Consider the following 144,179-nt stretch of genomic DNA (forward strand, 5'->3'; position numbering starts at 1 on the left):
TGTCTATCATAAATAAATAAATAAATCTTTAAAAAAAAAAAATACTGGACTACAGGTTAGATATTGTAGTCTGTGCTATAGTATTCTTTGAAGATTTTGGCAATATTCAAGCAGCGGGACTAATTGTGTTTTGCAGGTTAACAATACTGTAACTAATTTTAAAAGTAGGAAGCAAAGCTACTTAATGTTTTAATTGGCAACCCTGACCTGGGCCAAAATCAAGAGTCAGATGTTTAACTAACTGAGCCACCCAGGCGCCCCTCAACTACTTCTTTTTAAAAAAGTAAATTCTACCCCCAACTCATGTCTCCAGGATTAAGGGTCTCTATCACTAGAGCCAGCTGCTGCCCTATAAACTGTAACTTCTTAAGTGGAATACTTTTAAAGCTAGGTTCAGTGAATTTTAAAAAGTCAATTGGTTCATTTCTGGGAGGTGAAGAACTGCATAATATAAAACTTGTAAATCAGCTAGTGTTTCTCCTGTTTAATTGGCTGAAATTCCTCATCACAAATACATTTTTTTTTTTTTGCCAGAAAATTATTCAGATAAGTCATTCCCTAGGGTTGATCCCAGTTTTTCCTATGTTTACACAGATGAATTCTTTTACAATGACTTAAAGTTTCTCTGGAGATATGCAGAGAAACAGAACTGGTGGATATATGTACACTTAGGTATTGCCAAATTGCCCTCTAAGGGAGATGTCTTTTCTGAGATACCTCATAAGCAGAGTAGAAGAATACCAACCCTAACCTAGGTCCTTGATAATTATCATCTGTATTACTTGTAGGTTGTTCAGTAGCAAAGCCCTATTAAGTTTAGAAGAATCTGCAAACTACAAACACAGGCAGAGGAAAGTAATTGAATACAGCAGTGTTAGGTGCTTGTTTTAATATTGTTTATTAGCACAGTAACAAATGCAGACTTAAGTAGTCCACAACATATAACCAATCCACTGAGCAACTCCTATTCCACACCTTACAGTTAACAGCTTAAGGTATTTTACTACAGGTTTTCACAAGTCGTGATTCAAACCTCTTATCTTGTCACAATAAAGTAGATTGGCATATAAAATAAAATACATAACTACTCATTTCCTATATGGTGTCTTATAGCCACATATCCATTTTATATATATGAGATGACAGTCTCTAAAAACTGTTAAATATCAATGTTCCCTCCCAAGAAGGGAAAAGAAATTCCAATTTTTTTGAACAAAAAAAAAATTGTAGTCTTGGAAGGACTTTACATAAATGGCCATGTGTGTAACCTGTACAAAATTAAGCTATTTTAAATTTACAGACTACAAGCAACTGAACCCAAATGTCTATTCTCTGTACTACATTTCAGCTAATATTGCAGAACTAATGACAGTTTTTAAAGTTGCTTTTACCAATTCTTCTGTCTACTGTAGCAAGATACCTTAAGTTACAACAAAATCTTAGGAAATAAGACTGAATAATATCTGTTATAGAAATACCCTACTCTTTACCAACTCCCACCCTCCCCCACCCCTTCAAAATCATAAGCAGCTCTCTCTGTGACAGACAAATAATGTAAGAATTGTGAAAACCCAATTTATGTAGCGTATCTCTTGGTCCACTGTCTGGCCATTCTGTCATGTTCTGCTCTGTTGGTCATATACTGAGTGGCAATACTTCCCACCAAAGGGTCAGCTGGAAGAAAAAAATGTAGATTACTTTGAGGAAAGGAAAAGACCGTTTCAAATTTTAGCCAAAGTATTTGTGATCAAAACCAGTTTTGAAATGCCATTTTCCTGGGCACTTTTTCTTTCTAAAACAGTATGCAAGGGGAAAACTTAGTAGAATGCTCAGGCTTTAGTACTAGTGTGGCTTCATCTCCTTAATTCATTCTATTTTTCTCCCAACAACCACCACCCAACTGGAGTGTTAAGTAAGTTCAATAAAAACTGGAAGGTTCAAGGCTATGATGAACATCCAGCTGTGTTCACACTGACTGTTCCTTCAAGTCCTCTGGGCTGTTGCAATATAACACTATTTACCTCTACATTAGTTACCTAGAAAAAGCCAGGCTGCTAGGTCAAAACCAACAATTAAGTTGAAACCTAAATAGAATCTTTTATGGTAAATCTTTAATAATAAAAGGAAATTAAGCCTCCTCTCACCCTAATCAGTCCAATAACCACTAACTATTAAGCAAAGAAGCTCAACATTTAGTTAGAAGTATGTGGTTTAGGGGAACTGTATGACAAATGTAAAAATCTAAGGCAATTTTGTAAATCTTTGTTCCTAGAGCATAGATATTTTTGCCTTTTTCAACTAGTAGATTGAACTTTTCTTAAAACTTTCTTTCAAAAAAGGTTAGTTTTTGTCCTTTAAAAAAAAAAAAAGATTTGAGAGAGAGCAAGCGTGCGCATGAGCAGGGGGGGCAAAGGGAGAGAAAAAAATCCCAAGCAGACCCCACACTAAGCCCAACACAGGGCCTGATCCCACAACCCTGAGATCACGACCTGAACCCAAACCAAGAGTCAGACCCAACCAACTACACCATCAAGGCATCCCTGCTTTTTGTTCTTCAAAAGCTTTGTACTTTATCAAAACAAGTATTTTTCAGGTAAGGAAGAAAAAAAGAAAAAAAGAATTATTAACCTTACCAGGATTACAGTCTGTAAGAAGGGAGCAGATAGAAAGGAGAACTTTAGAAATGGTTAGTGCTGGACTCCAATTATCTTTTAATATGTCCAAGCAAATAACTCCTTGACTGTTAATATTACAGTGATAGATTCTTGTCCGAAATGTAACCTTAAAAAAAAAAAAAAGTATTAAAATTTAAACAGCAAACAATGAAATTCTTACTAAATTGCTTTTCCAATTGAGTGGCTGTTAATTTAAAACTAAGTGTTTCTTTAAAAGATGAATAGAGTTTTAAAGCTGATACAGATAGGTTAAGAGACTTTAATAAATCTAAGAGTAGAAGTGTTCATTGATACACTCTGTCATTTCAAAAGTTATCCAACAAAAAAAAAGGTAACTTTGGTTAAGCAGTTTCACTAATGTTTTAAATGTTTTCCTAATTTTTCAAGTTTGAAATAACTAATTGCTGACCTCTTGTGTTAGCTGGTAGTACTACATAGCCTTAAAATAAGCTTATAATAAATTCAAACTGAGATACTAACAGAAGCAAGATGCTTAGCTGTAAACACTGTAAAAAATAATAATTTGAAGATGAGATTTGTTTCTGCTTCTTCTGACTTTTACATTAGATCCTGCAGGTATCCTGTCTACCTAGGTTACAGGATCACTATAATGGAGTCTCCAAAGGTGAGGAGCAGAAATGGGTAAGGATCATAGCAGTAGACAAATTAACACAAGTCATGTGAGTCTGGATTGCTGGGGGTGGGGGGTGGTGTGGGGGGTGGGGTGGGGTTGGTTCCTAATTTTGTGAGATACACAGAATCATTCCAAAGTAAAAATAAGAATCATAAATTGTTGAGTATCAGAGGAGATACAATCCTAGATGAGAAAACTGAAGCCAGGAGATGAAGAATTTGAACAAGGCCAAAACATGACAAGGAGCAGAATCCAAAGCTTTGGTAGGAGATTCTGATTTCCTAATTATTTTAGTGACAAATTTCAGTGGTTTTTGGTCACAGTAGTCATTTCTGTGCACAGATACTTTTAACTGTTCAGTAACTTTTTCCCCTGTTGAATGGAAAGTAGAGGATTGATTCTGGGTTGCTATGTCACTAAAAACAGCAGGGTTTTAAACACCATCAAAACAAAGCACATATTTCTAGAAATGGTCTCTGCCAAGAGGCAAAGCCCTGCCTACCCCATGCAGTTTTTTATGTCCATCCAAATGTACTTAAAGATTCATTAAGATAGAACAGAAATCTACCTTTTGTGATTAAAATTCAACAGTCTCTCATGGCAGTATGTAAATTTGACTATAAATTAGGGAAGTTCTTACCTTTGGAGGCTTGAAGGGGTATTCTGGTGTAAAAGTGATATCAAGGAAAAATACACCACCCTCATACACGGATCCTGGAGGCCCCAGAATGGTTGATCTCCATTCATAGATGTTATCGCCTTTGGGACCAGCACTGTGAAGTAATACATCAGAAGGTAAGCAGATGGTGGCCCCATCTAACTTCTTATAGGGTATTTAAAAAAGAAGAAAAGAAGACCTCTTCTTTTCCTTTTAGTTTAATGTGTGGTTTCGCTCCACAAACAGAAGTGTCTTTCAGACACAATGTGACTCTGGACTGCAAAAAACCAATCAGCCTTAGGTCAAGTAAACTGAATAATAAAGAATGTTTAAACCATTCTAAGCCTACTTAAGCTGTGAATAAGCAAGATATTCCTCAATTCTCAACCTTCTCGATACCTCATAAGAAAATGTAAACAATATTTTAGTGACAAATTTCAGTGGTTTTTGGTCACAGTAGTCATTTCTGATAACCATTTTAAACACAAAGTTTCATTTCTAACCCCACTGACTGTGGTTCTTGTTCCTCGCTCTTCTATTTCCATAATCTTACCCTAAGAGGAAATCCAATGGATTACAGTATGGTCTCCATTATAAACCATGTTGGGTGAGAAATGACAAGTTATTTATTTTGCATTTCAATGTATAAAATTAAATATTAGAGTTGGGATGTTAATTTATCCCTTTCCCTGTTACATCGCTGTTATTTATATTTAATTATACCATAATACCCTTCCAAAGCATTGTATTGGCTTGCAGAGTGCTCTGTATCCAAGTACAATTATTAATAAAAATATTTACCCTCCAATTCCAAGACCAATGAAGAGCCTAATATACCTGCCCAAACAAGTAAACAATACCAGGACTTAAGGTATTGAGGACAGAGGAAAAGACAAGTTTGGGAAATGGTTTCAGATATTAATTTTAAAAAGACTTCCCACAGCATGGACATGACAGTATTAAAGTGGCTCACATTTCTCAAACCTAGTTATCAACTGTTGCTTCAAGGATCATGATGTATGTCAGCCAAACAACAAAAAGGTCTTTACTTGGAGAGACTTCTACATCCCAATCACACAGACTAATTTCTACAGAGAGGCAAACAGCATTTTAAAATGAATGGATGGTATGAACTCAAATACTTATTGAATGTACTTCTAGGCCAAGTTACATGGTAGGGATTTTAATAATGAATAAGACAAAAAATCCTTGTCCTCAAGATGCCCTCTGCTAATTGGTTAGAGATGAGGTTCAATTCCTCCATTTAAGAGAAAGAGTAAAAAGGGAAATGGGAGGAGGGGGCAAAATACCTGCCTGCTATACTTTCCACAAATCCATCACAGATTTTTTTTTTTCCTTTCAGATGAGTTTATAAAAGAAAACCAAAAAGAAACAAAAGTTAGGGAAGAAAACATGATGTGGCTGGCAAGAAAGGAGGGAGAAAATACCGACAAAAGAATACAGGGCTAATGGGGGTACCTGGGTGGCTCAGTGGTTGTGAGTCTGCCTTTGGCTCAAGTTGTGATCCTGGGGTCCTGGGATCAAGTCCTGCATTCAGGTTCCCCACAGGGAGCCTGTTTTTTTCCTCTGTCTATGTCTGTGCCTCTGTGTGTCTCTCATGAATAAATAAAATCTTAAAAAAAAAAAAAAAAAAAAAAAAAGATGGGCTAATGGGAAGAGTAGACCCAAATTGGCCAAGAGGCACAGAGCTTAGACACGGACTTGAGTACTTATTAGCTGTGCGACTTTAAGGTCACTAAACCTAAACCACAAATTCTCAAGAATGTTTTGATAATTAAAATGGGGGGGGGGGGGGAGATAACCTCTGTAGAACAGACCCACAGTAGTCTCTCATTAAATGATATTAAGGATCACTTGATACTTTTACATGTCAACTGGCCATATTTTCACAAGGTGGGAAGTAGGGAGAGTTTTTAAACAACCCTCTACTTCAAGGAATATGCAGTAACTTCTAGTGAAAGGATACTTACTATCTTGATTACAGCTTCATATCCTGAGGTTAAAACTGGCCCTTGGTCATCTGGTCTTCCTACATGTTTGCATCCAGCATATGTACTTGGGCAAAAAGTGTACACTGGCCAATACAGCCAGGACACCTATTTACCCAACTAGAGTTAACTACAAAGTGGACTAACAAGGTGAAGAAGACACCACTGATACAGAGGTTGCAGATAACAGATACCTATTTTCTAGTTCATGGTATCTAAGGCTAAAAGGCAAAGGACAATCATCTGCTGTAAACCTCTCTTTTTACAGATGAGGAACCAAGTCCCAAAGCAGAAGCAAAGCCATCCGAAACCCAGTAATGGCAGCATTCCATACAGTTATCCTCACAGCTTGGTTGCTAATGCTAAGACAGACCCAGAAAAAACTTTAACAGTAAGGTCCCTCTAACCCTAGAAGCAACATGTTGACATGACATGTTTAACAGTATACCACCATAAGCAGCTTTTATGGATTGTAAAGAAAATAGGTGATTTCCAAATTTCATTGTTCCTCAACATAACCTATGGAACTTTTGGGACGCCTGGGTGGTTCAGCTTTGAGTCTGCCTTCAGGTCGGGGCATAATCCTGGAGTTCCGGGAGCAAGTCCCACGTTGAGCCTACTTCTCCCTCTGCCTATGTCTCTGTCTCTAAGTAAGTAAGTAAGGTAGGTAAGTAGGTAAAGTAAATATGGAACTTTCAAGATTCCTGACCCTTCATCCCAGGCTGAGTTTAGAATATTCAGAAGGGACTTAAGAATCTATGGGGATCTTTAAACAGGTATTGGTTGCTCTGGGGAACCACTGGTACCAGTTACAGGAAGTAGGACAACCAGTTTAGAACATAAGTTTTAACATTAGAGCTTGTGTCACCTATGATATAACTGGAAATTCAAATCAAGGTGGCTACTTGTTTGTAATCAGCTTTCAGTTTGGGCGTAAGCTTTTCTAAAAGTTCAGAAAAAAACTATAATAAAAAATGCCACACTTCTGTTAAACTTTAAAAACGGAGAATAAAGGTGGGTTATATTAAGAAAAGAATACAAGTGAAATAATTATCAAATGTGGTTGAAATCCTAAAGCATGAAACAGGAGCCCTGGAGAAAACTAAATGGCATGGACTTGTAGATCCTCAGCCAGGGAACCTGGGAGTTATAGGGAAGGATCTAAGAACCCACTGGAACAACCAAGCATTGGCTACTTGAATAAAAACTTTACTCACTTTAAAAGCTGTCACTGGAGGAATTCATATAAACTTTGTCATATACATTTTATTAATCATAGAATGAAACAAAAATTCTATGGGCCTGCAAATATTTTGTCTTTTTCCCCCCCCCAGGTTCTCACTGTAAAAGTTAGGATCTACTGGTCTAGAAGGTGGGTAGAGACCTATGGGGGGTAGTGGTGAGGGCACAAGTTTACAGCTCTCAGAAAGCCACCGTGAAGGAGAACAAGGAACAAGCTTTACGTGCAACACTACTGGGAAAGGTCTGTTCCAGCACCCCACCCTCTTCTCTATAAAATGACTAACTAGGTTTACCCTCAGGTCAACATATTCTTTTACCAGCCTTCTGTCCCCACCCTTTAAGATACTTTTTAGTTCCACAATAAGAAATCTAACTTCACTTTCAAACACTCACTGAAGTGTACTTTAAAATGGCATGTGATTTAAATTATTAATTTAAATTATTAGAAAGTGTGGGAGATGGGAGTTTAAGGGAAGATGGGAACAAAAAAGATACAGAACTCTTATACAAGGCAAAAAGAAAAATTCTGCCCTTGATTCAGTCTTTTTCCCTTCTAGTTTAAATAGAGCTGTGGCAAAACATTTTAAGAAAAATAACAGTCAAGGGTGCCTGGCTGGCAGTTGGTAGTGCATATCTTGATCTTGGAGTTTTGAGTTCCACGCTGGGCACAGAACTTAATTTTTAAAAAAGAGAAATAATAGTTTACTTCTATAATGGTTTCTGACTTCATAGAGATACATTAACATTAGCAGCAGGGATTGTCATGAACCACAATATTCTTCTGAAGAAAAGTTAGCCTTTTGACTGATTGGCACCATACCCCCTGAATAATTAACTTAATGACAAGGACTCTCACCTCTACCACCCTTTCCCTTAATCCTCAAAACCCATGTTTCCTCCATAACCACAGGAAAAGGCAGCTACACATCATATAAAATGTAATCAATACAAGTCATTTAAGGTATAATCTAAGGAAATAAAACCAATTAGAAAAACTGTCATTAGAGCAGTCTTACTGTAGAATTTGATATGCTCTCTAGATTGATTTAAAAATCTCTAAGATAATGACATAAGCTAATGTTTTAAGCTTCATTTTGTATAAAAGTCATGTTTTTAAGTACTCCCCCATTCCCATCCTCAATACTAACTTACTATAGACTACTGTTCTTCCATTTCAACAGCAACCAAAGATACATCTTAATTTTTAAAGAATGTCCTGGAAGCAAGGTGAAATTATAATCAGTGTTTGTAAACATTATATTTCTAGATCAATTTTTAACACTTTTATTGGGAGAGATGGGACCCTTGCATATAAAGACAGAAACCCTAATTCAGGTATTATTTTAGGCATAATTTTAAAAAGCTTAGTTATCTGGTCTTATATCCTAGGAAAAAAGTTGAGGGTAAAGTTTGGGAAGATGGAAAAGATATACATGCTACAGACAAGCACCTGTATATCAACAGCACAAAATAAGTGGAAAATGGGGCAAGTTAGCAAATGTACCAGCGTATTTCAAAAAAGGGTAGAGGCTCATGATCAACAGAGTTAGACTCATTTTACCCACCTAAAAATCCCAAGTAATCTCTGATACTTTTCCCATAGTACAATGACTGATGCTTCATAAAAATAAAGAACTGGCAAACACTGTTGATTGGCTAGTCCCGGTCTACTCTTTGTAGAAGCTTCATAATAAAGCAAACCAGCAGCTTATACAGTGTGTTATGTCATAAAATCCTACAAACTCCTATATTCTAATTGCCTTAGAGCAGTTCTCAATAAAGGGTAGTTTTGCCCCCCAGGAGACATTTGGCAACGTCTGGAGATATTTTTGGATGTCACTACTAGGAGGGAGTGGCCTAATCGGTTGAGGCTAGGGGTGCTGCTAAACATCCTCCAATGCACCAGACAGCCCCTGTTACAAAGAATTCTCTCAACCCAAAATGTCAATAGTGCCCAAAGCTGGAAATCTTGAGTTGAGCTAGTAAAGGTAAGCTTCACAGTTTGAATCCCTGTTGTCAAGACTCTACTGCTCATCCTCTTATCTTTGTTTTACTACTCTGTGCGTGGCACAGGAAAAAAAATTTTTTTTAGATCCTGTGTGGTTGTTATTAAAAGTTAGATTTGCATATGCCCTGAATGTTCTACAGACCCCTGTTACTCAAAATGTGGTCTCTGGACAAAGAAACATCAGCATCCTCTGGGAGTTTGTTAGAAATGCAGACTTAGGCTCCACCCTACACATAATGCATCAGAATTCACACATTAAAAGTTTGAGAAGCTAGCTATAGAGGACATTAAGTGGTAACTGAATACCAACTATACCCTCTAATCTTCTAGATTTAAATTACCATTTATATTCTCTAGCTCTCTCCTTCACTGCCTATCATTCCCTGTAGTAAGAAGCAAGTATCAACCCGGGTAATGTTTACTAAATACCACATAGAGAACTTAGAAAATGCTGATAGAAGAGATCCACAATCAAATCTATATTCCCACAACCAACTATTCAAAATCCATTCTTAATTGACTTTCTTTTGCTAAGAAATTCAAAGAGAATATGACAAAATAGTATGAATGCAGCAATCTACCAGAGGGAATCCTCATCTCCTACAATCATCTCCCAATAGACATACTCTCCAGAGAGAATGAAAGCTGCCCTCTCCATGACAACTACACAACACATGCAAAGGAATTTTATAAAAAATGAAAACAAAAAGCTTCTTGTTCTCACCATCCCTTCATAAAGTAGTTGTTATTTGTAACCTAGAAGTGAGTGGCAGAAGAAACTTGAAAAATCAGAAAATCTGAATAAGGTAACATGCTAGTGACGTGGCTGGTGAGATGACACTGCTTTAAAAAGTGGGCTGGTCACTTTCTAGTAACTAAGAGAGACCTCTTCTCCTACAAAGAGGTATTGCTAGGGATGTACCATCCAGGTTACCATTCCCTGGGAAGAACTTGTAGTTCAAAGGCCAATCTAAAAGACTCCTATGTAAGAATTTACATTAGTGGTATCCATCCAGTGTAGCTAAGCAGTTGCACTGGAACAGAAGTGGGCCCAAATAGGGGGTTACATTTTCCTACACATGGGGAGGAAAACTGTCTCAGACACTTAAGATCAACAACATGATCCATGTCCCCCACGAACCACCACCCCCCCCCCAAAAATTGTGTCATATCAACACTGAGGAAATGGTGCCTACTCTCTAACTCCAGCAGAAAGGGTATAAACCTTCAAAGCAATTTGATGCAACTTTTCATGAAGCACAAGGCTGAGTTTAGGATTATGGAAGCTGTAGAGTTTGTTTTCAAAATCTGTTCCAAACAAGAAAGTGGACTGGTAAGTATTTACACAAAATGCTACAGCCCTGTCAATATACGATCTCCCTTAGATCAGATTTTAGGCCTTTAGAGAATAGTAATTTTCTACACATACTAAATGGCATTGCATAATAGTAATTAACAATAATTAGCTGGCCAAAATATGAACCACTGTTCAGAATTACATGACAATGTTTCCAAATTAGGTGAAGTAACAACTAGAAAAGCTCAATCTCTCCAGCTAGCCATTCAATTGTAGTTTTACCTACAAGTTGTTGCTTTAGAAGACAGTCCAGCCCTTCTGGAATTCTATATTCCAATCTTGAAAAAAAATTAGATGTACACAGAATAAGGACACAATTAAAAAAAAAAAAAAAACACCAAAAAACTAGTTTCAAGATAATGTGAAAAAGACAACAGTAAGGATAGTAAAACAAGAACAGATCTAAAACACTGTGAACATCAGTGGGTCCTTACTCATCACCAGGGAGAGATGCTGGCTGTGTAATGAGACAATGTTTAGTAAACTGAACTAAAAATCACGCTTTAACCTCTGGGCTACTGATACGCAAGTGAGGGTAAAGTACCAAGCAAGTGAAATGCAAACTAGTCAAATTCAAGGGCCTAAAAGGAATTGAGGGTGGAGAATGGCACATAGGAACAATTAGAATTAAATAAGAGATCGTCATCTCTTGTGTCTCAAAAGCCATTTTTTCTATACAAGGTTAAACAGGTAGGTATTCAATATAAGGGAAGATCAAACAAGCCTGACTTAAGAACAATTCTAATTTGCTCTTTCCCCAGAGAAGTTAGAAAAACAGGGTCAGAACAGATTCAAGTTCTAAGGCTATGTAACTACTGCCACCAAAATAATCCAAAGCAGGAGATCTGTCTAGAATAAGGTGTTTGAGTCCTGATTTTTTTAGTTGCATTGCTTATATTAGCATATGTAACACTACTATCTAAATGAGTAAATAGCAGTCCATTATTAGTCTCTGGTTCTTAATCAGTTCGTAGAGCCACAGCCAACTCTTCTACTGGGGTGAGCAATGCAGTACAGCTCAATCTCTTGTTTAGATTTTTTTGGAGGAAATAAGGTACAGCTGTTAACATTTGTTCCCTCCACAGACTTAGTGTAGATCCTCAAAAGCAACAGTGTTGCAAGAAAAGCTATTTAAGGGATTCCAAAATTCTCAAAGAGGAACCTACCAGGTTTAACTCAACTCTAAGAAGATTCTACAGCATACCTTTTGGAAAAAACCACACAGTTAAAGATTTCCCATTCACTCACACTCAACTGCACAGCCTCCACAATGCAACTGCTGCCAATCTCAAACTGCAGGTGAGGTAGGCAGGAGGTGGCATGGTTAGAGGGAAATGTGGGAAGTGACAAGTGTAAATGCACAAGAAACAGGTGCAACATCTTGCCATAGAGCAGAGAAAATTGCATTATCTTGCTGCAGTGATTTTTTCTTTTTCTTTTTTTTTTTGTCATTTTTCATGTGGTATGAACTATTTTATTGTTTGGTAAGCTTTTAATAAAACTGATTTTAATTTTTTTACTGCCCCTTTTGATCTTAAAAGTGTTCCAATTAGGATAGGACATGGTTAACCTATTTATGAGGGCATCTCAGAATACCTACCTGCCTACACTGCCCAATCAGCCTAGAACTGTCCTTCCAGTCTCTTAATTGTAGCAATTTTACTGATTCTTTGTCCTCAACCTGCATCCTCCTTCCAGGGATTTGGGTAAACACCCCAAACAGGCGACTCTCATCCTAGGTCCAGCTAACTACAAAGTCCCTCAGCTCAGAACTCATGTGGATTTGGAGGATAAAGACGTTTTGAGCTAAAGCTGGTATTCACATGCAGGAAAGGCTAGATCAGCAATTCTCCAAGTCCCTTTCAGCAAGCCCACAGATCAAATCTATTTTCACAATTCTAAACAGTATTTGCCTTTTTAACTCTCATTCTCTCAACATTTGTACTGTGAAGTTTTGCTGAGACTACACAAGGTGTGATATGACAACAGACTGAATGCAGAAGCAGCTAAGAAAATCCAGCAGTCTTAAATATATATGCAAATTGCACATATAAAAAACAGCCACTCTTCTAATGATTTAGCCTTGGAAATTAAGTTACTTTCATTAAAAAATGTTAACATGCTTTTGTTGTTTTAAAATGAATGAAATATTTTTAATGTTTCAGCTAAAGCTGAATATACTAAAAATCTGTAATAAATAAACAAAAGCTCTTTGGGGCTCATAATTTTTAAGACTGCGTAATGGGGTCCTAAAAGTAAGGTTTGTGAACGGCCAGGTAGATTATTTTAAAATAGCACCAGCATAACTTGGCAACAATTTTAAAAACTAAAAAAAAAATTTTTTAAGATTTTATTTATTCATGATAGACAGAGAGAGAGAGAGGCAGAGAGAGGGGCAGAGACACAGGCAGAGGGAGAAGCAGGCTCCATGCAGGGAGCCCGACGTGGGACTGGATCCCAGGTCTCCAGGATCAGGCCCTGGGCCAAAGGCAGGCGTTAAACTGCTGAGCCACCCAGGGATTCCTAAAAACTAAAAGTTTAAACAGCAACTAGAAGTTGTTCATCTCTCCCTCCCCCACCCCCACCTTGGAAACCCCAAAGCCCATATAATAAGTCGTACTATCCTGAAGCCTACCCGGGGGGGGGAGGCATGTGGAAAAAGACCAAATATGAGGGATGAATGAGGAGCCCCAGGTGTTCAAGCCCTTCACCATTTGAGTCTTCTTGGGCCCACACCAGATATGTGAGTAATCTAGAAGCCTTCAGGTAATTCTAGCCTCTGTAATGGCTTGAGAGCCCAGCCCCAGTCAGCCCTCAGATATACCAGAAGTTATGATAAATAGTAGCTGCTGTTTTACACCATGTAGTTTAAGGTGTTCTGTGAACACTCCCTAGGAACAGCCCTCAACCAATAGCTGATAGTAAAGTGGGACAATTGGCAAGTGCTTTATCCAATTCCCCAGAGTTAACCTTAGGCAACTTTCACTGCGAGGGATGGCTTAATTAAAAGGTGTCCTTGGGATCCCTGGGTGGCGCAGCGGTTTGGCGCCTGCCTTTGGCCCAGGGCACGATCCTGGAGACCCGGGATCGAATCCCACGTCGGGCTCCCGGTGCATGGAGCCTGCTTCTCCCTCTGCCTGTGTCTCTGCCTCTCTCTCTCTCTGTGACTATCATAAATAAATAAATAATACCTTTAAAAAAAATAAAAGGTGTCCTTTACTGACAGTCTTTCCTACCCCGTCTTACTTCCTACCTCTACCTTTGTTCCTTGCACCACTAAAAAACTACTTGTATTAGAATTCTCGTCTTAAGGGTCTCCTGGGGAAAGCAAAGCTGAGACACCACTGAAGAGCACACAAAGGAAAAGATGAACAGATATAATTACATAAAAACTGAAAATCTGAAACACATTATAAAAGGGTGGAGGGAAGATAACTGCAGTACATAATTAAGGGCTAATATCTTGACTATGAAAAAAAAAACTTTAAACATACTAAGTGCAATGGATAAAGGTCAGGCATTTCTCAAAGAAACTCATATGGCCAATAAATCTCAATCTTACTTAGACTCAAAGAAATGCAAATTAAACATGGAGGCACATTTACCTATCAGACTGGCAAACATTTAAAAGACTGAAAATCTTCTGTGTTAACTGTATGATGAAATAGGTACTCTTTTCCATTGCTGGTGGGAGAGTAAATCAGTAATCCTAGGTTGTGATTATAATACATTCAAATATAAATCTGGTATATCCTTTGACACAGAAGTTCTTCTCAGAGCTTACCCTCAGGAAATAAGTGGACACATGCACATGGCTATAGTTATCGGGATATTTATAAGACATGTATGATGAAACAACTTTGGAATGAGCTATACTATCAACAGGATATAGGTTAAACTGGTACAACCATACATACAGCAGTATACTATCCAGCTCTTAAACTGACATGAGGTATGCATACTCAACAGGGCTTTTAAAAATCCACAATATAATGTGAAGTGAAAAGGCAGGTTCCTTTTATGTATGCAAAACAATCTCAGTGGTTATACCTGCAGCATGAGATGAGATTTTATAGTAACAATGTATCTCCATTTTAAAGAATGTAACAAAAGAGAAGAAATGAAATCAAATTCACCTAGTAAAGTCAACTAAATAGAAAAAGTAACTGGTTTCTGACTGGAAATCCAGGCCTTTAAAGACTTTGCAGCGATGCATGATACTCAATCTAGGCAATTTAAATCCAGTTTTTGCAGACTATGGTTTAGAACAGAGTTGGTAAGAGTCTCAGAGGGGTGACTTTTAACAAGTTCACTCCTGATTGTCAGGGCCCAAATACGTTTTCAATAGTGACCCAGCAATTTACTGAATCTTCAGGTGAGGATCTAAAACAGTCCTTCACAGGAAATCAATAATACTGCCCCCATCCCCAACTTACAGCCCTGTGAAAGCCATCAGTAGCTATATGATGTTAAGGTGTCCTGTAGTCACACTGAAGGATAGTTTGACCTTATACTATAAAAGCTTCTGTGAACCCAGGGAGAGACTGCGAACCCTCCGACAGGGTTGAAAATCAGAGGTGACTCAAGTTTATGCAACAACAGCATATAAATATTTTTCAAAACAAAGCAGAAGAAAGGATCCAACAGCCTACTCAGCAGACACATCAACAAAATACCAACTCTACTGTGGTAAGTGACACCTGTTCAATGTATCTAAATAGCCTAGATATCTAGTAGTAAATTTATCTAATCATTATTAAAATATGAAAGATTTGGGGTAGATTTAATTGTATGTAAATTGTGCCTTTAAAACTAGATAATACAGAAAAATAACCTAACATATGCAGAGAAATTTATCATTTTTAACCATTCTTTTATAAACTAACTTTTTAATAATCTTTACCCAAAATCCTTTGTATCAGGAAAGGTAACGTTTCCCCCCCCCCCTTTTTTTTTTAAATCTTATTCATTTATTCATGAGCAACAGAGAGAGAGAGAGAGGCAGAGACCTAGGCAGAGAGACCTGGGCATATACAGGACCTAGGCTTAGCACCTGCCTTCAGCCCAGGACGTGATCCCAGAGTCCCAGGATCAAGTCCCACATCGGGCAAGGAGCCTGCTTCTCCCTCTACCTACATCTCTGCGTCTCTCATGAATAAATAAAATCTTAAAAAAAAAAAGATTGGGAAACATTCAGGAGATTAAGTGAACGTTAAGGGATGCATTTATACAAAATCCTAAAGCTAGAAAGTCACACTTCTGGCCAATACAATCCAGGCTTTCTTACAGAGGTTTTTTTTTTTTTTCCCCAATACATCCATGGAGTTTCCAATAAAATTATCTGCCTTTGGACTACCCACAAATATTGTTTAATCACACTTACTACTATGCCATTCCTAATGTATTAATTCATTTCTCTTTTATATTTGGATGGAAGCTAGAATTAGGAACAAGAAAATCTTGTGACCTGCTAAGAGGTGTTATTAAAACTTCTTAAAAATTGATTCAATTTTTTTGTAGAAATGAATTAACTGGAAATTAATACATACCACACGGAGTACTAGTGTGGAGGAGAGATCATTTTAAAAAAATTTTAAGATTTTATTTATTCATGAGAGACGGACATAGAGAGGCAGAGACATAGGCAGAGGAAGAAGTAGGCTCCCTGTGGGGAACCTGATGCAGGACTCGATCCCAGGACTCCGGGATCATGACCTGGGCGAAAGGTAGACATTCAACCACTAAGCCACTCAGGTGCCCTGGAGAGATTTTAAAAATAATGTGACAACTCCAAAAATTGAGAACCCCAACTTAATGAAAACCAAAGATGGTTTTGGTACAGTATCAGTTCAACTGAGTACAAGTCCAAATGTTATGTTCTAAATTTTTTTTTTAAGTGTTGCTTATTCTTTTTGCAATTTAAGAGCATAAGGGAGGAAAGAAAGGCTAAAAAGAAGGTAGGTATAGAACACAACATCTACTTCCCCAGTTCAGAAGTCCGTTTGGTCCACTCCACTCCATTCCATTCTAGTCCACAGTGGCACTGGGAGGTCCAGCAATCATTGGAATGACCTACACTGAAATGGAGGTCAACCCCTGCCTGAGGATACAATATCACCCACTGCTCAATGCTCTGTGAAGCTGAGGCCTCTGTAACCTCTTTGTTCCCTCCCTCTCCATTGCAGGATCTACAGCTCAGAACCACCAGGAAATCACAGGGTCAGGAGGTGAGGAGAGCTATTTACTGCAGTTGGACAGTCATTGGCTTCTTTCTTGGCCCCAGCTGGCCAGGAGAGAAAAGAGAAGGCTGTTTATATTTGCAAAGGGCTGAGAGTTGTGAATGAGGGAGGCTATGCCCTGTATGTCAAATACAGGGCTGCACTTGAAGGGGAAGAGTCTGCTCTGGCTTCTTGCTCACTGCTAAATCTCATCACCAAATCTCTGTCCTGCTGTCTATACACATTCTTCTAGCTGAGAAACAGAGACAATAGCTTTAACAAAGCTAGGTGCTGTCACAGCTGCTAAAGAGGCCCAAGTTGCAGCACCCACATGTGACATTTCACAGCCACCCAAGTCTAACAGTTTACTCTTAGCACTGGTAAGCAGACACACATAACCTTCACCAGTGGCCACTGACCAGCTACCACTCTGGCTTATAAATTAACACAGGCAGTGCATATGCTACCTCATGTTAGTATCAGATGCTTCCTAAAATTATTCTCATCATCATTTAATATTTAGTAACAAAGGAGTGCAAAGCATAGTACCCGAACAGAAAAGAGTCCTTACAAAAATGTCAGCTAGTAATTTCCAACTTTTTATGAAAAACACTCACAGAGACCTAACTGCTAAGGTAGGTAATAGGCCTGTTCAGGTTAAATTTTATGGAAAAAGCCAAAAAACAAGAAAAGTTCTAAGAGAGGAGGAGGCAGCTGTTCCAAGTCAAAGGTGAGGAGTTTGGCTGAGAGGCAGAAAATGTGGCTAACAGCCCACGTACATGACTGAAAACTAAGGTTAAAGAAGAGAAGGATATGAAAAATGAAATAAGAATTCTTTATTATTCTAATAAAGAATAATCTCTTAATTTTTTCCCGTTTAGAAGGAAAAAAAAACAACCATAATTTAAGTACTGGACGAGAGGGGGGGAAACAACTATCTCAGACACATATAAAAAGATGCTAGATTGAATACATGTACCAACTTTTACTGCTTCGCCAAACTCTGACATGACACTAAACACACACACATACACACATATATGTATATTTAATGCATAAATCTAAAAAGAAGGGAAGAAAAGGAAAGGAGACAGTATTAATAAAAGTTTGGAAGCTAGGAGGCAAATGGGCAAGTGGTAAAGGACTTGATATATCCAAGAAGCTGAATCCTAAACTGGCTGTGAAGAAATCCCCCCCCCCCCCCAAAAAAAAAAAAATCAAGCCCAGGTAGACCTTATAACCGCCCTCTAAAGACTCAGGAATCTGTCGTACCTAAGGAGGTTGAGAACGAGGCAGGGGAAGGTTCTAAAATAAGGACTGGTTAAAAGTGTGTATAAGTGGTCCAACTCAAAGACCGTGTGTGACAGGTGGAATTTTAAGATGGGCAGAATGATGTTCTCCCCTCTAATACACTCTCATCTCCTCCACATGAGCATGGACAGAAGCTGTGACTTGCTTCTCCCCAACAGAATAAGGCAAAGTTGATAGGATACCTACCACTCCATGGATCGGGTTATGTTTTCTGTAAATTGTTATGTTATATAAGACTCCACCTTAGCTGACAAGACAGAAATACGGTCCTGCTAGCCTTGAAGGATCAAGCTGCTATGATGTAAACTGCCAGTGGAGAGGGCTAGAGAACTGCTGTTCTCTAGGAGCAACTGATTTCAGTCCTATACCTGCAAGTAAACTCTATGTCACAACTACAGGAGCTTGGAAGCGAACCCTGAGGGACAGATGAGCACACAGGCTGGTGGGTTCCTTGACTACAGCCTAAAAGATCCTCAATAGAGGTCTAAGCTGTGCCCCAACTCCTGACCCATGGTGAACTGTACATACTGAAATGTGTGTATTGTTTTCAACTGCTAAAGTTGTGGTAGTTTGTTACACAGCAATAGAAATTCTGCCAGACTAGGGTTTATTTTCTGGAGAGGTTTAAAACTGAGGGTCTCTGAACCAGGGGACATTAATATGGATGAGGGCAGAGGTGCTGTACTAACAATGTGCTTATGCATGCCCAAAAGTAAGATCCCCAGTTTTCTTTCTCAGCTCCCAGAACAAAGGTTGGCCTTCACTCTCCAGGCAGTCTCTTTTGGGGAATGTTAACAGCCTAGAGGAAAGACCTCAATAAAATTAAAGGCTCCCCAACTAAGTTAACAGATAACCAAGGAACAGAATTCTTCTCTAAAATGGTAAACAAAGATCAAAACAAACTAGTAGTCAATTAGAGAAAACAGAAATTACAAAGAAAATTTCAAAATAAATGAAATTACTAATATCCAGAGAGAGAGAAGATACTGCACTGATGAAACAAGATATGGCTAAAACAAAACAGTATTCAGAAACGAAAAAGGAGGTAGGGGTGGGATGGGGATAATGGCTGAAGGTGGTCAAAAGGTACAAACTTCCACTTACAAACAAGATAAGTTCTAGGGATATAATACACAGCATAGTAACTAGAGTTAACAATACTGTATCATATAGTTGAAAGTTGCTCCCAGAGTAGACCTTAAAAGTTAGCACAAGAGAAAAATTGAAACAATGTGAGGTGATAGATGCTAACTAAATTTACTGTGGCCAAATCATTATGTAATATATACATATATTAAATCAGTATGTTCTACAACCTAAATTAATACAGCGTTATATCTCAATAAAATGAGGGCAGGGAGAAAAGAAAAGCTTTTAGAAACTAAAAATGAAAGCAAACAAACTTACTTCAACATAATAAAGGCCATGTGTGACAAACCCACAGGTAACATCATACTCAATGGTAAAAAACTGAAAGCTTTTCCTCTAAGATCAGAAGACAAGGATGTCCACTCTCACCATTTTTATTCATCATAGTACTAAAAGTCCTAGCCACAGAAATCAGAAAGAAAAAAATATAAGGCATCCAATTGGTAAAAAAGAAGTTAAACTGCTGACTACTTGCAGATGACATGATCTTATATATAGAAAACCCTAAGGACTCCACCAAAAGCTATCAGAACTAATTATTTAGTAAAGTTGCAGGATACAAAATTAACATACAGAAATCTGTTGCATTTCTATACAGTGATAATGAAGTTGGCAGAAGACCTTAAGAAAACATTCCCATTTACAACTGCACCAAAAATAATAAAATATCTAGGAATAAATTTAACTGAGTAGGTGAAAGACCTATACTGTGAAAGACACTAATGAAAGAAATTTAGGGTGACATAGAAAGACAAACCATGATCCTGGATTGGAACAATATTGTTAAAATGCCCATACTACCCAAAACAATCTACAGATTCAATGCAATCCCTACCAAAATACCAAGGGTATTTTTCACAGACCTATAACAATACTAAAATTCATATGGAACCACAAAAGACTGTCAATAGCCACAACAATTCTGAGAAAGAACAGCAAAGCTGGAGGCATCACAGTCCCATATTTCAAACTATACTTCAAAACTGTAGTAATAAAACCAGTATGGTACAGGGACAAAAACAGACATATGGATCAATAGAACAGAAGAGAGAACCAGAAATAAACCCACGATTATATGATGAATTAATCTACAGCAACAGAAGAATACACAATGAAGAAAAGATCATCTCTGCAACAAATGGTGTTGGGAAAACTGGACAGCTACATGCAAAAAGAATGAGACTGGACCACTTTCTTATCCCATACACAAAAATAAACTCAAAATGGATTAAAAACCTAAATGAAGGGGCAGCCCGGTGGCTCAGCAGTTTAGCGCCACCTTCAGCCCAGGGCATGATCCTGGAGACTCAGGATCCAGTCAGGCTCCCTGCATGGAGACTACTTCTCCCTCTGTGTCTCTGCCCCTCTGTGTGTGTGTGTGTCTCATGAATAAAAAAAAATACATAAAATCATGAGAGAGAGAGAGAGAGAGAGAGAGAGAGGCAGAGACACAGGCAGAGGGATATTCTCTCATGAATAAACAAAATCTTAAAAAAAAAATAAGTGAGGGAATTAAACAGTACAAACTTCCAGTTATAAAACAAGTCAGGGCAGCACCAGTGGCGCAGCGGTTTAGTGCCCCCCTGCAGCCTGGGATATGATCCTGGAGACCCGGGATCGAGTCCCACGTCGGGCTCCTTGCATGGAGCCTGCTTCTCCGTCTGTGTCTCTGCTTCTCTCTCTCTCTCTCTCTGAATAAATAAATAAATAATCTTTAAAATAAATAAATAAGGGGATCCCTGGGTGGCGCAGCGGTTTCGCGCCTGCCTTTGGCCCAGGGCGCGATCCTGGAGGCCCGGGATCGAATCCCATGTCGGGCTCCCGGTGCATGGAGCCTGCTTCTCCCTCTGCCTGTGTCTCTGCCTCTCTCTCTCTCTCACTGTGTGCCTATCATAAATAAAATAAAAAAAATAAAAATAAAATAAAAATAAAATAAAAATAAAATAAAATAAAATAAATAAAAAAAATAAAATAAAATAAAATAAAATATAAAATAAAAAATAAAATAAAATAAAATAAAATAAAATAAAAAAATAAAATAAAAAAATAAAATAAATAAAATAAAATAAAATAAAATAAAATAAAATAAAATAAATAAAATAAAATAAAATAAAATAAAATAAAATAAAATAAAATATAAAATAAATACATACATACTGGAAAAAAAACACAAGTCAGTCACGGGTAAAAAAGTACAGCAAAAGGAATATATTCAATAAATTTTTATTATCTTTGTATGATGATAGTAACTACACTTCCTGTGATGTGCACTGCATAATATATAGAATTGTGGAATCACTATGTTCCACATCTGCAATTGACATAACATTGTGTCTGTAATACTTCAATTAAACACATTCACACAATGAACAAAAAAATTTTCAAAATATAATGAAGGGGGTAAAGTAATCTCCCTAAAAACATAGAAAAGAGATTTAAAAAATAGAGAAAATATACAGCTTCTTTGGTGCATTCCTGTCTTCTGCAGGAATGTAGTTGAAAATGGAACCAGAAAGGCTAAATGAAAATAAATCAGAGGACCTTAAATGCCTATCAAACAATTTAGATTTTAACAGCTTTGCACCTACAGGAGTGAAGTGAAAAAATAGTCACTGCTTTAAGCAGCAGAAAACTAAATACTGAAAACATCAACCTATTCAGAAATACAAAGCTTACAAAATTAATCTTCAATGAATGAAGCAGAGAGCCTAATCAGGGATTATCTAATAACCTGGATTAGAGCAATGACAGTGAGAACATTTTCTAGGGGGAAATCATAAGTATTTCACTGTGACAATCCTTAAGAGTTATCAATAAACCAAAAATCCTCTGAATACATCAACACATACACAAATAAGATGCCTACATCCAATTCTCACTGAGTAGAAAGAAACCCGAAGGTCTTTGCCTGGCCTGCCCAGACTCCCAGCAGTGGTGTTAACCAGATATCCCCCAAACACTACCATGTAGCACTTAGTTAAGTCATCATTTGCTAAACAAACAAAACATGAGTTTATGTATACAATCTTGAATGTCAATACAGTATTAATATTTCAGAAAATTATCAAACCATGTACCCTGATTTTAGTTCAGAAAATATTTATCATTAGTTATATGCTTAACTGACATTTGTTTGTTGTTATATGCAGTAGTTAAAAAAATACAGTGTATGAGTTATTTTAGGTACCGTCTTGGTTTCTTTCAAGAAGTTGAAAAACATCAGATTTAACAATCTTTTGAAAACACCATTTAAATGGCTTTATAGCTTTGTTTAAATGGGATTTATGCCTTACAGCAAATAAAGATGGAAGTATTTTGGAAGGAAACAATCTCCTAATTGCTTTATCTGGCAACTTGGCTGAGTTGTGCTTCTTTTAAGAACCAGGGCTCATGACTCATAAACAGGCACATTCAACACCACATAAGCATGAGGTAAAATGAATTCCAACATAAACTCAGGCTAGCCACTAAAATCCAGTGGATTTTAACCACTAATTACACCTCTACCAGAATTTAGTTAACCAAAAGCATTGTCAATATTTAGCCGTTTTAGTGTTTTGTTAATGTGCACTTACAGTAACAATAAGCACCACACAAAGCCAGGGGAAGCCTAACAACTAAGACACCGCTAAAATGATAAAACAAAATCAAAGCAGTCAAGATTCATTTCACAAAACAACGAAGTTAGTGAGGTACAGTCAACAGCACTGGAGGAGGAGCAGCTGCAGCACCAGTCCCAACCCCACAGAAACCTGATCAGAGGACAGAACGTTCATCTGTACTCAGCCAAGGTAAAAGCACTCAGAAGCCAAGGAGTAGACAGCTGCTAGAGCAGGCAGGCTGACAAAGGAACGAGCCTCGGAGTTCCAGTCTGGGAGAGCAAAATGCCTTTGTCCTTTAGCAATAATAATGTTAATCAGAGCCATCCTTCACTTCAAGAGACCCTTACACATCTACTTTGTGCAAAATGTACACACAGGACATGGTTCTGGAGAAGAACTGCATCCTCAAAGGGAAGTAAAGGAAAATTTCAGTGGCTCTGGCAGTTGGGCTGCTAGATATGGAACTGGGAGTATAAAATAAATCTTAATGTGTTTTATGATAATACAATAAACCAGTTAAAAAGTATCCATTTAGATCTTAAGTATTTGTTCAGTATTATGATACATAGAATTCTTACAAGATTCACAAAAATGGTACAAGCGGCTATCTATTCTCATAAAACCCAGCTAAGAAGGGGGTCATCAACAAATGATTAAAATACAAAGTAGATTGTTAGAAGATGGATAAGACGGAAGTGAAGCAAATGGGAACTCAAAAAGTGTGAGTGGCTTAGAAATGGGCTGATATAAACATACAGGCATGTACCATGCTGGCTTTCAACCACAAGAAGAGCTCCCTTTCTTTCTACTTGTGAGGTGAGTGGGGAAAAAAGAGGACAAGTATTTAGAACAAATTTCCCAAAATGAACGGCCTTAGTGATGTAGGTCAGTGATTCTTACATTTCTAAGACAGAAGTTTTCACCAAAAAGTAAAGAATAAAGGAAAAGGGATAAAGTATTTGTTTTTCCATAAATGTTAATTTAATATAAAGTTCTGTTCATTCTGATGCTGATATCAAGTTCTTTCTATTATGTCATAAAAATTATCCTTTTGTGGGGATCCCTGGGTGGCGCAGCGGTTTAGCGCCTGCCTTTGGCCCAGGGCGTGATCCTGGAGACCAGGGATCGAATCCCACATCGGGCTCCCGGTGCATGGAGCCTGCTTCTCCCTCTGCCTGTGTCTCTGCCCCTCTCTCTCTGTGTGTGTGACTATCATAAATAAATAAAAAATTTAAAAAAATTATCCTTTTGTGAAATGTTGATAGATGATTTTTTTTTCATTGTCCTTGCCTGTCAAAATTAAATCAGCAGCCTTGTATCAGCCCCCTGTGAATTGAAATTCCGTATTTACTACTGTAGTAACAGCTCTTGTCTGTAGCCCTGGGTAGTTGGTATCTGCCAGAACAATTTAAACTGAGAAAAGGAATGTTCCCAAACCCAGCACCTCTCAAGTGTCCTCAGGATTCCAGCTCTGTAGGAGAACCTAGGTAAGGCTGCTGCTACCTCTACAGCCCAGGGGCACCTCTTATTACTCAGACTCCTCCCTGAGAGGCGCACACACAATGGCAGCAGCCACCATGTGCATGGAAGGTTCACAAATAGCTTCCAAATCACAAGCCAAGTCCTGTCTCTGTCAAACAGGCTGACTGACACCACTGATGAGAGTCCCTTGGGTGGCAAATGAGGCAAAACCTCCTTGTACCAAACTATTTCCTAAATAAATTTAGTGTTATTTTGTTTTGGCTGGTACACATGTCCAGTTTGATAGGCAACCAAAAAGGTACAGGTTTTGGAAAGAACATCCTAAAGCACTAAATGTGTTATTTTACAAGGATTTCTCACTTATCTTGGTATCCCTAATCCCTCAAACTTCAATTCTCCCACAAGAAAATTTCTTCCGGGATCTCTGGGTGGCTCAGCAGTTTAGCGCCTGCCTTCGGCCCTGGGCGTGACCCTGGAGGTCTGGGATCGAGTCCCATGTCAGGCTCCCTGCATGGAACCTGCTTCTCCCTCTGCCTGTGTCTCTGCCCCCCTCTCTCTCTGTGTCTCTCATGAATAAATAAAATCTTAGAAAAAAAATTTCTACCTTCAATTACCTGATTCTTCTTTTCCCCTTCATTTCAGAAGTATATGTGCCTCTTGCCAAGATAAACATGTGGTCTATCAAATTCCTCTTACTTTATCACTGATCTAACATTTAGTTACAAAAAGTTCGAACTTTCCCATGCAAAAAGAGAAACACAACTAAATAAAGCCTACTCCTAAGTATACTCTCCTAAATATCTCTACCCCCACACCTCTCCTTTTCAAGCTATGATCTAGCTTTCTCTGCCCGTGGCAACTTCCTGCTTCTACCTACACACACACTTCCTTCCATCTGAGATTCAATCCTGCTTTACCTAATATTCCAGTCAATTATTCTCTTAAAGGTACCAATGATCTTCCAATCTCAAAATCAAATGGTATTTCTGACGTTCTTCATCAGCTTTTTGGTCAAGAACTGATCAACCCTGCCTTCTTGAAACCCTGCCAATCATGACATTAAAATTTCCTGATTCTCAGCTTAATTCTCCTCTTACCTCTAAACTCTTCTCTCCCCTTTCTAAAGCTTTTCCCTGTAAATCTTTCAAAGCACAGGGATAAAGCCCAAGGAGCTCCTCTTGCAACGGTACAAAAAAGAGTGATACATTTCTGGGGAGGGTTTGGATATATCTGAGGTCCAGAGATAGCCTTAATGTACATTAATGGAAGGAGAAAAAGGGAACGCAAAGTCAGAATCTGATACAAATTTAGCAGGAAATCTTCCCGCTGTCGTAACAGTTATCAGGCCTTGACAACACACTAGAAAAACAAGGTCTACTAAAAAGCAGTGACTTTCAAACCACATTCCAGATGGAGGAAAGAGGTTGTGATGTCTTAAAATGCTTCATTTCCCTGAAATCTGTTTTAAGAAAAGGTTACAGGTGCTTTCAAAACCTTTAAAAGCAAATTTATAGTATGATACCAACTAAACATATAAATTTGAAAAAATAAGAACAAATTCCAAATCAAACTTCAGTTTCCTTATCTGCCAAGTGTGTCCAATGATAGCCTACACACCACCTCACTGAACTATGAGAAAGGAAAGGGGCACATGGGTGACTCAATTTTAAGTGTCTTCCTTTGGCTCAGGTCATGATCCCAGGATCCTGGGATGGAGCCCCATCCCTGCCCCTCACCCCTCAGGTCAGGCTCCTTGCTCTTCAGGGAATCTGCTTCTCCCTCATTCTCTGTCCTGCTTATTCTCTCTCTCTTTCTCAAATAAATTAATTTTATTTATTTTTTTAAAATTTTTATTTATGATAGTCACAGAGAGAGAGAGAGAGAGAGAGAGAGAGAGAGAGAGAGAGAGGGGCAGAGACACAGGCAGAGGGAGAAGCAGGCTCCATGCACCGGGAGCCCGACGTGGGACTTGATCCAGGGTCTCCAGGATCGCGCCCTGGGCCAAAGGCAGGCGCCAAACCGCTGCGCCACCCAGGGATCCCAAATAAATTAATTTTAAAAAAAGTAAAGGAAGTACTATATAAAATGGCTTTGAACCTACAGCACTATTTAAATCCAAACAATTATTTTTAAAGCAGTAAGTGAGGCAGCCCCAGTGGCGCAGCGGTTTAGCGCCGCCTGCAGCCCGGGGCGTGATCCTGGAGACCCCGGATCGAGTCCCATGTAAGGCTCCCTGCACGGAGCCTGCTTCTCCCTCTGCCTGTGTCTCTGCCTCTCTCTCTGTGTCTCTATGAATAAATAAATTAAAAAGAAAATAAAGCAGTAAGTGTTAAAATTTCCATAGAAGGACTACTTGAGTATTAAATAAGAGTTATCAAAAAATCTAAAGCTACATTTTTGCTTTCTATATATTTTTTTAAAGATTTGATTCATTCAAGAGAGACACAGAGACACAGGCAGAGGGAAAAGCAGGCTCCTTTGGGGAGCCAGATGCGGGACTCGATCCCAGATCCCGGGATCACACCCCAAGCCAAAGGCAGACGGCCAACTGCTAAGCCGCCCATGCATCCCAACATTTTTGCTTTCTAATACGTAAATCTTCTCATTTTAGAAGTCAAGATAAATATGGTAAAATTCTACATTAAGCTAACAAAAGTATGAGACTGAAATCAAACAATACAAACATTAACATCGCATCAATTATTAAAGTATGTACTTATTTAATATAATAAATCGTAAAATGTAAAAACAGACTTGTAAGAAGGTTGAAAGTGCTTCCCGAAAGATTGGAAATTTGTACCCCTTAATAAGAAGAGACACTTTAGAGATGTACCTTTTGAAACTAAAGGTTGCTTTAAGCATGCTTTAATTTCATCACTACATACTGAACTCTGTATTTCTATATTAGATACACACCTGAAATAACTGCTGTGTGAATCTGTAAGTTGGAAGAATATTCCTCATTTTAATTTCAAAACTACGGTCTCACAAAATACTCTAAAGTAATAAAAATTATACTTGAAAATCCTAACCTGTTCAGAGAACAATCTGCTTTCATAAATGTGAAACCTCTGTAGTGCATTTAACTCTCCCATAAAATACCACCAAAAAGTTGGTCAAATGAGTAATTAATCCATATATGCATTAAAAGATATTTAAAGATATATTTCTCAGTAATTCTCATTTAGCCATAGGATTTAAATTCAGTATTCCACAAAAGCAGTATCATGATCCTAGGTATTTAACAGAATCACCTTGCTTTTGTAAAGGCCACAAGGTGCTACTTCCTCCCACAGTACACACATAAAAGTTATCATTCCTTTACTGTCTATTAATGAAGTAGATCCTAATTTATTTGAAACTCCTACATATAGACTTTAATTTGAAAAGATTAATAGCTTCTTAGTTAGGATCTATTCAGTTATAAAAGCGAAGATGTCTAACTTAAATAAGACTGAGCCAAAAAAAGGATTTATTGGCTCACATAATTTGAAACACCACAGGAGGGCCCAAAGGGATAGTCATTAAGAGCTCATCACCTCAACTTGGGTTGACCTGATTTTGAGAAAGGCTGTCCACACATGATGGCTTGGAAAACATGGATATCAGAAGTTTAAGACTCACATCCAACTCACAGCTACCTCAGGAAAAGAAATAACCTTTTGAAAGAGTCCTCCCCAATACTTTTGTCATAGATCCAATCAGTTCCAATTAGGTCAAATACCCGGCTCTGAAATGATCACTGCTGTTAGAATGCAGAGCTCTGATGCACTGGGCTAAAGTCATGTGCTACTCCTGGGGGGTTAGAGGAGATTCTGGATGAATGAAAGGGTTTATAAAACGAGGAGTATTGGTATCCTAAAGGGATGTTAGGTGAATAAATAACATCTATGTTAGTCATGGGTAATGTTCCTCAAAAATACCACCAGGGTGTTTGGGGGAGCAGTGGCAGACTATCAAATGCAAAAATTGTACAAAGCAGGGCTACTGGTTTACATGTAGTTATTCTCATCAATTTAATGACAAATGCCTCCTTTTCCCAGCCAACTCTCCTATATGCATTTGATCTCAAAAGCTGAATTTTGAAAACAAACGTCTGACAAGCTGAAATAGTTAAAACTGTAAAACTTCAAGAAGAAAACACAGAAGAAAATATAATCCTGGGGTAGGCAAAGAATTCCTAGGACACAAAAAGCATGAACTATATAAGAAAAAACCAACACACTGGACTTCATAAAACTTTAAAAGTTGGGCACCTGGGTGGCCCACTGGATAAACATCTGTCTTTGGTTCAGGCTGTGATCCTGGGGTCCTGGGATCAAGTCCCGCATCAGGCTTCCCACAGGGGGCCTGCTTCTCCCTCTGCCTGTGTCTCTGTCTCTCTTTGTGTGTCTCTCATGAATAAATAAAATCTTTTTAAAAAATGTTTTTAAGTCTGGCTCTTAAAAAAGACACTAGTGAAAAACCCACACCTAACATCATACTTAAATGGTGAGAGACTGAGTGCTTTTCCCCCAAGATCAAGAACAAGACAAACACATCTACTGTCACTATTTCTATTCAATACTGTACCAGAGGTTCTGGCCAGTGCAATTAGGCAAGAAAAAGATATAAAAAGCAGCTAGATTGGAAAAGAAGTAAAACCATCTCTATTTACAAATAACATGGTCTTATATAGAGAAAATCTTAAGGAATCCACTAAAAAACTATTAGATTAATAATAGATGAGCAAGGTTGTAGGGTACAAAATCAATGCACAAAAGTTGACTGTATTTCTATTACTGTATCAATGAATGACAAAATAAAAAATTTTAATTCCATTTATAATACCATCAAAAAAATAAACCTAATAAAAGAAGTATAAAATGTGTATACTGGAAGCTATGTAGTATCACTGAAAGAAATTAAACAAGACCTAAATAAATTAAAGTGACATCTTATGTTGACAGATGGAACTCTAAGAGAGAAATATTGCTGAAATTGTTCTACAGATTCAATGCAATTCCTATAAAATTTCCAGCTGCATTTTTTTTAAAACAGAAATTGATGAGATGCTATAATTCTTACGAAAATGCAGGGGACCCAGAACTGCCAAAATAATCTCAAAAAAATAATAATACGGTTGAAGACTCACATCTCAATTTCAAAACTTACTACAAAGCTACAGACATTAATGCAGTGTGGTACTGGCCTAAGGCTAGACATAGAGATCAGAGGGACAGAACTGGGAGTCCAGAAACAAACACTCACATTTAGGGTAAATTCATTTTTTTTTAAAGATTTTATTTATTTTTTCATGTGAGACAGAGAGAGAAAGAGGCAGAGACACAGGCAGAGGGAGAAGCAAGCTCTCCACAGGAGCCCGATATGGGACTCAATCCCGGACCCCAAGATCACTCCCTGACTCAAAGGCAGACACTCGACCACTGAGCCACCCAGGCGTCCCAGGTAAATTCATTTTCAACAAGCCTGCCAAGACAACCCAATGGGGAAAAATAGTCTTTTTACCAAATGGTGCTGGGACAATGGGACAGTCACTGTCCCACTGCTAAAGAATGACGTTGGATCCCTTCCTCATACCATACACAAAAATTAACCTGACTTAAATGTAAGAACTAAAACAAACTCAGAAGAAAAGAGCAAATATTTGTGACTGGGTTAGATAATGGTTTCTTAGCTACAACTCCAAAAGCACATGCAAAAGAAAAAATAGATAAATTGGGCTTCATCAAAAATCACTAACTTTGGGCTGCAAACAATACCATCAAGAAAATGAAAAAACCCACAGAATGGGAGAAAATATTTGCAAATCATGTACTTGATAAGGGACTTTTATGTGGAATATAAAGAACTCTTAAATCTCAGTCATAAAAGACAAAAGCAAATTTTCAAATGGGCAAAGGACATAGACTTCTCTCCTAAGAAGATACATAATGACTAATAAGCACATAAAAAAAGGTTTAACATCATTAGCCATTAAAAAAATGCAAATAAAAGCTACAATAAGATACTGGCTGGCTATCATAAAACACAGATGATAATAAATAGTGGTTAGATGGAAGTGTAAAATATTGTTCCCACTATGGAAAGTTTTGCAATTCCTCAAAATGTTAATACAGTCCCCCTGTGGCCTTCCATTTAAATCCTTCCCCAATCTCCCTATATGTCTATAAAATTTTCCTCAACTGCACTTTTATTTTCTCCCATGTCTGACCTGCCAGGGCAGTTAGTGATTGTATCACATACTCAGGTATTTATAATTAATAGTCCTGTTTTTTTTTTCTTGAGGTTGTTATGCTTATCTTCCTCTGAGCTCCTTAAGGTAAGGATATACTTGGGCAAGAGAACATGATGGGACCTAACATTTACTAAGTACCTGCTTAGCTGAATACTTAATATGTATTACCTTAAAATAAGTTTTAAACTCAGAGCCTGAGTTTCTTCAAGTATAAATCAGGAAACTACTACCAAGGCCTGTTATAAAAAGAATGGAAAAAGTCCAAGATATCCTATGTTAAAAAAGCAAGGTGTGGAACAATGTCTCTAACATATTACCATCTGTGTTTACAAAAAAATGGAGGTGGGAAGGAGAGATTTATGTTTGTGTTTTGTTTTAAGATTTTATTTATTTACTTTAAGGGTCAGGGGAGTAGAGGAAGAGAGACAGACTCCATGCTGAGCCCAACAACTTGGGGCTCAATCCCAAGACCCTGAGATCATAACCTGAACTGAAATCAAGAGAATCAGATGCCCAAACAACGGAGCCACCCAGGCGTCCCATGTGTGCTTCTATAGATTAAATATACCTAAAGAAAAAACTTGCACAGGAAACTGGCAACCCCAACTGCCTTTCAGGATGGAAATGGGGAAACTTACTGTTTCTCTATACCCTTTTCTACTGTTTGAACTGTCTTATCATGTGCATTACCCCCATAATAATTTTTTTAAATTACAATCTACACATACCCACACATATACAGACTTAAGAAATATTTATTTTTTAAAACATATTTTTTAAAATATTAATGCCCTAGGGTAGGTACTTCTACCCTTTGAGGTAAAAATATACTTCATTTCAGTTGTGGTTATATTACTAATATTTATCACCACTCTTATTTTCTTTTAAATTGCTTATTTTAACATGTTCTACTGAAACATGATATTAATTTACTGGATGTCTTAAAAGATTGACCCATCCTTTATGCCTATTGCACTGGCATAATTACTAATGATAATTATATGATCACCCTACTAATGAACCAAAGGGAAAAGAAGTTTATTCTTCTTATACATCATTCAGGAGAACCATTCCACCAACTTAAGAAATTACAACTTTTTATAGTAAATTCCTCTTTTGGAAGTAACAAGAAGTGTTTAACATGATTTTTTTTTCTTTTTTTTTTTTTTAAGAGAGAAAGAGCACACCTGTGATGCAGGCGAGGGGCAGGAAGAGAGAGAGAGAGAGAACTTAAGTAGGCTCCACACTCAGTGAAAAGCCCAATGCAGGGCTCAATCTCATGACCTTGAGATTAGGACCCGACCCCAAATCAAGAGTCTGGTCTTTAACTGACCGAGCCACCTGGGGGGGCCCTACATGACTAACATTTTGACTTCACACAGCATACCTGGTCCCTGTCCTTCGAGTATTTCAAGGTGGTAGTTATTTGTTCATCCTGATAAATCAATTTAAAAGAAGAAGAAGGGGCAGCCCGGGTGGTTCTGCAGTTTAGCGCCACCTGATCCTGGAGACCCGGGATCGAGTCCCATGTAGGGCTCTCTGCGTGGAGCCTACTTCTCCCTCTACCTGTGTCTCTGCCTCTCTCTCTCTCTCTCATGAATAAATAAAATCTTAAAAAAATATAAAAAATCAAAGAAGAAGAAGAAAAAAAGACACCATACTGTCACTTTGAATAGCAACAACAACAAAAAGACTGCTTCTATTTTTCATCTCTAACAATTCCATCTTCAATGGTATACTTCAGGATATAGTAAATAAAAAAGATATACTAAATATAACTTAAACACTCCAGTTTCGTTTCATTATCCATTCTTGAAATATTTAAGAAGCAATTAAAAAACTGAACATTACATGAGTCCATAAGAAAGTTATTTTAAGCAATTGAAAACAATTTACAGAAAATAATATTTTGTGACACTAAAACCTTTTTAGTGTCTATAAGGTTTTATTGGAACAACACCATGTTCCTTCATTTATGTATGGTCTATGGCTTCTTTGGTACTATGAGTAGAACTGAATAGTTTAAATGGAGACCACATGGCCTGCAAAGCCTAACATATTTACCATTTGGACCTATATACTGAGAAGTTTGCTCTAGAGGTTTTCAGAAAAGGGTGGATCCATATACTTAAACAATAGGGGAGGAAGAGATGGAAAAAAGAGAAATTTCCATTTGTAACCACCACTTGGTGCAATTCTATCATAATGAATTTTGAAAAAACTGATCTAGAGGGGAAATTGTCAAGTGGAGACTTTTTTCTTTTTTAAATAAATTATTTATTATTCATGAGAGACACAGAGAGAGAGAGGCAGAGACACAGGCAGAGGGAGAAGCAGGCTCCCCGCAGGGAGCCCGATGCAGGACTCGATCCCGGGACTCCAGGACCATGCCCCAGGCTGAAGGCAGGTGCCAAACCACTAAGCCACCCAGGGATCCCTTCAAGTGGAGACTTCTAATTTCATAGCTGAGAAAGAAGCGAGCAACTTCAGACAACAGAGGCTTCCTTCCTTCTGCCAACACAGTACATACATGCACAGCTAACTCCGCCTCCCCTCCCCTAAAGGCATGCAATGCACACTGCCAGACATTTAGATCGAGGCAAAAAGGAGACATCCATTAAGCAGAACATTTTAATTTCACTGATGAATTAATTTTATTTTACCTTAAGATTTGTGCTTTTGAAGATAGGCTTACAAAGTCCTTCCTAGCCTATGGGTCACATTTTCTTTTTTACCACCAAATCTCCCCCATCAAAAAACACTACCTTTCATGTGTAGGTCCTTATCTATCTAGCACCTTCTTCATATATGGTATTAGGGTAGGAATTCAGTTTTATTTGCCTTCATATGGTGAGTCAGTTTTCTCTACATTCATCTATTAAAAGACCCATCCTTTCCCCTACTGCTTTTCTGGAACCATGGTGAACAATATTAAAATCCAAATATACTGTGTCTATCTTGAGCACTCTAAATCTACTTCATTTATCTATCTTACTACATTAGAGTCCAGGTAGAACGCCTGGGTGGCTCAGCGGTTGAGAACCTACCTTCAGCCCAGGGCATGACCCTGCGGTCCCGGGATTGAGTCCCACATTGGGCTCCCTGCGTAGAGCCTGCTTTTCTCTCTGCCTGTGTCTCTGCCTCTCTCTCTCTCTCTGTCTCTCATGAATAAATAAAATCCTTTAAAAAAAAAAAAAAAAAAAAAGAGGCCAGGACAAGAAGAATAATGTACTACTACTGGGGCACATCTTTGTATCCGGTAAAGCAACAACCACTCCCTCCCAACTTATTCTTTTTCTAAGACTGATCTAGCTGTTCCTGACTACATTCTCCATACCTATATGTAGAGTAAATTTATTTTTTTTTTATTTTATTTATGATAGTCGCACAGAGAGAGAGAGAGAAGCAGAGACATAGGCAGAGGGAGAAGCAGGCTCCATGCACCAGGAGCCCGACGTGGGATTCGATCCCGGGTCTCCAGGATCGCGCCCTGGGCCAAAGGCAGGCGCCAAACCGCTGCGCCACCCAGGGATCCCTGTAGAGTAAATTTATAGAGCTGCCTCAAAAAAATAAAATCCAACTAGAATTTACACTGGAATTGAATTAAATTTATAATGAAGGATTAATACATATATATTAACATATAGAATCAGAGAGGCAAAAAGATAGAACAAAGGTTTAATATCTAACCTATCCAAACAGAACTTTGGTAGAAATAGTAGGCAAATGATATGATTAGGCAATATACAGAATAGGATACACAAAAATCTAATATAAGACAGGAGACTATCGTAAAAAAGTGGTATAATCCAAGAAAATGCAAATCAAATTATAAGATACCACTTTTTACCTTATAGAATAACAATAAGTTGAAAATCAGACCATCCATGCCAAGGAAATATAGGGACAGAAGGACTCTGATGCCCTGCAACTAATAAATACGGAGAAGAATACAATCATTCTGGAGAAGGATCTGGCGCAAGTTATATAAAACTGAACTTTCACAAACTCTGATTCCTCTGCAGTGTGGCTAAATTCTTAAATTCTTACAGAGTTCATAAAAGCATATGCTAAAATGCTCTCTGTTGCTCTGCCAGTGGTGGTAGAGAGAGCTTGAAGCAACCAAGGCTTCTGCAGAAAGAATGGATATGTATCTGGTGGAATTTTATGTAGCAGTTCACAGCAATGAATTAAGCCTCTGCAGAGCAACAGGGAAAGCTTAATTAAAACATACTGCTCAATAAAAAAGTGGTAAACAAAATGAGATAATATCATTTATGTACGTTAAAAATAAAAATACACATTGGCAAGAACACCTATTAATAATGTATAGACACATTACAATGAGTGCTTTGGGGGTTAATTAGAGTAGAAAATGAGGATAAAATGGAATAAAATAAGCAAGCAGGAAAAACGAGAAAAAGGAATTTGGTTTATACAAATTCTTAATTTTTATTTTTTGGTGGAGAGACTACTAACAAACACCAAACTAGCTATTGTAGCCTGCACTTGGGGAAGACTACTCCCTCTACAACATAACACAACAACAACAACACACACACAGCTCTACTACTGATTATTTGTACACTCTAGTTTTACATATAACAGTAAAAGAACCCTAAACATAAAAAAAATTATAAATGGTGAAAGAAGTATCAGGACGACATCTTGAATTGGTACAACCAGAATGCAGGATAAAGATGGTAGCATCTGTAATTTGAGTAAAAAGTAGCACACCCATTAAAGAGAAAAGGAACAGAAGAAAAGCATTTGGGTGAAGGAACTAGGCTTTAGACATGTTTTGTTTTTAACTTTCAGTGTTTGGTTGAAAACACTGACTCCAGAGGGCAGGTGAGGATGGCTATAGATAGACCTGAGAGTCATCAGGATTGTCAATTGTTGTAAATGCCACATATTTATTAAAGATGACTGTGGCATGGGAGATGTACATGGTGCTAATGACATGAACATTCTAGAGAAAGTGGGCCGCTGCTGATTTAAGACAAAATAAATAGGAAACAGAGGCAAAAATGACTGTTGAAGGTGAGAGTGGAGAAGGCAGGGAGTAAATCATAATCTCAGTGATTGAAAGTAGACTGTATGTAATAAAAACTGAATACTTCTGTGTTTAAAATACCATAATCTATGCAATAGCAATAAATGAGAAGATTTAAGATAAATAACAGAAAATATAGGGTGTTATTATATGAGTGGTGCTCTACAGTTGTGCGGTGGTGGCCCTCTCATCTTCATTAACAGCACAATGCACAGTTCAGAATGTTAATCAATTAATATTTAATAGAATTGCCTATCCTACAGTTACCAAGACTGATATCAACCTCATAATTACACAAACCAAATCAAGGTTTTGTGGTAACTTCACAGCCCCCCTGTCCCCTCCTTTATCCTCAACAAAACCTAGTCTGTGAAAGAAAGTCAGTTTTCATCTTAGAAATGTGAAGGAAGCTGTCTTCAAACTAAGCTCATGCCAGAAAAACAGCTTTGTAAAATACTACATATATATATGTATTTTAAATATGAATTTATATAGAATATGTAGTATATATACACCATGGTATATTATAGTAAATAGTATTATAAACAGTATTATATTTATATATTCATGTATATCTTTATATAAATAGCATATAAACTATATAATAATAGTACATGGTAAACTTCATGATACTTATGCCGTAACTATATTATAGGGCCCTCCCTTTAAGATTTTATTTATTTATTCATGAGAGAGAGAGAGAGAGAGAGAGAGAGGCAGAGACACAGGCAGAGGGAGAAGCAGGATCCATGCAGGGAGCCCGATGTGGGACTCAATTCCAGGACTCCAGGATCATGCCCTGGGCCAAAGGCAGACAGCTCAACCGCTGAGCCACCCAGGTGTCCCTAGGGCTCTTATTTTAAATAAAAAAATTTTTCAAGTAAGGAAAAATTGAGCCTCTGAGTGTCTATCCCAGAAGAGTCTAAGTTATAAATGTCTATTCCATTTAATGCTCTAAAATGAGGAATTTTCATTTTCTTGAAAAATATAAAATTGTATGTATAACTTAAAAGATCAAATTTTTTTTTATTTTTTTAAGATCAAAATTTTTAAAATCTAAAAATACACTTGTAACTCATGGTAGTGAGATTTCCTATCACAAAAACTGCTATTAGGTTTTGATACAGAACCATATGTAAGAATAGACTCAGTTTTACCTCCTCAAGCTCTGAATTCAGCTTATATAACAAAAAGAGGCCTAAACATTGCTTGCCTATTTCAGATTAAGAGGAAGGAATTTAAAGACATTTAAAGCAGATATAAGATATTGAAATGAAAAGATCTATTCTAAAAAATACCCTAAGACCAAAAAACATGGAACAGTTCAAATCTACCTTCTCACCTGATCCTAATAGATTTACTATCCATTTAAGTAGCTCAAACTATAAGTTACACCGTATTTACTTTCATCTAGTTACAATAAATATTTCAAGGTAAATTAAGCACTAAAATAATCACCAGTGTAACATTCACTAGAATAACCAAAGTACTAAGTTGTGTGCCTCAAAGTCTTTAAAGAGACTTTTCTTTTTTGCCCCTCCCAACAGCAGTTACCCCCTCACCACCCACCATCACTCCTCTCCTACCAGAACTTCAAACTACTACCACCCAAACATACTTCTACAAAACAACTAGATCTAGGACAATAATATAAAACTGGGACTTGCAGGTGCACATGATATTTTCACTCACCAACCCATAGGATTTCAAATTTGTGTCAGAATAGTACAGTATAACACTGTGTTCAAAAGTAGTAGTCATGTGGTTTTTCTGGTTAATGGTGACTACAAATGTGGCTCCAGAATCCCAGAACTGAATGGCACTGGTTTAGAAAAGTCAATTTTTAAAAATGAAAAGGATAAAAGATGATTTTATGACACTTACATTTTCTCCTTATTATATTTAAAATATATTTACATATCCAACAGAAATTCAAAGTCAAAATGTAAGCTGTAACAGTGTAGCCGTTTCAATCCTACTATAATCAACACATACAATAAATTCTAATGTGGCTTGACCTGTATTTATATTAGAATATGCACTCAACACACACCTAATCCTAAACCAGTATGCGTAGAGGGGTCAGAAACAGTATCAGTCTCCAAATGTCAACATGAATGAATGAATGAATTTTTAAGGATTTTATCCATTTATTTCAGAAAGAAAGGGAGAGAGAACATGACCAGAGGTAAGGGGCAGAGGGAGAAGAAGAACCCTCCTCCCCACCAAATCGGGGCTCAATATCAGAATCCCAGGATCACAACCTGAGCCAAAGGCAGATGCTAACCAACCGAGCCAACCAGGCACCCTGTCAACAGGAATTTTAAATAAAATCAGTCACTCGTTATAGCACATAAAATATAAAGCACAAGCCATTAAAGGAGCTTAATTCTTCCAATAACTCCTTATATCCTTTTTTTTTTTTTTAAGATTTTATTTATTTATTCATAAGAGACACAGAGAGAGGCAGAGACACAGGCAGGGGGAGAAATAGGCTCCTGGCGGGGACCCTGTTGTGGAACTCAATCCCAGGAGCCTGGGATCATGCCCTGAGCCCGGGATCATGCCCTGAGCCCAAGGCAGATGCTCAACCGCTGAGCCACCCAGGCATCCTACTCCTTATATCCTTTCAATCTTTTCAAACAGTTACCAACATTTCTAAAAGCAAGTATTATCAGTATAAATGTATAAAAGGTGGAATAACAAAGAAGTAGTATTTTCTTATGACTGATTTTTATTTACAAAAAAAAAAAAATGGTCATGGGTCTTTTAGTCACCTCAGCTTCTTACTAAGATGGAATAACAGAGACCAAATTTACCTTAACAAACACAGTAAGACCTACAATTGTCCCTGCAGTGTAGGGAACGACAATCCCAGTGGCTGGAGCTCTCAAGTACTAGAAAAGAAAGAGCTGCACAGAAAGTCAACTCCAGAGATCTGTAAAAGATCCTCCAAAAGTATCTGGCTAAGTACTAATGAGCACATACGTGACCAGACACAACAGTACCCAATGCCAGGGAAAGAATACCCAGCAGAAACAGAGGAAACAATTTCCAGGGTTACCTCATGGTTAAGAATAGTTTGTATTCCCATTAGTTAGGGAAGACAAACCTCGTAATTCCCAGGGCATTAGGTAAAATACTCAGACTGGTATTGTATCAATAAAGGCAAAAAGTTAGCTTTCATTACTGTTCTGATCACTCTTAACAAAGTTTAAAAGCAGGTCTTGAAAGGATCAGACTATTTCCAAGTAACTTAAATGCATCTGAACTTTATTGCAAACCTAAAGAATATATTTCAAATTCCAAAAATATTTGGCACCCAAAAAGGTTACACCATTCAAAAAATATAGTATTCAATTAAAAATTCCCAGATATGACAAGGAAAAATGTGAGGAGAAAAACCAATCAACATTAAAAAAAAATCCAGAAATGACAAAGACAGTAAACTTGTTATAATTACTTGATAAGTTCAAAATGATAGACAAATGCCTGAATGTGTTAGGTACAGTCATGGAAATCATAAAGATACCCAAATTAAACCTTTAGATGAAAACTACAAATGTGAGATGAAAAATACACTGGATAGGATTAACAGTATGAATAAAAAGTAAAGATGAATAAATGTGAGAGTAAACATGAAAACACAGCAATAGAAATTACTCAAAACAGACAAAAATATAAAAAAGATATTAGAACTGAGCATCAGTGATCTGTGGAATAACTTCAAGCAGCCTAATATACAAAGGGGGGGGAGAGTCAGAAAAAAATGTTAAAATTGTCACCCTAGAATTCTATACCCAGCAAAAATGTTTCAAAAACAAAGGCAAAACTTTTTTTTCTAGACATAAAAGAAACAAAAGAATTCATCAGCAGCAGACCTGATTGTAAGAAATGTTAAAGGCAGTCTCTCAAGTGGAAGGAAATGAGATGTATACCTGGAACTACATAAAGGGATAAAGAACACCAGAAATGTTAATAAATTTGTGGAAAAGATAAACTTTTAATTATTTTTGTATGTCTTTAAAAGATAATTGTTTAAAGCAAAAACAGTAGCAAAGTATTATAGAGTTTATAATATGTAGAAATAAAATTTATGACAACAAAAGCACATTGGCTGGGAGGAAGAAATGCTGGAGGATCCTATACTGTAAGGAAGGGGCATAGTATCACTGAAAAGTGTGATTTGCTAAAGATGTATTCTGTAAACTCTATACCAACTACTGAAAAACAAAACATTATAGTTACACTAACGCAACAGAGTATACGTAACCAAAAGACAACAACGAAAAACCCTACCTCAACCCAAAATAAAGTTTGAAAAAAGGAAACTGGGAATAAACAAATGGGACAAACAGAAAACCAACATTAAGACAGAAGATTTAAACCCAATCACATCAACAGTAACATTAAATGTAAATGGCTAAAACATTCCAATTTAAAGGGAGACTGTCGGGATCCCTGGGTAGCTCAGCAGTTTGGCGATTCGCTTCAGCCCAGGGCATGATCCTGGAGTCCCGGGATCGAGTCCCACATCGGGCTCCCTGCATGGAGCCTGCTTCTCCCTCTGCCTGTGTCTCTGCCCCTCTTTCTCTCTCTCTCTCTCTCATTCTCTGTGTCTCTCATGAATAAATAAAATGTTTTTTAAAAATAGTGCTTAATCAAATAAAGCATTCTTGCTCAAACATATGTAAGCTACTCCCCTAATTAAAAAACAAAAGCCAAAGACCAAAACCAACCAAACACAAACTATGTTCAATGCTTTATAAAATGCAACAAAAGACACTTGTGATTTTTAGCATATCATAAACCCTCTGAATTTCAAGGTGGGATCAGTCAATGCTAAAAATAAAAATATATGGCGAGTTGGACTTGGATGTGGTGGTCAATATCCCCAAAATTTAGTCCCTCATCCCTTCAGAAAAAGCAGGTATTACCACTAAATATTTTAACAACATATTACTATCTGTGTGACACCAACACCATGGGATGCTTAGAATTTTGAGAGCTTTCCTAATATTGGTGATAAGTTTGAAAGACACTCTCTGACTCAAGCCCCCTAAATCTTAACAGAGCACTTGCTTAAATTCCTTGTTTTTAAATCCTGGCTCCCAGGGGTGCCTGGGTGGTTCAGTTGGTTAAGTGTCTGCCTTTGGCTCGGGTCATAATTTTGGGGTCCTGGAATAGAGCCCCACATCAGGATCTCTGCTCAGCAGGGAATCTGCTTCTCCCTCTCTCCCCACCCCTCCCCACTTGTGCTTTCTCTCTTACATAAATAAATAAAATCTTAAAAAAAAAAAAAAACTGGCTCCCAAACTTTCTGGCTGTGTGATCATGGACAAGTTACTTTTTATGCTTCAACTTCCTCATCTGTCAAATAGTTTATTTTTTTATTTTTTGAAGAATACTTTTTAAAGTAGTAACAGCTATTACAAATTGAGGCCTTATTACAATCAGGGCACTGTTCCAAGTGATTTATATACAATATATTTTTAAAGCCTCAATACCTATGAGATAATACACATCATTATCCCCTTTCTACAGATAAGAAAACTGAGGTACGAAAATTTGTGTTTCCCCCAAATTTACATAATTCAGTCTGATTCCAGGACCTGTCATCTTTATCAATATGCTAAACAGGTATGTTCTTTATAGATATTTTTTGCTCCAAATTGCCTGTCTTTTGCTCTATAATGTGTACTACTTAGTTATAAGAGCTTTATCTTCTTCAATTTGAGTAATCCCACCAATCTAGTACAAAGAGAGCATAAAGCAGATCAATGAAAGTAGGCTGAATGAATGGATTCTGTGCATGATCTTGTCATGTCACTTACTCATGCATGGATAGTAATCAGAAGACTGGTGTTCTATCCCCAACCATACTGTCCTCAGCTGTGCCATTTTAGGAAAGTCACATCAGCTCCCTACTAAATCTGATGTTCTCATTTAGAAAATGAAGACATGAACTAGACCTAAGTTCCCTTTCAGCTCTAAAATTTCCAAGAAAAAACAGTATTGCTCTTTTGGAGAAAAAACAAAAGAACTGCCTCTCACCAGAACAGAAGCCACTCTGCAGTTTTCAGAGTTAACACTTAAGAGTCCCTTTATTGGTTTACAATCTCATGCCCTGGGACACTTGGGTGGCTCAGTGGTAGAGCAGCTGCCTTCGCCTCAGGGCATGATCCTGGGGTCCTAGGATGGAGTCACTCATTGGGCCCCCTGAAGGGAACCTGCTTCTCCCTCTGCCTATGTCTCTTCCTCCCTATGTCTCTCATGAATAAATAAAACCTTAAAAAAAAAAAATCTCTTGTCCTCCCAGATTAAGAGCTCCAACAAGGCCTGGACCTAGTCCGTCTTACTTACAGGTATCTCCCAATACAGTTCCTGACACATGGAAGATATCTGATGTTTAAAGAGTGAATGCATTATAGGTGAACACCTGTAAGCAGTAAGTGAAATGAGAACCTAGTTTTTTAACATAGTACTCTAAATCAGTTGTTACCTAAATTCTACAAAGGAATAGCTTATTTTATTACCTGAATATTCATTTTGGATATTTCTTGTGAATTCACAGGACTTTAAAATGTTTTAGTTCTTGCTGTTTCCATATATTTCACCTGTATCCTACACTGCTCTTATTCAAGAAGGCCCGTGTAACATAATAAAGAATCTTAAGATCTGTAGTAAAAGCTCTTTTTTTCTAAGTTATCTATCTAGTATTTCCTATATAACTAGATCATAAAAGCAGCAGCTGAAAAAAGATTAGAAAATAGCTTAAAACTCACAGGAAAGAGATTACTGAACCCTCCCCCCACCTTCTTCCTAATGCCTAGAAGTATAAAGCTACATGTTGAAGTGAATTTTATTTTGAGGATTTCTGTAATTGATGCACTGAACACACTGAAATTTAATGCGGTCTCAATTCACCAGAGTTCTTCAAACAATAATTTGTAAATTGAAAAAGCTATACTTATTTTTACCCTGAGATCTCCCTTCTAAAAAACTGGAAAATTAAAGTCTCTAAAATTGAAAGACTCGGTTTTAATAATTTATGATTAGGTCATAAAAACAGAAACTGACCAGAGATACAATATATGCAAAGCATGCATTACATCCTTGATTCTTATCTCTGGCATCTTTATTTTGTTGTAATGCAAAAGCCTGAGCCTCAGTGGGGGTGGAATCTGGCATCTGTATTTTTCTAAACTACATATAACTGATACAGCAAGCAGTGTTGAAAACCACTGCACTAAACATAAAACACTTAATACAAAACTATGTCAAGTGATTATTTCAAGTAACTCAATATGCAAAATCTAAAAAAGGTTAACATACCATAGAACTAGTCCAGCCCTTTTCTGTTCTTTTTATAAATTTTCTAATATTATCAATTGGTACAATGATTCCTCATACTGATTTGTATACATTACAGAGAATATCACAAGTCTTAAAAATTCAATATAAACTCCTTATTTTCAAAAGAAATATATATATATAAAAAAGAAATTCCATTAACTTAAGGGAAGGGAAACCCTTTTTTAAAGCCTTTAGGAGATGGACTCTGCCCAAAGATGATTTTATAAAAGAAACCCCAAACCAACTAATAACTATATCTGGCACTTGCTACTCCCCTAAAACAGAGTTTATTATATTTTTAAAAATTTTCCCCAAAGTGAAATCTCCCATTATATAAATATTTTAATTCAAAAATCATTTATAGAGGGTGCCTGGATGGCTCGGTCAGTTAAGGCATCTCGCTCTTGATTTCAGCTCAGGTCATGATCTCAGGATCGTTTAGATCCAGCCCCATGTCTGGCTCAGCCCAGAATCTGCTTGGAAGTTTCCCCAAGCAGAGAGCGTGTACTCCTGTTAATAAAATCTAAAAATTAAAAAAAAAACCTTTTAATATAGCAAAGACAACTTATGACAACATAATAATGAAGCTGTAGAGGCACCTGGGTGACACAGGTGGTTTACACATCTGCCTCAACTCAACAAGAGTCCTGAGATCAAGCCCTGCATCTGACCTTCTGCTCAGCGGGGGTCTCCTTCTCCCTCTCCCTGCCACTCCCACTTGCGCTCTCTCTTGCTCTTTGTCAAATAAATAAATAATCTTAAAAAAAAAAAATGAAGTTGTAAAGGCCTTGTCCTTATGACATTTCAAAAAATGTCTGTACATGGACCAAAAGTTAACCTATTAAATCATCTGTGAAAAGTTGAAGTTTTTGGATATAGAACTTTTGGCATCTTAAATCAGCTTCTTTCTTCACATTCATGCCTATAATTTTCTTTATACAGACAAGGAAACTTGCTGAAAATACAAGAAATTACCCTCTCTCCTGCTTTGCTAATATTGCCACTGCTAACCAACATATTTCTCTAATGCATTAAATTAATATTTACTTAATTACTTCTTCAGGATGGCTTTCAGAACTCATGTGGCTTTCTTCCAACCTAACTGTATTAATATTCTAAAAGTGGGGGAAAGCAATCTATTAACCAAAATAATCTGTTAACCCAGGGCACCTGGGTGGCTCAGTCAGTTAAGCACCTGTCTTTGGCTCCCACTCTTTCTCAAATAAAAAAAATCTTTAAAAAAAAAAAAAAAAAAGTTAAATTCATTAAGGTAGCTATTTCAAAAGTGTCTAGGAAACAAATCTTCCCCAATGGGAGAGTCTATTAACTTTTTACTTTTTTTTCTTTTAAGATCTTATTTATTTATTTGAGAGAGAGTCCACACGCACAGGAAAACATGAGCAGCGGAGAAGGGCAGAGGAAAAGGAAGAAGCAGACTCCCTGCTGAGCAGACAGCCTGATGTGGGACTGGATTCCAAAACCCTGGGACCATGACCTGAGCCAAAGGCAGGCCTTAACCCACTGAGTCACCCAGGCACCCCGCTTACTTTTTTCTGTATGACTATCAAATGGCCCACATCCAACGAAGACACATACCATACACCACTCATTTTTTTAGGTTAGGAAAAGGTAGCACAAAGCCTGTATTTAAGATATTCAAAATAATCTCTCCATTTTATACTCTGCTGAAGGAGATAAATAAAAGAAGTTCTACAGGACGCCTGGGTAGCTTAGCGGTTGAGCATCTATCTGCCTTTGGCCCAGGGCATGATCCTGGAGTCCTGGGATTGAGTCCCACATTCGGGCTCCCTGCGTGAAGCCTGTTTCTCCCTCTGCCTGTGTGTCTCTGCCTCTCTCTCTGTGTCTCTCATGAATTAATAATTTTTTTTAGGGATCCCCGGGTGGCGCAGTGGTTTAGCGTCTGCCTTTGGCCCAGGGCGCAATCCTGGAGACCCAGGATCGAATCCCATGTCAGGCTCCTGGTGCATGGAGCCTGCATGGAGCCTGCTTCTCCTTCTGCCTATGTCTCTGCCTCTCTCTCTCTGTGTGACTATCATAAATAAATAAATATTTTTTTAAATGTTTAAAAAAAATAATTTTTTAAAAGGAAGTTCTGTGAGATAAACACACAGACATTGAGGGGAAAAGGGCAGAAAAAAGCAAAAAAAGAAACAAAAGGCGATGTGGTATTATATAAAGTTAGGATTCTATATTTTCCCTTATAGGTCTCCACATCCAGGAAAAATACAGTCCCTTCTCCCTTGCTAAAACTGCACGTTTTGTTCCAACAGAGTATTTGTATCTATGCCATTCCCTGGACAATGATCAGAAAACTGAATTCTATTTTTCTAAGTGTTCCTTCTTCAGGAAAATTATTCATGTATTCCTTCATTCATTCAGTAAGCATTTGAGCAGTTGCCATTTCCCAAGCACTGTGCTAGGTGGCTGACATGATCTCTACTCTCAGAGCTTAGCGAACTGAAGAAAATCAAATGGCCAGTTATTAAAAGCTAAGTTAAACCAATTTCTATTTTGTTAAATTAACTGTCAACCAACATATGTGTCATTTAGACCCTTTTACTTTAGTTACCAAGCTAGCTGGATGGTCCAGAAGTCAATCAAGTTGTACTAACTTACTAACTGGCCCCTCACCCAGAAGTTTTAGAACTGTCCAAAAAAAAAAAGGTTCATTTCATTTCTCTCTGGGTATCTGAGCCCATGTTCCTCCAGGCAGGCTGTGGGGCAGCCAGCAGCAGTTGGCATTATGAGAAAAAAATAAAGCACACTTGCAGAGAAAAGCAGAGATGAGAGAAAAAATCCCTGGCTTCTGCTATTTCTAGTACCCAGAATATTTCACTTATCAGTCACATATTTGGATACCCTTATAATAATCTCATCTTTTTATTTAAATGAGTCAGCATTAGACTTTTGTTACTTACACACAGTCTTACTTAGTAACAAAAGTGGTATCAGACTGAACTACCTAATAACTCTTCCCAAAATGAAGTGGTTGAGAGCCTAAGCCCTGGAGCCAGCCTGCCTCAGCTCCTCTCCTGGTTCCTCCACTTGCCAGCTATACATATATAACCTATGCTGAATTTCACTATCTGTAAAATGGTGAGAACAGTACTCACCAATAGGAATGGTTTAAATTTTAAATCAGTTACTTTCTACATTTAAAGTCCTCAGAACAAAGCTTGATCCACAGTAACAGCCTAAAAAGAGCTATTACTGCTTTTGTTGTTCTGTGTCCAACAGCTCCATGGGGGATCTAATGCTGTGATTTAGGCGCTCCAACTGTGAGCAGTCATCTGGCTCCACACATTCCCTACCAAATGACACAGGCAGAGAGAGAGCGAGCAACAGCCAGGCAGTATCACTCACAGGCAGAATGAGGCTCCACATCTAGGTGAATGGAGAAGAGTTATAATATAAAAGCACAAGAAAAAGCAGCAGCTAACCCACTGCTTCAGCCATCACACTGCTCTCTCATGAAGAACTTCCATACATGCAAAACCCCAAACCTGCCCCTACTCCAGTATTTACTCACACTGCTCCTCACTCTATTCTGTTGGTTTTCGAAACCTAAAGATTTTTTTACCTGTTTTTATTTCAACAGATTTCAGCTTGCCAACAAAATTACTGTTATAAACATTAAAATTCTTATTATTTGTTATTTTTATTTCTGGGTATAATGGGGATTGGGCAAAGAAGGCTGACATTTGTGAACCCTAAATCTGTCTGATATGCAATGACCAAGACTCTCTATACCCATGGTCCTGTTAAGGGGATATTAGATAACTTCAAATAAAGGATTGAGAATAAATTTGAACACCACCCTGAAAGGCTTACTGACCAAGCATGGCTCAGAGATCAAGCACACGCACGCATTTAAGAAATAGAGGGTTTTACTTTGTGCACTATTGATGAAAACGCAAATTGGTGCACCACTATGGAAAATAGTATGGAGGTTCCTCAAAATATTAAGAATTAAACTACCATATGATCCAGCAATTCCACTTCTGAGTTTTTATCCAGAGAAACTGAAAACACCAATTTGAAGAGATATATGCACCCCTATATTCACTGCAGAGTTTATTCATAATGACCAAGACACCTAGAATATTTATCTGAAGAAAATGAAAACACTAACCCAAAAAGCTATCTGTACCCTGTGTTCACTGCAGTGCTATTTATTAGAGCCAAGATATAAAAACAACCTAAGTGCCCATCAAAGGACAAAAGGATAAAGAAAATGCAGGGTGGGTGTGTGTGTGTGTGTGTGTGTGTGTGTGTGTGTGTGTATACACACACACTGAAATATTCAACCATAAAAAAAGGATGAAATCTGGCCACAGGCAACAATGTGGGTGGATCTTAAGACATATGCTAAATGAAATGTCAGAAAAGATAAATACCATTTGATCTTATATGTGGAATCTTTAAAAAAAAAAAAAAAAAAAAAAGCAAAACTCACTAGTGATTGCCAGAGGCTGGGGGGTAGGGGTGGGGGTTAAAAGGTATTAACTTCAGTTATAAAATATGTAATATATAGCATGGTGACTCAGTTAATAATACTGTATTATGTAACCAAAAGTAGCTAAGAAAATAGATCTTAAAAGTTCTAATCACACACACAAAAATTCGGTAACTATGGGGTGACGGATGTTAACTAGATTTATTTGATCATTCCATAATATACACAAATATTGAATCATTATTTGAATGAAATAATGAAACTAATGTTATATGTCAACTGTATATCATTTTTAAAAAATGTCTGAAGCTTCAAGAAAGCAACTTTTCTCATTTGTACAGCAGTTCCACTACCTACCTTGGAGCCAGACCTAGGATAGATGTAATAATGCTTGCTGTTTTTTATAATTAAAGGTGTGGCATTTCTTATAGGTACTAATTTAATGATTTTGTTTTACAAGAAATTATAGATATCATGTTGTATTCTGAGGGAATGGGCTAAAATGTTCTAATAGAAACCTAAAATTCAGTGGCTTGGGGAACCTGGGTGGCTCAGTGGCTGAGCAACTGCCTTCAGCTCAGGTTGTGATCCCACAGTTCTGAGATGGAGTCCTGCATCAGGCTCCCCACGGGGAGCCTGCTCCTCCCTCTGCCTATGTCTCTGTCTCTCTTTGTGTGTCCCTCATGAATAAATAAAATCTTTTAAAAAATAAGTAATATAAAATAAAATTCAGTGGCTTAAAAAGGATCTATGTCTATCTCTAGGAAGGCAGGTGACTCAGTACAAGGAGGACATCCAAAGACGCTCTGCCAAGGTGGTTCTGCAATTCTCATCATACTGCCTCTACCTCTGGGTTTAAGGTGGTTATCCACACTGCCATAACTTCTCAGCTAGTGGGAAAAGGAAAAGGAAATTCCAGTGTAGGGAGCCTCCTTTTTAAGGAGATGATCTGGAAGTTACATGCATCACTTATCTTCACATCTTTTTAGTCCAAACTCGGTCATGTGGCAACATCTACTGCACAGTCGACTGGGAAACGTCTCCATCTCTAGGGGTTCTTTATTAAAGAGGTTAAAACTAGGAACACCAAGAGACTATACACACACATAGTTATTATAAAAACTTAAAAATATATATAGTTATTGTATTATTCAAAGTATATGTCAAGTACACTAACACAACTAAAATCTCCAGCATATAGACTCAATAATTCATTCTCCTACAAGTAGATATTTCATTATAATTTATGCTTTTTGAAAGTTCTCAGGTAATTTTCAAGCAGCCTAACGTATCTTTTCATGAAATAGCAATTGAGGGGATCCCTGGGTGGCTCAGTGGTTTGGCGCCTGCCTTCGGCCCAAGGCATGATCCTGACGTCCTGGGATCGAGCCCTGCATCAGGCTCCCTGCATGGAGCCTGCTTCTCCCTCTGCCTGTGTCTGTGCCTCTCTCTCTCTCTCTCTCTCTCTCATGAATAAATAAATAAAATCTTAAAAAAAAGAAAGAAAGAAAGAAATAGCAATTGAAATGAAGTTAGAGGATAACTGAAAATAGAAATGGGTAGGTAGGGGTGCCTAGGTAATTCGGTTGAGTGTCTGACTCTTGGTTTCAGCTCCGGTCATGAACTTGGTGTCATGAGATCAAACCCCGTATCAGGCTCTGTGCTTAGCAGGGAGTCGGCTTAAGATTCTCTCCCTCTCTTTCTGCCCCTCCCCTGGCCTTTTTTCTAAAACAAGCTCATAGAGACAGAGAACTGATTGGTAGTTGAAAGGAGCAGGGGTGGAGGAGGTGGAAGGAGAAATGAGTAAACAGGGTCAAGAGGTACAAATCTCCAGTTATAAAACAAATCGTGGAAATGTAATGTACAGCATGGCAGCTATAGTTAATAATACTATACTGCAAATCTAAGCTGCTAAGAGTAAATCTTCAGTTATCATAAGAAAAAAATTCTGTAACTACCACCTACTGTGGTGCTCATTTCATAACAGTTGACCCTTAAACATGAGGGTAAGGGATGCCTACCCCCTACACACACACAATTGAAAATCCATATATAACTTTTCACTCTCCCCAAAAGTTAACTACAATAACTTACTGTTGACCAGGGCCTTACCAATAACAAACAGTTGGTTCACATATTTTATACACTTCTATGTATACACTATATTCTCACAAAGCTAGATAAAATAAAATGTTAAGAAAATTTTAAGAGGGCAGCCCGGGTGGCCCAGGGGTTTAGCGCCGCCTTGGGCCCAGGGAGTGATCCTGGAGACCCAGGATCCAGTCCCATGTAAGGCTCCCTGCATGGAGCCTGCTTCTCCCTCTGCCTGTGTTCCTGCCCCCTCTGTCTGTCTCTGTGTCTCTCATGAATAAATCAATAAAATATTTTTTAAAAGGAAGAAAATTATAAGAGAAAATACACTTACAGTACTGTTTAAAAAAAAATCCACGTTTCAGCGGACCCACACATTTCAAATCTGTGTTGTTCAAGGGTCAACTGCACGAATACTGTTGTATACCTGAAACCAATATAATGAACCAATTATACCTCAGTTTAAAAAAAAAAAAAAAAAAAAAAAAAGAGGGGTTCTAAAGGGCCAGGAAGTACTTTTAAAGAATCATTTGGATATGACTTTTTCCAAAGAGATTTTCTTGACAAAAATATCTTTTAAATTATTCTGGAACCAAAATTCCACAAGATGAGGAAGAAGGAAAACATATAGCATGTTCATATGCTAACTGTCAGGGCTTCTCTACAAAAATTCTGAAATAAGGGCAAACTCTAGGACTCCCTTTCTTAGGGACCCAGAACCAGCAGAGCCCATCAATCCATGCCAATGGTCACAAACTCTCCGGAGAGACCTGTCTTCTGAGGTTTCTTATCTGTACAAAGTACCAAATTAAGCCTGTAGGGAGAAATACACATGACCCCACTTCTAACCTCAAGAAATATGTAATCTCTGTTCTAGACCTCTTCCCTTTCTTCAGTTCTTTTTCCTTCACCTTCTCTCATTTGCTCAATTTAGATCTTCCAAAGGTCTCTAGTCTTTCCCTTCTGTTCCCTCACTCTGTAAAAACCCTCCCATTTTACTTCTTTTCCACATTTCACCTCAAAGAAAAAAAGTGTGAGGAAGTGCCTGCTCCTCAAAGCTAGTCCCAACCTCTTTCTAGGGTTTTTCAGAATTGCTGGAGGGTTTTCATTCTCCCACCACCCCACCACCCCAGCCCCCAGGCAAATCTGCTAATCTCTCTTTCCCTCCAACTACTGAAAGTAAGCCTCAATTATAGATGTGCTGGGACAGGGACAGGATTAGAAACTGCTGCAATCACATGACAAAAATTTTAGAAGAAAGGGGATAATAAAAACCACAAATTTATATCTTAGATCACTAATAAGCCCTAATATACAGTTCTTGTTCACTACTTGCTTTGTCATCTTATGTGAAGAGCATCTATGACACTTTTGTATCTCCACACATTCTAATTCAATGCTATGCGCACACACATAAATGCTCAGCTTACAATTTCAGTCAAAATTTTCCAAGTCTTTTTTTCTGATGGGTGCTATTACTCTAACATTTTACTGCAAAATCTATAATGCAGCAAATGCTCCAACATAAGCAAATATCCAAATAATGATCTCATTATTTTATAATCCAGCAAATGCTCCAACATAAGCAAATATCCAAATAATGATCTCATTTTCTTATATCATAAAACTTATCTAAATTTTAAATCATTAGGTATATTGTATTTTCTTAAAAATTAAGCCTGTATTTAAAATCTTAAGGAGGGATCCCTGGGCGGCTCAGAGGTTTAGCACCTGCCTTCGGCCCAGGGCGTGATCCTGGAGTCCCAGGATCAAGTCCCATGTCAGGATCCCTGCAGGGACCCTGCATCTCCCTCTTGCCTTTGTCCCTGCCACCAACCCCCCCCCCCGCAATGTCTCTTATGAATAAATAAATAAAATATTTAAAAAATAAAATAAAATAAAATCTTAAGGATACAGGATACCTGGGGGGCTCAGCGGCTGAGCGTCTGCCTTTGGCTCAGAGTGTGATCCTGGGGTCCCGGGATCCAGTCCCACATCAGGCTCCCTGAAGGGACCCTGCTTCTCTCTCTGCCTGTGTCTCTGCCTCTCTCTCTCTGTGTCTCTCAATGAATAAATAAAATTTTTTAAAAATAAAATAAAATCTTAAGGATGGGGCACCTGGGTGACTCAGCTGGTTAAGCAGCTGCCTTCCATTCAGGTCATGATCTCAGGGTCGTGGGATGGAGAGAGCCCCGTGTAGGGCTCCCTGCTCCTTTCCCTCACCCCTGCCCCTCCCTGCTTGTGCACACGTGCACTCTTAAAATAAAATAAAATAAATCTTAAGGATAAATATTACATTTAACATAAAACAGCAGACACTGCTTTGGTTTTTTATCAACAAAATATTAAAAAAGGCTTTGTGGTTTAGTCACACTCAACTTGATTATAATAACTTCTCAGTGACTGATGTTAATATCTAAAGAAATGCCCTGATAACATTTACACAACTACTGTTCTACTAATCAAATACTGTAATTTGTTTCAGTAATCACTCAAATTGTTTAAGTTATCTCCTGGTGTTAGGCACAAGAAATAAAAATAAAACAATCAGATTTTAAAGAACTTAAGTCTGTTGCAGTGACAGACACAAATGACTCTAAATGAATGTGATAAATATTGTAAAGAAGCATGTGCCATGGGACACAGATGACAGTTATGTGGAGTGAATCATTTTATCTGAGTCTTGAAGAATATCAAGGACAGAAACTGGGAGAGGGAATATTCCAGGGAGAAGATTGAATATATTAAGTAATGGGGGGAGAAACAGTAAGATGGGGATATAGTAGACTGTAATGAGGTTGTAAGAAATTTATATATCATAAAAGGAATTTCGGGTACTTCATTCATGGGCAACTGGAGGCCTTAAATTTTCACAAGAGGAATGCCATGATGATCAAACCTATGTTGGAGAACATCTAGAAATAAATTGCCAGCCTGATGAAATAATATCAGTAGCTAGGTTGTTGTAAAATAAGCCTATCTTTTAAAAATTTAAATACAGTTTTGCTGAGTTAAATTTAATAAGCAATAACTTGAAGTGAAGCCTACAATTCACAGAGCTACTACAAGAGGCAGTAGAGTATAATGGTTAGGCATAAAGGCTTTGAAGGCCAGGACCTAAATACCAACTTTACCACAGAAGAGCCAAGTGCCCTTCAGCAAGCTATTTAACCATTTTAAGCTTGTCTTATCTTTACTGTAAAATGAGAATAACAATCATATTCCCATCAGGTCAGAGGCTATCATTATTTAAATTTTATTCTATATTTAAAATCTCCACAGCAGGGGCACCTGAGTGGCTCAGTCAGTTAAGCATCTACCTTCAGCTCAGGCCATGATCCCAGGATCCTGGGATCAAGCCCCAGATCAGGCTCCCTGCTTGGTCGGGAGCCTGCTTCTCCCTTTCCCTCTGCCTCTCCTCCTGCTTGTGCTCTCTCAATTGCTCTCTCACTTTCAAATAAATATATAAAATCTTTAAAAAAATTTTTTTTTCAGGCAGCCCCAGTGGCTTAGCAGTTTTGTTTTTGTTTTTGTTTTTGGCTTAGCAGTTTAGAGCCACCTTTGGCCCAGGGCATGATCCTAGGGACCTGGGATCAAGTCCCACATCGGGCTCCCTGCATGGAGCCAGCTTCTCCCTCTGCCTGTGTCTCTGCCTCTCTCTCTGTGTCTCTAATAAATAAATAAATCTTTAAAAAAATTTTTTTTCAATTTCCACAGCACAGAATATGAAGTAAAAAGAAGCCAAAATATCACAAACCAAGTTTTCCACTGTTCATTATTTTGTATAAAGTGAATACCCAGAATATTGGGACACATTCATATGACTGTATTATATCATTTTGTATTTGATAATCATATAATTACCAAAATTCATTTCAAAGTCTAAAGCAAACTACTTGAAGTTTTTCTGCATGTTGATTACTTTGTATTATGGGTGTCATTTCCCTTTAAGCAAATATATTATGTTTGCACTGAAATTTTGTTCCCTTAAGAATTTTGAATGACATGTATAATTTTTCTATAATGGATAAGTGGTAAAAATTTTCCTAGGGGCCATTCTCTTAGCTGTTTTTTATTAGTTCAAGGGGAATAAAATCATAAAAAACTGGTCTTTCAGTAAGAAAAATTGCCCTTCATTACGAAATAATTTCTTCTTTATCAATGCATACCTCCTATAATTATTTATTAAGATATGCTGGAATTACATTTCATTTTGTAGGATTAAAAACTAATCAAAAAGGTTTCTTTTTTATTTTTTTAAGATTTTATTTATTCATTCATGAAAGATAGAGAGAGGCAGAAACATAGGCAGAGAGAGAAACAGGTTCTCTGCAGGGAACCCAGTGTGGGACTAGATCCTAGGACTCCAGGTTCACTGCCTGAGCCAAAGGCAGACCGTTGAGCCACCTAGGCATCCCTCAAAAAAGGTTTCAATAACTTAATTTTTTTTTTTTAGTAACTAAAATTTCAGATACATGTCTAAGAATGTTTATATTAGTACTCCAATCTCTTTTATAGCCTTAACACCTCTTTTTGGCCTATATGTCCCCTTTAGTTCAAATATTTCAGCTACTATAACTAAAAATTATGGCAAAACTATTACTCCATAAAAGTATCTACCAAATCAAAGAAGCTGGAAAGCATTCTCTCTGTATAGTCAAATCACACCAATCTGGGGCTTCCCACTGCATAGATAAATCCTTAGATAAATCCTTTTAGTATCACAGGTACCAACCAGGTGGGGAGTAGCGTAAATCTGGCAAGCTGCCTCCCAGACCACTGAGGGTTCGGGTTCCTTCCTCATTGCTTTCTCAAGCTCTCATTTGCTGTTCCTACTCTTAAAGATGTACAAACCCAAACTCTTGATGCTTCCACACAGGCAGACTCAGGCTATCTTCACTTCAAGTGAACAAGTGAGGAAGCCAGGCAAGGATGGCTTTGAATGCTATATACGAATTACAAAGCATTCATACTTTTACCTAATCATTATGTCAAGACAAGATGAGTACTGTTATACTTCCCTTCATAGGTTTAGACACGAATTTTGGGTAGCATGTCTCTAATTTTTAAAAGACTTCTAGATATAATAGACACAGATATCTCAACATAAAAGGTATATTACATCCAGACATAATAGAAATGCTACATAAGAAAATATCAGTAAATCTGTTCATATAAAAAAAAAAAGATACTCATTACAAAGACTATCTCCAAAAACTCCTTTCTTATGAGTTGGAAATTTTATGAAGAATTTTATTCTTCAAGTATAAAGTTAGTATTGTGGTATACCATTCCTCTACTTAAAGCTCTCCAATAGCTTTCTACCAAAATTAATAAAATCTGACTCCTGCCTATCTCATCTTCTACCACTCTCATCCTCATTCACAATGGCCAGCCACACTGGCCTCCCCATACAGCACCTATTTGCTGTCCTTCTGCCTAAAATGTCCTGCTCTGCCTAGGCCCTTGTCATCATTCAAGGCCATCTTCCTAAAATGGCCTCTAACAATGACTCAACCTGCCCGGTCACTCACTATGCCATTACCCTGTTTTAATGCCTTAGTACTGTTACCCGAAATTACTCTTGTACATTTTTAAGTTGTCCCTCCCTCCATATGAATGTAAGCTCCATAAGGGCAGGGACATTGTTTTTTACTGCTCTATAGGAAATACCAATAAATGTTAGAATGAGCAACTGAATATGCTGAGTAGGAGCTGGTTACAGCTACAAGTCAAAGGGCCATACAATGGAATAGGCCAGGTCAGGCAGAGACCAAAATACTGGCAGTGTGCTCAATGATGTGCACTGCTCAGCCTGGCTCACAGTAAAACAGGCAGAGAACACAGATGAAACAAGTAGGAGACTGCCTCACTCACCCCAGCTGAGTCACTAATAACCCTGCTAGGCCTCAATACACTTGCAAAACTAGTACTCAGATTTAACTAGAACAAAAATCTGTTTTAAGTAGAGACAATTCTCATGATGCAAATGATGTGTGTTCAGTAGGTTATATATTTTAAAAACTCATTTGAGGAACCTAATTGCTACTCTAGTAGCTTGGTAAATACCTGTTAGGCCAATAACAATTCATATAGATAATCTAGATGCACACAATTGTACCTCTTCCCTCAAAAAGTCAAGTGTCTACAAACTATCTTTTATTTTTTTGAATTCAAGTGAGCATATCCAGAAGAAACTGAGAAAACTTCACCCAAATGGCTCATCCCATTTTTGTAGAAGGGACAATAATGGGAAGGAATACACCAGGGTGTTAGAAAGTCGAAATGTAAGATTGAACTGATAAAAATTTCAACCAGAAAGGAAAAATGCAAAGTGAGCCTGCAGTAACGTCATTAGATATCCTGAGATTTGACTTAGCCCCTTAAACAAGATAGCATTTTTTTACACACTCCAGGTTAAATGACAACGTGCAAATGTTCCTGCCCTCAAACCATGCACTACAGTAGATAGAGGCTTGCCAGAGATCAGAGAAGCTTCAGAACTGAAGATGACTGCTTTGGAGGGGCTTACTAAAAAGACTGGGAAGGGAGTATCTTTGGAAAGCAGTGAGAGTTGGACTGGAACAAACAACTGTAGAAAGTTTCAGGAATGGCTCTGGAAAAAGATTAATGCAGCAACAGAATGGAGAATGGATCAAAATTCATTTATCAATACACACCATGTAATAATTAGGAACAAAGACACAAGGAAAGTAGCAGTCAGTCCTTTTAGCTACAAAATTTCTACCATAAACATTAATTTGGGTGCCACAATTTTTTTTTTTTTTAAGTAGGCTCCATGCTGAGCATGGAGCCCAACTCGGGGCCTGAACTCACAATCTCAAGATCAAGACCTTAGTTCAGGTTAAAAAAGTTGCATGCTTAATCAACTGAGCCACCCAGACACCCCTGCACTTCAAGATCTTAATAGCTTTTTGCTTTTTTTTCACTATCATGTGTTTTATTTTATTTTGGGAGTAGGGAGGCAGAGAATCTTAAACAGGCTCCACGCCCAGGCAAAGCCCAACATGGAGCTCTATCCCACAACCCTGAGATCATGAACTTGAGCTGACATCAAGAGCCAGACACTCTGGGACGCCTGGGTGGCTCAGTGGTTGGGCACGTCTGCCTTTGGCTCGGGTGTGATCCTGAAGTGCCAGGATCAAGTCCTGCATCAGGCTCCCTGCATGGAGTCTGCTTCTCCCTCTACCTGTGTCTCTGCCTCTATGTTTCTCATGAATAGATAAATAAAATCTTAAAAAAAGAAAAAGAAAAAGAGAGTCAGACACTTAACTAACTGATCCACCCAGACACCCCTCATAATCATGTGTTTTAACGTGCAGTTATGGCAATACAGAATTTCCTCCCAATACATATAAATGTAAAATAGCTATATTTAAAGTAGCAATAGAGGGGATCCCTGGGTGGCTCAGCGGTTTAGCGCCTGCCTTTGGCCCAGGGCGCGATCCTGGAGTCCCACGTCGGGCTCCCGGGATGGAGCCTGCTTCTCCCTCCTCCTGTGTCTCTGCCTCTCTCTCTCTCTTTCTCTATCATAAATAAATAAATCTTTTAAATAAATCTTTTAAATAAATAAATAAATAAATAAATAAATAAATAAATAAATAAATAAATGTAGCAGTAGAAACCCCTGCATCTACACAGACTCTAGCAGTATGGCCAGACAAAACAGAAACCAATTTCAAATTTCAGTTCTAACAAGAATTGTGTCCTCAACATATCATTTATTTTAGGACTGGTCTGAAAAAAAAAAAAAAAGGACTGGTCTGTATCACTTGACAATGTTTACTATGTAATAAACACTTCAGATGTGAAAACGTCTCAGAATACTAAGCTACAAGGAGAATCATCTTCTGAGGAGGCTACCAGTCTAGCTGAAAAATGATGCTATGCATTCTGAGGACTTTCACAGAAGCAATTACTCAGAAAAAGGACCAAGGCCAAAGAAGTATCACATACTATTAAGTAATACATGATACTGTTATCTTTACTGCTAGTCTCTGCTCACACATTACTATAATCACTTAACATATATTTGTTTTGAAATATTTACTTAGATTAGAGGAAAGTTATCCTTCATGTTTATAAAAATATCCTCCTGGGTGCTTGTTATAAAACAAATGTTTTCTTTTAGAGTCTTTGATGTATACCAATACCACATCTCCTTTTCTTTAGGATAAATGTATTCTAGCAGTCTACTAAGAAATAAAATTTTATAAAGCCAATTCCAATAAATTACCTTGAAAAATTGAGATGTAGTCCCATAGAAGAAGAAGGATGATGTATAGTAGAAGAATTTTAAGTTATCTGGGGAGCAAAGTTCCTGTGCACCCAAACACTTGTGACTCCACAAGTTCTCATTTGCTTCCCCCAGGCAATGCCTAACACTTCTGTGATTCCAACTAATCCTCTGAACTTTAGGGATGTCTCCCCATCCTGAAAATGTCTTAATTCTACACTCGATGCTCCCAGAACTTTGTAAGACAGTCTGAGTCACTGCCCTGCCCAAGCAGCCCAATCTGGCTCCCTCCATCTTGCCCATGACCTCCAGCACCAGGATTTGAGCCTGAAGCTTCATGTTATACAAACAAAAAACGATTTCTCTAAGTCATTAATTTTAACGCAGAATTTGTCAGTTATTTGAATAAGAGGTACCATAAATAATTACTGCTCTAAATAAGCATACCAGATGATAACCTCTAATGATTTGAAAATGTGAAAAATATCAATCATAACCCACAGAGCCCACTTCTAAACAAAATTAATGTCAATGAAATATACCATATTTTTTGAGACTAAAAATGTAAAGTACTACATGAGGGCTTTCCTGGTGATGTGGATAAAAAGACACCAGTCTTTGATCACTTAGGATGTTCATGCATCACATCCTCCAAGTCCCCCACACCCAAATTTAAATGGGAATCCAGCATCTGAATTCTTACACACAAGCTATTGTGTACACATACTGCTCTGATGGGAAATACTAAGATAAACATTTGCATCATGCGACATTTTCTTATATGAAACCATTACCCACATTCAACAATGACTCTAGGTATCCTACTGTCCCCTGGCTTACTGTGTGTAATTTACAAGTATGTGTTTTGAGAAGACCGATCTCAGAAAAAAGGGACAATCTTAATTATCATGTTACACAGGACCAAGAGTACTTGGTTAATATGAAACAATGTAATGTGACTGGTAGGGACGAGTGGCTCAGCAGCTGAGCATCTGCCTACAGCTTGGGGCGTGATCCCAGGGTCCTGGGATCAAGTCCCACATCGGGCTCCCTGCAAGGAACCTGCTTCTTCCTCTGCCTATATCTCTGTGTTTTTCTCTCATGAATAAATAAAATCTAAAAAGAAAAAAAAAATGTGACTGATAGATGATTAGAAAAATGATGCTTATATAATGATGCTTTAAGAGCTCCAGGTAAGTTCAACGTAAAGCTTCAACAAAATAAATCTTAAAAGGATGAAAAAATGGAATATGAATAACTTGCACTGTATTAAAAGTAAACACATATACCCACTTATTGTCATGCACTTCTTAGTGTGAAAAGTACAAAAGATCAATGCAAACCAAAGCATGTAAAAAAATTTAAGGATGGCAGCAGCAATTTACTGATTTTCCAATTTATCCACTCCCTAGTATTTTCAAAGTAAGTCCTGCTGAAGGGATTTATCAAGATGTGATATGTGAACCCGGCACTATTTATGTTTGATACCCATACTACAACATTAACCATAAAGATGACAAAGGACTTGAATTTCGTAAAGCAGAAGTTAGCTTTTTTCCAGTGGGGGGGCAGGGGAGAGAGGAAACCTCCCAAAATCCTTTGAGAATCCACTAAAAATGAGAGACACTCCCTCAAGAAAAATAATTATACAATGTTAAAAAAGTTCAGCCTTAAAGTGTAAAAATCTGATAACTAAATCATCTCCTTCTGGATAAACACAAAGAAATTTTCTAATTGGGGGGGGGGGGGGCGCCTGGGTGGCCTAGGCCATGATACCAGGGTCCTGGGAACCAGCAAAGCCCTGCATAGTCATCATTATGTAGTCCATAGTTGTCATCATGTAGTCGGACTCCCTGCTCAGCAGGGAGTCTGCTTCTCCCTCTGCTTGTACTCACTCTCTCAAAATCTTTTTCAAAAAATCTAATTGAGAAGGATAGCACAAACATCTTTTCCTTCTTAAAAATTATCCCCTCTTTTGCATCGCCTAATCTACATTAGATCTGTAAAATCCAGTGGTTACTTGCTGGTCTTTCCCTACCTCACAGTGTTATTTCAGCGTTGATGTCCACTCTACCTCAAAACACTTGCTACTTTCTGACATTACTCTCTTGATTTTCCTTCTCTCTATCTCTCAGTCCCCTCTGTAGGCTTCTCCTTCAAACTACACAACCTCTGAACTAGAGGTTCAAGCCTGCATCCTGGGCCCTCATTTCACTATACCTTTCTTCTCTCAATGAGCTTGAGGGAGTCCCCAGAAAAGAGCCTCTATATATGTATGTCTCCCAAATGTATATGTATCTCAAGCTTATGTGCATAACTTGAGTCCAAAATATTCCTCTGAGCTCCACCAGTATCTAACTTCTATTTTCTATTTGACACCTTCTTTTGGATACCTCATTGGTATCTATCTAAAGCCTAACATATACACAAAGAGCTCATTTTCTATGCTGCCCTCTTTCCAAATACATACACACAGAGGTTCTATTCCAGTCTTGCTCCTATCAGTAAAACATGGCCATCACCTACCTAACTGGTAAGACCACAGAAACTTGGGGCCATTCTTGGTCCTTTTTCTCACTTCCCACATCCATTGCATTCCATCAACAGGTATTCTAACCCCATCTCCACTACTGCCATCTTAATCCTATTTGCCATCACCAGTTGCTTGGAATAGAGCAATACCCTCCTTTCTGGTCTCTCTTCTTCCACTCGTGCCTTCCAATCAGCTACCTTCCACACAGTATGGAAGGTAGGAAAAGAGTTTTAAGTCACTACTGAAATAATGTTACTTCCTTGCTTCAAAGCCTTAAATGGCTTCCCTCTGTTCTTAGAATGAAATCCATACTCCACTTTGGTTTACATGATTCTGCATCACATGGTATTCCCCACATTTCAGGGCTTCAGTGTCCGTGCTTCCCTCAGTCTAGGATGTTCTTATACTTTTCACAAGGCTTTCTCATCTTTCAAGTCTTTGCCTAAATGTCTTTAAGCCTTCTCCAAATAACCTCCCTACCCCAATTATTGTCCATCATTGCACTCTTAATTGCTCTCTTACTAGCTACACAACTTGTAGTTACATATTGTTCTACCTGAGTACTGTCTATATTGCCTACTAGAATTCAAGTTTTAGGAGGTTTGAAACTCAGCATGGGGAGTTAAGGCTCAAGCTGCTGTGCTGCCAGAAGAGGAATGGGGGCTCAGCATCCTATCCTCGCTCCAGGCCAGGCCCTGCCCTACCTTACTCCTCCTGGTTGAGATGGGCTCAGCCAAGAGCACACCAGTCACTGCAGCATGGCCTCTGCTACACAACAAGCTTCTGGCGCAAGTGGTGGAACCCCATTTACCTCCTGCCAGCATCCTGCACACTCCCATCCCATAGGAGAGCTCTCCACAGCCAAATGTACCACCAAAGGAGCAGTTGGAAGGTCCTAATCCAATTCAAGACTCAGATCCCCACTCTTCTACCCTTGGCATTGCATGGACACCTATGAAGACCAGTAGTGGAGAGCCTCCAAGCCCACTGGTTAAACAGCTGAGTGAAGTATTTGAGACCAAAGGCCCTAAATTGAATCTTCTCCCAGAGCCTGTTCTGCCCCTAGAGGCAACTTCATTTTCTGAATTGGACATGCCTCCAGGTACACCTAGTTTTCGCTTGACAACCAGATGCCACCCTGGGGCCAAACCAAGCTCCCCTCCAAGCAGGTGTTCTCCAAGGAGCATGCAGGACAGCCCTCAGAAGCCCCTATAACCAGCCAGGGCTTGGACAAGCCCTCAGAAGACCCTGAGACTCCCCAATCTTCAGATTCTAAACACGAAGATGGTAAGTAAATGGCAAGTTATTAAGGAGATCTTCCCTTACCACCCTGACAACTCCCTCAGAACTCTGACACCACTCAGGCTAAGTGGCCTTCTCCCCTGAGTGAAATGTTAGGGAGCTAAAGGAAGCGGCCACTCTGGGAACTGGATGACTTATGAAAACTGGAGGCTGAGTGTGGGAGGAGGGCCAGGACTAGGACAAGGAAAATCAGTACTTCCCAAACTTGGTAGAGAACTAGGCTGTGAGTGGCCCCAGTGGTAGAATCACCAGGGGCCTATGATACTGTGTCCTCTCAACCTCTTCTTTCCCTGGGAGACTAGAAAGGCTTGTTGTCATCAACTCCCCCCTTAACTACCAGCTCAGGGACTGAGTGCTTTCTTGAGCTTTGTGTCTCACGTGTTTCCTGTATATTAAAGAAAGTGTTTTAAAAATAAATAAATAAAAGTTCCCACAAGCCAGAAGCCAGATCTGTTTTAGTCATCTGAGTAGCACAGAGGACTCTCATATTTTAAATCAATATAATCTGATTTACTTATGCTTTTGCCACTCTTGTACATTACTTCCTGAGTATAATACTGACTTTAGTAGTCTAAAACTTTTCTTTAAGATGTGAGAGAAAGAGCATGTGCGCATGCAGTGAGCATGAGAGAAGCAGAGGGAGAGGGACAAGTAGACTCTCTACTAAAATTATGGCTAGGCTCAATCCCAGGACCCTCAGATCATGACCTGAACAGAAGTCAGAGCTTAACCGATTGAGCCACCAGATGCCCCTACGTAAAATTTTCTCTAAGTACAATTCTTCCAAGCTGCTCCGTTGATATTTTAAAATGTGCTTCCATGCCTTTTTCTACGGAATTTATTAGGATCCATCCCACATCAATTTTCCATCTATTAACTAAATAAAAACGCCCAATGTCCTGATATTACACATAATGATCATTTCAATGCTAGTAGACCCTATTAAGACTCTCCATTAGTTATTAATATTTAAAATTTAATACTGACACAAGTCAGTACTAGAATCAAGTCAGATCTGACACCTGTGGCAAATGTGATGTTGAATGCTATTTAAGAGCTTGATAATACAGTCCCTTTATTTTGGCCTGGCCTTGCCCTTTGTCATATTCAGGTTCTTTAGAAAGCAAAAAGAATTCAGTTTTTGACTACTCTGTTAACTGATGTTTAGTGAATATGCTACCCCAGGTAACAAAACCCCGTGACAACTTTTAATTATATTCTGCGTATGAAAACTGTTGGCTTCCTAGGGCTTTTCTGACTGGGCTGAGATATTACCTTGGCCTTCCACAGGTTTATCACCTATGCAGTGCAGCACCCGACTCTACAAAGCAACCTATAATCACTTGCATATAAGTTTCAAGAAAAAAGCCATGAGCATACAGCAATTCCTGGATTACAATTTTCCAGCAAAGAGCACTGATGAGCTTCTTAGCCTATATAGTAGGAAGTTTCCCAGAGGATTAGAGGCATATTCTGACACCAGTTACTAGGTCTTTTGTTTCACTTTACAGCATGGCTGCATAAGAAAGGCTGAATAAGAATGGGCTTATTATGAAACCCTGTTTCACTCCACTGATGATGGGGAATGTGTCAGATGTCTCAGGCGGGTGCCAGCATCTCTAACATAACTGACTATCTGGAATAGCTTTAGAATTTGGGGGAACATCACTAGGAAGTCCAATTTACTTAGCACCCCTAAACCCACGCTCACTTGTTGGCAAACAGTAATTTTATCAAGTCAAAACATGGTAACCAAAGGTACTGGTATTTTCTTTATACATCTTCTCAATCTAGCCCACAGCACTGATCCCGTCTTTTGTATCACACTGCAGTCCAGAGCCCCTCTGTGATTCCGAGAAGGTGAAAATTGCCAAAACGGCTTGAGTGCCAAGTCAGAAAGACTGCCAGCAACAGACAGCTGTAAAATGTGACAGCAATTTCCCCAGCTCTTTCCATTATTTTCTGAAGAGGGTAATGAAGACATTCCATTAAGCCATCAGACTCAAATTAGGTTTTTGTGTCTATGTTTTAATTTAACAAATATGTATTGTGTATCTTCTCTTTCTTGGACAAGGTAGGGATGGCAAAGATGTAATCCCTGCTCTCAAGGAACTTAAAATCTACCCAGAAAGAACAAACCAAGTAACAGTGATGACAGACAAGCACTGCTTCTTTTTGTTCTATACAAGTAGCTGGAGTGTTACTGAAGGACAAAAATGCTTCCAATCCTTTACAAACTGTCACTCTGTCAGAAAGCCCCAGGCTTGCAGCCTTTCTAAATACATACTCTCCACTTATGACCTCAGTTTCACATCCCATCACCCTCTCTAAAATCGTTCTAAAAACATTACGGTATCTCCCTCCCTCAAATATAAATATAAATATAAATATAAATATAAATATAATCTCAAACTGTAAATATTGTGGTGCCTGGGTGGCTCAGCTGGTTAAGCATCTGACTTCCCAGGTCATGATCCCAGGGTCCTGGGATCAAGCCCCACATCAGAGCCTGCTTCTCCTCCTCCCTCTGCAGCTACCCTCAACTCGTGCTCTCTCTTCCTCAAAACAAACAAAACTCTCAAGTATTTACTGAGAGCCTACTAAGTGGCAGCAATACATTAAGCAGTGTATATGGTCAACAAAACAAGTAATTAAACCTTGGAAAGAGGATCTATCTAATCCCTCTGCTCCCTCAAACTAGTTCCTCTCCCTGCCTTACTGACTTCTATTAATGGCACTACCATCTTCCCCAGTACCTAAAGAACTTCTGACTCCTTTCAAGTCCTACATGTCTAAATCAGTGGCCAAGTTCTCTAGATCCCACTGCTTTCCACCTCATTCTCCTCTCCACTTTGATGGCTGCCACCTGTCCCAGGCCCACCTAGCCTCCCACCTGGATTACTAGAGGTCTCTCCCAGTCTCCAGCTTCCCACCAAACTCCACTCAACCCCTGCTCTGTTTCTATCCAGATACTCAGTTCTAATTGGATTAGACTTCTAGTTCAAAAAGGTTTGTGAGGGCAGCCCTGGTGGCTCAGCGTTTAGCACTGCCTTCAGCCCAAGGTGTGATCCTGGAGACCAGGGATCGAATCCCATGTCAGGCTCCCTGCATGGAGCCTGCTTCTCCCTCTGCCTGTGTCTGTTCCTCCTCTGTTCCTGTCTCTCTCTCTCTCTCTCTGTCTTTCATGAATAAATAAAATCTTTAAAAAAAAAAAAAAAAAGGTTTGTGATTCTCCAAAGCCTCAGCCTGACAATGAGGAGCACAACCTTTATCTCTCACTGCTTACTCTTCTACTCCTTACTCTCAGCCATAGGGTTATTCACTCTTGCCTAAATAGTGCTCTCTGAGCCTTCCTCTACTACAGAAATGTCTCTTACTCTTCCCATTCCACTTCTCATTTCTTCCAGGAAGCTTTCCCAGATATCTAAGTGTTCCAGACACTACTCACACCTGGGTCAAAGCAATCTCTCAATGCTCTGAACCTTTGTAAGATGTAATGTGCGTTTATTACTTTCTAAATAATATTCTCGTTTCCGAATACTATTCAAGATCTGTACATGCATTTTTTACCACCCTACTTGACAATGACCTCCTTGAAGGCAGTTTTCATGTGTAACAGGGATTCAAGGTTTGTGACAAGAATTCAATATTAGTATCCTTTACAAGAATCCATAAAAACTGTGAAATGTGGCCTTATTAAGCTATAAAAATTTTTTCCTCAAAATACTGTTAACATTTAAACAATGGTATAGGGGTTTTCCGAATTCTTTTTTTGGTGTGGTAAAATACGTAAAATTTGCTATTTTAACCATTTTAAAGTATAACATTCAATGACATTCACAATGTTGTACAACCATCACCACTATTTCCAAAACTTTAATCACCCCAAACAGAAATCCTGTGCCCATGAAGTAATAACTCCTCCTTCCTCCCACCCCCCAGCCCTGGAAACCTCTAATCCTCCACATCTCTATGAATTTACCTATTCTAGGCAACTCAATGCAACTGGAATCACAATATTTGACCTTCTGTGTGTCTGGCTTATTTTACTTAGTATTAAACTTTTCAAGGCTCATTCATACTGTAGTATGTATCAGAACCTCATTTCCTTTCGTGGCTAAGTAATGTTCCATTTTAAATACCACATTTTGTTTATTCATTCATCTGTTGATGAATACTTGGGTTGTTTCCTCTTCAGGACTATTATGAACAGCTATGAACACTGACAAGAATCTGTTGGAGTCTCTGTTTTCAATCCTTTCAGGTTAAAAAAAAAAAATCCTTTCAGGTATACACTTAAGAGTGTAACTGCTAGGTCATATGATAATTCTTTTTATCTTTCTGAGGAACAATAACAGTATAGTTTTACAATTCAGACACATGGTCTTTTGGTAAACACAACAGCCACAAGAAGTCCTACTCATTTAGTAAGCAGTTCACTTCTGGATAGATTTCCTTCTTTCCTACCTACTCAGGCCCTTGGTGATTATCTAATTTCCAGGAACCTGCCCCTGGTTTGGTGGCTATTCTGAATATGCTTTCACTCCAGTCTCCTGGTTTCTCGCTGTTTTTCAACACTGCCTTTATGCACATGAAAGCAAACACACTGCACTGGTAACTCTCCAAATGAAAATTATTATAAAATGCAACATCATTCAGATACTGAAGTCACATTGATATCTTTAATGCATTTGATATCAAATGGATGAAAAACAAAGAAAAAAGATTTTTTTCAAGTGAGATACAGGATTTTATAAAGGACTTCTGTTGAACTTATTTCTTACATCCAAACAACCATTTAAAGCAAGCTAAACTTCAAAAAGATATACAGGTCTTTACTACTGCAAGCAAAGGATCTCTTTTCCTTCCAAGATTAGCAGCCTGGGATTTCTAAATTGACATCTCATTATTACTACCACCAATTTCAGATTTTATAAAACCAGAAAAATACAACAATGTACATTCACAGAGTATCTGGAAGGATACACACAAAACGCAAGTTAGCTCCAAGTTAGAAGCTCTCTCCACAAAGCAGCAGGACCAGAAAAGATCACGAGGTGGATTTTTCACTTTTTACTGCACAGCTTCTACATCTCAACTTCTCAAAAACATTCACTCATATCATATATCTTTAAAAATAAAAAAAACAGGGCAGCCCTGGTGGCTCAGTGGTTTAGCGCCTGCCTTCAGCCCAGGGCGTGATCCTGGAGACCTGGGATTGAGTCCCACATCGGGCTCCCTGCATGGAGCCTGCTTCTCCCTCTGCCTGTGTGTCTCTGCCTCTCTCTCTTTCTGATGAATGAATAAATAAAATCTTAAAAAATTAAAAATTAAAAAAATAAAAATTAAAAAACAAGTGTTTGTTTTTATTTTTATTACGCTTGAAATGTTTAATGACTTCTCAAACACATTTGATCCTAAAATAGTAGCTCCAAAAAAAAATCTGAATTTTTAGGTTTCAAATCACTATATGAATAGTTGCTGTATTTTTAAAGATTTTACTTATTTATTCATGAGAGACACAGAGAGAGAGGCAGAGACATAGGCAGAGGGAGAAGCAGGCTCCCTGCAGGGAGCCTGATGCGGAACTCGATCCCAGGACTCTGGGATCATGACCTCAGTCAATGGCAGACAATCACAGAGCCACCCAGGTGCCTCACTATATGAATAGTTTAAGTAAATTCTGCAGCATGAAGGACTTGGGAAAACGTCATTTATTACATACAGACTTACTATCTATAGACATTTACGTCTACAGATTATATAGCTAAACTAGTCAATTTAGTAAAGCTTGAACCCTAGGCTATAAATAACAGGTGCAAAACTGACTCTAGTGGCCCCGAGTTCATCAGCTAAAAAGGCATAATCTTATTTAAATAAAAACTTTTTAAAAATTAAATAAAGAAAAAGCATAATTTTACAATCCAGGATAGGGTATGCTTTAGGAAATCATTATAATAGTTAAGACAGTATTTTTCCCCCCTAAACAAACAGCCAAAATGCAGCGAAAAAAACCTAACCAGGTGCATAGGACATGAGCCGGGAAACTATTATTTCATCTGCATATATACAAAGAACCAAATAGTTCAGCAATACCAAAGAATTTGATTTATACGGCAATACAGAGAAATTTTAAAATATTCACAACATAATTCTGATCACTGAACATAATCTGCACTCTGTTCTTAAAAAAAACTACTCAACACAATATACAACATTAAGAATTTAACTTTATGTGCTCACACATTATAACATACTTAGCAATTGCATTTTACACAAGTTCAGTAACTTTGAAATTTGACAAGTAAAGTGCTAAAATTGCTGGAATGCAAACAGTGCACCTTCAAGAGAAGCATTCTACTACTGATCTGCAATCCACTGTGTATTGAGAGGTTACTTTGTGCCAACTGCCGTATTTTAATAAAGTAACACGTTTAAGTTTAAAACCACAGGCTGAAAACTGATTGAAAAAAGGTCATCCTACAGAGGATTAATACTAAGATACATTAATTGAAAGTCAATTGTTTGACTCATTCAAACATAATTTATAGTTGATGAAATTACACTTTCTGAAGGACCAAGCTATGGAGCCCTCATGCTGAGTAACATCAAAAAGATTAAAAATAAACATGTATGCCTTCAATATGTCATTTAATTTATACACTTTTTCAAAGACTTTATTTGACAGGCAGAGAGAGCACAAGCAGGGGGGGAGTAGCAGGCAGAGGGAGAGGGAGAAGCAGACTCCCAGCTGAGCAGGGAGCCTGAAGTGGGGCTCGATCCCAGGACCCTGAGATCACGATCTGAGCTGAAATCAAGAGTCAAACACTCAACCAACTGAGTTGGTACCCTAATTTATACATCCCCAAATTATCCTCTTCCATCTCAAATAATCTACATTAAAATATTAAATAATTCAATCTCATAAGGTACCAACACAAAAACATAACACCAAATTTAAGTTAGCTGAATATTGGAACTGCTATATGACATTGAGTCAGTAACACTAGTAAACCAACACAACACAAAGTAGAAACCAAAGTTCATATTACCTAAACAGCCGTACCAAAAAACTGTTTTCAGAAAATAATGCAATCTTTATTCTTAAAAGTCACCATAATGTACATTCTCTTGCGAATTAAAGATGCCTAGTGTTGGGCAGCCCCGGTGGCCCAGCGGTTTAGCACCTGCCTTCGGCCCAGGGCATGATCCTAGAGTCCCGGAATCGAGTCCCACATCAGGCTCCCTGCGTGGAGCCTGTTCTCCCTCTGCCAGTGTCTCTGCCTCTCTCTCTCTCTCTCTCTCTCTCATGAATAAATAAATAAAATGTTAAAAAAAAAAAAAGATGCCTAGTGTTTTTTCTGAAATGCAATTTTTTTTTTCAAATGTTTAAGTATGTAGCAGTTTGTCTCCCACAACCAACTACCCAATAGCCATTCAGTTCCGTGCTTCACCTAAGCACCCGTAACATTCACAGGTTTCACTTTGAAGGGGTAATTAGGAGGGTTTTCCAAGGATTAAAGTTCTACACGTTCAGCAGCACAAATCTCTCACACATGAACTCAGTTAAAATGGTGTGAAACTAAAGTATACTTTTCCTATTTTTTAAGTTATTAATCCCATGAAAACCTTCAAAGTGCTTACAAACTTTAAACTTGACTGCACGTATTTGCAAGAAAACCATTACGTTTTGATGAATGTTACTAGTTTTAAAACAAGCTTTAAAAACTTTGTAATTTCATCAGCTAAAGTTGTCTGAACTCCCAAGAGGCACATTGGAAGAGACACAATACCAAACGGGAGCAGTAACTACACAGCATGTATCTACCATGGAGAATGCCCAAGGATCCAACACAAGCGACCAAGGGAAGCTACAGGCTTCCATCTAAACGACAATTCCACTAAGAAAAGTAAAACGTCACAGCCCTACTCCTTACTTATTTCTCCACTTTCTCAATAGTTTAAAGATTCTTAAAAAGCCATGAGAAAAATCCTTAAGACTAATTAAGTGGTTCAGTTACAAACAATAGTTTAAGAGCATTTGAAACTCCCGACTTTCCTTACAAAATGGGACAAAATTTTAGAAAGACTATTCCACACCTGACCAACATTAAGAACATATGTAACCAAAATGGCAATATTAAAGTTTCCATTTAATCCATTAACCATACTTCAGAAAGTTCAGTGTTAACAAAATATTTCATTTAGTTTTTCAACTTGAATATTTCCAACAGGCTTGTTTTAAATTCTACACACAGCCATTAAATATTTTAATTCTTGGTAATTTCTTCTAAGTTTAGAACACTTCTGAAATGTCACATCCCATTCCAATGCTAATCCTGAGAACTGAAAATTAGGTTAAATGTTATACCTAATTTTTGAATTATGAGAGTAATAGATTTGAATTGATCTCCCTTAAATAAATGGCTCTACTACAACATATTAAGTCCTTCCTCACTTCACTCTTGACTTAATAAAATCCAAGTCTTCCACCGTGCCAACAGTAGCAAAATAGCTATTCTAAATAAAATCAAATGATCAGCAAATGCTCCAAAAAGCTGGTATCAAATTGCTTTGAAACTGACACACACACACAAAAAAAAAAAAAACTGACACACACATATGTATAGAGTCTGAAGCAATTTTGAAAAAAAAAAAAAAAAAGAAAGCATCCCCATGGAAGAGCTTAAACCTATAAAATTTCAAAAATAAAACCTTTTCATCAAAGCCACAGATTATTTCCTGAATTGATCTGCTAAAGTCCAACACAAATTTATACATACAATGAAGTCTGAGGACCCGCTGGGTGACTTGACTCTATGCTCTATTAGCTTAACAGAGAGCGTGAGTAACAGATTAAGATGGCAACGCAATTTTCTAAACCAAAATGTACCTGAGTCTCTAAGAACGTTTTACATCATCCCTTAATGACACATCCCAGATCCAGGATCAGGCAAGTGTACACCTTTAAATTCATTTCACGGCTTGGTTTTACACACGGGCAAGTGTCCACGCCGGAGAAATCCATCGCGGCTCCTCAGCCCGGCGCGGACGTGGTCAGAGGCTCAGAGGCTCGTCACGCCGTGACTCGCAGGTTAATCAATTGCAGCTGTTACTTGATGTTACCCCCCCCCCACCCCAAAACAAGCATGAACGAAAGATTAAAAGCAGAAGTTTTCAATGACAAAAAGAACACCCCCGAGATAAAGCTTACAAGAATTTTTTAAAAGAAAAAAGAAAAAAACACGCGAAAGGAGGCTCACCTGCAGTTAGGTGGAGGGTCTAAAGTGATGTCTGCCAGCTCCTTCTGAATCCTGGAGTCGGGGAGGTGAGAGAGAAACACAAGAGACGTGAAGGCGTGGGCAGCCGCCCCGGGGCGCTCGGGCAGCCGCGGAGCGCGGGATCCGCCGAGGGAGGAGCACGGCACAGCCCCAGCGGGGCCGCGGCCCGGGGGGAGGGGAAGCAACTTTCCCCGGCGGTGACTGGCGGCCGGGGTCTCTAGCTGTCACCGGGGAGGGTTCGGTTCCGGCCGAGCCTCGCACACCCACCCAGGCAGCCGTATTTCTCGGGGTTTTCCGTTTAGGAAATCCTTGCGACTTGCGAGGCTGGTCGCTCGCGGACTCGTTGTCCGGGTCGCGTTAGAACGTGCCGGGCACACTCGCCCGCCGCGCGCTCCCCCGCGGGGCGCCCAGGGCCGGGCCCCGCCGCCGCCCCCGCCCCCGCCGCCGCCCCCGCCCGGGCCACCCCGGCACCTCGCGCGCCCCCCCCGGCCGCCCCGCGTCCTCGGTGACGACGCCAACATGGCCGCTCCCCGCGAGGCCCCTCGGGCCCCGGCCGGCCTGCCCGGCGGGTGCAGCCGCGGGCCGCTGGGGGGGGAGGAGGAAGGGGGAGCCCGCGCCGCCCCGCCCCACCCGCGCCGCCCCGCCCGCCTCCCCCGAGCCCCGGGATCCCCGGATCCCCGGATCCCCGGATCCCCAGCCCCCAGGCCGCGCGCGGAGCCCCGGGCGCCAGCAGGCGGCCCGCACAGGTGCACCCAGCCTCCGTCCCGCACCCCGTCGGACTCCCGCACCCCTTCTCCGGACCTACTTTTTCCTGGCGATCCTCAATTCCCTTGGGTCTGCTCCCGTCCTTCCCCTTCCCACGGTGGACACAGAGCCCGGGACAGCCCCCCCCCCCCCCCATCTCCGCACCGACCCACGACTTCACAAAGAGCCCCATCCCCCACCCCTAGGCCGACGCCACCAGGCAGTTCACACCAAGCCCTGGCCTTTGTCTTCTGCTTACCTAGGCGCTTGGAGCATCAATTAATACGACAAAGTTTGAGGCCTTTAAGCCTCTTCCATCTGCTAAATGGTGCCCTCTATTTTTATAACCTTTTTTGCTCCTATCACATAAAACCCTAAAGGGCTATGATACAACCGAAAAAAAAAAAAAAGAATCACAAGGAGGTAGCACGGCAGTAAAAAACTAAACACAAACACGTTCTAAAGCAATCAATCACGATGGATGCTTTTCTCTATCCAAAGGTTTTCTGAGGGTGGGAAGATAGGCTGGGTAGATGCAATGCGGAGTAGGTGTTAGAAGGCATTTGTTTTTTAAGTTCAGAGAAATTAAGGGTGGTGACTGGGGAAGTTCTTTAAACCTTCCTATTGGAGGACACTTCCTGTCCCCTACAAATCTGGTCAGTGTTAGAGGTTTGCTCACAGTCTTTACTGATACCTACTTACATCTGTGTCCTGCTAAATTCTTTTGCTACCAATAAGCATTTCAGTTGAGACATTCCCTAACACTGGGGCAGTTTGACTCATTACTGTATGTTAGACTAGAAGTTTGGAATCTTGGTTTCCTGATTCTTTATCTGCATCTGTTAAATGACTGTACCTTAAGACCTACGTACATAGCCAAAAATATCCTTTACCTGAGCACAACTGCATAAAAACACACACTGCACTTCTCCTTGCCAAACCAGCCTCTACTACACTTTCTGAGAAGGTAGTTACTTCTTCAGCCTGTAATACCAGACAGCTTTAACCACTTCACCTGTACAACTACCATTTGCACAACACTGACAAAAGATTTGTAAGTCACTCATACGTAAGTTTCACAGAATAATTCTTGTCCAGGCCACTCCCACTAGGGGCTTTTCCTCTCCTGTGGACTAGAAAGGAAACCACTTTACAGTATGTAGTTAAGTAACTTTTTGTCTACCAATTCAGACTCCTTTTTTTGTTCTATTTCCTGGTATATGTGCCCCTTCCAAGCCAATGTATTTCACAGAGCAGCTTCTATAGGGTCTCCACTTGATCTTAGCCAAAAGGCTGAGAAGCAATTATAGGGTCTCACTAACATTAATTTCGCCTTTATTCTTTCCTGGATACACTGCCCCCTTTCCATTTTTTGCCTTTACTATTAACCTTAGCTCTGCTTCAACACTGTTAAGTGTATCGTATCTTTCAACACGATATCCAGGGAGCTAAAAACTGATGTTAACTTTATAGGTAAAATTATCCTTGGTAGCTTCCCACCTTTCATTTTTTGTACACCTGCCGATCCCTTTCCTAGGCATTTCCAAATAAGTTTTTTAACTTCCTTATCATAAATGGACAAATTCTGTCTAATGAAAAATCCCCCTCAGTAACTTGCTGACACAAAGGAGACTTTTATATTTGACACCTGTGCTTTTACCCCCAAATCTATTCATGTGCGCCAATGATATACTGGTGCACAAAAAAAATACTAACGACCTAAGGGAAATATCCTGCCTTAGGTCAGGCCAAAAGCTGTTCCAGCATGGGTCAGGGAGCACAGGTACTACAGGTCGTGGTGGGGAAGGGTAGGGAGTTGGGGAGATTAAGGAAAGCCCCATCCAAAGTGGCCTGGGTAGATGCCAGGTTCTGGGAGTACCAACACACAACTAATCAACGAGGGCCAGCTAGGATTCTTTGGAAGCGGAGATGCCATCAAACCATCCCTCTGAAAGAACAATCTTGCTAAGACATCTTGCCATATAACTCTAGATGGCTACACTATTTGGAATAAGCTAAAGCCACTCTCTCATCCCCCCATGGTTAAGTCACCAGAGCACTTTTCCAACTTTTCAAATTTCTGGGAGAATGACAGAACAAACTTTCAAACTCTGAGTTCTAGGCTCACTACTCAGTGGAGACTAAAGACTCACATTCCGTTTTCTTCTACGTTTCTTTTTTTTTAAAAGATACCCCTATTTAATCCACCATTTATCTTCCTTGCTATCTTTCTGGTTTGCCACTTTAAAGTTTAATGACTGTCCACCTGAGAGCAGCAGGATTTATGAAAGGGCATGGGGGTTCCCAGCAATCTGCTATAGATTAAGGGTCATGGAGATCAGAGAATGTTACTAAAGGATCCTCAAAGGAAAAAAAAAAAAAAGTACGTTCTTCCAGAGACCTAAGAGGAAGAGTAAGGAAAATGAGCCACTGCTTGAATTCAACTTGGAAAAAGAACCAAAAAATTTTTACAGCAATATGAGAGGATGTATCATGAAAAAAATGAGTTTCCCTGAAATTTGGTAAAATTGAAGCTTTTAAAGAGAAAAAAAAAAAAAGAATCCCCCCCCAAAATAACCTAGAATACCCATTTTACCTCATCTATGGATTTGCTTGCCTCAACTCTCCAAATCAGAAGACTCTCTTGGAAGTTCTGAGACCATTTTCCACCTATTAAATCTTTTACCCCACTAATAGGAGTTATTCATTATGCAGTTTGTGGAGAAAGCTCTATTCAAAAAAAGATCATAGCGCAACAGGTGAGGAGAAACCAAGATGGTAACAGAATTCGTTTTGATAGAGTTGTCTGGGCAGGTATTAGTAATTAAGTGGGATGACAGCCTTGAGAAGGGTCACACGCTAGTGATTAATAGAACAAGTAATCTGAAATCAGATTTTGGGGGTCACTGATAAAAGTAATGAAGATTCTTACAAACTTCAGCAAGAAATGAGAGGCAAGCCACAACAGCTGCACGTGGACTAAAAGAAAAAAACCAGAGGCAATAGAGTAAAATAATTAAAGCTTCCAAGGCCCTTTTTTTTTTTTTTTTTTTTTTTTTTCCTTTTTAACAACACGCAAACCATGAGGAGCGTTCGAGCTACTCCTCAACGGGAGGCAGACCAAATGCAGCAAGAGGCAGTTCGGAAAATAGGAAGCCTGGGGGGTTGGGGGTGGAGTACGGTACCTCTTGGCGCTGGTAGAGAGGAGTTTGGAGTTTTTGCTCATGCTGACTTTACTCTCCTTCTTCTTGGGGGTGTTTGTTTCTTTCTCGGTTTGCTGGTTGGAGGACGAAGATGAGGAGGAGCTGGTGCTGGCCCTCGAATCGTCATCCGACATAGCGAACCCCCCACCCCACCCCGCAAACAGCCCCTGCAGGGGGAGGGAAACAAAACAGAAACGCCCAGACCGTGCAGTCAGTGCGAAGCAGGAACTCGGGTGCTGTCAGGAGGGCTTCGGCCAGGGGTGCCCCGGCCGCCCCCCGCCCTCCACCCGCCTCTCAAAGTCTTCAGGCCCATTAAGGCTTCGGCAAATCGGACGCGGCTTGTTTATTTTTGGCCCCGAGTGGGGGACGCGGTGGGAGAGCGCGGGCGAGCGGGGCGAGCGGCCCCTCCCGTGCCCCCCGGGGGCTCCCCTCGGGGCAGGGAGGGAGCAGCCAGCGGGCGGGGGCGGGGGCGGCAGGGCGGGGGCGGGGGCGCCTCGGCGGGGCGAGGAGGGACGGTCCCGGCGGCGAGCCGGCCCCGGGGCGGTTTCGGTCGGCTTTGCGGGGGGCGCGGGGGGGCGAGCGGCCGGGGCCAGGCAGCGGGGGCAGGAGTGGAGTTGAGCGAGGTCGGGAGGAGCGAAGGGGCGGAGAGGAGTAAGAGAGGAAGCCGAAACGGGGGGGACGGAGGCGAGGAGCGGGTGCCCGGGTGGGGGAAGGGAGCGGCCGGAGGGGGCCGGGGCGACGAGGCCCGAGGCCCCCCGGCGCCGCGCCCCGACGCGTCTCCCCGCAGGCCTGCGGCTCGGCCGGCGGCTCGGGGCTGCGCGGCCGGGGCGGGGGTCCCGGGCACACGCCCGGCGGCCACCCCTCGTGGGGGTGGGGCGAGGGCGCGGGGGGGCCTCGGCCTCCACGGCACAGGAATAACAATGAGCCCTTCCGCCCCGGAGGGGTTCATCCCGCGGGCCCCCGCCCCGGCCCGGCCCCGGCCCCCTCGGCGGCCAGCGGGGGGCCCCCGGGGCAGCGCTGACAGTTCGAGCCACGACGCCCCCCCGGCCCCGGCCCCGGCCCCGGCCCCGGCGCAGGCGGGCCCCGCACCCCGCGCGGCCCGGGGTCCCTCCCCATCCCCCGCGGGCGGGCCCCGGACCCCCGGGGCTCCTCGGCCGCTCGCCGCGCCCCCCCCGCCCGAGCCCGGCGGCCCGGGAGGCGCGGGCCGGGGGAGGCGGCGACGGTGTCCCCGAGGCCCGGCGACGCGGCCGGGGGGCGGCGGGCGGCGGGGGGGATCCCCGTACCTCTCTTTGTGTCTGGCTCCTCCGTGCCGCCGCGGCGGCTGCTGCTGCGGCTGCGGCTGGGCCTGGCCACTCGTGTCTCTCTCGCTGGGAGAGAAGCGGAAGTGCAGCAACAGCAACTATTAAACAGGCAATGGCTTCCCCCAGCCACACACGCTCGCACACACACTCCTCCCCTCCCCTCCCCTCCCCTCCCCTCCCCCTCCCCGCCCGGCCCGGTCCCACCCACCCGCGCTCCCCTCCCCCCCGCACACCTCCGGGGGGCGCGGGGAGGACGCGGGGGCCCCGGGAGTCCCTGCCCCTCCCCCGCTCCCCTCCGCGGCGCCGCGGGACGCCGGGGCCGGGGCCGGGCCGGGCCGGGCCGGGGCGGGGGTGGGGAGCCTCTCCCAAGTGCTTTGGGGGCCCCGGATCCCGGGCTGGAGAGGGGAAGCCCTCCCGAGGTGGGGGCGCTGGCCGCGGCGGGGACTGTGTGCAATGGGGCGGTCGCGAGAGGAAGTTCTTCCCCAGAAGGGCTTTTGGGAAGGGGAGGCGACACACTGGTGGGGAAGGTAGTAATTTGATGGGAAGGACTTTGGGCTAGACAAGGCTGGGGAGACTCTCCCTAAAAAGTGATCAGTGTAAGGGCGGGGGAAGAAGCCCCACGACAGGGTTCCCCTAGGAGCCGACACTGGCTTCTCCCTCGGGCCATTTACCTGCCGGGAGCAGAGGTCGGCTCGGGCACGCCTGTGAGGGAAGAGCTCAAAGTAGTTTTCTGCTCGGGCACGTGCAATTTTACAATTTTAGATCCTTTCAGTCACTTTTTATAAAAAGTGGTGGTGTTCCATAAAAGTGATACAAAGGATCCGTGACAGGTAAAACCAACGTGTAACAGGCTCACAAATGTGAGAAATTACTTGGGGGGAAAAAAAAAAAACAAAACAAAAACCTTTGCGGAATTAGATTGCGTTTCGGACTTTTGGTGTCCGTTTAAGTAGACAGTTTGACTTTTGGAAATTGGATCAAAAGTTTGGGGACTCTGGTGCCAGTTTCAATGATAATATAAATGCTATTCAAATAAACTTAATGTTTTTAGAATAATCAGGAGTTCTTCTGAATTGTTCCTCGTTTAGCATTTTTACCAAGATTAAGATTAAGCCATCAAAAAAAAAAGATTAATGTATCACATTATGATTTAGTTTCTCACTTATCATTTCAGTTGAAGGAAACTGAAGATATACGTGCAGTGCCACATATATAGGGTCTGGTACATTAAGGAGACCTCGAGTCAGGTTTCCATGGGCCGCTCTAAATTCATTCAAATTGCCATCCTTTTCCATGGCAACAGTGGCTTCTGTTACCACAGGGCACACAACAGGTATAAAGCTTATGGCAAATTCCACTAAACGAGGAAAAACAACCATTCTTACCCCCCACCTGAACCCCTTCTAGCTCTCTACATTCAAACTCCAACTTTATCAGGACTCAGAAAGTAATCGTGCATGTTCCTTAATCCTTACCAGGAAACCTGTATCTACCAGGAATTGTCACAGAATCAAGAAGTCCAAAATCTGGGAAAAACTGTATAGGTCATCATTTCAGCCTCCTACCTCCCACCTTCAGACAGAGCTGTCCCTTAGTCACTCAAATGCATAGAAATTTTGAAAGATTGCCACACATTAGTGTTTGGTTGCAGGATTCCTGGTAGAGTATATGTATATTTTTTAAATGACATTCCCTGCTGTATGTTATTTGAATACAACAACCAAAAAAATCTCTCTTAAACCAGGTTGTGTATTTTTTGTGCTTCTCATGAAAAAGAGATAAATTCAAGAGAAAACAATAAGCAACTATGAAATTAAACTGAGTTGGGATGAAGAAAATAAGTTATCAAAATTGAGACTTCCTCTTACAAAAATGTGAGTTTCTGACACCTTATAATACACGTACACACTATAAGCACAACCGGTAAAAAAAAAAAAAAAAATTTATATGTATAAAGACAAGAGCTGGCAGAGAACACAGGAAAATAAAAAGTTTGATTTGCTGATATGACTAGGATGGTGAATTTTTAAATTTTGGTTTGCATATGTTGGATATTTGGATACTAAATAGGATAATATTTAAAGAAAAAAAAAAAAAACCCTGAACATAGGAGTTTGTGTTTCATTGTTGATGCTTGGGTTGGATCCATCCCTGGGGAAATAAATCATGTAATCAGAGGGCTCCTCCTCTATAAGAGAAGTGTTTTCCCAACCATCAGTCTAAAAGGATAGTAGCCCTGTTTTGTGTACTAGTCCTTATCTCTAACACTGGTTAGTGCTTTATGGTTTGAGAATGACCCACTGAGAGAGAATAAAAACCTCAAAATATTTAGAAAAGAATTCACTGTTCTCAGAAGACTCATCGTTACATCAGATTATTTTAAATATACAGTTGTCTCAGTCATAAGAAACTAAAAGTTTATTTACAACCTTCCAGTTTTACTTATACACACACTACCAGGCCTAAGGAATTAAACTGACCTCTATGAGCCTCACTTTCCTTGTCTATAAAGGGCAAGTGCTGTACTGATTGGCAGAGTCAGAAGAATCAAATGTGGATCTCTAATAAAGATGGTTTGTTAACTGTTATGGAAAGTAAATTATTAATAATCCCACCCTGATATTAATTCTCAGGAATCTTGTTAGTACATGGAGATTTTATGACTTAGAATTGACGACAAATATAAAAAACTTCCTATGAGAGAGCGTCAAGGAATCATAGAATTTTATTTGCCAGAAGGGGCCTAAGATATATTTAAATTCAAATTCCTAGTGTTACAGATGAAGAAATTAAGGCAAAGGTTTGCATGTCTTATTCAAGGTCATGCAGTGAGTTGGTGGCACAGTTGTGGCTATGGCTCATGCTGCCTACAGATGATATGGAGGGTGGGGGAGGAGGGAGCCTCAATTACATTTAAAAATATGTATCAAATATAAAAGAGCTCTGGGGGTGCCTGGCTGGCTCAGTCGGTGGTGCAAGCGACTCTTGATCTCTGGGTTATAGGTTCAAGCCCCACATTGGGTGTAGAGAGTACTCAAAAATAAAAGCCTTTAAAAAAAATCGGATAATATTTTCAAGAATGTATTAACAATCAGGACAGATGGGAAAGTAGAAAAATGGAAGCAAGTTAAAGGAATCACTACTCTTAGAGCATTTACTTAAAACGACCACTACCGAAGTTCCCTACTCCCCATCCTGAGGATAATCGTCATCATTTACCTATTTCATATTTCTGGGTATATTTTAAATAGGCAATACATTTTCATGCTATATTATTTTAAAGAAACCAAAAGGTATGCCTCGAAAATTTCCCCCCTCCTACCCCCTCCCCCACTCCCCCCACTCTGTGGTCAGCTATGCTTGTGCAAGCAAATACATACAAATACATTGGGTGCTTTGAAAGGAATGCTCAATTTACATTTAAAAGATGCATCCAGTTACAGAAGCCCAAGTCATGCAACACTGTGATATCTCTGTGCTTTGAGAAAGTGGGCTTCAGTTTTTACTAATACCTATTCCTGATTCTCAGATTAATCCAAGTCTTCGAGCCATCTTTAGAGTATCAAGTACTTTTAAGTAGAAGCACTTGAAGATCAAGGTGCTGACTGATCTCTAGTAGGTAAAATGATAGTTGATTCAGAAGAAAGAGACCCAGTCTGACTTCTGAGCCCTCCTATTTTTGGCTCATTGCTTACACTGAACTTAAAGTGTTTCATAAAGGCGACCATTCTTTGGCCAATTTCACATCTAAAGAACTGTCAAGCAAATTAACACATGTTAATATGGGTTTTTAAACTTGCCTTATGGCTAGATAGAAAAGATTTCCTTTTTCTGTCAAAAGAAAAAAAATCTTATGTTTGGAATTTAAAAAGAATTCTTATAAAGCCTTTCTGAAAATATAGACTCGCTGCAGATTTCAGTACAACTCGATTTATTTTATGATACTCCTTTGCCTGAAAAATGCATTCCTTATACAGAAAGATAAGGAAGGTTCAAAATGAAGGGTCAATTCCATGAAGCCTAATGAGATCTAGGGCTTTTATCTTCAATTCAGGTCATTTTTCTGTAGGCCTTTAAACAAAAATAAATAAAAAATAAAAAAATAAAAACACTAGTCCCTTTGAAGGACCCTAAGTATTGTTAGACCTTACTGGTCTTGAATGTTGCTATCACAAGAAGCTAGGACAGAGCTAAATTATTTTTTTCTACCACATGGAGGCATTGAACAACCATGTGATTTTCAAAATTTACCAAGACTCCGGTAAAGTCTAGTGCTTTCTTAGGCTAGGGCAAAAAGGTTTGTTTGATGTTGACAAATGGATAGTGCTTAGTAGAGAAGCGGTTTTCCCAATTTATAATTTAGCATCTCCTTTATAGAGCGCATTCCCTAAACAAACTAGCCACCTTCAACCTTCTTTACGTTGATAACATAAGGACTATATTGAAGTATACTGGATTGCAATTCAAGCAGTTTTATTTCATTAATCTCTGAAACCTTTTCTTAACACTTTTGCAGTTTTCTAAGATTTGGGAGAATGAAATAGTAAGGAAAATTACTTTTATTTCACGTTCTTAATGACCTATTGTGAAACTTTTTTAAACATCACTTACCCCACAGTTCCATGGTGTGGCAAATCTATAGTCAAGGATTCCGTTTTGAATCCAAAATTTACCTCATTAATTGCAAAACCCCAGAAGCAATCAGCAGCAAAGATTCCAATCTTGACTTGCTAAGCATACATGACGACGTCTGTCTTTATAGTAGACAGTACTCCTGTCTCAGCCACAAATCAATTAATCAACAAACATTTATAAATTGCCCTGTGTGTGCAAAGCACAGTACTGGGTGTTTCAGCAGGTATAAAGAAGTCTAAGAGGTTCTCTCTGGCCTCCAGCAAGGGCCAGGGGAAAAGGGATTATAGCTAAGCCTAGGAGGACAAGTAGGACTGGGGAAGACAGGCATTCCCAGAGATGGAAATGACATTTAAAAAGACAGGGAAAAATCATCAGACAGACTCAGAGTATTTTATTATTAAAATACAGATATAGGGATCCCTGGGTGGCTCAGCAGTTTGGCGCCTGCCTTCGGCCCAGGGTGTGATCCTGGAGTCCTGGAATCGAGTCCCACATCGGGCTCCCAGCATGGAGCCTGCTTCTCCCTCTGCCTGTGTCTCTGGCCCCCCCCCCCCCTCTCTCTGTCTCTCGTGAATAAATAAAATATTTTTTAAAAAGTCAAGAAATACAGATATTAATATATAAAGTAGAAAATACTTTATTAAAAACTGAAATAATGAAACTGGACTTTATTCTTCAGAAATGTCACTGGCATGAAGGACAAAGAAAAACAAGCTTCCAGATTAAAGGAAATTAAAGAAGCATGATAGCTATATGTAATATATGATCCTGGATCAGAGCCTATACAGCATGCGGGAACATTTTTTGTAAAAGACAGAATTGATTTAAAAAAAGAAAAAAAGAATTGGGTCAATTGAAAAAATTAGAGTATGGAGTTTAGATATAAGTGTTGTATGGATGGTAAATTTCCTGAAGTTGTTAACTATACTTGGATATTCTAGTTTTTAGGAAATACACGCTGGAACCTTAACCAGTGAAGAGGCATGATGTCTGTAAACTATTTAAATAACAAAGAAAAAAATTAACAATGTATGTTGGGGGTGGGTGCAGAAAGAGAGAGAGGGAAGAAAGGAACAAAACCAATGTGTCAAAATGTTACAAATTAGTGAATCTGGGTAAAAGGTATGGATGTTCTCTGCATGATTCATAGGACTTTGCTTTAAATTTGGAGAAACAAAAATGTGCTTCCATCAGAGGGAATGAAATGGAGGGGAATGAAGAAGAGATTACAAACACATTTCATATCTCTGTATTGTTTCGATTCTTAAAATAAGTGTGCATTCCTTTAGTACATTTTTTAAAAATATTTTATTTATTTATTCGTGAAAGTCACACAGAGAGAGGCAGAGACATAGGCAGACGGAGAAGCAGGCTCCCCGCGGGGAACTTGATCACCTCGTGAGGCCCTGAGCCGAAGGCAGTCACACAACCATTGAGCCATCCAGGTGCCCCTCTTTAGTACATTTTAAATCGAATGGCTAAATCTTTAAAAGAACAAAAAGGTATGTGGAGGCAGAAAACCCAAGTGACCAGGGAGCCCACAAATAGGCTAATTTGGTTGTAGGACATGGAAAAGTGAGTGGATGGACAGAAGGGTGAAAAGTGGGTACCCTGAGTTTGCAGAGGGACTTCAAGGAGACCTAAGAAGCCTGGATTTCATTATAGGATAAAAGGTACCAGGGAAAGACATTAGAGGCATTTTAGCTTCGCAGGTATTTTAAGAAGATTAGTTTCATAGAAAAGGCAGAAAGGAGAGAAAGGAGTCAAAGAAACCAGGAGGAGTCCATTGAAGACTACACGAGTAGGGAAGCAGTTCCTAATTCCTAATTCTCTGCGCTTATTTTAATTAATCGCTGTTTAATGCCAAAGCTCTGGGAATTTCACTGCTGTGACAACAGAGACTATGTCTGCTTAGAACTATTTGGAACAGGGGCACCTGGGTGGCTCTGTGGCTGAGTGTCTGCCTTTGGCTCAGGTCGTGATCCTGGGGTTCTGGGATCAAGTCCCGAATCGGGCCCCTGCAGGGAGCCTGCTTCTCCCTCTGCCTATGTCTCTGCCTCTGTGTCTCTCATGGATAAAAAAATAAAACCTTAAAAAAAAAAAAAGACTATTTGGAACACTGCTTGGCACTTAGTAGGCAAGCAATACAAAATTAAGGTAGGGAATGAAAACCATCCTTGTCTTCGATAGTAGTGTTTTCCTTCTTCCCATCTCCTGCGATGTTCCATCATTCACAAATGTATGGTTACACCGCCCAGCGGTGGACAAGGGATTGTGGAGTCTGTGGCACAGATGACCCCAGGGCAAGGCATGAAGTGACCCCAGCCCCCTAGACTGGAAAGGAATCCAGCGTTGACATCAGAGTTACAGAATTCCAAATTGGAAGAGCTCTAGAGATCATGAGGTGAACCCTGTTCTGTTGACAGACAAGGAAGCTGACATCCAAAGAGGCAAAATGAGTTTTCAGAGATCAGGCAACTAGTTAGCAGCAGCCCTTGGAGGAATCCAAGTGGACTATGGAGACTTAGAGAATCTACAAACATGGAGCAGCAGAGAGTGGCCACAGAAGCCAGAGGTAACGCCTCTGTGGAGGCAAACATACTACGTTTTATCTACACAGCACTGCTTTCTGTGGATCTAGGCTGTCAGAGTCTGTGATATCCATTCCACAGTGTACATGAGGCTGGACTCAGATTCACTACTCAAACACACACACACACACACACACTCACACTCACACACCTCTCTTGCTTCCTCTACTCACTGGATTGAAGCAATCCCAAATCTCACAGTGCAATGGTGACAGATATTTGCCCAATATGATTATAAGAATAGAAGTAGAGATTCCTATGTCCCCTTCTGCATCCCTGACTTTACTCACCTTGAGAAGTCTTCTCAGATATCAGTGACCAAGAAAAACAGGAAAAAAGCGACCACTGTGGCTTTGTGGCTGAGGTTACACCCATCGGCATTGGGTTCCCACAGGTTGTGAGGGGCTGAAGTTGAGGAATATTCTTGCACCATACTCCCACACCTCATTCTTCCCCACTTCTCCATCTAAGGCAGGAGCATAGTTCAGGGCAGTTAAGAGAACAGACCTGTTTCTTTCTTTCTTTCTTTTTTTTTTTTTTTTTTTAAGATTTTATTTATTTATTCATGAGAGACACAGAGAGAGAGGCAGAGACACAGGCAGATGGAGAAGCAGGCTCCAAGCAGGGAGCCCCATGTGGGACTGGATCCCGGGTCGCCAGGATCACGACCCCAGCGGAAGGCGATGCTAAACCACTGAGCCACCCCGGCTGCCCTATTTTTCAAAGTTCAATTCAGTGATCTCAGACTTTCTTTGGCTGTCCAGAGTTAACAAATTAGAAGAGTGCATGCAGCTAAACCTTACTTACCTACTATTTTGTAGTGTTTCCTGTCAGCTGAGAAATTATAGGCAAAGGGAAGAGAGGACCCCTGCCCTGCTTCAGCTCCAGCCTGATGCCAAGGTCATAGAGCTGAGTAACCACCTGTTGATTGACTGGTACTAGGGCAAGAGCCTCTGAAAAAGCATGAATAAACAAGTAAGTCAGAATTCTGGATTTTGCCCAGAAATGTTCCTCTCTAAATAAGTGAGTCAGAACGGCCCAAGTATGTGACACTTCTGCTTAACCTGTTTGGAGAACTGTCAGGTGAAGGACTGTTTCAGAGGATTTGCATCTATTACCTGGAATTCCCTTTCTCTTTAGATGGACAGTTAGCCCAACCTCTTAAAAGTGTTAAATCAAGAGATCCAAAAGAAAACTGGCTGTGGACAAGTTGAGATTTCCAAAGAAGTTTAAAACATGAAGAAACTCTCCGGGAAATCTGTCAATCACAATATGGGTAAGTGTGGAAAATGTTTAGGCTCCTTGACATGATTGTTTTCTCCTATAAGATTTGTACATTGGATTTCCAGAAACAATAAAACTATCATCATCACTTTTTGTTTGAAAAAGTTATATTCTGCAACATCTGCTCAGGTTCTCAGGTCTATTCTAGGGGAAAGAATAGAACTGGACAGTTTTGGAGAGTATCTGTCCTTTTTTTAGAGTTTTAAATTTTTATTATATATTCAGGTATCAAGAGCCATAACTTTTCTATGAAAAAAGATCTTTTCATGTAATTACATAAAGACTTATATTCAGAAACCCTCAAATACTAAGAAAGCCACTTATCCACAGCCCCGGATCACTCCGTGGACACCACTGTGTCCTTGAGCGATATAAGTGGGGAGATTAGGAGTTTTACATTCCAATATCTGGAGTTTATTTAGTTCCAGTTGTGTCTTAGTTTAAAATAAATCCTTGGGGTAGTGGGTTGGTCTAAGAGGTATATATTTAAGATGTTATTTTTGGAAACTGCTAGAGAATAAAATGAAAACTTGTGATTTTCCTTCAGCTTGGCTTGAAAATAAAATAAAGATTTTATGAACTTGGAGGTGAATACATTTACTCTCCTCAAACTTGCTCACTTGTACATGAGTGACTTACAGCAGAGCCTGGAATAGAGAATTCCACTTCTCCACGTTTTTCTTAGCTCTGTCCCTGTATATGGATTGATCTTTACCAAAATCAACCATCCTCTTCTTTAAAAAAAAAAAAAAAATTGCATAAAGCTCCAATATGTTTGTTATAAATACATACTATTATTGGAATCATCCCGTTGTTTATTTATTGCATATCTAAATGCTATCTAGTGTCCAAACTAGATAATTTAGGTTTGGCCCCCTATAGGAATGGCTAGCAAGGTTTTCCTTTGGAGCATAGGGTTTAGTATAGGGTTTTGGTGTCCTCTCCTTATGAAATATACATGAAATTCCTACTTGTGTAAGATGTGAAGGCAAAGCTGTGCTGTGTGTTACCATCACTGAGGGGACATTTGGACGTGGTACTGTGCTATCTCTGAAACAACTTTATTTATTTACTTACTTATTTAATAAACTCCATCCCTGATATGGGGCTCAAACTCACAACCACAAGGTCAGGAGTCATATGCTCTACTGACTGAGCCAGCAAGACCCCCCTCCCCCGGAACAAATTTAATAGGCAGCTTCTGCTTTCTAAAAAGTCCCTTTTTATTTATTTGTTTACTTTTTATTATGAAAAATTTTAAACATTCATAAAAATAGAATAGTACGTGGATCTTCATATACCCACCCTACCACTCACATTTAAGAATTGGTAATATTGGGTACCTGGGTGGCTCAATGGTTGAGTATCTGCCTTTGGCTCAGGTCGTGATCCCGGGTTCCTGGGATGGAGCTCCCTGCTTTTCTCTCTGCCTATGTCTCTGCCTCTTTCTCTGTGTTTCCCATGAAGAAATAAAAATCTTAAAAAGAATTGATAATATTTGTTATATTTACTTTATCTTCTTCTTCTTCCTTTTTTTTTTTTTTTTTTTGCTAAATCATTTACAATGACAGATGTCAAGACAATTTACCTGGGGCTGGGCTGGGTGGGAAGGGGGGGGCGCCTGGGTGGTACAATCAGTATCACCTCTTGGTTTCTGGTAGGGTTGTGATCTTAGAGTCATGGGATGAAGCTGTGCTCAGGGGGGAGTCTGTTTAAGATTCTCTCTCTCTCCCTCTTCCCCTTCCCACCATGAGCACTGGGCTTGTATGCACTCTCTTTCCATCTCTTTCAAATAAATCAATAAATCTTAAAAGAAAAAAAAAAAGACAATTTATCCCTAAATTCTTCAATATGCTTGTCCAAAAAATAGCCACATACCATTATCACACCTGACAAAACTAGTAATGGCTCCCTGGTATTGTCTAAATATTCCATACATATTCAATTTTCTAATTTCCTTTTAGGTTCAAATCAGTAGTCTATTAAAGACTATTCACATTTTGCTTGTTTTGTCTCTTTTTCTTTTTTATTTATTTATTTATTTTTTAAATATTTTTTTCTTTATTTATTTATGATAGTCACACAGAGAGAGAGAGAGAGAGAGAGAGAGAGAGAGAGAGGCAGAGGGAGAAGCAGGCTCCATGCACCGGGAGCCCGACGTGGGATTCGATCCCGGGTCTCCAGGATCGCGCCCTGGGCCAAAGGCAGGCGCCAAACCGCTGCGCCACCCAGGGATCCCTCTTTTTCTTTTTTAAAAGATTTTATTTGTTTGTATCTTTGAGAGAGAGAGAGAAGGGAGAGGAGCTGAGGAAGAGAGGGACAAGCGGACTCCTTGCTGAGCATGGAGCCCAACACCGTGCTCCATGCCACAACTCTGAGATCATGACCTGAGCTGAAACCAAGAGTCAGTCACTTAACCTACTGAGCCACCCAGACACCCCCATTTTATCTCATTTAATCGAAAACAATCCCTCAACAATCCCCTACTTTCCCCCCCTTTTTTTTCCTTGTGGCATTTTCATTGAGTCATTGAAAAGACATACCAGTTTGTATTGTAGAATGTTCCACATTATGGATTTGCTTGACTGTTTTTCTTCATGGTATCATTTAATATGACCCCTCTATCCTTCATTTGTCCTGTAAATTTGAGGTGTGATTCATTCCAGTTAAACCTTTTTGGCAAGACAGTCAAGTCATACATACAGTGACACTGTACTTCCTGTTGCAACACATCAGAAGGCAATTCCTTTTGTCCCTTAAAATGAATCTCTTGAGAAGCAGAAACATGTATCATTTCTCATTTGTCTTAAAAAGCACCTCTAGGCTTGCACTCTCTCTCAAATAAAAAAGCAAAAGATTTTATTTATTTATTTGAGAGAGAGAGAGCATGGGCGGGGGTTGGGGAGGCAGAGGGAGAAGCAGACTCCCCGCTAAGCAGACAACTTGATGTGGGGCTTGATCCCAGGACCCAGAGATCACAACCTGAGCCAAAGGCAGATGCTTAACCCACGGAATCACCCAGGCACCCCTAAATAAAATCTCAAAAAAAAAAAACAAAAAAAAAACCCACTGGACCAGAACTGTGAATGTCATTTACCCTCTCAGATCCTCAGTTCTCTTGTGACAGATACAAGCAATAATGACTCTGTAACTTCATAGACTTAGGGTAAGGACCACAGGAGAAAATAATAACATGAATAACTACTATTTATTGAGCAGTCACTATGTCAAACCCTATGCAAGAGCTTTCTTTCCATTTACTGTTCCAGTTAATACTCACACTAACCACAAGAGATAGGTACTATTATTATCGCTTCTATTATGCAGGTAGGGAAACAGACTCAGAGACTGAAGCAATTTTGCATAGGTCAGACAACTGTTAGGAGGAGGAGGCGGGATGCAAACTCCACCACCCCCGACCGCAGAGCCTGTGCAGGAAATCATCGTGAGTACACATCTACACAAAAGTGAAGAATCAACACAGAAATACCAGTCCTTGTGTTAGGGGATTGAGAGGATGTGTTTTTTGGTTTGTTTGTTCTTTCCTTTGTCTTTTTTTCAGACTTTCACTGATCTTATTCTATTACTTTAATATCTATGAAATGAATAGGCATTTACAGAGGAAGACATACAATATGGATATAAAATAACAATCAGAATCATTTATTACTTACCTGCTCTGGTGGTACTGACAACAGAATAAAGGGAATCACATCAACAATAATAAAAAAAACTTTGCCTAGAGGGAAATAGACATATGAAGTAACACCATAAACAGATATTCTGTATTTTCTTCTTTACGATTTTACTCCTTTTGTTCCATTTTATTTGACATATGGCTCACTTCATAAAAATGTTTAAATATTGACTTCCAAATAGCTTCACTTACTTAGTCCTAAAACAACATTAGCAGACCATGTGGTTTCTGTAAGGATCTGTTCTGCTGTTTCTGTAAAGAAGTTTTTGTTTTGTTTTTTTCTTTTTAAATAATTAATTACTTAAGTAATCTCTATGCCTAATGTGGGGCTTGAACTCACAACCCTGAGATCAAGAGTCACATGCTTTCTGGACTATCAAGAGTCACATGCTTTCTGGACTGAGCCACCCAGGAACCCCTTTTCAGGGTTTCTGAATCAAGAGAGTTAGTCAATGATATCCATACATGATGATCATGTGATTTCTTTTTTAAAGACTATGATTAAGGCAACCTAAAGAGCCACAACTGTCAGTTGAGTTCTCTGAGTTCAACATTTCAGATGAGCATCTGTCCTCTCCGAGGTGTGAAATCATAATTGGTAAACGGCCTTTTAAGCCCCAGAAAACTCAGTGAGACCCACCACATTTTATGTCCACACACAGTAAAGGTAGCTGTGCATTCCTAAAACATCTTTGTCACTCAAGTCATTAGATTTTTTCCCCCTGCCTTTCCATTCTTCCCAAAATACTAGAAATACAAAATGTTTACTTTTTAAAATTTTATTTTTAGTAATCTCTATACACAACATGGGGCTCAGATCCATGACCCCGAGATCAAGAGTCTCATGCTTTTCCAATTCAGCCAACCAGGCACCCCAAAAACACAAAATGTTTAATTTGGTAACTTCAATAATTCTAACCCTGGAAATATTTATTACAATTTACATAAAAGCCACTAAGATCTTTGAAATAGATTTAAAAATATGTACATCAGCCCCATGTATTATAGCAAGCAATGATAAGATAACTAACTATATCACAAAATTGAAGAGTTATAATTGTCTTTGATCATACCTGGATGGTAATAAAAAGAAAAAATATTTCTTGAAAATTTCACATAGCTTATTTCTACCTCAAAGCTCCAAAAAAATAAAAAATAAAAATAAAAGCTTCTAAAGATGACCTTTTTGGGGAGGGGTTGTGCAGTGTTATTAATAATTACTAGCTGAAATGTATCAATTGCTTACTACGTCTTAGGCACTTTACCTGCATTATACCACTCAATATTTGCAACTGCCCTATAAGGTAGCTGCATTTATTATCACCTACTTACAGATGAGAAAATTTAGTCTTACAGAGAAGTAAGTAGCTGTGAACAATCCACAGATGTTAGTTAGGTGGCAAAACCAGAATTCAGACTCAGGACTGACTCCCGAGCCCAGCCTTCCCAGTTACCCAGAGATGACAATAAATAATGAATACAATTTTCCTCACTTGAATTTCAAACCCTAAGAACATGCAAACTCATAACTTAGAATGCCTTGTGCTGAGCCTAGAACAATGCAATACAAGAAACTGGATTGCAAAATAGAGTTTTATAAACTGGGACTCAGTCTCACATTTCCTGCACCAGCAGCAGAAGAGGATTCTCACTACTCCCAGAGGCCCCTTCTCGTTCCTACCCTCCTGAACAGCCTGTGGGCGGTCTTCAAGACTCTCACAGTCACACTGGTGCATCTGCAGCTGCTCTGGTATCCCTCCCTTTTCTGCCTCCCCTTCAAAGCTCTGGTGGGTAGTGTGTCTTCTTTGCCATCCTCTGGGGTATCCCCAGCAGCCAATCAATAAATACTTGTTGAATGAATAAATGAATGAATGAGTGAATGAGCAAATAGCTGTCAAACCAGTCACAGATGGAAAAGTACACAGAGGTGCATAAATAGTAAGCCATTTGCCTAAAATAGCCTCAGCCTGACCTAGAATATAAATTTCACTAAACTTCATCATTAAGTGGGGAACATTTATTTATTCTGTATTAGATATATCATTTACTTCACATTTCATACTTGGTTGCCTTGGTATTATTCAATACGACATTTTCTGTGTGATTGGGTCCTGTTGCTTAATCTTTGATGCTGGTTTTCTCAAATATAAAGTGATGCTTATTAAGCCATATCTCACAGGTTGTCCCAAGGATCAAGCAAGGTCATGGGGGGTGGAGCCCTGAAAACTGTACAGTGCTTTCTTTCTTTTCTTTTTTTTTTTAAAAGATTTCATTTATTTATTCATGAGCTACAGAGAGAGAGAGGCAGAGACACAGGCAGAGGGGGAAGCAGGATCCATGCAGGGAGCCGATGTGAGACTCGATCCCAGGTCTCCAGGGTCACGCCCTGAGCTGAAGGCGGCGCTAAACCGCTGAGCCACCCAGGCTGCTCTGTACAGTGCTTTCTAATGCTATCATCATTGTGCATTTATTGGCTCGTTATTTATAGATTTTGTGCATCTAGTTGGTGGGGTGGACCTTACATGCACTATATAAGAAGGGTGATGCTGTGGAGAAAATTCAGGGGTCCTTCATGCCACCCACTAGAACAAAATAAATTGTAGCCAGAGAAGAACTTTCATGAAGCCAGGCTTCTGTGGGTGGACCTATGGAAGGCCAGCAGCTAGACTACATTTTAAGGGGGGAAAAAATAAGCCCCTGGAAGCCCCCTCAGAAAACTTTGGAATCGCCTTGCTCTTCCTTACCTCAGTGGCAGCCATAACCACCCTTCAGTCAAGACTGTCTGGTCTGACAGCCAACCACCAGATTGTATAATTAAGCCATTCAATCACACTGAGACAGTCATCACTTAGAAAAGTGCTGGGCTGGAGCACCTGCCCAGGTGAGCACATTCCAGTAATCACCAGGAGTAAGCATCCCACCTTCCCCTCCCCATCCATTCTTTATGGGGCAAAGGAGAGGGAAACAAAACTCAGGTGAATTGTCTTTGATCTATCCTGATTCCTTTCTTCCTCTTTGTTGGGATTTACTAGAGCACGTGAGACAATTAGAATTTGCCCAGGAAGTTCTGTCTCTCCAACATTCGCATCTCACAGAATTAACAGAGTGAAGCAGCACGTTTGTCAATAATAAACAGGGCTTCTTTCTTGGGTCTTCTTTACTCCCCCTTCTGTATCCTCCCCCTTTGCTCTTTGCTCCCTGTCACCACCCTCTCCTTCCATCTGTGTTAAGAGGAAACACTTTGAAGTGTTTGTGAGACAAACAACCCCCTCCCACCACCAGCGTCTTCCTTCAGGTTTCTTTGCACTAATTTTCAAAACTCAAATTGTCACAGAAAATTGTTTCGGTGGGTTCAGGAACATAAATTTTCATTCTCAGCCCCCAAGCAAACATTTCAACCAAAGATCCCTTACCTTTTTTTTTTTTTTTTTTTAAAGTGCAAAGTAAATTTCTGTAGCAAAGAAAGACCTAGTATTTTCCTGGGCCTTCTTGCAAACAGAGGCCCCTTAGACAATATTTACATCTACGTGTGGGTGAGTTGAGACGGTGCTTGGGGCAGTTGGAATAAGAGAGGCATTGATAGATTCCAGTAAGGCTGGCGGATATTGAAGAGTAAGTATGGTGTAACCCTGGGGAGGGAGCACTGGGTTTGTGAAAATAGGCTAACATTCACTGAGCACTCGTGAGGACCAGGCACAGTGCTAAATGCTCTACAGATAGCATCTTTTCATTTTACCTTCACAATCACAGTCTCAGAGTGGACACTAGAGTCCCTGAGCACCACCTGAGGAAACCGAGCCATGGAGGGGAAAGGGCCCTAAAGTCTCCCAGCTAATGAGTCATAGAGCCAAGATCTTCACCCGGGCCTCAGACTCTCTGCCCTTGCTCCTCCTGTGTGGTGTGTGGACCAGCAGCACCGGTGGCAACACGTGTGTCCTAACAAGAGTGAGGGGTGCATGTGTTCCAGTGCTGCTCTGTATTGCTACGGACACTGCCGCTGGAGCTCGCAGTTCTCATTCTGACCCTCCTGGGACCTGACATTTACCTTTCTGAGGCTCAGTTGCTCATTGATAAAATGAAGATAGGCACCATTGAGAATTCAAGGAACTTTAGCAGCAGCTTTCCAAAAGTCTCTGGAGGGCTTTTTGAAGGTTGAGTCAGTGGCACTACCTAAATGGTGGCAATAATTAAAAACTAGTTTATGAAAAGTTTCTTATTTCTTTCTTTCTTTTTTTTTCTTTTTTAAGATTTTACTTGTTTGAGAGAGAGAGCACAAGCAGGGGGAGCAGCAGAGGGAGAGGGAGAAGCAGGCTCCCCGAGGAGCAGGGAGCCCGATGCAAGGCTCGATCCCAGGACCCAGGGATCCTGACCTGAGCCAAAGGCAGTCACCTAACCCCTTAACCAACTGAGCCACTTAGGTGCCCTGACAAAAAGTTACTTTTGAATAATAATAGAGCTAATGCACATTCAGTATGGAAATTTGGAAAATGAAGGAGAGGTTAAGGAAGCACAACAAATCCTCCCATCAATCCACTATCCTGAGATAACCCCAGAATATTTAGCTGTGTTTCCTTTCAGTATTTTCTCTTCACATATGTATGTGTATAAATATACTATTTTTTACCAAATAGGGATCATTCTGTATGTACGCATTTGCATCCTGATTTTTTTTTGTCTTTGCATCTACATGGTAGGCATGTTTGAAATACTTGAAACCAGTGAATACACAAGCTGCTTCCCAGGGCTCAGACTCTGGATCAGAAAGTTCTTCCCAGCTTGATTCCTTCCACTGCAATTTAAGAAGTGAAGATCGGAACTGCCCTTTACTGAAGTATTTCAGTGGTAGACTCCATGTGTTTGGAGAAGAGCCTCATGGGGGGCCGAAGGCAGATGCAGGAGACCCTCAGGGGCTGGTGGCCTTGGAGTCCTGTAGAGGACCCATATTTGTGCTGGGCCACAGAAGAACAGGTGGTATTTCAACTGTGCAAGCTCCTTCACAGTTGGAATGTTTGGGTTTTGGTTTTGCTTTTGTGTTTAAAAAAACTGTGCTCTCTGTGCCCTAGAGCTCAGAACTGTGCCTGGCACAGAGTAGGTATCCAATAAATCTGATGGATGAATGAATGGATCAGTTAATGAGTTAATGAATGAACGAATACATGAATGAAGTGGAACAGATGGGCAGCTGCCTACTGATAGAGATCAGACGTCTTCTCTCACTCCTACCCTGGCCCCAAACATGTCCTCTCTATGCTTTAGGTTCTACCATGACAATGTCCCTTCAGGAGTCTTCTAGACTCCTGAACAAGGTGTATCTTCTAGAACAAGCATCCCTGGGAGGGCTACCTGTTTCATTTAACAGCCTTTGCAAATATGCTGATGCTGGTTTTTTTTTTTTTTTAAGATTTTATTTATTTATTTGAGAGAGAGCATGAGCAGGGGGGAGGAGCAGAAGGAGAGGGAGAGGCAGGCTCCCTGCTTAGCGTGAGCCTGTGAGACTTGATCTAAGACCCTGAGATCAAGACCTGAGCCAAACGCAGACGCTTAACCAACTCTGATGCTGGGGTTTTAGGAAAGAGTTTTTCCTATCATTTGCCATAGTCAATAATATTTTAGCTACACAAGCTTGCTGAGCTGAGTTCTCTGTCCTTTCAAATATTCAGAAATCATGTCTTCATCAAGGCTATTTTCCCCAAGAGGTAAGGAATTTTTGCCTTTAAAAGCCCAAGGAATAGAGAGCAGTCAATGGGATCTTCCCAGTGAAAGGTCTTTGAGGGGTGACATTGTTTCCCTTGGCAAGAATGGACTAATCTGGAATGGGAAAGAGCGTGACTCCCACAACTCAGAGATTTCTCTTGGAAGGACTAGTGAAGAGCTAAATTGGGCAGGGCAGAGGGCACACCTGACCAGAAGGTGAACTCAGTAAACATGGGCTTGCTCCAGGTCATATCTTTACAACGAAATCTTTTCCCAGTCAGCTCTTCAGTTGACAACCGGGAGGAAGAACTCACCACCTTCACAGCTACCCTCCCAGTCAGCTGTCCTCACCCCTTACTTGGATTCCTGCTGTGGCCTCCTGATTAGCTTCTCTGCTTCTACCTGTGACCTCTTACCATTCTGAATCTACAAATCATAAGTCAGGTTAGGTCACTCCTCTGCTTAAAACCCTCTAATGGCTTTCCAGCTCTGTACTCAGCACAGGGGCACCAAAGTGGCTCAGTTAAGCGGTTAAGTATCTGACTCTTGATTTCAGCTCATGTCCTGATCTCAGGGTCCTGGGATTGAGTCTCACATCCGGGTGTCAGGCTTCCTGCTCAGCAGGGAGTCTGTTTGAGGAATCTTTCCCTCTGCCCCACCCCCAACCCTATTCCCACTCTCCCTCTAAAATAAATAAAGAAATCACACATATATATGTATACCCGGCACACGTCTTCATAGCAAGATACTCTCTATATTCATTTATTTATCCCTTTCCCAACTAGAATACAAGCTCCATGAGAACAAACATGCTTGTTTAGTTTCATTCACTGCTGCTGTTGAGCACCTAGAACATTGCCTGGAACCTAATTTTTTTTTTAAGGTGGATATTGAATGAATCTTAAAGAACAACAATGGTATGATGTATTATTCTTTTTTACAGTTCCATTACCATTTTTCCAATATAGTATCCCTCTCTATTATTTTTTATTACAGGACTTTTCATTTCAAAGAAAAATCCAAACTCGGAATGACGAGGCAGTTGTAAATAGATTCTGAAGTGCAATAAAACATGTAATGATTTTTTTCACTTGCTCCACAAACAAGACTATGTAATTGCAGTGATCCAATTCTGCCTCATGTGCCTTGAGTTTCTTGGTTTATTTTCAGGAGGGCCAAATATCAGAAGTGTGTATCTGGCCTTGTTTTTCCAGGTTTAGACTGGACTTTTTAGACAGGTTACAGGATATAAAGATTAAATGCCAGGGTTCAGAACATTCAGAGATTTGAGGGATGACTTTCTTGTCTTAAAAAAAAAAATTGACGTGGTTCCTGGGTGGCTCAGTGATTGAACCACTGCCTTTGGCTCAGGTCATGATCCTGGGGTCCTGGGATAGGGTCCCGCATCAGGCTCCCTGCTAACGGGGAGCCTGCTTCTCCCTCTGCCTGTGTCTCTACCTCTCTGTGTGTGACTCTTATGAAAAAATAAATAAAACCTTAAGAAAAATTGAAAATCCATTATTTCATGTAAAACCCAATGTAATAGGCATGCCATTTTTCAGTTTAGCTTACTTTAAAAAAAAAAAAAAAGCCTAACTTCAGTGACAGTGCAACAACTTTGGCCTGGCAATTTTCCTTACATCTTTATATTTATTAAGTATATAATTTAATTTCATGAATGGCATCTGTCAAGTGACATGCCCAAGAAGAAGGAGGGAAGGCATTGCATAACCTGCATGCACACTGGTGGTTATACCTCTGAAATGACCCTCTACTACTGCCGGCAAGCCCCCATATCAATATTTGTCAAGCTTCACTGAGCAGAATAGAATCACCTGGGAAATCTTGTTAAAAGTAGATAGGTTCCCAGGCTCCACCCACAGAGATCCTGATTCATTACATCAGGAGAGGAGCATAGGGTGGGCTCCTAAGGTCATTCCTCTCCTCTTGAGAAACACTGCTAGATCATAGACCACCTGCAGGCAAGAACCACACCCATTCAAGACAAATGAATGCTGCCATGACACAGGGAGAGGGCTCCTCAAAGATTTTGGCACTGAGACAATTCTTTCTCCTGGAATGTTCTGGGAACCAAGAAAGGAATCTCGCCAGAAAGGAAGGCAGATGGGGGATCTAGAAGAAGCAAACACCCAAAGATATTGCATTATTTTTTTTAAAAGATTTTATTTATTTATTCACGAGAGACACACAGAGAGAGGCAGAGTCATAGGCAGAGGGAGAAGCAGACTCCCTGCGGGGAGCCCGATGCAGGACTCCATCCCAGGACCCCGGGATCAGGACCTGAGTCAAAAGCAGATACTCAACCACTGAGCCACCCAGGCATCTCCCAAAGATACTGCACTTTAATAAAGACTGATTCCGAAACATCAAACATTTCACAAACTTTCCTTTTTTCTTTTCTTTTTCTTTCTTTCTTTCTTTTTTTTTTTTTTTTTGATTATCAGTTTCAAGAGATAATTCTTTTCAATCTTGTCAAGATAAGTAAGATAAGTTTTAGGATGATAGATTCATAATGACATCTTTTAAAATTTGAGAATATCTTGGACTATCCAATCAATTATAATAGCCCCTCTGGACCCATTATATATTTTTTTTACTGCTCATTTCTGGAATTAGAACAGTGATAGGAAGGTGAATGTAACTCCTCCATCAAAGAAGTCTAGTGGTTGATTTTACAGGATCTGGGGAAGCCCTATAATGCCAACTTGTGTACTCTGAGACCTGTTATTGTCTGTGAAAATTATTCTGTTAATAGTTGTGATGGGGGTGGTATAGTGTTTATGCTGGCTTTCTCCTCTCTGCCATTAATCTTATCCTTTATTTTCATTGTTTAAAAAACTCACAAATGCATTTTTGCACACATAGGCATCCATTGTTAAAAAGAGGCAAATAGAGGTGCCTGGGTGGCTCAGTTGGTTAAGCGCCAGCCTTTGGCTCAGGTCATGATCCCAGGGTATTGAGTCTGCTTCTCTTTCGCGCCCTACTGTTCCCCCTGCTTGTGGGTTCTCTGTCAAACCAGAAAAAAAAAAAAAAAAGAAGGAAAAAAAGAAACAAACCTAACAGAAGTGCAAGAGTCAAAAGAGGAGTTTCCATACCCAAAGGAGCCACATTTCTAGGTTGATATATATCATTCCAGACCATTTTCTATGCATTCAAAAAAATGTCCATTAGGGCCAGAAGGGGATGAGTGGTCCACTTTGCTCGTCAGATCTGTGGCCAAAACCATTCCACCTTCTTTCTCTCTCAAAGACCTAAATGACTTTGGAAGGTCTTGACAGCTCTCTCTACTCCTTGGCAATCACTCCATGCTGTCATCAACCAGCTGCCTACTTGTTGCATTTTATTCACTGAGGATTTAATCTCTCAGCTTACTGCCTTCCTCTCCATTTGACTCCAGTCCTTGTTCTTGGTAGTGGCAGCAAGCACATCAAGCCCAGGGGTACTTCTTGTACCTCTGGGCTTGTTAGTAACTTATCGCCCTGCCCCACTATCTACACCCCCCACCTCTCTGCTTGCAGCTTTGACTTGGCAGCACCATCACTGCTCCAAAGGCTGATTTTAAATTCTGTTCTTGGACCAGTGTCTCACATTCTCTCCAGCCTCCTCTCTCATACCATGCTTCCTTTCCCTCTATTGCTTGTCTTTTGCTTGAACATACTAGACCCTTTCCCACTGCCAGGTCTTTGCATTTCTTTTCCCTCCACCCCTCTTTGCTCCTCCTCTTATAGCTCCCTACTTAGCTGAATCATTCTCATCCTCCAGTATCTCTTAAAAAATGTCACCCCTTCTGAAAAATGTTCCCTTCCCCAATCACTCTTTCATCCTCCACTTTATTCTTTCACGGAGCTTATCACAATCTGTAATTGTCTTGTTATATGTTTATTTATTTGTCTAGCATGCCCACTAGAAGGTGACCTTCACTGCAGCCTAACATGTAGACATTGGTCAACATGTTTGCTGAACGAATGAAAGAAATGAGGTCACACTTGATGTATTTGTGACTTTTTTGTTTTGTACTACATATGTACAATTTAGAAATCTTTCCTCGTCATGATATATAGACCAGCCACTTTAAAAAAATATGAGGGCAGGGATGCCTGGGTGGTTTAGCAGTTGAGTGTCTGCCTTTGGCTCAGGGCGTTATCCCAGGGTCCAGGTTTGAGTCCTGCATCCGGCTCCTTACGGGGAGCCTACTTCTCCCTCTGTGTGTGTCTCAGCCTCTCTCCCTCACTCTCTGTGCCTCTCATGAATAAATAAACAAAATCTTTAAAAAATACATACAAGGGCATTGTACATGTACATTGTACTTGTACATGTACAACAAGCATTTCCATGTTTTTTCCATGTATAACTTCTATTTTTATATGAATGGCCTATTATTATTCTTTGCCAATTTTTCTATCAAGAAGTTTGTTTTGGGATCCTGAGTGGTTGAATGTCTGCCTTTGGCTCAGGTTGTGATCCTGGGGTCCTGAGATCAAGTCCCACATGGGTTCTCATGGAGCCTGCTTCTTCCTCTGCCTATATCTCTGCCTCTCTCTCTATCTCTCCTGAATAAATAAATAACATCTTTTTTTTAAAAAGTTTGTTTTTTCATTTTTTTGATTTATAGAATCTATTTGTATGTTATGGATAATAATGTTTTCTCTTTTTTTAAGATTTATTTATTTGAGAGAATGAGCACAAGTGGGAAGGAGGGAGAGAGAATCTCAAGTGGACTCTGCACTAGGCGTGGAGCCCTACACAGGCTCGATCTCACAACCCTGAAATCAGGACTTGAGCCAAAACCAATAGTCAGATGCTTAACCTACTGCACCACCCAGGTTACCAGGATAATAATCCTTTCTTTACATAACTTTCAAATATTTCCTCCTTGTCTATTATTGGTCTGCTAACTTTTAATTCTCAGGAAACTCACAATACATAATTAAGGCTTTCTTCTTCTTGTATCAATTTAGATTATTTTCTCCAAGCTAATGATTTTCCTCAAGTATCTGGTAACGTTTAGTTTTTTTGTTTGTATTTGTAGATGATGGTCTAGATTGATCATCCTTATATACCTGCCAGCCAATGAATGTTCTAACAAGGTGAGTTCTCACTCCAGTGATTGTGAAAGGGATGGGAGTAGTGAGTGCAGCCAGGTGGCCTTTCCTTTCCAATAACTTCTAGATATGGAGCTCCTGTTGCTCATGGCACAGAGCTTACCTGGGCATAACCCAAGAAATAGTGGGTCTAGTACTCCCTCAGGGAGTTTTATGCAGGGAACCTTCCTTCTATCAACCATGTTCTGACAGGTTTTCCCGAGGGGAATATTCCAGAATCAGCCTGTGACAAGCAAAGCCTAGTTTTGCTGCCCTTTAATCAATTAACAAGTTGACAACCCACTGTTCAGTCCTTTACCGGGCTCTTGCTGCCTCTTTTCTTGGGGGTTTTCCATGACGCTTTCAGGAAATTTCACTTTGGGGGAAGATACTTTCTTTGGGTTATATCAGGCTGAGTCCAGTTTTGTGAGATTTTCTGTTCATCTCACTTCAAAATTCCTTACTGCTCTCATCTCTTGGTGGCACCCCATCCACCTCCCAGCACTTCACAGGATCATGTGATTGCTCTAGTTCTCCGGCCACTTCAGTGGGATTTAGGTACGGAAGAGATATAAACATGTGCTTAGTTGGCCATCTTGCACCAAAAGCCCCTAGAGGATGTTGAACTTTGCAAATTCACTCTTTTTACTTAAAGTAGAAGAGAGAACATTTAAAAGTACGATTATAGCCGTTGGTGCCATAGCCCAGAGGTTAGAGCGCTGGTCTTGTAAAAGTCCAGTTATGGAGAACAATAACCATGGTGAAGTTTTTCTTAAGTTAAAGAAAAAAATCCTGTTTCAGAATTAAAATTAAATTACTTTAAAAAATTAAATTACTTAGTGGGGATTCCTTTTGGTATATTTCAAAACAGATGTCCCGCCTAAACCTTCATCTGCATTATAGTCTTTCCTGCCTCACCACATGGATTCAGGTTTGAAAGTCCCTGGAAGTGAAGACACTGTGCTACCTGCACTGATGCTATATTAAAACTTGCACCCCACAAATTGACAAGGAATTCCTGAGGTCTGACCTCCCTGAGTAGAGTGGCTAATATAGAAGCAGTTGGCAGGCACCTCTGTACAACTCCTACCAGACTCTTGGCTCCTGGAGAGGCAGGGACTCAATCAGATTCATTTCTATGTCCACAGAATCTGCGTAGTGCCTGGCACCGAATAGATACACAAAACACCTCTCAAATTGGGCAGCTTAATTTATGACCAACTTGCAGATTTGTCAGCAAAATAAATGTTGTTTTAAGCCACTATATTTTACGGTCATTTTAATGCAGTAATAGATAACGAGCACAGACATATTGAGATTCTATTAGCTTAACAGTCACCCAGGAGAAAGCAAATCTCACAGGGGGAAAGGCAGGGAGGGGAGAGATCCCTGGCTCCAGAGGGAGGAATGTGGGGCTGCCCAGGAGGTAAGAACTGGTGGGCTGGGCAGTCTGGGTCTGTGGCAGCCAACTGGAAGTATGAGGGTGCTAGGTGCAGGGGAAAGACTGACAAGGGGATGCCTGTTTTCAGCTCACAGACCCAAGGAAGCAGTATTCATTTCTCCTATACAGAGACTTTCTGCTCAGTCCTTTGTATCAGAATAGCCAGTTACCTATTAAGTGTTTTTTTTTTTTTTTTTTTTTTTTTTTTTTGTGGGAGCCACTCAATAGGCCTCCACATACATGATCTGGAATCTCTCCAGCCACTCTAACAATAGGTATTATTTTGTTTCTTCTATTTCAATTATGGGGAAATTGAGGCTGGGTGACTTGAAGCAAGCCGTCAGAGGTCCTGGAAGCTGGAAGTGGCAATGCAAGGATTCTCTTTAAAAATGAAACCTCTATTCATGGCTGACCACTTTGACAAGTTACTGAATAGCTCCTATCCTCAGTTTCCTCATTTGTAAAAGGGGAATAGTAATGGTTCTCATCTTAGAGGATGAAATAAGATGTGTTAGACCTATGCTATTATGACAGCCATTACCATATGTGGCTATAGAGTGAAATGTGGCTGGTCTGAACTTAGACATGCTAAGTGTAAAACACATAAAGTTGATATAAAAAAAAAGATTGCAAACTATCTCATTAGCTTTTTATGTTGGTTACATATCGAAATGATAGTGTGGTTTAAACATGTTATTAAAATGAAGATTACCTGTTCCTTTTTACTTTTTAAAATAGAACTGCTAAAATATTTATTATTACATATGTGGTTTGCATTATATTTTTACTGGAGAGCTCTGAGTTAGACCCTTATTGTGAGAACATTAAGAGGTACCCATTAGGGGTAGCCCGGGTGGCTCAGCGATTTAGCGCTGCCTTCAGCCCAGGGTGTGATCCTGGAGACCTGGGATCGAGTCCCACGTCGGGCTCTCTGCATGAAGCCTGCTTCTCCCTCTGCCTGTGTCTCTGCCTCTGTGTGTGTGTGTGTTTGTCTCTCATGAATAAATAAATAAAATCTTAAAAAAAAAAAAAGAGGTACCCATTATTACTGAGAGCTCAGCTTAGCATGTCCCATATCAGCATGTCTCATATTCCTCACTCAACCATTTCTTTCTCTTCCTTGGTTTGGATAGTTTTTCTATATGACCCCATTTATTTCTTTAAGGTTTACTTAGAGAGAGAGAGAAAGAGAGAGAAGAAGGAGAAGAAAGAAGAAGAAGAAGAAGAAGAAGAAGAAGAAGAAGAAGAAGAAGAAGAAGAAGAAGAAGAAGAAGAAGAAGAAGAAGAGAGTGGAGGGGAGGTGCAGAGGGAAAGGGAAAGATAATCTTTTTTTTTCTAAATATTTATTTATTATTTATGATAGACATAGAGAGAGAGAGAGGCAGAGACACAGGAGGAGGGAGAAGCAGGCTCCATCCCGGGAGCCCGACGTGGGACTTGATCCCGGGACTCCAGGATCGCGTCCTGGGCCAAAGGCAGGCGCTAAACCACTGAGCCACCCAGGGATCCCCGAAAGAGAGAATCTTAAGCAAAGGCTCTGAGCGTGGAGCCCAATGTGGGGCTCAATCCTAGGACCCCAAGACCACAATCCAAGCCTAAACCAAGAGTCAGACACTTAGCCAACTGATCCACTCAGGCGCTGCTCTATATGACCTCATGTAATCCACACAATAGCCATTCTGCAATTTTGTAATTGTCAAAAAAATCTTCATTCCCATATTTGCTGATATTCTTTCTCCTAGTGAGTCTCCCTACAGGTAGTGGGAGCATTCTGTGAAAATGGCACCTGGGCTTTTCTATAAGAGCAACAGGGAGGGGTGCCTGGCTGGCTCAGTTGAGAGAGCATGTGACTCTTGATCTTGGGGTTGTGAGTTTGAGCCCTGGATTGGGGGTAGAGTTTACAAAATACAATACCATAGCATTAAGGAAAGGGAAGCTGGGAAGACAGCTCTAGGCTTGAGAGGCAGGGAGCTGGGGAGGATGGTACTAGAAGGGGAAGAAGAAAGAAAAGTGTCTAACAGCTGGGACCTGAAGACAAAGTAAAAGAGAGATGGCTTCTTTGCAGAAGGAAGGCCTGGGTACCTTTCAAATCGTAATCCTGAAGAGGGTCGGTGTCAGGACCTCCCAGGCAGCAAGCAGGCCTCTGAGTGGAGGGCTCCAGCCACATGCACGCGGACCTGAGTCCTTTCTGCAAATCCGGATGAACTGCTGTGAAAAACAGATGAAGCTAACTCCTGTTCCCATCAGGCTCATGGCTCCCATAATTGATTTCAGGAAATGACCCGTGGGCTCAGGATGAGGGCTACAGCAGATTTTAACGTAAAACAGAGATTTTTACATTAAACTGTTCTTCTCACAATCTGAGATGGTAATGTTCAGAAAATTCTGAACACCATTATTCCTCCTAATTCTCAAGTCTTACAGAACTGGATGCTTTTTGTTATGTGATAATAGGGGACGTTGCTTGGTTTATATGTTCAAGATACTGATTCTAATTCCCTGTCACTAGGAGAACAAAGTGGACTTTTCTGGAATGAATCATGCTTTACAGAAAGGAATCACATGCTTTCCTTGGGAAATTCGCAACCTCACACTCAGTCCCAGAGGGACAAAGGATAATGATTTCATGTTGTCTGGCTACTTACTCCCTAGCGGTTCTGAAACATGGGTTTTCCTTTGAAAGGAAAGATGCCTTGTCCTTTCTAAAGGACATCACACGGCTCTCTGTGGCACGGTTCAGCCCTGGCATCCACCACAAAGACATTTGTGTGTCCTCTGGGGCTTTGTGCCAGGCATGCAGACTGCCCAAACTTTCTGCCCATCTGCCACATGGAGGGCAAAGCCCCGGCTCCTGCCAGCCTAGGGCAACAGGAACGCCGTTCGAGAACAAAGCCAGCCATTGCTCCTGTCTCAAGCAGCAGGCGCACGGCCTAGGTATGAGCCTCAGATCACCCCACGGCCTCTGGCTGCCTGACTCCGGGCATTTAGGTACAGTGGAGTGAGGTTAAAACAAGATGTGGCCTGATGAGCATGACACGGGGCTGATGAGGAATGTCTTCTTTGCTGGGGTAGCCTTGACAGTGGGCAAGTTCTGTGGGCTGAGAAGTGGGGCCTTTGTGACAGTGCCCGAGGAAGCTACCTCCTCCACGTACCTCTTCGATCCCCGCTAGCCTAAAGTTGAGGATCCTCGCGGGCAACCCCAAATTGGGGAAGCCCGCTACATGTAAGGAACATGTAGCCTTTGGCAAGTTGCTCAAACTTTCTTTTCTTTCTGTCCCCACAAAAGCCCACCCTAAGGGAGGACTCAGGGCAGTTAGTTACTTGAGAGGTACAAGAACAGGCCTTAGAAAGGGGAGGGGAGGCAGCTATCTTAGTCCATTCAGGCTGCTATAACAGAATACCATTTACTGGGTGGTTTATACACAACAGAAACTTGTTTTTCACAGATCTGGAGGCTGAGAAGTCCAAGATCAAAGTGCCAGAAGATTCAGTGTCTGGTGAGAGCCTGCTCTTGACTCATAGATGGTCAGCTGTCTTCTTGCTGTGTCTTCACACGGCAGAAGGGGTGAAAAAACTCTTTGGGGCATCTTTTTTTTAAATTGAGGTACAACTGGCATATAGTATTGTATTCGTTTTAGGTATACAACATCGATATGTGTATATATTGTGAAATGATTACCATAGTGAGTTTAGTTAACGCCCATCACCACACATAGTAATGAGTTTTTGTTGTTGTGGTGAGCACTTTTAAGTCTACTCTTAACAACTCTCAAATATACAATGCAGTATTGTTAACTGTGTTGTTAACTGTGCTGTACACTACATCCCTAGGACTTATAACTGGACATGTGTATCTAGGTCTTCTTTTATAAGGGCACTCATCCCATTCATGAGGGCCTTACCTTCATGATCTAATGCCTCCCAAAGCTCCCACCTGCAAATATCATCACACTAGGGATGAGGTTTCCACCTATAAATTTCAGAGAGGAGGGACACCTGGGTGGCTCAGCAGTTGAGTGCCTGCCGTTGGCTCAGGGTGTGATCCCAGGATCCAGGATCGAGTCTCACATTGGGCTCCTTGTAGGGAGCCTGCTTCTCATTCTGCCTGTGTCTCTGCCTCTCTCTCTGTGTCTCTCATGAATAAATAAATAAAATCTTAAAAAAAATTTTCAGAGAGGGGAACACAAACATTTAGTCTATGGCAGCAGCCAATAAAGGTATATTTAAAAAAAAAGATTTATTCATTTGAGAGAGAGAGAGAGAGAGAGAGGGAGCAGGACCAGGAAAGGGAGGGGTAGAGGGAGAGGGAGAAGCAGGTTCACCACTGAGCAGGGAGCCAGCTTGGGGCTCAATCCCAGGACCCTGAGATCAGGACCTGAGCTAAAGGTAGACGCTTAACTGATTAAGCAATTCTGGTGCCCCAACAAAGGTACATTATTAAGTTGGCTGCCACAGTGGGCAACTGAAGTGCCAGCCTGCAGGGTAACTCCAGAAAGTGATATAGAACACACAGCTCACGGGCAGTCCTGGTGGCGCAGCGGTTTAGCGCCGCCTGCAGCCCGGGGTGTGATCCTGGGGACCCAGGATCGAGTCCCACATCGGGCTTCCTGCGTGGAGTCTGCTTCTCCCTCTGCCTGTGTCTCTGCCTCTCTCACGCTCTCTCTGAATGAATAAATAAATAAATCTTTAAAAAAAAAAAAAAAAGAACACACAGCTCACAAGCATCCTGGCCAAGAGGTAAGGGAGCTGGGGTACTGACACCCCATATTTCAGGCACCTGTGAAGAATGTCCCAAGGGGGCAATCAACTCTCAGGCATCTTTGGCGTGTCATGTTCACAGGCAAAGTGGATGTTCACAGCCAAAAGGCTCACAAAGATACAAAGATAAGGGGGCTGGCCTTTGGGAGCCATTCTGGGGTGCATGAAGATGTTCAGGGCATCTGGGTGGAGTGGTGGCAGCATTTGCTATAACTTCTAAGAACCATGTTATTTATTTATTTATTTATTTTTTAATAAATTTTTATTTATTTATGATAGTCACAGAGAGAGAGAGAGAGAGGCAGAGACACAGGCAGAGGAAGAAGCAGGCTCCATGCACCGGGAGCCCGATGTGGGATTCGATCCCGGGACTCCAGGATCGCGCCCTGGGCCAAAGGCAGGCGCTAAACCGTTGCGCCACCCAGGGATCCCCATGTTTTATATTTAAATGTGAGTGTAATCATAGCTTTTTATCCTGAAAAGATGGATGAAATAAAATGTTAAATCCCTAGGATAATGAGCATCTTGAGCCGTGCTCATGAAATATTGGCCATGTTTATTGGGGCTGCTTGGCTTAGCAGTTTTTCCCTTCGGATTCTGTTTGCAGTCCTATCATTTCTTTTATTTCCTTGGGAGTCCTTGAGGCTTTTGGGCCTCAGCACAAACATGTTTTTTGTTTGTCCCCAGTTTTAAATGTATCACTGTCACCTTGTTGAATTGAGATGCAGTGAATCAAAACTGCAGGGTAGTGACCAGCGAGGGGGGCGGTTTCTGCCCAGGCGCCCCTCCTGCCCTCTCCGTGTCTAGGACAGGGAGGTGCTGCATTCAGGCGGGGGGAGGGGGGGGGCGGGGAAGCCCCTCATCTACGTACTGGGAAATCGGATGGTAGAAAAGCTTCCTTGCTTCCAAGCAACAGACTGTATCACTGGGTGCGCCTCAGAGAACCTGAATGGAGGTTTGGCTAGGGGAAGGGTAGGAGCAGGACAGAGGTGGGCTTTTTTTTTTTTTTTTTTAAGATTTTATTTGTTTATTCATGAGAGACAGAGAGAGAGAGGCAGAGACACAGGCAGAGGGAGAAGCAGGCTCCCTGTGGAGACCCCAATGAGGGACTCGATCCTGGAACCCCGGGATCATGACCTGAGCCAAAGGCGGATGCTCAACCACTGAGCCACCCAGGTGCCCCCAGAGGTGGGGTTACTTTGCTCTGGGTATCACTAGTTTCTTTACTGCACAGCTACACCACCATGCCTTAATATCAACTGTGTGCATGCATTTTATATATATATTTATACATATAAATATATATTTATATATCACATTACCTATATCTAAATTACATAATGTACATATAAATTTCACTATATGAAAGGGAGCACAACATAGCTTAAAGTTTCATGTCCTGGATTATTTATATATAATTACTTCCTGCATGGGATTTGTGAATAATCTTTTCTTTCTATATTGTACCTTTTCTATGGTGAACATCTATGACTTAAATTGTACAGAGCAATAACTGTTTTCAAAACTACATCATAACCAGCAGATCTAGAAATCTAACCAGACCTAAGAGAAGGCAGGTTAAAAGCAAATAAGCTTTTTTTAAAAAATTAATTCAGAAAGCACTGACCTAAAACACCTACCTTCTTAGGCTACCTACTCATGTGTTTTTGTCAAGTACATGGTGGCCTGGTGTTTTCTAGAAAGAGGCACTGAAAACATGATTGGATCAGTGCACTTATTCCAAGTTACTGTGTAATTATTAGAAACTGAGACTGTATTCTGTAAGGCAATTAAAAAAACAATTTTTTTTGCAGTAAAATAGGTACTTTTAATAGTAAGGTCAATCTGAAATTATAAAAATTAAGCAAATAATAGAATGGAAACTATCTTTTCAAATATTTGAGCCATAAACATGTTGTTCTTTAATTGTATATTTTATCATTTTTCTAGCACTCAAAATTAATAAAGTGACAGAGTGTGACAAATACTTGGAAGTTGCACAAGAAATATATTTTTGTCAGTATGCCTTTTTCCCTCTCCTTTTGACAATTCATGTTGGGGACAATAAAGATTAATTGCATAAGGGAAAGTGAATAGGTGAAACCAAGTACATTCACGCAGATATGACACAGCTTAACCATCCCTCCAGGGTGAGTACTTACTTGTCAATATTTTCTCAGTTCCTTTTAATTCCAGTTTTATTGGACCAATCCAAAGAATCAGTCCATTAAATATGTTTAACTAAAAGAAAAAGCAATTATTATTTTTTTAAGATTTTATTTATTTATTTGAAAGAGAGAGCAGGAGAGAACAAGCAGGGGGAACAGCAGAGGGAGAGGGAGAAGCAGGCTCCCCACTGAGCAGGGACCCCCCCACCCCCCCAGTCAGATGGACATGGGGCTCTATCCCAGGACTTCAGGATCATGACCTGAGCCGAAGACAGATGCTTAACCTGCTTAACTGACTGAGCCACCCAGGCGGCCAAAAGCAATGATCATTTTAAAAGCACAAAGTATTGAAACAGGTTTTGAAACAAAAATCTGTGCATTAGCCCATATATTATTTCAGTTATCTGCAGTTGAATATTCTAAACTCATTAGCTCTACTGTTTGTAAGACAGTTTAACAACTGCTTAGTTTCCATGGCCAAAATGGATATATTCTATCCTTGATTCTCATATAGCTCTCTCTTGCATTCAGCTTACAAAATTGATAAAAGAAGTATCTAATATGTGATGCCTGGGTGGCTCACTTGCTTAAGTATCTGCCTTCAGTTCAGGTCATGAATCTCAGGGTACTGGGATCAAGCCCTGATGGGGCTCTGTGATCAGTAGAGAGTCTGCTTCTCCCTCTCACTCTCCCTCTGTCCCTTCCCCCTGATTGTGTGCTCTGCGTGCTCCCTCTCTCTCTTAAATAAATAAAATTTGGTGGGGGGGATGCCTGGGTAGTTCAGCAGTTGAGCGGCTGCCTTTGGCTTAGGGGGTGATCCTGGAGTTTCAGGATCGAGTCCCACATTGGGATCCCTGCATGGAGCCTGTGTCTCTGCCTCTTTCTGTCTCTTATGAATAAATAAATAAAATCTTTAAAGTAGATAAATAAGGGATCCCTGGGTGGCGCAGCGGTTTTGTGCCTGCCTTTGGCCCAGGGCACGATCCTGGAGACCTGGGATCGAATCCCACATCGGGCTCCCGGTGCATGGAGCCTGCTTCTCCCTCTGCCTATGTCTCTGCCTCTCTCTCTCTCTCTCTCTCTCTCTGACTATCATAAATAAATAAAAATAAATAGATAAATAAAATCTTTTTTTTTTAAAGAAGTAGCTAATAAAATGGGGGACTTTTGAACCTGTCACCTCAAAAGAGCAATGAGTTCTTTGGGTAGGAAATACCATAAATTGTATATATATATATATATAGCTTTATGTCCTCCCTAGACTAAGTAGAGATTGGATGAATGAGTGACAAAAATAGCAGCTGGCATCAAAAAATGATTTTATGAATTAGTTTTGTTAGACCTTAAAATCACCATATGCTATTATTAAATACAAAGAGAAAATGGTAGTTTTACAGTGGAGAAACCAGGCAGACACTACCTGAACCAAATGATTAAAGTGGACATCATCAGTAATGGGGCAAATTGATGTGATGCATCGAGCAGGACAGCACCACTTGTGGGCTATTCCTGCCAGAAATGCGTAACCTGAATCACAAGGAAACATCAGATAGACCCAAATTGAGAGAGAATCTACAAAACAGCAGGCCTATACTCTTCAAAAATGGCAATGTCAGGAAAGACCAAAAAGAAAAAAAGAGAAAAAGAACAAGAAATTTAAAGGCTGAAAGACAGTTCCAGATTAAAGGCGAATAAAGAGATTTGACAACTAAATGCATTGTACAATCCTAGATCCTGAATTGAGAGGAAAATTGCTGTAAATGACATTGTTGGGAAATTGGCAAAAATTGAATGTGGACTGTAGCTTAGATAATAGCACTGCATTAATGTTAAATTTCCTCAATTTGATAATTTTACCAGAGTTATGTAAGATGTCTTTGTTCTTAGGGGATATATACTGAAATATTTGGTTGGCATAAATAGTTCAGAAAAAGAAAAATATATATACATATATCCCCATAAACCTTAGTGCACAAAGGAAAAAAAAAACCTTAGTACAGTTTTTAAAAATTGAGCTGAAACTCATATAACATTAACCATTTAAAAGTGTACAATTCAGGAACATTTAATACAGTCATAATGTTGTGCAACCATTACTTCCATCTAGATCCAAAACATTTCACTATCCCAAAAGAAAACCTCATATCCATTTTGTTTTCTAACATTTTAATGTAAGCTCTCTACCCAATGTGGGGCTTGAACTCACAACCCCAAGATCAAGAGTCTGATGCTTTCCCTACCTATTGAGCCAACCAGGCACCTTAAAAACCTTATACCCATTCAGCTGTTACTTCCCATTTCCATCCTCCCTCTGAGTCCCTGATTTCTCTTTCTATGGATTTACCTATTTTGGATATTTTATAGAAATGGGATCCTATACCATGTGGCCTTTTATGTCTGGGGCTTCTTTTATTTATTACAGTGTTTGGAGTTTTAAAAAATGATTTATTTATTTATTCATGAGAGACACAGAGAGAGGCAGAGATGTGGGCAGAGGGAGAAGCAGGCTCCCTGTGGGGAGCCTGATGCAGGATACAATCCCAGGACCCCGGGATCATGACCTGAGCCAAAGGCAGATGCTCAACTACTGAGCCACCCAGGTGCCCCTATTGTGGTGTTTTTGAGGTTCATGCACACTGTGGCATGTATCCAGAGCTTCGTTTCTTTTTATGAGTGAATACTGTTCCATTATCTGTTTATACCACAATTTGCTTATCCACATATCCATCAATGGATATTTGAGTTGTTTCTCCCCTTTGGCCATTGTGAAAACCTTTAGTTCTTCTGGGCATATACCTAGGAGTAGAATTGCTAGGTCATATGGTAAAGCCACGTTTAACTTTCTAAGAAACTGCCAAACTGTCTTTCAGTGTGTCTGCATCATTTTACTCTCATGCTGTTCTCATAACTCTTGACATTATTTCAAAGTAAAAAGTTTAAAAAATAAAAAGTGTGTGTACCCAAGCAGAAGGGAAAGGAAACATAAAATCACAAAAGTAGAAGAGTGGTAACAGATTCATCCAACAGGGCAGACCTGCCCGTGGACTGAGACGGTTCAAGCGACAGGCAAGAGCAGCTTCAGGGGAGATGCCAGAGTGGAAATTTCTTTAAGGGGTGACACAGTTTGAAAGTGCTACCAAAGCATCTCCATGACCAGAAACCCAGCTCCAGGCAGGTGGAGAAAACCACTGTGTACCCAGACTTTCTCTTCTCTTTTGGGGCATCATTAGCAGCTCTATGTGGGCACAGCCACTTTGAACGCATGAGTGAGTGTGCTTTGGGACCTGAGCATTCATAAACGGGCATCCATGGGAAACTGCAATTTCCCTTACAGGAATCTGCCTGACTGCCATGTACAAGGGGACCCTTATATGTAAAAAGAGGCTAATGCCCATCTCACATGATTGTTCCCATAGTGAAAGAACACAATGTGACAAAAGTCGAGCATAGACTGTAAAGCAGGGACAGACCCTGAGGATTATAACTAAGGTCTCTAAATTCAGTTCACATCAGGATTGTTAGTTACTCCTGCAGCTCAGAGTTTGGCTCCCCAACCAGCCACACAGGGATCCCCTTGGGAGCTGGTGAGAAATGCAGATTCTCGGGCCCAACCAGCTGGCTGATCCAGAATCTGCATTTCAACAAGAGCCCCAGGTATTGGGCCAGGTATGGCCAATAAAGTTTAAGAAGAGCTACTTTAGGGCAGCCCAGGTGGCTCAGCGGTTTAGCGCTGCCTTCAGCCCAGGGTGTGATCCTGGACACCTGGGATCGCGTCCCACCTTGGGCTCCCTGCGTGGAGCCTGCTTCTCCCTCTGCCTCTCTCTCTCTCTGTCTCTCATGAATAAACAAATATAATCTTTAAGAAAAAAAAGAAGAGCTACTTTAATGCTCTGTTTCCTGAACTTTTCTAATTTTAACAACCATCTGGGACTGATTATTAAGGAATCCATTTTCCCATGGCCCCCTGCGCCTCCCCCCCGCCCTTAGAGATGAATTCAGGGAGCCTAGGTGAGGCCCTGGAATGTGAACATTTTTTAAAAAGATTTTATTTATTTATTCAAGAGAGACACAGAGAGAGAGGCGGAGACATAGAAGAAGAAGCAGGTTCCCTGTGGGGAGCCTGATGCAGGACTCGACCCCAGGACCTCGGGATCACGCCCTGAGCCAAAGGCAAACGCTCAATCATTGAGCCACCCAGGTGTCCCTGGAACGTGAATTTTTAGCAAGCCTTCGGGTGAGTCTTCTGGTCGGGTAATTTTAGTAAGCAATATCTTAAATGCATAGTTTTAAAGACAAAGGGGGAAATGGATCTGCCAGCAGAGAGAGATCATAAACACCTGTTAGGAGGATTATTATTAGCTCAAAGGTCTCTGAAATGCCCGGGGGCTTCAGGACGGACTGCTGGCCCCAGAGTCTGACACTTTCTCCCACTGCAGACAAAGCTTTGCTGAGACTGCTCTCCACTGTACACAATGTTCTTCTCCCTTAATCCTAACACTGGAGAGGACCATATAATCTCTATTGCTCCGGAAAGGCAACAGGCTCTAGAGATAAGTAGTGGCCCAAGGTTCCTCAGCCAGTATGTAGTTTTAGGACCTGAATTCAGACCAGTTTCTTTCTGCCTGCCATATGCCACGCAGCCCAGACCCGTCATATATACCTGATCCAATGTGGCAGCCTGTGCCTGCTGGGCCCTGGGTTCCTTCCACCTTCTCTTCTGCCTCTGCCACTGTGGGTGTGGAAGCAGAGAACTCTCCTGCTCCTCTGGGCTGGAGTGCTTCGTCTGGTTCCCTGTCCTGGTTATCATCTCACTTTTCTAAACCTCAGTTTCCTTAACTGTAAAATGGGAATGATTTTAAGGTGGTGTCAAAGGAAAGGATATTCTTTGAGGATGAAAGAAAAAAACTGGGAAGATTAAGTATAAAACACATTAAAGTTCCTGGCACATAGTATATGGTTAATTAATGGTTGCTGTTTCTGTCATTATTTTATTGTAAGGGCAGTGGTAAACAAAATTTAGAGATGAAAACTAAGCAACTGCTAGCATGTGGTACCTACTTGTTTAGCGTAGAAGTAGCTCCTCAAAGACAAACGTGCCCGTAATTTGGAGATGTCTGTTGTCAGGCAATTTTGGTTTGCAAGATGTATTTGTGTCCTGTAGCTCCGGTTTCAGGTTGCCACAAACCCGGTGGCTAAAACAACAGAAATTAACTCTCTCATAGTCCTAGAAGCCAGAAGTCCCAAACTGAAGTATTGGCAGGACTGTGCTTCTTCCAGGGACTCTAGTGGAACACACTTCCTTGCCTCTTCCAGCCGCTGGTGGCTCCAGGGGTTCCCTGATTTGTGGCAGCATAACTGTAATCTGCACCTCCATCCTCACAGGGCTCTTCCCTGCCCTGTGTCTCTCTGTGTCTTCTGCTTTCCTATCTCTTAAAAGAATGCTTGTCATTGGATTCTTAACTACATCATCAAAGACACTTTTTTTTTTAAAGATTTTATTTATTTATTCATGAGAGACACACAGAGAGAGGCAGAGACACAAGGAGAGAGGGAAGTGGGGGCTCGATCCCAGGACTCTGAGATCATGACCTGAGCCAAAGGCAGATGCTCAACCAGTAGGCCACCGGGTGCCCCCAAAGACCCTTTTCTACAATAAGGTCCTATTCAAAGGTTCTAGGGGTTAAGATGTGCACATGTCTTTTTGGAGTCACAGTTCAGCCCAATACATGAGGGCTGGAATGTCTCTCCTTCCTTCATCCCAGGAGAAAAGCAGTTTGTGTTAAGGAGACATTGGACAGGAAATGGAAGCAGGGAACAGATCAGCTCTATTGTTCTTTTCTTTTTTTTAAAGATTTTATTTATTTATTCATGAGAGAGAGAGACAGACAGAGACAGAGAGAGAGAGACACACACACACAAGCAGGCTCCATGCAGGGAGCCCAATGTGGGCCTCGATCCCGGGACTCCAGGATCATGCCCTGGGCTGAAGGCGGCACTAAATCGCTGAGCCACCCAGGCTGCCCAGCTCCATTGTTCCTCCTCAAGCAACTCCCGTTTCTCATGGTTTCCTTCTCCCAACTTCATGACCCTCACGATCCCACTACCATGGCCTAGGTCCTTCCAGGTTTCCCAATTCAGATTTCCAAGTAATGAAAGTTTGTTGGCCAGCCTGGGGACAGGCTGATCTCAGGTCAGGTGTCTTTCTCGGGTTCTGTCACTCTAGGTCTTGAGGTGGTGGCGGGGAGGGGAACGACACAGCCACATGATTCAGAAAGTGGCCTCCCAGGTCTACTCCTTCAGGCCTTTCCCACTGGATCTAACGGAACAACAGCTTCTCTTAGAAGGAGGGTATCTGAGCCGACATCCCATGCTCGGGCCCTTGGAGGAGAATGTAGTGGAATCCCGGCTTCCATATTGTACCTGAGACTGTGCCCCATTTATCAAAGTGTCATACTCCTTTTTATAAGGCAGTCACCTTTCTGGGGAGACATACAGCATGAATCCCGGGTTGCGTCATAAGGGAGGCTCCGGAGTGATACAATCATAGTTCGTCGAGTGCTCTTGGCATTTCTCCTGGACTCGTTGTAACACTGCTGCAGAGGAGGCCTTAGCTCGGCCACCGTTCCATGGAGGAGGGAATCAAGGCTTCTAGCAGCTAAAGTACTCACCCAAGGTCACCTGGATCCTAGGCACAGCAGCAGAATGAGTCCGCAGCCTTCTCCACGGCAATTTCTCTGTAATGGCTGTTTTCCGTAATGCCACACATCAGTCATCGCTTTGGAAATCAGGCTGGAATTAATGTAAAGCCAAGGGCACCGTATTAGGAAAGAGAGCAACTCTGATTTAGGATGATAATAAACGTAAGGAAGGAGAGACAGATGTGTGAAAATAAGTGCTGGGGAATGTTGCCCACTCCAGCAAAAGTGTTTAAAATCTCCTCCTTATTCCATCAATCATTTTGTCTCTCTTCTGGAATTATCACTGAGGGCTTGTTGCCCATACAGTATATGAAGGACATTCATGAACATTATTTATCTCCACCCCCCCCCCCAGTCGGGGATTAACTGTGGGGGGCTCCAGCAGAGAGTGTAAAGGACCCCCACAGAGCTGTGAGATCCCTGTAAACACTGGGAGATGTAAGTACTCAGCTCCAGGGCCAGGAATGGGAAGGAGGGCCCTGTACAAGGGGAGCAGCAAACCACCAACCTCCTCTTCCCCAGTGAAGGAGAAAGCGAAGAGCCAGGCACGGGGACCTGGGGCTCAAGGGGCTGCTTTGAGTTTTTATAGAGGAATCTGCCTGCCATTCACTCCCATTTCCCAGGTTTGGCTCAACTCCATGATCCATGGCACCCAGGACCCTCTGGAAATGGCCACTCTGGGAGCCTTCTCTTTTCCCAATTCACTGAACATGATCTTAATTTTCAAGGAAAAAAAAATAATTTTGAAAGTAATGAGGTAGGAGCACCTGGGTGCTCAGTTAAGTGCAGGACTCTTGGTTTCAGCTCAGATCATGATCTCAGGGTTGTGAGACGGAGCCCTGCTTTGGGCTCCCCTCAAGGGGAGTCTGCTTGAGATTCTTTCTCCCTCTCCTTTTGCTCCGCCCCCCCCCACCTCTACACACACTTGCTCCTCTCTCTCTCTCTCTTTGTCAAATAAATACATAAAATTTGAAAAAGAAAGTAAGGAGGCAATCTTTAAATGAATTGTATTTCCGGTGGGCAGCCCTGGCTCCCTACAGAAGGCTCAAGGCCATGCACCCTGGCTTTTGTATCATTACCCTCTTTGGGTCTGCACTATTTTTTCCTTTCCCTTTCTTTCTTTCTTTCTTTGCATGCTTCAGTTGTACCTTTGTGGCAGGAGAATCTGACGCCCCTCCCCCTCCCCAAACTCAGGGACGTCATTAGGACCTCCACAGGCCTGCTGGGCTCCGTTGGCTGGGTGTGCTAAAAATAACTGGGTAGGTTAAAAAAAATGTTGAAGCAGATTTAGGGGCTCTTGTGGAAAATGAAACACAGAAGCTGGGGCCTGGGTGGTTCTATTTAAAGATGATCACCATCTCATCCCTTCCCGTGGATTTCCATGTGAAGACTTTATTCCCGGGGTGAGCCGGCTGAGGGCGGGGGCGGGGGCTAATCTGCATTAGGCCTCACTCCTCCCGGACCCTCTGCGTCGCAGCTGCCCGGAGCCAAAGGCTGCACAGGTCGACCTGCAGCTCAGTTCTTTAGCTCCACAATTGTCCCTTTGAATTGAGGAAAGCGAAAATAAAGTTTTCAAGGCCAATTTCACAATTTTATCTTCTGTGAAAAGCAAAATCAACGAGGCTATGAAAACTTACAAGCAGTTAAAACACTTTTATGTCGTCCTCCCCTTAGAGAGGAAAAGGAAATCAGACTGCTTTGTTCAAAGCAACGGCCAACATAAGCCTTTTCTTCTTTCTTTCTTTTCCTTTTTTTTTTTTTAAACACATCTGGTCTCAATCTTTATACACCAGTGGACAAAAGCAATTAGACAGCTCTGCTTTCCATGTCATAATAATGAAAGTCATATATTTTCCATGGCTGTCTCATTTGGTTACCCAGCTCTGGAGAAAGAGCTTAAATGGAATTTAAAATGCAGGTCTTTGCTTGACAGTATTCTTAGTGACCTGAGGGATAAATGCTTCAGCATCTTCCAGGCCCGGGAGAAAAGGAAGGGTAGGTATTACAGGTGTGTGTTAATAGGTCCCCCACTATCCAATCTTTCTAACAAGCCCTGGGGGATGCGGACAGGCCATTGGAATCAAGGGAGAGAACACAACACAACCCAGCCTAAACAAAAAAAAAAAAAAAAAAAAAAAGGAGAATTGGTTCCTGAAACTGGGAAATTTAGGGGGTTGAATTTGTTCACACAACTGATTCCAAGGCTTTAAACAACACCATTCTCTCTTTCACTCCTTGTCCATCTCCCAAGATTGGCAATGCCAGGGAAAAGGTTGCTCCAGGACTCACAGTCACAGCAATAATTTTGAAGTTAATTCTCACTGAGTTAGGTGTTCATCCTTAAACTGATCAGAGGCTTGAGTCACTGGTCCACTCCCAGAAATGTGAATGGGGTCAGCTCCATGAAACACAGGATTGAGATTGGGCCAGGATTCATTCCCCAAAAGAAAATTGTGTTTTAACTTCGGAAGAAGGGGGAATGGATGCAAAATGACACAGCTAACCCATATGGGACCTTTGTAAATGGAGATAGGCACCTCCTCCAGGCTGATGCAGCCTTGTGTGCCCATCACTTGGGTGGGGTGCATGGGACTTACTTTCCAGCTTCTTTGGGGCAGAAGCAGCCCCACACCCAGGACACATGGTTGAGTGAGTAGAGCTAAAGTTGGATATGAACCCACTCTCCCCCTTAGCAGGATGCTATTATGCAGTGTGACACCTGAACAACCGTAAGTGGTGACACGGGTGGTGGGCAAAAGCAGCAGATGTCCTGGAGATCCACCACGAACCATCTTAAAAGAGATTCATCACCCCGCGTTTTCTTGCCTGTATGCTTAAGCTGTGGCTTCTGCATAAGGGCATATTCATTAGCTGTTTTACAAGTTAATGTTTGTTGAAATTGGGTGTGTGATGTTAACTCATAGAGGGTGTGCTGGAGGGGAAGAGTCCAGACGTAGTCTGATTGCCAGCTCTGTCCTTTACCATCTGGGCATACTTGCTCTAATCCTGCTGGGGTTTTGTTTTTTGGTTTTTGGTTTTTTTAGGTCTCAACTTCCTCATTTATAGGAAAGAGGACCCTCCCTGGTGCCCTTCCCTCCCACTAGAAGTCTAGACTGGGATGGGCGAGGGCTGGTGTCTTGGGGCTCTTTGCTTTCCAACCAGTCTTCCACTGCCTCTGTCAACAACTAGTTCTTCCTTCTGCCTCCCGGGTCCTCCTCTCTGCAGGTCCCCTTGCTGTGGCTGCAAGTGGTGGCTTTCCTGCCTCAGGCAGATCCAACACCTCTAGGGCGTGCTTAGGTTATAATTTCCCTCCCCTACAGCATTGGTGACACACACACCCCTTCTATGCCTGTTAGGCAAATTAGCACCCACTCACTGGCCCGAGCCCCTGCAGAAGCTGGCTGAGGACAAACACTGTGTGCCTGGAAGAATGAAATGCAGAGCACAGCAGAGGGACTCTATCCCATGGGCTGGGGCACTCACAGCTCCAGCAGAGGGAGATCCATTAACAGGGACACCTGTAGGGGAGGACAGGACCCTATTCTGGAAACCCTACTTTCCCTGCTGGCTCCAGGTAGTCCTGGGGGTGCCGAGAACAGCCTGAACGGGTGGATGGATTCTTACTCATTGTCTAGGTGGGTAGTTAACATGCCTATTTGCATTTGCCAACAGCAAATTCTAGTGCTCAGCACAGCACCCCATATGTACCTTGACTCCTCTGTTATCTAACAGAAACCAAACTTCCTTTTAGGTCCTCGTGCCTGGTCCCACCCACCTAGGCATGGGAAAGCTAGGGCAGAGTGACCAAGGTTAGCCTCTGCCACAGCTGCTGGGGGAGGGTTTGGCAACATTATGAAATGTTGGGGTGAGTTGGTCTGCTTGTTTCACTACTCAGAGGCACATTGGTCTTCCAAGGCATATAGTTCAGGCTTACCAGTCTGCACGGGGTTAGGCAATGCCCATGGATGCCACTGGGTGCCAGTAGTGAAGTATTTTGGGGTCCAAACAACCAGTCACACACAAAAGGAATGTCTCCTGGTAATGTCTCCTCTATCCTTCAAAGTCTTCCAGAGTTCAGAGTGTACACAGGGAAGCATAGTAATAATGATGCGTGTATTCAAAGAGCACCTTTCAGTCCTCAAAGCCCTTTATACACAGGACAGTCCGGCAGTTAAAAGCTTGAGCTACTGGACTCAAATCTTCACTCCTTCAATGACTTCAGCAAATCACTGAATCTCCCGGAGCCTCAGTTTGCTTATCTGCAAAATGCAAGATAACAGTGTCCTCTACCTTCACAAGTCTGGGGAGAGGTCATTGCAATGATCCATGTGAAGCTCTTAGCACATGGTCAGACACAGAATAAAGATTGAAGACATGTTGGTGACTAACTATGATTATTATCCGTGAGTTCATGGATTGTAAGAACAACCCTTTGTGAAGTTGGTGGGGCTGAGATATTTTCTTTCATAAATAAGAAAAGTGAGATCAGAAAGTAAAAGAGCAGGGGCACCTGAATGGCTCAGTAGGTTAAAGCGTCCCCATCTCTTGATTTCCTCTCAGGTCATGATCTCAGGGTGTAGCATCAAGCTCTGCACCCAGGCGCAGTCTGCTGGAGATTCTCTCTCTCCTTCTCCCTCTGCAGCAGCCCCCCTCCCTTGCCTCTGCACATACACGTTCTCCCCCTCTCTAAAATAAATAAGTAAATCTAAAAAAAAAAAAAAAAAAAAAAAAAGACGGTCAAAAGACAAACATGGGGACAGGGGAGACAAGTGGGGAAAGAAAGACAAGACGTTCGTAGGACTGGGGGACCAGATGACACATACAAGGGGCATCAAAAAGGGCAGAGGCTCAGTCTTCCACAGCAGCTTTGAGTTATCTCTGTGATTACATGAGGGGTTGTGACCTGCAAGTAATTTGCCCCAGTGCAAAGCCATTTGAAGGGGACCTTTGATCCCTGGGTGGCTCAGCAGTTTAGCCCTGCCTTTGGCCCAGGGCACGATCCTGGGGTCCCAGGATCAAGTCCCGGTCGGGCTCTCTGTGTGGAGCCTACTTCTCCTCTGCCTGTGTCTTTGCCTCTCTCTGTCTCTCTCTCTCTCTCTCTCTCTCTATCATGAATAAATAAATAAATAAATCTAAATAAATAAATAAAAATAAAGGGGACCCTCTTGTGATAGGGATGGGAACTTTACAGTAAGTAGAAACTGTTTGATCAGGATTTTATCCTGAAAAAAAAAAGGACCAAAATTATGAAAATAACTTTACCCAACGAAATTTAGACTGTGGTTTCAGCCATGTGCTCATTCTGAGAATAGCAACAACAACAAAAAAATCTAAACTTCTTTTTTTCTGATAAAATTGTATGGTGTTCTCTACTTCGTTTTTTACTTTCATATCACGTTTGTAGAGAGGGTTGCAAAATATTCGATGGCTTCATCATTTTTTTTAAGGTCTTTTCTAAATCCTCCTTATTCACGTTGTCTCATCATTCTCTTTTGTCTTTCTGGTGGCATTAACTGGCCTCACTCAAGGCTTGGAGCAGTCCTGCTAAGTTACTTTCACATACTTCATGAAACCCTGCAGCTCTGCAAGATTTGCAATTTCACCTTATGAACTGATTTGCATTGAATTTGAATTATAATTTTGGATATTGCTGCAAACCACAAAGGTGTTGATGGGTAGGGATGTCTGCTAGTGTGAAACAGGGAGAGACTTTATTTGAGTGTAGACAGTGTTATGGTCTATTAGCACATAAGTTTCATGTTATGACAACTTTGCTTCATGAGCAAGTCATAACTGTAGGCATTTGGGTAACAAACATTCAGATAAAAACCATCCTCTGTATAGGAACGGAGTACACAGTTTTGATAAACTCAGGGCTCCATGGCCAAAAAACATGGCTAAAGACCTCTTTAGGTAAGCAATTGTAATGAGATGAGAGAGAGCAAGAAAGTAATGATAGTAACAGATTATATACAATGCATTGAATAAAATAGAAAACCACTGGTCCATTCTGACATGCATAAAGAAATGACTCAATTGAAAGTCTGATGAGGGATGAAATATTTACATAGTTTCAATGGTTTCCACAAAATACTCATGAAAGGGAGAAGAGTCACTGTAGATGAGGAAGCTTGCAGACACCACTCTAATCAAGGGTTCCAAGTGAACCTCCCCAGGACCGGGGCAAACTGACATCATGCACCATGCAATACAGTGCAGTGGAGGAACCCAGCATTGCTTCTGCACCATTTCTGACAAAGATGCACTCTTCCTGCCCAAATCTCATCAGGAAGAAACATCAAGTCAAATCAAAATCGAGGGATACTCTATTCATGTCCAGACTATAGTCTTCAAAAATGGCAAAGACATAAACATCAAGGAAAAAATGAGAAGCTGCTCAAACTGGTCTCCTAAAATGACATCATGACTGACATCATGTGATTCTGGATCCAATCCCTTTGCTATGAAAATGGCCTTGTGGGAATAGTTGGCAGAACTTGAAGGGGCTTGAGGATTAGATGGTAGCAAGGGATCAATGTTAATTTCCTAACTTTGAAAAGAGGTGGACTCTGTAGGTGGGAGGATGTCCCTGTTTGTGGGGAAATACATACTAACTTTTGGCGTATCAGGTGTGCAATTTACTCTCAAATGGTTAAAGAACAAAAGTGCTATTTGTACTATATTTGCAACTTTTCTCAAAGTTTGAGATTGTTATTTATTTATTTATTAAGGATTTTATTTATTTATTCATGAGAGACATAGACAGAGAGAGGCAGAGACACAGGCAGAGGGAGAAGCAGGCCCCTTGCAGGGAGTCCGATGTGGGACTCCATCCCAGGTCTCCAGAATCACGCCCTGGGCTGAAGGCGGCACTAAGCAGCTAAGCCACCCAGGCTGCCCAAGATTGTTATTTGAGAAAAAGCAAGGAAGGAGGTCATTTTTACTGAGCAGTCAGCAGACTTCCTCAAAGGCAGGGATGGAGTTGCAGGGCAGTGCCAAGGAGTGGCGCCTGCTGAGCTGCGCTCTGCGTGGAGGGTGGGCCCTGGGGAGGCAGGTGGAGGAGGCTGGAGAGACTGGAGGCTCCTGCCTGTACTGACAGCGACCAATGCAAAGTGGAAGACAGATTTGAGCTGCACTAAGTTTGGAGAAAGGGAGGGGAAGATGAGGAAGGTTTCAAGCTTCACAGAGAGAACATGTGGGGCCAGCACTGAGTTGGGAGCCTGGGGGAACGCGCCCGGGGCAAGGAGATGATGGGTGCTGTTTGGGCATGCTGCTTTGAAGGCAGCCTGCCTGTGACATGGGGCGCCCCACTGATCTCCAAGCTATCAACCAACGTGGCTCATCTTCCCAGGGGTGGAGTTGGAGATCTTAGCATGACATTTTCACTGAGCCATCAGGAAGCAATGAAATAAGATCTAGAACCAGGAAGAAAGATCACAGTAAGTACCATGGCTTTGGGGGTTTTGCACTTGGAAGCTAAGAGAACAATCGAGATGAGTGAGGGATAGCAGGGAGAGGGAAAGGAGGCCTTGGAGGAGGTGGAGGGGAAGGAGCCAGTGAAGGAGGTAGAGAAAGTGTGGCCAGGGTGCTAGGAGGAAATCAGAAACCAGTCTGATTATTAAGTAAACTGAACGTGGACCCTAAATGTTCTGCCCTCCTGAGAAAAAAATCCACTAGATCACAAGGGTTTCCTACTTACTTTCTGACACTCTAGCTTCTGCTATTTTTTTTTCCTTTTGACATATAAACTAACCCCTATGGCTAAAGTAGACCCCTCCCAACAACATGCCCACAATCCACCTAATTCCCTCTTGCTCAGGTTTGATAGAAGACCCAAGTCAAGCAATCACCAGAGAGGAGGCATAGTGTAGTTGTTAAGGTCCTAGAGTCTTACTTCCTGGGTTCAAATCCCAGCTTCACCATTTATCAGTCATGTGACCTTGGGAAAGTTACTTAAAAAAAAAAAATCGGGCTGTGCCTCAGTTTCCCCACCTGTAAAATAGGCATAAAAATAGTTCCTACTCCTTGAATTGTTATGAGTGTTAAAGATATTAATATTTGATGACTACTTGGAATAGTGGCTGGCGGTATATAAGTGTATGCGTTATTAAATAAGTGTGAACCTAAGTGGGCTGATAACTCTGCAGTCTGGCCACAGACATCTAATTGACCTTGCTATTTTGTGAGTGATAGACAATTATACATTCACAAGCCTGCTTCCTGTAGGCCAGAAACTTTTGATACCCAGAGGCCAGTTTAGCCATCTGTTTATGGACAGATTGGAGCTCAATCAGTTGATCTCAGGAATCCAAAATTGTTCTCATACATAACTGTGAAGATGATCCCAAAATGCTGTAGTAGTAAGCATGGAGGAGTAAGGAGTAAGGAAAGCCTGAATCCCAGGGAGGACTGTCCTCTTGGATATTCTTTCTCCCCCTGTCTTGGCTCCCAGTAATCCAGTAGAGCGGGGCTTCTCTGACCTTAATGTGTTACACACGTGACCTGAAGATCTGATTAAAATGCATATTCTGCTGCAGCATGGATGAGACCTGAGGACATTACACTAAGTGAAATAAGCCAGTTGTGCTAGGACAAATGCTGCATGATTCCACTTATACAAGGCACCCGGTATATTCAAATTCATAGAGACAGATGTGGGGAGAGGTGATGGGGAGCTACTGTTTAATGGGTACAGAGTTTTAGTTTTGCAAGATGCAGAGCTCTGTGGACAGATGGTGGTGATGGCTGTGTAGCAACGTAAAAGAACCCAATGTCACTAAACTGTATTCTTAAAAATGGTTGAGATGAGGGGTGCCTGGCTTGCTCAGTGGGAAGAATGTGTGACTCTTGATCTCAGGGTCATGGGTTAGAGCCCCAAATTGGGTGCAGAAATTACTAGAAAAAAAAAAAAAAAAGGTTAAATGGGGCATCTGGGAAGCACAGTCGGTTAAGCATCTGACTCTTGATCTTGGCTAAGGTCTTGATCTTAGCTTAAGGTCTTGATGTCAGGGTCATGAGTTCAAGACCCGCACTGAGCTCCATGCTGGCTGTGGAGACTACTTAAAAAAAAAAAAAAAAAAAGTAAAATAAAAAAAAAATAAAGTCAATAAATTTTACATGTATATTTTACCACAATTACATTTTTATTATTTTTTTATTTTTATTATTTTTTTAAAAGATTTATTTATTTATTCATTCAGAGAGAGCTAGAGAGAGGCAGAGACACAGGCAGAGGGAGAAGCAGGCTCCATGCAGGGAGCCCGATGTGGGACTTGATCCCGGGTCTCCAGGATCACACCCCGGGCTGCAGGCGGCGCTAAACCGCTGCGCCACTGGGGCTGCCCCACAATTACATTTTTAAAATGCAGATTCTGATTCATAAATTCAGGGGTGGGGCCTGAGATTCTGATTTCTATAAAACTCCCATGTGTAGCTGATACAATTGGACCACACTGTGTGCTAAGATCACACTTTGAGTTCCAAGCTACTACAAAGCAGAGCCAGGTTCCTCTAGTTCTTTCTTTCTTTTTTTTTTAACCAAGCCCAACACCTGCTTTGCATTAAAGCTATAGTAACTGCTTGAATGAAATAGAATTGGACTCTAAGCCCTTTGAGAACTCTGGCCTCTTCCTTCTACACTCAGAGAGGTTGCCAGCAAAGCCTCCATCCAGCAGACACAGTCAAGCAAAAACACATCTATAGTCAGAATTATTTTCTGGTCCCCTGGGGCTGGCCTACTCACCAGAAAATTATCTCCAGTCCAACAGCCCATCTGGTCAGTTACCAGGGCAGGGTTCTTGTAATGGGTTTCAGCCTGCAGCTTCTCTTTGGTTAGCCCATGAACACAGGGACCGCCTCCGAGATGCTCACTGCTCATCTCCAGGTTGGAACACGGTAGCTGGTCCAGAGTAGGCATTCAGTAAATATTTGTTGAGTGAAAGTAGCTAACACATGTATAGTGCTTATATAGCAATGTTCTGAGATTTTTATATGGTAGATTATATTTTCCAAAGAAGGCCATAAATTATTTCCCACCCTATATGCTCTTCTTATATTGGGACTGTGATATTCCCCCCACTGAGGAGTGAGTTTATGTCCTCCCCACCCGTGGAAACTGGGTGGATTCAGTATGGATCAAAGGGGCACTTGAAGAGAAAAGTAAAGGACTATTTGCACAAGGGGCACTTGAAGAGAAAAGTAAAGGACTATTTGCAAAGATCACTGGAGAAAAGATCTTTCTAGAATTGGAGTGTAGCTTCTTCCTGTGTCAGTCAATAATCGCCCGGGGCTGCACAACAAACCCCACATCAATGGATTCTCAATCCTTTATTCTCTTGGATCTGTAGGTTTGCTGGGGGTTGACTGAACCAGACTGCACCCAGCTGGAGGGGTTTGGTTTGGCTGCACACATCTGTCATCCTTCTCTAGAACCAGTGGGCTAGCTTAGGTATGTCCTTATGGCAGTGGCAAAGACTCAAGAGATCAAGCCAAATCACACAATTGCTTTTCAGTCCTCCCCTAACATCACATTTGCTTATATCCCAGCAGTTAAAACAAATCTCACAGCTGAACCCCAGTCAAGGGTTGGGGAAAAGAGTAGATATTTTTAATAATAGTCACACCTCTTTCTTTTTTTTTTTTAAAAAGATTATTTATTTATTTATTTATTTATTCATGATAGAGAGAGAGAGAGAGACAGAGACAGAGACACAGGCAGAGGGAGAAGCAGGCTCCATGCCGGGAGCCCGACACAGGACTCGATCCCGGGACTCCAGGACCGCATCCCGGTCCACAGGCAGGCGCTAAGCCGCTGAGCCACCCAGGGATCCCCCCCACTTTTTTTTTTAAAGATTGTCACACCCCTTTCCAAGTGTTAACAACATATTTAGAGGTCTTAGGAATATTTATAACCATTTCCTCATTCCCTTCAATACCTGAACACATTGTTTTCAAAGGCTGCCTGCCACTCTACCATATAAATGTGTCAGAATCAGGTGCCTGGGTGGCTCAGTAGGTTAAGCATCTGCCTTCAGCTCAAGTCATGATCCCAGGGGTCCTGGGATCAAGCCCCACATCAGGTTCCCTCCTCAGTGGGGAGTCTGCTTCTCCCTCTGCCTGTACCACCACCCCCACTGTGTACATGCACATGCTCTCTCTCAAATAAATACAATCTTTAATATTAAGAAAAAGAATGTTATTTCACTCAGTGGTTGAACATTGAGCTTCCTTCCTATTATTGCTGTTGTAATTAATATATTACAATAAACATCTGTCTACCTAAGTCGTGGCTCGTATCTCCTGATTATTTTCTTACGATAAACTCCTAAAATTTCTTCTCAGAAGGACTCAAAATTTTAAGGCTGTGGACAGAGTACTAATGGTAGAGAGCTTTATTTGAACTCCCCCTGGACAGATTGCACACCGACTGGTCTATATAAATGGAAACTCAAATGCTAATGAAACTCTTCATCGCAAATCATGGAAGTGACTTTTAGCCTTAAGTGAGTTTGGGTGGTAAAAGCTCGTTTTGCCTAGGACCCAGGGAAATGGAAAAGTTTTACTGAGGAGAGAAACTTTGTGCAGAGACCTGTAGTGAGAGTCAACAGATACTTATTTTGCAAAACACTATGGAGGAGTATAGAAGAACAAAACAAGCTTTCTGTCTTTGAGAAATATTATTATTATTATTATTGGTAACAGAATTCAATTGCTAAACCACACTTAGGAGTAAGACACTACATTTATTAAAAAAAATTAAATTAGGGGCACCTAGGTGGCTCAATCAATAGAGCATCTGACTCTCGATCTTGGGTCATGAGTTTGAGCCCCATGTTGGGTGTAGAAATTACTTAAATAAGTAATTTAGAAATAAATAAATAAATTTAAGTTCTGGGCTCTCATTGGGCTGGGGGAAAGTCAAATGTCAATTTGAGAGACTGCACACACCCCCTCAGGTTATGCAACAAATGACTGCAGGAGGAATTACACCATAGACTCTGTGCAGGGTTATGAAGGGTTGCTGTCGTAGCATAATGCCCCCACCTCCTCCCACTTAGGGAATGTAGGAGCACTGTGGAGGATTGCCCTAGGCAGGAAAATGGAGCTATGCCGAATCTTTGGTTGATGTACTCTCTGATGTTTTTGCTCCTTGCCCAGGTCAGCTGAAGGCAGGTATCCCTGTGGGCGGTTATAAGGGCAGCTCCAGTTTCTCTAGGCCCAGCTCAGCTATGGGGAATTTTCTTGACATTGTCAAGGTGAAAACACTTAAAGCCCAGTCCTCTGAGGCACCCACACAGCCATCTCTATCCCTGGTCCTGCTCCTTCAAAGAAGGTATATTAAGGGGACACCTGGGTGGCTCAGTGGTTGAGTGTCTGCCTTTGGCACAGGGCATGATCCCCGGGTCCAGGATCAAGTCCCTCATCGGGTTCCCTGCGTAGAGCCTGCTTTTCCCTCTGCCTATGTCTCTGCCTCTCTCTGTGTCTCTCGTGAATAAATAAATAAAATCTTAAAAAAAAAAAAAAAAAAAGAAAGAAGGTTGTTAGGGCCGGTGGGGGGGATGGGTAAAATAGATGATGGAGATTAAAGAGCATGCATATCATGATGAGCCATGAGCAATGTATAGAATTGTTGAATCACTACATTGTACATCTGAAACTAATATAACCATACTGGAATTAAGATGAAAAATATAATAAAATGAAAAAAAAAGGTATGTTAGAGTAGGTCCAGGTTCTAAAGACCTAAAGAATGTCCATGCTCCCTTTCACTTTTGAAGCTCATCATCACCATCTTCTTCCCCTGAGTGCTTCAGATTAACACCCTTAGCAGAGGCCAAACCTCAGACTCTTACAAGAATAGGCAGGTACATGAATGATGTGAGTCATGTAAGTTCTTGGGGAGTAGTGGGGATTGTGGTAAACTGGAAAGTACGTGACCTGTTTAACAGGAACCAGCATAACTCTGCCAATTTTTGCCACGTGAAAATAGGGAACCCAGAGATGTTAAATTTGAGGGTTTTTTAAAAAAGAACCCAGAAATTTAGACTTTCACAGGAAATCTACTTTCTGAAAATTACAATTAATATTTAGAATTTATGTAAAATACTACCAGGTCAAAAAAAGATATCCCAAGCCACCAATTTCAACCTGTGACCTAGACCTCAGCAAACAAAAGGGGAGGCTATCCCACCAGGCAGCTTCCCTTTTTCTCACAGAAAACACACAAAAAAAGACTGTTAACTCTCCCTGGGGCTAAGGGAAGTCAGACTTCCAAAACACAAAGGCCCAGCTACCTTCTCTCAGGGGAGGGAGGCGGGAGGGGGTGGGGGAAATACTTTTCATTCTTTCTGGAGGAGCCACGGAGAAACAAATCCTTTCTCAACCAATGTGGTTAATGGAGTACATTACAGTCTTGATCATTTGGATGGCTATTAGTTGCAGAGTCAGACACAAATAACTACATGTAATAATTACATGGTAGCATTCAGACAGGCCCAGAGCCTGAGCCTGCCAGACAAGGGGCACAGGGAGTACAAATGCCTGGAGGTGGGAATGCTGGCTGTGGAGGAGGCTCACAGGATGCAGCTGGATGGGAGGCTGGGGGCCAGACTGGGCGTGGAGGACCTCACCTAAGTGTTGGGCTAAGACACACTGGGATTTCATTCTTCAGGAATGAAGGGCCAGTTAAGACTTTCCATTAGGGGTGTGGCGTGAGGGAGGCTGCAGTTTTGAGAATCATTTTGCAGATCCATGCTTCTGTCAGGACGGATGAGGAGGGAAAAGAAGGGGATGGATGTGGGAAGACCTCTTCAGGAGCTATGGAATCTGTCCAGGTGTGAGCTAAGGGCCGATGCGGGTGTGGGTAGGGAGAAAGGAAGGGGTAGTCTGGGCACTGTGACAGAAGAAGAATTGGCAGGAAGTGAGGCACCAGGGAGGGGAAGCAATCAAGATCGCAATCTGGGCAGCTACGCTCTCCCTTCCTCTCCCAGGTCCCTCAGGAGGGGAAAGGGGAGAGAGCAACGGTTTTAGAGGAAAAAGTTTATAAATTTCCATGCCCACACGAGCCAAAGCATACGGAATGGCACACTAGTCCTCCCCCTTCCAGACCGACCACATTCTAGAACTATGTAGTTCTGACATGCACACTTGTTCACATGGAAATATCTCTGACATTGGGGTACATCTAACAACTGATGGTATGCCAGAGTTTGACTGGTGTGTATGATGGGCTGAATTATGTCCTGGCAAAATTCTGATGTTGAGGGATGCCCGGGTAGCTCAGCGGTTGAGCGCCTGCCTTCAGCCCAGGGCGTGATCCTGGAGCCCCAGGATCGAGTCCCACATCGGGCTCTGCGTGGAGCCTGCTTCTCTGTCTGCTTCTGTCCCTGCCTCTCTCTCTGTGTGTGTCTCTTGTGGATGGATAGAAAAAAAATCTTTAAAAAAATGTTTTTAATTTAAATTCCGATGTTGAAATCCTAACGTCCAGAATGTCAGAATGTGTCTGCGTTTGAAGACAGGGTCTTTAAAGGGGTGATGGAGTTAAAGGGGTCTTCAGGGGCAGCTGAGTGGCTCAGTGGTTGAGCGTCTGCCTTTGGCTCAGGTCATGATCCCGGGGTCCTGGGATCGAGTCCCACATTGGGCTCCCCATAGGGAGCCTGCTTCCCCCTCTGCCTATGTCTCTGCCTCTCTCTGTGTGTCTCATGAGTAAATGGGTGAAATTAAAAAAATAAAAAATATAAATAAATAAATAAACAAATAAATAAATAAAGTCTTCATTGTGGGCCCTAATTCAGTATGACTGGTGTCCTTATAAGAGGAGGAGAGCAGGACATAGACAAGCACAGAGGGAAGAGCTTGTGAAGACACAGAGAGAAGATAGCCACCTACCAACCAAGGAGAGTGTCCTCTAGACGAAACCAACCCAGCTTCCATCTTATTCTTAGACGTCGAGCTTCAGGACTGTGAGACAATAAGTCTCTGTGGTGTTAGCCACCCAGTCTGTTGGTACTTTGTCATGGCAGCCCTAGCAAACTAACACACTGGGGTTATTTTGCTTCTTCATGGAATCTGACATGGTGGTGTCAGATTAAAATTAAATTAAATTAAAATTTTTTTAAGTAAATTCTATTCCTTTTTTTTTTTTTTTTTAGATTTTTTATTTTTTTTATGATAGTCACAGAGAGAGAGAGAGAGAGGCAGAGACACAGGCAGAGGGAGAAGCAGGCTCCATGCACTGGGATCCCCATGTGGGATTCGATCCTGGGTCTCCAGGATTGCGCCCTGGGCCAAAGGCAGGCGCCAAACCTCTGTGCCACCCAGGGATCCCAGTAAATTCTATTCCTAACGTGGTACTTGATCTCATGACCCCAAGACCAAGAGTCACATGCTCTACCATTTGAGCCAGTCAGGCACCCCACAAGTATTTTCTTAAAAGCAAAACTCAGTGACTAAGAGAAAGGACACTAAATGTAGATTTCTTCAGAGGACACAAGTTGAAGGATTCTTAAACCTAAGTAAGTTAGGCAGTGCAGAACTATATAATGCATATGATACAAGGGGCATTTGGCAGTTTCTCTCCAGACTGAATATGCAGAATGATGAAATATTTACCTTGCTGTAGAAAAATCCATATTTTGCACATCCAGATATCTATTTTGATTTCGACACTAGCATTTTATTATCAGTGTCTGTAACTCTGAAAATGTGTTAGAGTTATTTATTTATTTATTTATTTATTTGCTTAAACAGAATAAAAACAGGAACACCTGGGTGGCTCAGTGGCTTAGTACCTTCCTTTGGCCCAGGGCATGATCCTGGGGTCTCTGGATGAGTCCTGTGTCGGGCTGCATGGAGCCTGCTTCTCCCTCTGCCTGTGTCTCTATCTCTCTCTCTGTCTCTCTCTCTCATGAGTAAATAAATAAAATCTTTAAAAAAAAAAAAAAGAGTAAAAACATTGCTTCACTAGAACATGGGCATAAGAAAAAAAATAAGTAATCCTATCTAGTTTTATAAACTGAAGCTGTATTAAAGTGACTGATTAATACTATGCATGTCTTTTTCTGGGTCTCTTGCAACCCTAATAACATTTAAACCATTAATATAAGATAATTGCCTTCTGAAAGGAAAGGAAAATATGAGAACTGCTTGTCTTCACCAATTCAGTACCAAATAATAATATTAGAACTAGGTTCTAGAAAATATAGCCCTAGAAATATAGAGCCAGCATCAGGCAAACCAGGAAATGTGTTTCTTCATCTTTCATTTTCAGTGCATCCCATTTGGTTTTCTACTTTATCTCCCATCCCTTATTTATCATGAAGTACAAAATCAGATAACTACATAAAATATTTGCAAGCTGGTTAAATGTACAAAAACTAGTTGAAGTAAAAAGAGCGTCAGACAGCAGAGGAGAAGAGAATCAGCTTTGGAGTTCGTGAACCTGCATGAGAATCCTAGCTCTACATTCAAATAGCTCTGTGGCTTTGGTCAGGTCCCTTAATCTCTGAGTCCAAATTTTCCCAACTGAAAAAATAGAATAGTAATATTTATGCCATTGGGTTTGTTACTAGAATTAAATGAGACAATGTAGGTAAAACACATGGTTCGCGGCCCCTGGGTGGCTCAATGGGTTAAGTATCTGCCTTTAGCTCAGGTTGTGACCCAGAGTCCTGGGATTGAGTCCCACATCAGGCTTTGCTCAGTGAGGAGTCGGTTTATCCCTCTGTACCTCACTCCGCTCATACTCACTCCCTCTCTTTCTCTCTCGTGTTCTCTCAAATATATAAATAAAATCTTAAAAAAAAACAAAACAAAACATGGTCATGCTCAGTGAACAGTTCTATCTGGTGAGCCCACGTAAGTTTTAATAGTTAAATGTGTTGTCGCCTTTTTATTTATTTATTTTTTTTATTTATGTTAGTCACAGAGAGAGAGAGAGAGAGAGAGAGGCAGAGACATAGGCAGAGGGAGAATCAGGCTCCATGCACCGGGAGCCCGACATGGGATTTGATCCCGGGTCTCCAGGATCGCGCCCTGGGCCAAAGGCAGGTGCCAAACTGCTGCGCCACCCAGGGATCCCGAACTTACTTAAAAAATTTTTAATGAAAAAGCAGTCCTATTTTGCTCATTCTCCAGTGACTATATTGAAAGAGACAAGCTCAAGATTTCAGTGGAGACAATAGAGGCATTCTGTATATTAATAATAGTTACAAATAAAGACAAATTATGCTGCCTTTTTTTAGAGGGGTGGGAGGGAAAGAGGGAGAGAGAGAGAGAGAGAGAGAATCTTAACCAGGCTCCATTCCCAGTGAGGAGCCTGACAAGGGACTCAATCTCATAACCTTAAGATCATGATCTGAGCCAAAATCAAGAGTCAGATGCTTAACTGACTGAGCCACCCAGATGCCCCAAATTATGCCACTTTTGAGTTGTCTTCTCCTCCAGGAATGTAGTTTGAGTCCAGGGCTCTAGTGCTTGATGGAAACATAGGCAATTCCTCATCCATTTTCAGACCCTTGGCATTGCAATGTAAAACTGATGGTAGGATGAACACTTCATAGATATTCAGCAATGCTCCTGAACAGGAAGGGAGGGAGGGAAGAGGAGAGGGAAAGAAAGGGGAAGGAAGGAAGTAAAGAAGGAAGGAAAGGAGGAAGGAAGGAAAGCGTCTGATTTTTATTTCCAATGGCTAATAAATCCTAGGGAAATAAAACCCAAACCAGATTTGCTTGAAAGTCCAGACAACTTTGAGTCACAGAGGGCTTGATTATAACTCATGTAGCCCTGGAGTCCCAGTCCTACTTCCCCTAATTTCTTCCTTCCTGTGGGGGCACATCATTGTTCATTAGCACCTTCACCAGATGGTAGGCTGTGAGAAGTGAAACTCAATTCAGTAATTTATTTCTTGGTATTTCAGCAGCTCTTGAATCTCCCAGGGAGGGAGAAGTCTAAAATTAATGACCAGAATTAGTTACTTGGATTATCTTAGGGTTCCACATATACTTTTTTTTTTTTTTATTGGCTAGGTGGATTATTCAGAGTTGGATCTTATGAAGAGAATTTTCCTATTTAAAATGACTCGAGAGAAGTGGGACCTGGTCAAGATAAGAGAAGGCTGGCACCAGCAGTAGAAATGGCAGAAAACAAGAACTGATGTTGGTGCACAGGGAAGGCAATCACCAACAAAACAAAAGGCCACTTATGGAATGGAAGAAGGTACTTACAAGTGATAAATCCAATAAGAGGTTAATATCCAAAATATATACAGAACTCATATAACACAATAACAAAGAAACAACCAGATTAAAAAATGGGGAGAAGATCTGAATATTTTTCCAAAGAAGACATTGATGGCTGACAGACATATGAAAGAGTACTACATGTCACTGATCATAGGGAAATGCAAATCAAAACCACAATGGGATATCATTTTATACCAGTCAGAATGGCTATTACCACCTCCACCCCACAAAAGACTAGAAATAACAAGTGTTTGCAAGAATGTAGAGAAAACAGAACCCTCATGCACCGTGAGTGGGAATGTACACTGGCACAGCCACTATGGAATACAGTATGGAAGTCTCAAAAAATTAAACATAGAATTGCCATACAATATATCAATTCCACTTCTGGGTATTTATCTGAAGAAAAAGGAAAGATTAATTCTAAAAGATAAATGTACCCCTATGTTTATTACAGCATTGTTTACAATAACCAAGATATGGAAAATAACCTAAGTGTCCATGGACAGATGAATGGATAAAGAAGATGTGGTATGTATATATAATGGTACATTACTCAGCCATGAAAAACAATGGAATCTTGCCATTTGCAATAGTAAGGACAGACCTAGAGGGTTTTATGCTAAGTGAAATGAGAAAGACAAATACCATATGATTTTACTCATCTGTGAGATCTAAAAAATAAATAAATAAATAAATAATGAACCAACAAAATAAAATAGAAACAGACCGTTAGATAGTGAGAACAAACTGGTAGTTATCAGAGGGGAGCAGGGGTTGGGGGGACCAGAGAAACAAGTAAAGTGGATTATGAGGTACAAAGTTCCAGTTATAAAATAAGTAGGTCACAGGGATGTAATGTACACTATAGGCAATACAGTCAATCATATTGTAGTAACTTTGTCTAGTGACAGGTGATAACTAGATGTTTCATGGTAATCATTTTGTAATATATAAAAATATCAAATCACTATGTTGTACACCTGAAACTAATGTAATATTGTATGTTAAATATAATTCAGAAGAAAACCCAAAAGAATTGATGTTGGGTCCTCCCAGTCAACTTCTACTGCCAGGACTTGGGTCAATTTGACAATTTATGGCAGATTTGCACCAAAGCTATCAAATTTTACCCCATTTTTCTTCATGTCTTTACTTTGGTCATTCACCAATTGGTGGGTCTCACAGAGAGAGAGGTGGGTAGCAAGGGCCCCAAAACCAATGGAGACCTTGCGTTTTAAAGCTTTCTTTCCTCTCCAAAGAAAAGCTATCTGAAAAGAAAATATATCTGTTGAATAGCAGATTTTAGTGAAACTATAGTATTAATTCTGGGATTCAGTTTCTCATTTTTGTAAAAAGATGAGCTTGGCCTCTTTAACTTTGATATCTTGTTAGGGTATAGGTGTGTATGCATCATTTTTATTACCTTTGTATGGGAAGTGTGTGTGGGGGTAATGTGTTCGAAGATGGGACAAATTAAACCTTTCTTCTCTTGTCACCTTCAATCTGTTGCCACAGGAAACTTGAAGAAAAAAAAGACTAGGAATCTAATGGAAAAAGGCAAATGTCTCCATTCATCTGTTTTCTACCTCCTGTTATCCCTGTGTACAGTCACATCACAGCGTGCTCCAGGTTAGGAGAACCAACCTCCTCTTTGGTCTTCCACATAGTCAATTACCAATGGTCTTTGGAATTCAGTCCTTGGCATCGGACCACCTTGCCTTTACCCTAATGGTTGATTTCAGTCTAATCACTGGAGAGTAGGCTCCTGGCTTCTGGAGAAGGAAGCATTTGGCTTCTCAGAGGGCAAGGGTTCCACCAGTTAGGGAAGAATGGTGAAGAGATAGGTAGTGGGGAGAAGGGGGCAGGAGACTCTTGACAGGGGACCTGTGCTTGGAGGGCTAGGCTGCTTTTCCCTTCTCCCCAGGACAAATTGTGGATAGAAATTTCATCCCATTACTCTGATAGAAAATAAACACAATTTTTTAAAAAGAGATTTTATTTATTTATTTGACACAGAGAAAGGGCACATACACAGCAAGGGGAAGGGCAGGCAGAGGAAGAGGGAGAAGCAGGCTCCCCACAGAGCAGGGAGTCTGTTGGGGGACTGGATGCAGGACTTGATGTAGGACTCAATCCCAGGACCCTGGGATCACTACCCAAGCTGAAGGCAGATGCTTAACCGACTGAGCCACTCAGGCACCCAATAAACACAATTTTAAAAACAACTCACGGGACGCCTAGGTGGCTCAGCGGTTGAGTGCCTGCCTTCGGCCCAGGGCGTGATCAGGCTCCTTGAATGGAACCTGCTTCTCCCTCTGCCTGTGTCTCTGCCTCTCTCTCTGCGTCTCTCATGAACAAATAAATAAAATCTTAAAAATAAATAAATAAATAAAAATAAAAACAACTCATTAGGGTTGCCTGGGTGGCTCAGTGGGTTAAGCATCTGCCTTCAGCTCAGGTCATGATCTCAGGGTTCAGGGGTTGAGCCCTGCATTGGGCTTCTTGCTCAGCAGGGAGTCTGCTCCTCCCTCTCCCTCTGTCTCTGCCCCCAGAGGCTTGCTCTCTTGTGCTTGCTCACTTTCTCTCTCTCTCTCTCTCTCTAAAATAAGTACATAAAACCTAAAAAAAAAAAAAAAAAAAAAAAACTTACTAATTTTTATTTTAAGTTTTCATTCTTTCTAGAGTGGCAGAAACTTAATTTTTATTTATTTATTTATTTATTTTTTGCAGAAACTTAATTTAAATCAAGTGTTTACTCTCTTCTCAGGACTCATGTATTGTCAAGGCATTGGAGGGGATCATTGAGTTCTTGGTCATCTCTTACTCAGGTCCCCCCGAGACACCAAATTGCCCTCCAAATTGCCACTGGGTCTTGTGCTGGTGCAGAGGCCTCATTCTGCTGTTTCTGTGACTTCCTATGGAGCGGAAATCCCACGGAGCTGGCTCCACCTGGACATACTGTAGAGCCTTTTCCTCTGTGGAGTCTTGCTACCATTGCAGGGCTTGAGTGGAAGCAGAACCCCCAGCCCTCAGGTTTTACAAACCTCTTTTAGGTTTTGCTGCCTACCCGGGGTTCTGCTAGGAAGCAGAACATAAGCCTTCTCTCTCCAGACTCACCCCTGTCTTTCCTCTCTCTAGCCCCGAGGAAATCTTCCCTCAAACAGCAAGTCTCTCTAATATTTTGCTTCTACAAACATTTGGTTGGCTTCTGGCCTCCTGGAGTTTAAGCAGTGAAGATACCTTTGTTTCTGCTCTGCCCGGGCACATCCATCCCCTAGGACAATGAGTTCACAGCTGCTTAACAGGCCTGACTTGGTGGTAAGGGGTGTGATGGGCAGAAAACAAGAATAAGATGAGGAGTGGGGGTTGTGGGGTTGTGGTAAAGATCGCTATCCCAGAAATATTGATCCCATCTGAGAGCACTGAAATTCATTTCTCCAAGGCAGGGCACCTGGGAAAGAGGGAACATGTATCTTTATCTTTGTATGTATCCTTAGAGAATTCTGGGACAAAGTAAACCAGACCCACTAGAGTCTGGTTCTTTTTTTTTTTTTTTTTTTTAAGATTTTATTTATTTATTCATGAGAGACACAGAGAGAGGCAGACACATAGGCAGAGGGAGAAGCAGGTTCCCTATGGGGAGCCTGATGCAGGACTTGATCCCAGCACCCTGCGATCACCACCTGAGCCAAAGGCAGATGCTCAACCACTGAGACACCCAGGTATCCCGAGTCTGATTCTTTATAAAAGGAACCCCTGAATCCCAAAGAGGTCAAAATTGTACCCCATTGCCTTAGGGGATAGAGGGGAGTCCCCATCTCTAGGGGAACTGTCAACCCAACTGCCATTCTCCTGGTGCCAGTGGAGAGATCTGGATGGAGCCTGCTGGGTGCGCAGAGCCTGGGGCACCTCCACGCTGGAGTGATGCCGGGAGGGTTGTTGCGGAGCACCACGGATCTGCATTTAATAAACGCTCCTTACCAATTTTTTATGATCTTGGTGACAGGTTTATTACACTGAGGATAGGAAATTTCAGTGGGACACGAGCTCTCCTGAGGAAAGGTCCCACTGAAAACCAAGTGACTGGATGAATTAAAATGTGCTGGAACCCCATTCCATAACCCCCCCGACAGCAGCCCCTGAAGCACGAGCCATGTGAGCATCCACTGGTATTCATTAGGTATTTTGTCAAACAGAATCACAGAAGTTCTGTACATTTGTTTAAATAAAAACTACAGTAAGACAAAATAAACACAAATTTTTAAAGCTGAACGAATAAATATAACTCATAAAACAAGTATCTTTGTTTTTGGCTGGGAAGACAGCCAAGTGATATGTGCTTTGGATTAATTTTTTAAGGGAAAACAAATTAATTACTTAGTAAATATAGTTTGCTAGACAAGATCTCTCAAAACGTGGGAGAAAATTGATAAAATGATTATTAGTGATTCAAGCAAAGTCTATTATTTAAAAGTTGGTTACTTTAACACAAGGGGTAAATATTTGCCTTTTTTTGTTGGCCTGAAAAGTATTGATATATTTGAATAAAGATTAGGCTGACAATTAGTCAGTGTTAACATCCAAAGTTGGCTTGAAGCTGGAGTTAAATGAAGTCCCTAAACTGATGTGGGATGGAAATCCTGGAAGCCCTTTGGAAATCATTGAAAGGTTTAGGAGGTTGCAGTGTTGGTAGGTCTTCTGGTTGGTATTGGGTTTCTCTCAGCTTCTGAATAAGCCCAGGGGATGGCCCTACTCAGTTACCCCACCTAAATGTTTCTGACATATATAAGGTGAGACCGCTTTTCTGAATTCTTCTGAAATACCACTTCAAAGTTCTTCTCAATCAGCAACTGAACCTGAGAATGCCAAGCTGGGGCCCCGTATGTTTTTATATAAAGATCCCACCCCCCCGCCCGGCCCCAAGGGACCCACCAAGGGACCATGATCACCCATGAAGGCAGGAAGCAAGAGTTATAGGGCTCTAACCTCCTACAGCTGGAAGGGTACATCTGTTCCCCTCCCCCTCAATTTATGGATCTGGGAACAGGGTGAACAGAGTGCTTAGTCCCATTACTCCTGAGCTGGCTTCGAGTCCATGTCTCCTGAATTATATCTAAAGCACAGTCTACTTCATTATGGTTTCTTCTTCTTAAGATTTTTTTTTAATATTTTTTTTAATTTTTATTTATTTATGATAGTCACAGAGAGAGAGAGAGAGGCAGAGACACAGGCAGAGGGAGAAGCAGGCTCCATGCACCGGGAGCCCGACGTGGGATTCGATCACCGGGTCTCCAGGATCGCGCCCTGGGCCAAAGGCAGGCGCCAAACCGCTGCGCCACCCAGGGATCCCTTCTTCTTAAGATTTTATATTTATTTGGGGGGAGGAGAGAACAAGTGGAGGGTGGGGCAGAGGGAGAGGGAGAAGCCGACTCCCTGCCCAGCCATGGGACCCCCAGACACGACCTGAGCCGAAGGCAGACACTTAGCCGACTGAGCCACCCAGGCACTCCTTCATTTTGGTTTCTTAAACCAAGTTCCTCAGAACATTGGTTCTGTATGATACCTACAGATGCCTCCCACCTCCCAGAAGAGGCTCTGCGGTCAAAGGCTCATTGCAACAAATTTAAACAGACTGCTTTTTTCTCCGACAAGAACTCTTAGACCTTTAATATATTCCTATACATTGAAAATCTCTAAGAGGAAAATAGGTCATCTTAGAAATGTTAGAAAACTTCATGATTTTATACATGCATAGCATGTGTTTTCCCTCGGAGAGTTTATGGAAGCACTGGCAAGAAGCAGTTTGTTATGTTAAACACGGTTTGTTTTAACAAGCGGAGGAGCCCAGTCTATCAGTTCCAGAGACACAATTTTTCTTGCAGAGAGCTGGGGAGTAGGGGAAGTGGCTGCAAAGGGGAACTTGTATCCAGGTTTAAGTGATCTTCCCCTTCAACTCCCCTTTCTGCCTACTGCTTGCAATTTTCGGTGAATCCTGCTTAGAACTTGGGGTTGGAAAAGCTGGATTGTGATTAAGTCAGCATTCCTTTAAGCAGTGAGGTGCTAGGGCACATGATTTAAGGAGGCGCTCACTTTTGGCATTGTCAAATGCTGACCCTACAGACCCTACACTTACCTGAATCCAAGAGTAAGTGCTTCCTTAAGTCCATGCACCCTAAGCTGCTGGTCCTGTCTTGGGGATGAGTGGTATGTACAGCACGGTGTAGACTATGGTTCCAGGTAACTCAGGATGTGCTGACTGAATCAATCATACTCGGGTGAATAAAGACAAGTCAGGTCATCAGGCCAATGGGACATGAGGCCATAGAGACATCATCACGGCAGGAGGCTGCCAAGAGAAAAGGCCAGTCTAGGGACAGAATATCATCTACAAGAATTGGCATCGATTTAATTTTGTTTTGTTTTTTGCAGATTTTTTTTTAAGATTTCTTTTTTTCTTTTTTTTTTTTTTTTTTGAAATTTATTTGTTTATGAGACAGAGAAAGAGAGGCAGAGACAGGCAGAGGGAGAAGCAGGCTCCTTGTAGGGAGCCTGATGTGGGATTCATCCCAGGACTCCGGGATCACATCCTGAGCCAAAGGCTCAACCACTAAGCCACCCAGGTGCCCCTAAAGATTTCTAACTTCTTAAAGTTATCTCTACACTCAGTGTGGGGTTCAAACCTATAACCCCAAAATGGAGAGTTGCATGCTCCATTGACTGAGCCAGCCGGGTGCCCCAAGAATTGACATCGTTTTATGAAGTGCCCTACTTGTGGGTCGGAAATCCCATTAGCTGAAAGGGAATGGGAAAATAAATGCCTGAATATCTGGAAGCTGCTGGGCTAAGGGACAGAATGACCATGTGAGGTGGGAGTAAAGGGTACATAATACCAGGCTTCTGGATGTGCACGGAGCAGCACAGAAGAGATGCAGGGTCTTAAGAAGCAATTTCTATGCTTTCAATACGTGGAGCCTCCTCCACTGCTTACATGATTCAGAAGTGGGCACTGTGTATAGATTTTATTAGATAATCTCAAAGGTTTATTTTTATAAACTAGAATTTAGCACTTTGCATTTGCAAAGCAATTAATAGTGTATGTGTTAGTTAATATCCCGTTTTTGGTTCAAGAGCAGTATTTTGTTACTTAAAAATTAATAGCAATATCACAAAGGGCTTATAAAAAGAGATATATTACTCCAATAGGCAATTCCATATAATGCTAAGTTTTTATTTGCCATTACTTTAATTACTTAGATATTATTTTATATGTTTTCATTATTTTAAAGTGCCTTGGGAGTATGAAAGATGTCTTACAGATAATGTATTCCGTTTTAGCCAGAACAGCCTAATCATAAGTAGCTGTAGATTAATGCATTTATCTCTTAAAATTTCTTTTTAATGTTCTGTAAGCAAGTGAAATTGATGTCTCAGAGAAGACTGATACCTCCCATGCCATGGAACTCCTCTGCAGCGAATATTTCTTCATTAGATTATGAATATTCCTTGGAAAGGAAAAGAAAAAAAGCTAACAATAAGTAGAAAGAGCTGTACAGCAGCCTGACCAACATTAGTTAAGAGTTAGTGCTCAGAAAATAGCGCTTATCCTTTGGGTATGGACTATCTATTTTAGACTAAATTGGGTCTTAAAAGTCCTCCTGTCCAAGTTCTCCTCCATTTCCTCCTGGGTGGGTTGGCGTGACTGTTTGTTCTGCAGAGGTGGCAATGTTTCAGGGAGGGTTTAAAATGTCCACAGAGCCATGTGGTTTTCCTTCAGCAAGCAAACTGCGGAGATAAATGTGACTCATGGTCATGATCTCTCGATGAGGGTTTTTAAAAATAACCTATAGCCTCTATTTTTAGCAAACCTGCCAAGCTGCAGTGCTGCAGGCTCCCTCTTTCACAGAAAGTAATTAACAATCTCTAATCCCCGAGGAGACAGAGATCACTGAAGTTCCTGATATGGAAACAAAATGCACCGTCTTGCCCCGGTGGACAGGACCCCGGGAACAAAGACAGCCACCCTCCTGCCGCAGCCTGCTCTGCAAGAGGAGCTGACTCCGAAAGGATCAAATCAATCAGAGAAAAGCAAATAGTTTTAAACTTCTAAGAGGTGTTATAAATGAGGGGATCTGGACACTTAGGGGCAGCTCCGTCCTTTCTTCTCAAACAAGAGCGCCCCCGATGACTTGAGCGCATTTGTTACTCAATTTCACTGCCAGTCACCGCGAAAGGTTTGAAAGCTTTTGGCAGGTTTCAGTGGAATAATTGAAGCACTCTAATAGAAAGACCAGAAGGGCAAATTACACAAATTCATTTTGAGGACTTGTGGTTTGAGAAGAGGGAATACAAACCAGGGGGAGTGTGTATTATCCAGGAGGTCCTTCCAGTGGACTAAGACTGTCCGGCCAGTGGACAAACGGCCTGGGAAGGGGCTCCATCCAGACCCTCATTTCACTCCTCCATATAAACCGAGGCTTCCGGACCCGACTGTGGCGGGCTCTCCTCTGTGCATTTACCAATTTTCAGTGAAGTTCATTATGATGCTACAGAGGCTATTCATTTGGAGATGTTGGTTGCTTGGCACTTCTTTGAAGATGATCAATAAGCAAAGCTGCAATGTGTTGCACATGTTATAAGTGCACAATAAGTGTTCAATAAGTGGGAAACCTGATTAATGCTTGTTTTCCTTTTTTTAAGATTTTATTTATTTATTCATGAGACACACACACACACACACACAGAGGCAAAGACACAGGCAGGGGGAGGAGCAGGCTCCATGCAGGGAGCCCGACGTGGGACTCGATCCCGGGTCTCCAGGATCACGCCCTGGGTCGAAGGTGGCGCTCAACCGCTGAGCCACCCAGGCTGCCCAATGCTTGTTTTTCTTAACATTACATTTTACCAGTTCATTTTCTCATTAGTTTATTATTGCTTCTCTGCTGCTGCTCTTAAATGAATTTCTGTTGCTTTGCTGACTACATTCTCTAGCAATCCTTCCAGATGCGGTTGGTGAATGGTACATTTTCATTTTCTTGCTTGTCTGAAATGCCTTTTTTTGTTCCCTGTGTGAATGATATTTTCACTTGAGTCTCTGTTCACAACCTGCTTCCATGAATTTTAAAGATCTAGCTTCACTGTCTTCCCCCATCAACTATTGCTGATGTGAAGTATGAGGTCAGTGTGATATTCCTTCTTTCTCCTTCCTCTTTTTTTTTTTTTAAATCCTATGTATAATCTACTTTTCTCTCAGGGAAATTTAGGACTTTCTCTTTGTCCTTGGTGTTCTGATATTTTACAACGATGTCAGCATGATGCATGCGGCATTTTTCATGTTTCCTGCCTGGTCTTGTTGGGTATTTTTGTTCTGAGGACTCATGTATTTTATTAACTTTGGAAATTTTCTTCCGTTATCACTGCAGTATTTTCGCCCATCTATGTTCTTTGTCTTCTTATTCTGGAAATGTTATTAGCTGGATGTGGGAGGCTTATGAAATTATTTCCCATGTTCCTAAGTTATTTTCCATACATTTCATTTCTTTTCAGGGAATTCCTTAATCTTCTAGCCCACTGGTTTGTTCCTCACATGTTCCATTCTGCTATTTAATGTATCTACTTTTTTTTAAGATTTTATTTATTTATTCATGAGAAACACACACAGAGAGAGAGAGAGAGAGAGAGAGAGAGAGAAGAGGCAGAGACACAGGCAGAGGGAGAAGCAGGCTCCATGCAGGGAGCCCGATGTGGGACCCGATCCCAGGACTCCAGGATCACACCCTGGGCTGAAGGCAGGTGCCAAACCGCTGAGCCACCCAGGGATCCCTACTTTTTTTTTTTTTTTTTTAATATTAGTGATCAAAAACTTACTTTTCATGACCTCCATTTGAGTTAGCAGATATGCTATCTGCTTCTGTGTCCATGAAGATGAACCTTCTAGAGTCCTCTTCTTTCTTTTTTGATCCAACTTCATTTTGTGTTTGTTCTTTTATTGGTTAAATTGATGTGTTCTTTCATGGGGTTAGTTTTCATGGTGATTACCCTTGTGAGCTTGAAGCAGGAGCTGGCAGGGCTCCATCCACCTGCCCTCGAAATCCCTTTACCACTTTCCCCTAAACAGGCTGCTGTGTGCTTTCAGCCAGCTGCTGGGAGTCTGCTGCAGGCCACATGGCAGCCTGCTGGACCACACTTCGCCAGCACATACCAAGAGCCAGAGGTGCCTGGGCACTAGTGTTTCTGGGCACAGTTCAGGTACTGAGGGGACAGGGACTATAAATCCTCCAAGTCCCTCATTCCTTGGTGGGGACAGCTCAGAGGTGTGACCTGTGCTGTCTCCAGAGCTCCCTGCATTAAGCCAGTTATCCTCTGAGGGCCTCTGTTGGCTGAAGCACTTTTGCACCTTCTTCTCTCTTCCTGATCACGCTTCCTCACTCTCCTGCTCCTTGTTTCTGGGAATATTTCCTAATATATCAGTTTCCCACAGATTTTTGTCTCAGAAGCTGCTTGTAAGAAGCCAGTGGAAGACCGTGCCTGTTTTCCTATGTTGGCCATGCTGGGCCCTCTGTGTATATTGCTCACCACAGCTTGGGCTGGGTGATTGAGGGGTGGGGGTGGGGGGCTGAATGGACGTATAAACACACACACACACACACACACACACACACACACACGGCTATCTAACATAAGGCATATGTATCTTTTTTTTTTTTTTAATACAAAATTTTTTTGGAGGGGAAGGCCTGGGTGGCTCAGTGGTTGAGTGCTTGTTTGCCTTTGGCTCCAGGCATGATCCTGGGGTCCTGGGATCGAGTCTTTCATCGGGCTCCCTGAAGGAAGCCTGCTTTTTCCTCTACCTACGTCTCTGCCTCTCTGTGTGTCTCTCATGAATAAGTAAATAAAATCTTTGAAAAGAAAATTTAAAAATCTTTAAAAGTTTTTTTTAAAGATTTTATCTATTTGACACAGAGAGAGAGAGCACAGCAGGGCAACAGCAGAGGAAGAGGGAGAAGCAGGCTCCCCACTGAGCAGGGATCCCGATGTGGGACTCGATCCCAGGACCCCAGGATCATGACCTGAGCTGAATTCAGGTGCTCAACAAACTGAGCCAACCTGGGCGCCCTAGCATATGTGTCTTTTAAGTATTTTCTAGAAATTTGGAGGGGGAGACTGGGACTTGTGCTTGGCTTGCTTTGGTAGCTCAATCTCCAAAAACATTCAGCCCAGTCTCATTTGTTAACCAAAAGCCAAAGCTAAGAAAGCAGTGATACAAAATCTCCATCCCTGGCTGGGACGTTTCTATGCCTTGGAGCACAACAGCAAGCGCAGCTGCGAATCTGGAGCTGTGGAAGTCAGTCCCGGGCTGGGTTATTGAGCTCTCCCCAGGCGCCGGGCCCTGCGGCCACAGCAAGGGGGGAGCAGGCCAGGCCCCCGCCCTCACGCAGGACCGTGGCTCGGGGTTTTGCGGGATCGTGTTCCCACACATGCACCCACAGTCTCCCTAGCACTGTCTCCCTTCTTACTCCTTTTGGAAAACAATTTGTTGATGCTTATTGCAAGCTCTAAGACTAAGTATTCCCTCTGCCACAGGAGGTCTCTCACTTCAGGAGATTTATCCTAAGGAAGTTATCTGAAAAAAGAAAAGGAAAAATAGGTATGTGCAAAGGTGTTTCTGCTGAGAAACATGAACATTTA

At 41.1% G+C, this 144,179-nt stretch overlaps 1 protein-coding gene and 1 pseudogene across 2 annotated transcripts; one reads left to right on the plus strand and one right to left on the minus strand.

Moving 5' to 3' along the window:
- Positions 1–874: 874 nt before the first annotated feature.
- On the minus strand, positions 875–76,331 carry UBE2E1 (ubiquitin conjugating enzyme E2 E1). 2 transcript variants are annotated; one of them, XM_038570712.1, is made up of 6 exons: positions 76,167–76,329; positions 74,866–75,050; positions 70,919–70,969; positions 3,950–4,082; positions 2,634–2,781; positions 875–1,674 (listed from the first exon to the last, which is right to left on the minus strand). In XM_038570712.1, exons 2-6 carry the CDS (start codon positions 75,015–75,017, stop codon positions 1,577–1,579), a joined length of 582 nt encoding a protein of 193 aa, XP_038426640.1. In that variant the 5' UTR covers positions 75,018–75,050; positions 76,167–76,329; the 3' UTR covers positions 875–1,576. The 2 variants fall into 2 exon arrangements, with proteins under 2 accessions (XP_038426640.1, XP_038426641.1); XM_038570713.1 differs by lacking the exon at positions 70,919–70,969 and having other exon boundaries at positions 76,167–76,331.
- On the plus strand, positions 61,077–61,875 carry LOC119865370 (annotated as a pseudogene).
- Positions 76,332–144,179: the final 67,848 nt, after the last annotated feature.

The sequence above is a fragment of the Canis lupus genome, chromosome 23 (genome assembly GCF_011100685.1).
Source record: "Canis lupus familiaris isolate Mischka breed German Shepherd chromosome 23, alternate assembly UU_Cfam_GSD_1.0, whole genome shotgun sequence".
Taxonomy (NCBI): Eukaryota; Metazoa; Chordata; class Mammalia; order Carnivora; family Canidae; genus Canis; species Canis lupus.

Coding starts and splice junctions, on each gene's coding strand:
- UBE2E1 (XM_038570712.1), bottom strand. CDS start 75,017: ATGTCGGATGACGATTCGAGGGCCAGCACCAGCTCCTCCTCATCTTCG. Junction 2,782..3,949: donor ACCCCTTCAAGCCTCCAAAG/GTAAGAACTTCC, acceptor TTTTTTTTTAAG/GTTACATTTCGGACAAGAAT. Junction 1,675..2,633: donor TCTTACAGACTGTAATCCTG/GTAAGGTTAATA, acceptor TTTTTCTTCCAG/CTGACCCTTTGGTGGGAAGT.